The sequence below is a fragment of the Lissotriton vulgaris genome, unplaced genomic scaffold (genome assembly GCF_964263255.1).
Source record: "Lissotriton vulgaris unplaced genomic scaffold, aLisVul1.2 SCAFFOLD_265, whole genome shotgun sequence".
Lineage (NCBI taxonomy): Eukaryota > Metazoa > Chordata > Amphibia > Caudata > Salamandridae > Lissotriton > Lissotriton vulgaris.
Window position 1 is genome coordinate 153877 of NW_028243230.1, and position 144179 is coordinate 298055.

The window sequence follows — 144179 nt, forward strand, 5'->3', positions numbered from 1 at the left end:
CCGATGGTCTTTGATACAATCGCTGTAAAACCTCAAGGCTCTCTTGAAGTCCAGCTGATGGAGTTTTTCTTCTTTTTTTGAGGGATGAGGTGGAGCAAAGAACGTTGGGAGGTGATGTATTTTCCAACATGAAAAGGCACACTGGTCCTCAACACCAGTTTATCTGGGAAAAAGGTGGTGTATGGCATCTGCCCAGAGTTGCTTGGAGCTCACTTATGCAACAAGCTTAAAAATCTCAATGAGGAAGACTTCTTTAGAGTCAGAAGGCACAGCTAGCATCGTCTCGAATGGAGTCCACAAGAACAAAGTCAGACCAAATTGAGGTCCCACATCACAAATTGTTTTGGCAGAAACATGAGGGTTAAATCTTTCAGAAACCTCATCACTACAGGTGATTTAAATAAAGACGGTTGGTGCAGCGAACAGAAAAATCTGAAAAATATGGCAAATAATATTGGACTGCGGCCACAGCAAGTTCTGCTGGGACACAATCAACACAAACAATAAGCATCCTACAGTTTGGACTGCAACACGTTTATGTTGTGGCTCCACATCAGCTAAGAAATTTGTCCCAGCGCCCAGTGTAAATGGACTTTGAAGGAGGTTGCCACACATCAAGGATAACATCCACAACCTTAGAAGTTAGCCTAACACATTCAACTGTCACCGCTTAATTCCACACATGCAGGTCTTGATTGTGCAGATTGAGGTGCTGAACCCTGCCTTACTACTGTAGCAGAGGATCCTCCCAAAGTGGTAGCCTGATTGGAGGACAGATGATAATTCCCAGAAGTTACAACTACCACACGCTGCTGCCCAATCTGGAGCCACTTGGATGACTTGGACCAGATCCTTCTTCAACTTCTTCAGAACTCGGGGTAGGAGAGGCAGAGGTGGAAAGGCCTGCAGGAATCCTGTGCTCCACTCTAGCCAGAATGTGTCTCCCAGAGAGACCCTCCTAGGAAACTCCAGTGTGCCAAAAGGTTTACATTGCTCACCCACGATGGTGGCAAAATAATTGAGTGAGGATTCTCTGCACTGGTGGAAGATGCCATGTGCCTCCTTTGGGTGTAATCGCCATTTGTGATCAGCCAGGCACCACTAGATTAGATTGTCCCCCCTGATGTTTGAAAATCCATCCACATGGTTCAGAATCAGGGGATGCCCTGTGCTCCAGCCAACTGCAGAGGCGTAGAGCCTCTCGGCACCAGGCCGCACTCTGCCCTGATTTTTGAAGTACCACAGGGTGGTGGTGTTGTCCCTGAGAATCAGTACCATCGTCTACTTCATGTTCGATAGGAAGGCCTTCATTGCCACGCGAATGACCCACAATTTTAACAGACTGATATGAAGTTGGGTTTACACGAGAGACCATTTCTCTCCAAAATGAGCTCCCCAACCCAGCAAAGTTGCATCTGCCATCACCATCAGTTCTGGAAGTTGATAGGGATAGGGGTATGCCACTGGTTCAACTGCAGTTGAGCAGCCACCACTGCCTATCTCCTCCAAAAACATTATGGTCGCATTTATGACCTCTAGCTTAGTGTGCCCCTTGTGCCCCTGGCACTAACCTTGCCAACCACTTGGTCACTAACGCAGTGCCACAAATACATTGTGAAGAAATACACAACATAATGCATCCAATCTGAAAATACCAATCTTGCAACATAATTCATTTATTATTGCTGGTTGAGAGGCAAAAAATGTGTCTCAGTGTCCCTGCTATCTCTGTGCTTCTCAGGGTTGAGGGAAATAAATCAGACAGAAGAAACAAGAGAAGACAAGTAGGGGACGCAGAGAGACCATCATTGAGAAAGAAGGCACAACAGATGAGTGAGACAAAGGTGTGTGTGAAGGTGAGTGAGACACACAGAGAAAAAAAATAAAGAAACAGCTGCCGGAGATGAAGAAATGGATCGATAGATGTTTGAGAGATCGTGATAGACGGGTGTAAGAGAGGAAGAGGCAGAAGGGAGGCGATGAAGCCAGAGACAGGCTAAAAAGAGACCTCAGAGACAGAGGGAAAGATAGGTGAAAGATGTGACAGGCAGACAGGACAAGGGCAATAGAGGGAGACAGGTGTGAGAAAGGGGCAATAGAAAGGCACACTACAAAGACACAGCAGAGAGGAAGTAGAGATAGGGGACAGGTGGAAAAGAGACGTCTGAGAGGAGTGTGAGGCAGGTGAGAAAGAGGCAGTTCAAAGAGACAGAGAGGGAGAGTAGGTGTAATGGACGAGAGAAAGAAAAATAGAGTGAGCCAGCTCAGAAAGTGACAGTGTGACTGCTTCCTCCATCTTAATTCTCAATACTAGCAGAGGAATTAGAGGAATGGGAGGGAAGGCATAAAGAAGACAAGGAGGCAACGGTATAGTTAGAGAGCATCCACTCCTCATGCACCCTGAGTCTGAAACTGAGAATGGCATGAACGAGTTCAGAGAGACACCGCAAAAGAAAGAAAGAAAGAGAGGTGAGAGTGAAAGGCGATAAAGAGATCGGCAGCTAATTTATAGATATGACTGAGAGCAGGAGGGAGGTTTGACGCGTGAGGTTTAGGTGTGAGCAAGACATCTGAAAGAGAGAGGGACATCGGTGAGACAATGACAGAAATAGAAACAGTTTAGAGAGAGCTCAGCCGCGGCCCGTACAGGTAAGAGCATTGGGGTGGTGGGGCCGGGTTGGGGGAGGGGGGATTTCGACAGACGACAACGAGGGCTAATTATTTATTTATTTTTCCCTCGTCGAAATCCCCACCCCTCAGTGGTGTACTGAAAGTTTAAGCCCCCCCCCCCCCCGCCCCCCCTGCCATGTGCACGGAGGGGCCCCCTGATCCGGATTTAATATGGAGCACTCAGGACTAGGTACTGTGCTGAGTGGGCCCCCTGCAGCTCAGGGTCTCCCCCCGCAACGCAGGTGATGCGGGGGCCTGTGTAACGCCCCTGACCCCTCCCCCACCGGACCCCACCGCTCTTACCTGCACAGGCCACAGCTGAGAGTGGGAAGACATCAGTGAATTGATAAAGAGGTAGATGAGAAAGAAACAGCTGAAGGCGAGGGGAGACCGATCAGAGGAAGAAAAAAGCACAAGGATACAAAAGGTAAAAGTAATAAAAACTGTTGAGAGTGGTGATAAAGAGACAGACAAGTAAGAAAGAGACAGCTGAAAGAGAGACAGGGAAGGTGAGCGACATGGTTGATAGAGACACAGGTGCTGAATAGGTCCTCCACTGCCAGAGAAGGTACCCATGTCGCCGAAGATACAGTGCTTGATTCCATGCTCTAGTATTTCCAGCCCAGTGCTGAAACAACCAGAACACGGGCCGGAGCGTAGAAAAGTAGGGTTACATTGTTGCTACTGCCTGGGTAAAACACATCGACCAGGGGCTCATTAAGACTTGGGGACTAAGGCATGATATTCAACATGTGGGAACTGTGTAAGAGACTTTGTGAACAGAAGCTTAGTACAGAGGGGGTTACACCTGTGGGAGAGTCACCTTATATACGTCCTATACTCTTTAGTGGAGTAGGCCTACAGAGGAGGAACACAGGTGAACTCCCCCAAAGCACTAGATATGGCTTTGCTAGGGATTAGGTTGTTTTTGATAGATTAGAACTGATGTGTGTAATAAATTCTTGTTTTTCCATACAACTCAGTATTGGGCTAGACCTGATTTATTGGGGTTGTTTGAGGGCAGTTTGTGGTGGGCGTTTATGCATAAACTGACACTTTACCTCCTCCTGGATAGACTTGGGCTGCTCGACCAGTGCTACCACTGAGAGTCAACTGCTTAAGGAGTAGTACTTAGCCAAGTTACATAGAGCTCATAGTAGGTTGGGGCCCCAGGACAGCAGGAGTAGAAGGCTCCAACCATCACAGGGCCCACTGCCTGCCTTGTGGCCCTCTGAAAGGGGTTCTGATGTGTACCATGCAGTTTGTGCCCAGTCTATGAGATCATCTGGTATCTCTCTGGTAATGAAGGCATTGGTTTCCTTATATTTTCTAGGAGAACATCTGTAAAGGGGGCGTTTTATATTTATGGAATCATTGTAAGGTGTCTGGGACTGCAGCTCGTTGTTCTCTATGTGTTGGTGGAACTGAGGCCTTTTGATTGCTTGAAATCACAGGGAAAATCGTTTTTGGCTCTAGTGAAACTGCAGCCACTGTTTCCTGTGGAGTTTCTAAGAGGACATTTTTTGGCAATCTGTTGTAAAGAAAGGTTTTGATCTTTATGTATCATTATATGTGATGTTTTTTTTTGTCCTCATATTCGCCCTTGGTGACCATATAGTAACGAACAATTAGAGGAGATGACTGGGACACTGACCCAGATTAACTGGGGGGGATTTTAATGATTCCTACCGGAGTATCCCGCAGTGCCAAGCATCCACACCTCAATAATCGTCAGGTGGTACCAACTGGACTAGCATACTGCTAAATACAACCCAAATTGATTGCTTGAAATCACAGGGAAAATCGTTTTTGGCTCTAGTGAAACTGCAGCCACTGTTTCCTGTGGAGTTTCTAAGAGGACATTTTTTGGCAATCTGTTGTAAAGAAAGGTTTTGATCTTTATGTATCATTATATGTGATGTTTTTTTTTGTCCTCATATTCGCCCTTGGTGACCATATAGTAACGAACAATTAGAGGAGATGACTGGGACACTGACCCAGATTAACTGGGGGGGATTTGAATGATTCCTACCGGAGTATCCCGCAGTGCCAAGCATCCACACCTCAATAATCGTCAGGTGGTACCAACTGGACTAGCATACTGCTAAATACAACCCAAATTCGTAACCAACGTCGCCCTTGTTGGATATGTATAACAAAAGGGGATCGAGTAAGACGACCCAGCAAAGCAGCAGAATCATAGGACATGGGGGGGGGGGGAAAAAAAACCATGGTGTTCTGGTCTATGATTACCAGTTCAAAAGTAGCCAAAATCTTCTCTTATGTTGGTTACCCACTCTAGCCATGTCTAGTTTGGACATCTGTAACATAGCTGCACGCCAATCAGTAAAGAGAGGAGGTGTCTTATCTTTCCACCGTCTACATATTTCTCTTCTAGCCAACAAACAGCTATAGAAGACCAGCTTTTTACATATGCCATCAAGCTCTGGTATAATACCAAAGAAGACTAACATGGGACTAGGGCTGACTTGCGAACCTATTGCTGACGAGAGGGAAGCACAGATTTCATTCCAAAATAATGATATAAACGAACACTCAAAAACATATGAACATCTGATGCTGCTACCAAGCCACATCTAGGGCAGGCCTCCTGTGCATTATTGGGGAACTTTGATAAACGCAGTGGAGAGTAATACACTCTGTGCAGTGTAAACAAGTGATTACGGCGGAGCCAGGAAGGTTTCACAATCTCTCCCAGAATCGTAAATGATTTTAGCCACAGACCCTCCACATCGGTGTTGGTGATATATGTTTCCCAAAGCGAGAGGGGGAGCAGGAATTCGCCATCAGTCTCATCCAATATAAGGTTGTACCAAAATGTAATCTCTTTTTTGAAAGGTGGTTTGTCAATCAGATGGGTTACTATATTACTATCAGCGCCTATTTTAAACCTACCCCTACCTTGACTATAAGCCTGAGACCAACTCTAAATTTGTAGGTATTTAAATCGTGAGAAACAAATTCCTATTATTGAGCTCAGGGTCTCCCATGAGAGTAAGATTCCTTCAGCAAACAGTTTCCCCCATGATGTGAGTCCGGCCTCTCTGACTGGGAGAGCTAAGCTATCCAAAAGCCAAGACGGCGCTCCTGGAGAGTCCCATAACGGGGCCCTACTAAGATAGTAATCCAATTTGAGTGTTCGTCTTAAATTAGCCCATGTTCTGGCAAGATCCCTCAAAACCTTTAGCTTAACCTTCTTAAAATACTTAGGGTCGCCAAATTTTAACAAAAAGTTTGTTGGCCCGATTTTTTCCCCCTTAAGAAGTGCTGAAAATAATTTCCTGCACCCAGCGTTGTTAGGGGTCTTTAAAAGCATCCTGATATGAGAAAGTTGAAAGGCCCATCCATAGAACTGCTGATCTGGTGCTGCAAGGCCCCCTTTTTCTCGACGACGTCTTATCTTCTTCCAAGATAATCTAGGCGTATGACTATTCCATATGAATCTATTTATTTCGGTTTGGAGTTTGGCAATCAAAGATGGGTCAAAAAAAAGAGGGATAGTATTAAACAAAAACATAATCTTGGGTAAAATAGTCATTTTAACCAGGTTAGACCTGCCTATCAGGGAAATAGGGAGAGCGGACCATGATCTCATCGATCTTCGAGCCTCCTTAGCCACAAGAGCAAAATTTAAAGGGACGATCTTATTAATGTCGGTATAGATGTTTAGCCCGAGATACCTGAGGGTAGAACTAGGCTGTACCCCTACAACTGGTGCGGGATGATTCCAGACCATAATATCGGTTTTGGATGCATTCACTTCATAGCCGGATATTGCACCAAATTCTTCTGCAATAGATATAACAGTAGGAAATGACGAGCACAACTCGGATGAAAAAATAAGAACGTCATCCGCATATAATGCAACCTTCCTCTCCCATCCTTCAAAAATAAAAGGTTTTATATTAATATTATCACAAATTAATTGAGCAAAAGGTTCTATATATAAATCAAACAAAAGTGGGGAGAGGGGACACCCTTGACGGGTTCCTCGTGTAATGCTAAATGGCTCAGTAAGTTCACCGTTGACCAATAATGAAGCGGAAGGGTTTTTATATAGTAGTTTTACAGCTCGCCTAAAATTATCTCCTAGATTAATCTTTTTCAGCACTTCCTCTAAATATATCCAGTTTACCCTATCAAAAGCTTTTGTAGCATCAAGAGTAAAAACTGCTAAGGGAAGAGATGCTAATGTGGCCATATCTATTGCGCCAATAAGATCGTAAGTCAATTCGTAAAGTTGCCTTTCCTTTACGAATCCTTCTGGTCCACATGCAGAATGTTATTTGCAACTCCACCCAATCTATTTACAAGCACGGATGCAAAGATTTTATAATCTGTGCTGAGAATTGAGATTGGCCTGTATGACCCACAACTAGTTACAGGTTTACCCGGTTTTAAAATCAAAGTTATCGAGGCCCTATCCCAGATGCGGGAGGTAGGGCACCATCTAGTAGGATACTGTTAAACAGGTCTGTTAAGTAAGAAAGAGTTGTTGGACAAATTACTTTATATATTTCGGAGGGTAACCCATCGGGTCCTGCAGCCTTGCCTTTTTTACTTTTAGAAATGGCAGAGCTTACATCCTCCAGTGTAATAGGGCCGTCTAAGGCATTCCTTTGTTCTAAGTTTAAAGCCGGAAGAGCAATCCCAGATAACCAGTCCCTTGCTTGGCTGGGTTGTACCCTCTTGTCCTCTTGATATATTTCAGTGAAGAAGCTTCTAAAAGCTCCACTGATTCCCTCATCTGTAGAGTATAATACTCCATCCTTGCTAATAGAACTAATATTGTTTCGGACCCTATCTGTCTTCGACTTCCAGGCCAGGAGCTTGCCGGCACCTTCCCCATATTCAAAATGGGCCAACTTGCTAGCCTCCCATCTCTCTAAGACCCGTGCACTCAGAACTGAGGAGAGATCTCCTTTTAAGACCGTTAATCTGTCTTGCAGCTCCACTAATGGAGACCCTGATGATACCGGGTTTGAGCCAATCTCTTCTTGAAGTCCTGCTATCTCCAATTCAAGAGAGGCTACTGCATCCCTGTAGGTCTTGTTTTTATATGCCGATATATTGGTTAAATAACCCCTTAATGTAGCTTTGAAAGCGTCCCAGGTAGTCCCAGGTGGGGCAGACCCCTGATTAATCTCCCAGAAGGACTTAACTTCATGATTTAATGCTTCTATGATATCGGGAGAGACGAGAATTGATCTGTCAAAAGACCAGTTTCTTAGAGAGGGCCTAGATGCTACCTCAAGCTCAAGAAGGATGGCTGTATGGTCAGAGAAATGAAAAGGTAAATGAGAGACTGATTTTACCTGTTTAACCAAAATATGGCTGATCAAAATGAAGTAGATCCGAGACTGGTGATGAAATTTATAGTTCTTAAATGTGACCCCCCTTTGAGACCCATGAAGTGTCCTCCAGATATCAATATAGTTCAATGCTTTCATATTATTTAACAGAAACGTCCTAGTCATAGATAGAATTTTAGCCCTATTGGAGGATGACTTATCCAATATTGGATCCAAGACTATGTTGTAATCGCCTGCTAGAATAACGGGCTCTGGGAATAGATATAGTTGCGAAAAAAGTGTGGTCAAGACTGATGGATCGTCCTGATTTGGGCCATAGTATCCTACTATCGTAAATGGTGAACCCAGAATAATAACTGAAGCTATTGCCCATCGACCATATGGGTCTACCTGTTTAGAGATTAGCCTTGCCCTGATAGATTTTTTTAAAAGAATGGCCACCCCCCTGATTTTTTTTTTTTTTTTTTTTGTAAACAATTTTTATTGCAGAGTCAATTACAAATCATGTTACTGGTATCAGAATCTCTGAGTGCTGAGTCGTTCCCCTGTTGCTTCCCATATTCCCCGTACACAGCCATTCAGCCCACAACCCGGAGGTCGGGCGGCGCTATTTAATTTCAGCGTACTCTCTTGCCTGGGTCATTTGCTGCAATGCGACATATGAGACTCTCCACCCTCTGCTTTTATATTTTCACCCCGTTCCCGCCTGCACTCGCTGAAATTCCTACATAATCCGCTTCCGGATCTCGGGACGTTCCCCCCCCCCCTCTCCTCCCACCCCGGTGTCTGTAACTATGTCTGGCGCTAGGATATGTACTTATACTGCAGGTCTCCGGACCATTACATGTTTTCTGCACGTGTGTGCTTGGTGTCGGTGCCGAAGTCAAAGCCCCCGCTATAGGAGCCTCCTGCCCCTCCACCTCTTCTTCCCCCTCCTCGTCTAACATACTATCCCTCAGTGCCTGCACTAGCATTTCCCATGCCATGGCTGCATCCTGTGCCTTCTCGTCAGCAGTACGGCGAGCCAGTTGGTACCTGATCGTGCTCTCCGCCGCCGCCCACTTCAAGAATTCATTCAGCCACCTCCGGTGCGTAGGTCCCACTTTCTACTTCCAGCCTTTGGTTAGCTCCCTCTTTGCGATAATGAGACCCATGTTGATGAATTTGCTGGACAGTTTATTTTTACGCGTATGCGGGAACCAGTGTAATATGGTAACTGCGCTGTCATACTGCAACTCCCTGTCCGCTACCTCATTTAAGGTGTCACCTTTTCCCCCCCAATACTCCTGCAAATGGGGGCAGCCCCTCAGCATGTGCACTAGATCTGCTCCCAACTGATTACACCTGGGGCATGCTGCGTCCTCTGCACCAAAGTACTCTGCTATTTTACTCGGGGTGAGGTAGGCCCTGTGAATGATATAGAGGTGTATTAATTGAAAACGCGCATTCCTGGTACTTTTCCTAGCCCTCCGCACCAGTTGGGACCACGTCGTATCTGGAATGTCCAGCTGTAGGTCCGCTTCCCATTTATGCTTCAGGGGTGTGAGTGGTTGTAGGGTGTCTGTATGCATTCTGGAATAGAGGCACGTAACCGCCTTGGTTGTACCCACCGCCATCATAGTGTATTGGCACGCTAGTGTTGTTGTGGGCTCCATCAGTCCCTCCCCCCAGTGTGTCTGTATAGCTCTCACTACCGCCGCGTGTAGGAGGTAGTCACCCCTCGGAAGGTCGTATCTTTCCTGCAATGCTTGGTACGGGGCCAACACCCCGTCGTCATAGAGATCCCCCACCATTTGTAACCCAGCTTCCTCCCACAGGCTCAGTCTCGACCAGTCTCCGCCATGTGGGAGAGCGGTGACCATGCCCAGCGGGATCTCAGGGGCATACGGATGTCCGGGTCCTATGCGCTTTTGCGTGCGGTTCCAGCACAATCTCAGTGTCCGTTCCTCTTGGGACAGCCCTATGAGCCTCAGTTTCTGCTGCATGGTAATGTATGCTAGTATGTGACGGGGAATACCATTATCCCTCTCCTGCTCCGGGCCACGGTATGTTCTCGCTACTTCCTAAATGAAGAACTGTAATTGGGCCGCCAAGTAATAGAGCTCGAAGTCTGGGACCGCCAGGCCGCCCTCATCCTTCGGGCGGGTCAGCGTCGCCAATGCAATTCTACGTCTGCCCGTGCCCCATAGAAAGGACACAATCAACGATCGCAACTGCCTGAAGAACGCTCCAGGTAACCATACCGGGAGGGTTCGGAAAAAGTATAAAAGACGTGGTAGGGCAATCATCTTAAGGAGCGAAACCCGGCCAGCTAGTGAAAGGGGCAGGGTAGCCCAGAAGGTCATACTACCCTTTAGTGCTTGGGTACAGCGACCTAAATTACCTTCTAGTAGGTCAGCGGGTTCATGATATACGAACACTCCCAGGTAGGGCAGACAGGCAGGCTCCCATCTGAGCTCCGGGTGGGCCAGGGGGCGCTCCTCCTCCTTCCTCAGCGGGAAGAGGCAGGTTTTTGTCCAATTAACTCGCAACCCCGAGATTTCGCTGAAGCGCTCCAACAGTCTCTTCGCGCCGTCCACAGCTCCCTCAGTATCTTCTAAGAAGAGAAGAAGGTCGTCTGCGTACAGGGAGATGTAGTGGTGGGCCCCTCCAACCTCCAGCCCGTTGCTATGCAGTCCCCTCCTAGCCATCGCTGCCAGAGGTTCCATAGCGAGCGCAAACAACAGGGGAGAAAGTGCACATCCCTGTCTCGTACCCCGGTACACCTCATATTGGTCCGACACCAGGGGTCCCACTCTCACCCTCGCTTTCGCCGAAGCGTAAAGTACCTTCGTCCATTGTATATATCCCTCTCCCAGGCCAAAACCCTGCATCACCCTATAGAGGTAGTCCCATTCCAGGCTGTCGAAGGCCTTTTCAATGTCGACCGCCAAGACCAGGGGAGTTTTCGCTCCCGGAGGCGGGTTATTTACCAGCCTCAGCAGCCTACGGATGTTGTGTGTCGTGTTTCTAGTGGGTATAAAGCCTGATTGATCCTTATGGACCAGGTTTTGCATGTGGGGTAGCAGTCTGGCAGCCAGCACTGTGCTCAATATTTTGTAATCCGTTGTCAACATTGATAACGGCCTATAGGATGCTGGATCTGTGCTGTCCCTTCGCGGTTTTAGTAAAGGAATCATAATGGCTTCGCGCATTGATGGAGGAAGTCTACCCTTTTTCTTGGCCTCGTTATATATCACCTGTAGTCTCGGGGTTAGCAGGTCTAAGTATTTCCCGTAGAATTCGACAGGTAGCCCGTCCATCCCCGGTGTTTTATTGCGCGCCATCCGCTTTATTGCCCCTCTTATTTCCGCTAAGTCTACTGGGCCGCCTAGCAGATCAGCTTCTTCCCGCTCCAGGTGTGGCATCTGTAGGTCACACAGGAACATATCTAGCGCCTCACTCTGGTCCCCCAGGTCACTCCTGTATAAATTCGCGTAATATGATTGAAAGCAGCCCAATATTTCGGGCTGCGTCCGGAGTAGCTCGCCCCCACATCCCTTCAGGGCCAGAATCGGGTGAGTGCTCCTGTTGGGGTTCGCCAGCCAAGCCAATATTGGGCCAGTTTTGTCCCCTTCAACCAGAGTCCTCGTTAGGTATGTTTTGTAGTCAAAGCTACAAAGGCGTTCCACCTCCACGGCCACTGCCTTACGCGCCTCACTCACTGTCTCCTGCAGGTCAGGGCGGCCCGGACGTTCCTGCTCTGCCTTCCGTAGTCTATGCTCAGCATGATCCAGGTCTTCTACCAGTGTCCTACGCACTCCCGCGTATTTCCCTATGCAGTGTCCCCTTACTACTATTTTAAATGCATCCCACTCCACCGCCCTGGAAGAAGCAGTACCCTCATTCTCCGTGAAGTAATTCATGATCCGAGTCTCTAGACCTTCACGGAAAGGCGGATCATCCAGTGTGTCTGGCCGTAGCCGCCACGTCGGGATCGGCGACAACGCGGTCATCCAGTCTAGGGACAGGAGAATAGGATTGTGGTCGGATATCGTGCGTGTTAAGTATTCAGTCCGGGCCACGGCCGGAAGTATTGCTGGGGAGCAGAGGAAGGTATCTAGACGGACATGGAGGTCATGTATGCTGGAGTAGAATGAGTAGTCTCGCTCTGTAGGATGTTGGGCACGCCAGCTATCTGTCAGTTCCCATTTCTCCTGCCACTCCGTTCTGCACTTCGCCAATCTATGCACAGGGGATGCGTGTAGTGGAGGGTGTGATCTGTCTAACGTTGCATCTGTTATGGAGTTGAAGTCCCCTCCCATCAGCATGTGGCCTGTGAAGTAGGTGGCCAGGGCCCTGGACAACTTCGCAAGGTATGCTGCCTGATCTACGTTTGGCGCGTAGATGCTGCTAAGCACTATGTGTCGACCTCTAAGTAATCCCTCGACCGCCACAAACCTCCCTTCCGGGTCTTCTGTGTGTCTAGTGACCTGGAAGGCACTCCCGCCCTCACCCAAATTAATACTCCCCTAGCAAAAGCAGAGTATGTGGTGTAAAATAGGTGGCCCCGCCATCTGCGCTGTAGCGCCACCCCTTCCTTTTTTGTTAGGTGGGTTTCTTGCAGGAATGCAATATGCACTCCCCTGCGGACTAGATAAGAGTGGATTTTATGTCTCCTCGTCATGGTTGTTAATCCCCGTACATTCCAGGACACACATTTCAACGAGCCCATATTAGCCATCGTCCCATCGCATTCAGTTTAAATCAATAACATTTCGCATCCAGACATCAGACACCCCTCCATCCCCGCTCAACCCCAACTGTCTTCCCCGTCCCCTCCCCGAACTGCACCTCGAGACACCCCAACTCCTCCAGGTCCCCCCACCCCCAGAACAGGACCCAACTGCAGAAGAGTCGCTCCCATCCAAACTGGTGAGCAAACGTGCCCACTAACTGCTTTAATCCGTAGTCTACCCTACGGAGGCCTTATGGGCCCTGTGGTATGTGTGCAAGCTACTGAAACTCCTCAATTGCTGTCCCCATGCCCCCGCCCCGCAATACGCATTATGACTCACGATATATAAGTCTTACAATGGTCTGCTCCAATGTTCGTGGAGGCTACGCCGTCTGGTTTCACGCTCTTCAGGCATTGTGGGCAGTCTTCAGCCTTCGATAATTTCTCCTGACGTCTGAGGCGTGACCTTCGGTCCCCTGGCACCACCCAGCTCTGATAGTTCAGTGTCCGAGCCCGTGCCCAGGGCTTCCGAGCCTGATTCCCGCGCCGATTGGACCAGCGCCAATCCCGACACCTCCTTCACCGCCTGCAGCGCCGCTCTCCGTTCATCCTCCGTTTGAGAGGTCGTCGGTTTTCTGGATCCCCGTTTGCGCCCACGGAGCCTTCGTGACTGTCTGCCTGTGGTTCTCTGACGTTCCTCCTTGGCCCTATATCGAGCTCCGTCCGTGCCCTCTTTGTAGGTGTCCCACCAGGCCCATGCCTCCGCCGACGTTGCAAAAAACAGTGCCTTTTCATCAACTATCACTCGGAGTTTGGCCGGGAACAGCAGTGAGTATTGCAAACCTTCCGTACGTAGTTCTTTTTTGATAGAGAGGAAGGAGGCACGCAGTCTCTGAGTCTCAAATGTGTAGTCCGGGAATAGCGTAACCTTGCTATTGTCCACTTGAAATGGACCTGCGCCTCTAGCCCGCTGTAACAGCCAATCCCTGTCCTTGTAGTGGAGTAGTTTGATGACCACTGGGCGAGGTGGCAGGCCCGGCTGCGGGGGCCGGGAAGGCACTCGGTGCGCCCGCTCTAGGGTAAAGAAGGGAGAGAGACCCCCCGGGGCAACCACCGTCTTTAGCCAGTCGTGCAAGTAGCCTACCATTTCCGTGCCCTCTTTTTTTTCCGGGAGACCCACTAGGCGCACGTTGTTCCGCCGACTGCGGTTCTCAGCATCCTCCGCCCTCCTCTCCAGGGCTTGTATTCGTTCCATCGCATTCGTGAGTCGTCCATCCATAGACTTGTGTGCCGGCACGATGTCCTTTAGGATGTCTTCCGCCTCTTTGACCCTGTCCGTCAGCTTCGCGTGGTCCGCCCGCAGAAGACCCAGCCCCGTCGATACCTGCACAATGTCCTGATGTAGTGCCTCCTTCGTGGCAGCAATAGCATCCAGTATCCGGTCCTGCATCTGTTGTAGTTCCGTGGAAGATTGAGGTGAGTCTTCCGGCGTTTCCGTAGCTGGGCTCCCGTCCCCCTTGGCTCCTCTAGTTTTCCCCATCCTGCCCTTCCGATATGGTTTCGGGTACTCAAGGATAATCGGGTGTTTTCAATGTCCCCCGCAGCGACTAGGACGTTGGCTCCACGGTGCAATCACCCCGGTTTGGTCGCCCAGCGGTACCTCGACCCCTCGAGTTCGTTATGCGGGGTCCGGGTCGGACATCGAGCGTGGGATCCCATCTCCGAGATCACTCAAGCCACTCCAGGCTCAGCAAGGGTTGGTCTCTACAGGTCCTCACCTTCAGGAGTAGTGGGTTGGTTGGAGACTCCTGCTGCTCCCCGGCGCGTACTAGGGCACGCTGGGGCCACGGACTCCGATGGCAGGGTGCCGACACACCGCTCAAGGATAGAGCGGGTCCGTCCGTGGTATGGGCTCCACTTCGGGCGCGTCAGGCCAGGGGTCCGTGATGTAGGCGCCGCCCTCGCTCCTCTCCCTCAGCTCCTCTTCGGTCCACCTCTTCAGCGCAGTGAGGCAGTGGGGCCAGAGCTGCCTCCGGTGATAAAGCAGCTGGGCCTCGAGGCCGAGTCCGTCCGTGTTCTGGGCTCCTCCTCAGCCCACCGTCCTTGTACAGTGACGTGGCTGGGCTGGAGCTGCCTCCGCCGCAAGGAACAACTAGGCCTCGGGACCGGGGTACAAAGTCATTGGCATTTGGGTCTGTGGGGGGAGCACCTCCCCCTTCTGCTCCCGGCCTCTCGATCCCCCGTTACATGTATCCCATCCGGGGGTGCTGCGGTCAGGCCCAACGCCCACTCGGTTCCCTCACTGCACAATCACTCCCGCCCAGCTGGGTCACAGGCCTCAAATCCGGGGCCCAGAGTAAGTTCCTACCGGGCGGGGCGGAGCTTCGCCAGGCCTGCCTCCGTGCACGGACCCCTCGCTGAACTCCCCTATGGTCCGGCCTGCTGTGTATCGGCTGGTTAAATTTGTTCCGCCGGGCTCTGGGACAGGGCGGCGTCCGCTGGGATCGTAGGCCTCAAAGCCGGGGCCTGGATTTATCTCCTCCCAGGCGGGGCGGGACGGCGCTGGGGTCGCCCCCGTGTTCGGACCCCTCACTTGTCCCAAGGCCTGCCGGCATGCCAGGCGTCCTCGGTTTCCTCTCGCCTGCCAATCCCCTCGCGGCCTCAGTACAGCTAGGTGTCGGGGGCAGAACCGCCGCTGTCCTCCGGCGATCGTTGTCAGGATGTCGCCATCTTGTGCTCTGGCGCCTCGGGCACCTCGCCAGCAGGTGCGCCCACAGCGATAGTTCCGTTGGCTCGCCACCCGAACCGGAGCAGACCTGGGTGTTGCCTTCGGAATCAACCCGATTTCCACGGGGATCCCGGGTCCTTGACAGGATTTACGGCGGATAATTGGGCAAAGGGACGGGAGCCTCGCTAGGCTGCGACCGTCCTCATCGGCTGCTAGCCACGCCCCCTCATGGCCACCCCCCTGATATGTGAGGTTTGTGATGTAACAACCCCAAAATCTATCCATTTGTTCTTACACAACAAGTTTTGCATTTCGGTTTCTGCCAAATGTGTCTTTTGGAGCACTAGTACTTGTGCAGCAGAATCTCGTAGATATTGCATGATGTTGTTTCTTCTTGGCGTAGTCCGAAGACCATTAGTGTTCCAGGATAAAATGCGTAGGTTATGCATTATACTGAAAGAAAATTACAAGAACCGAGGGCCAATACTGCCAAGCTCTGGTAGATGAGCTATGTATTAGCTGACTCCTGTCTTTCCCCTCCAAAAAGTGCTTTAAAGGACGTTTAAGAGGACAATTTTTACTTCCCCCCCCCCCCCCCAAACCCCCCGCCCACGGGAAACCCCCACTCTATCTATCTGGACTCCCAGAGAGATAGCACACCGCTATGGACCCCTGCCACCACCAACCAACAGCCAAATTTGGAGGAAATACCTAAGTGAAATTGAGTGAGATTATGACCCCTAAGTGAATGTAAATCTTATCACCCGGTGTATCAGAAATGTGTTAACCGGTATTAAAGTGTTCCACCTGTTTGTTTTTTTTGTTTGTTTTTTTCCACCTGCCCAACATCATTTTACTGTGTACTATGTATCTCATAGTTATTCTATTTAGAGTATTTAATGTCTTTATGTCAACATAGATGAAGATTCTAAACCTTTTAACAGATTTTTAACAGAGTCTAAGTTGGCTTTAGCAAGCCAGAAGTAAACTCTTCAGAAACCAGGAGAGGGAAGGAAGGAGATAACTAGTATGGACCCAAAAACAGATAGTGTAGGAAATAGTCCCAAACTACTTAGTAGACTCCGACCTCCTTCCCATACTCAGCAGGAATTCGTCTGCGGCCTGCACTGATCTTATGTTGTGCATAGTATTCTTATACATAACTCTTAGTGCTGCTGGGAAGACCAACTGGGCAACGGCCCCCTGACTCCTGAAGGCTTCCAACCTCTTACCGAGCTCCCACTGTCTATCGAGCGTAATTCTAGAAAGGTCTGATCTAATCTGAAAGTTGAACCCCTTAGCATTTACAACCTTCTGTTTCAGCGCGATTTTCAGAATGGTTTCTTTAAGAGAATAGGTAAGATAATTGACCAAAACCTTTCTGGGTTTTGTTCTCTGGGGGTTCTTTCGAAAAGGCTCTCTGTGAATGCGCTGGATATCTATGGCTATTTCTTGTTCAGACATGTCTAGTCGTAACGGCTCCTTTAACAAGGAGACCACAAATTGTTTAATATCTGAACCCTCTTTCTCCTCCGGTATATTCAAAATTCGTAGATTGTTCCTCCGTGCATGGTTTTCCAAAGTCTCCATCCTGTCGGACAAGCTCTGATTTTCTTGTCTAAGGTTCATTAGTTCCGCTTTTGTGGCACTTAAGTTAATGTTCATTTCTGTGACGGAATCTTCAAGAGTTTCTGTCCTGGTAGTAAGAGCACCAAGCTTACTGTCCAGAGATTGGCAATAGCATCGAATATCAGCTTGATTTGATGCAGAAGTCTCAAAGCCCTTTTTAATGTCTGCCTCCAAGGTTGCAAACATTGCCTGAAAAGAAGCCTGCAATGTGGAAACCAGATCAGTATTCAAGGCTTGAGTGGTGTCGTTAGCAATGCTAGAATCTTTCCGACCCCTAGTAGAAGCTGTTGAGCCTGCTTCTTGAAGAACCGACTGCAAATTCAGACCCGATGCTACACTCGGAGGAGTGAGAGGTAATGGGGGAGCTAAAGGGTTGAACAGGACCAAAGAAGGCACAGATTGCTCCAGATTAATGGGGATATGACAGTCCACTATGTCCCCTTGACCAGCTCCTCCTAACGTAGAGGAGAACAGTTGGTCGAAGTTGCCGTCATTATCTTCCTTGCCCTTATCATTGTTATTGTAATTCACAACATTGCTGTCTTCGTTGGGTTTGGCAGTGGCGGAAGTGCTGATTTCATTTAGCCCCTCTACACCTTCTAGAGTAAGGTCCGGAGAAAGATCAGGAGTGGGGACGTTCGTGCTCGCCGTAACCTCCATATCCTCCGTAGGAAGTCCTTCAACCTCTTTAGAAGCCATCCGTACTTCTGGTACAGTATCCCCTTCCTCCCGTCTCTGTAGGGGGGGCTATTGCCTAACAGCAACACTTGAGGGACCTCTTTAAAGTAGGAGCGGAATGAGGGGGTTATTTTTGAGGTGGTGACCAAATTCTTTGATTTGTTTTTTGCTGACTTGGGAGTGTATGAACGCTTTGCCTTAACCTGGCCCGTTAGATAAGTCGACAGTTATTAAATTGTCAGTACCAGCAGTAGTATCAGCAGCAGTGTTATTATTGGAACTAGTATGAGTTTTTAAGCCCTTTAAACCCGAGTCCCTCTCTCCGTTACTTACACTAATTAACTCCCCCAAATCACTTGTATTTATTGCTGTATCTACTTTAGAAGCGGGAGGATTGCTTTTGGATTCAGGTTTATGAGAAAAAGATGCTTTATTTAATTATTTTCTAGCGTTGGAAGCACATTTCCCTCTCAAGCGCCCTCTCACCCTCCCCTTTCCTCTGCCTCCTCGGGTGGTTTCCCCAGTACGAGCCGATACACCCTCAGAATTCAAACACTCTGACTCGTCGCCACGGCTCCCTTCCCCGCTGTTACCACTGTTACCGCTGGATCGGGTTTTGCTCTGACGACTGCGATGTCTGCGCTGACATCGCTGCTGGGCTTGGGGCAGCTTCTCCTCCAGTATCTCTCCCTCCTCACGCCGGTCGGCCTGTGCCTGAAACGCTACTGTGAATCCATACCGCCCCGGCAGAACATCTCGTGTACGGCGGCCTCTCCTGAGCTCCAGGGCGGCCCGCAACCAGATCTACCCCCCGCTGGAAAACGCGGGGATTCCTGCACCGGCTGTTTTGATGATACGGGATCCTGCCCACCAGCCGGTGTTGAGAACGCTGTTGCGGACCCTGTGAACTCCGCGATCTCCGCTGCTGCAGACGCTGTGGTAGTCTCCTCCCCTAAACACATGGGAGGCAGAGGTATGGCGGAGGGACACCGCTGTTACCGAAGGTGAGCTGAAAACTTAGGTAATCAGCAGATTTTGTGAATAAAATTGGCAGAAAAGTTATACGCCGTCCCGCAAAGAAAGCATACGGGATGATACCTTACAGAGGCGAAGTTTAAACCTCCATTTCCAAAATACTGCAGGAGTCCATAAGCAGAGTACTGCCGCGGCTCAACCAGCCGCCGCCATGTTTCCCCCGATTATATGTGATGTTAACCTCACAGGAAAATACACCCTTGTGGACCCATCTGTAATTTTTTCACTGTCAACCAATCTACCAAACTTCTTTCCAGAAACATATTTGCATGTAACAACTTTATTGTTTATGCTTTTTTTCACACAGGTATGCACCACTTCATTGCCTGAGTGTTATACTTCCCACTAAATTGTTTTTGCTGAAGTGTAGAAATAGGTTTTGGTGAAAAACGCAGTTTTCGACAAAACGACAGCTAAAATGATGGCTTACGTATACTTAACATTGGGGGTGGATTATGCTGATACGACCACAGGGTCGTATCAGCAAGGTTATCGCTATTTTCCGTGGAACATCGCTGGAAAATCAACGATGTTCCATGGAAAACACCGCTATCACTGAAATAATTATCGCCGTTGCACTATGGGTTGTTACTACAGCGCTAGCATGGCGATAATTTCCAGCGATAGCCGGTGATAAAAAATTTCACGCTAAACGCGCCCAGCAATAATTATCGCTGCCGCTTGATAATATGCCCCGTAAATGGGTCAAGAAAACAGCTGTGAGCTTTCCAATTTTTCTCAGCCCATGATGCGAAGATGACTTGGCCTTCATACAGTTTACTGTTTCAAGATGAAGCAGGGAGTTGAACTATCTCCTTTTAGAGTCTTTTGGGGATTATGTCCCAGTGAATTAAAAGCCATCCAGATATCAAGCCTGATCCATTGCGGCTGCATGATCTGCTACCAGTAGTCAATCATAAAATTGTCCAAAGTTAAGGTTTTACATCCTCAACTGGAACGTCCCAATCAGGGCTTGGAAGGGGTCTTTAATGGTGGCCTATATGTAAGACAGAAACGGATGAAGAAATATATAGCCTCCACAGCTTCCAGGAAAGCAGCAAGGACACACCTACTACCCTTGAATGAAAATCAGTATTTGCAGCAAATGAGCAGTACCAAACCGCGCCAACAGCATATAGCTCCCAATACGGAAGCTTACACAACCATCTTTGGCTTGCTCTATAGATGCATTGATGACAAGAAATATTGGCAGCTTGGAGGCATCAGATTTCACAACTAGAGCCATGGCCTCTAGCTGCACACTGCAGAATTTCTGCCTACAATCAATTGATCCTAACGTTTTATTTGCAGAAGGGCAAAATGGGATTTTTACCGTAAGAACAGACGTGATTACAAGATAAACACTAACATTTAACACCCAAATCGCATGCATGTTTTGTTGATCTGCCCTGCGCTTCGCATATTGCGTCTCAAATGGTTAAAACCTATTTGTCTTCGTCTGGGCATTTCTACTCTGAACAGCTTTCTCCAATCACTTTATTGGCCTCCTAATGAAATGTTTTGTTTCTATATTTTTAACTTTTTCAAAGGTTTTTTAGCTATTTATTAATATGTTTCTGGAGATGTTTGACATTGCTTCCTGTTGTAGATTTGTCATCGTATGTTATTTTGTATTCAAATGTGTTTTTGAATGTCATTACTTTGATATGTATTTGTTTTTTCCTTTTATCACTGTGAATTTTTATGTGGCCCTCTTTGAGAGCCAAAACATAATAAAATAAATTGAAATTACCTATTTAGGATTACTTTTTAATCTGCCTCAACTTGCTAGCTGGATGACTTAAAGAGCACTTTTACGCATCTGCAGTGATGTGGCATGCATTTTATCTGCAGCCTGTAGACATACCTGATCTGATCTTAAATTATGGTCATGCTATGCTATCTGTTATGATATAAAGCACGCTCCAAGTCATTAGTCCAGAGAAGATTCACTCTATTAAAGCCCTACTTCAAAGCATCACAACCGGCAGCAGCCTTAGGGCATCTGATCTGGGAAACACAGGGAAGGAGAACTCCTATTCCTCATCCCAAGACTCCATCTAACATGCTAAAGAAGACACTATGGTGTCTGCAATACCTGCACTGACTAAAATCAGTACATTATCACACGCTACCCCTACAGTGCATATTAGAATACCCCATACATATGAAAGGCACAGACATCCATCATAAAACATCACATTAGAGAAGATTCATTGTGTAACAACCTCATCCAAGCAGGTTTGAATTTAGCACGGACTGTTTCATCCCATGCCACCATGCAGGGCCTGTACGGACAGTTTTGTCCCATGATGGTGGGCGGATACTGATACAACCAGTATTTGGCTTCTCTCCTCTCCTGCATAGATGACCCGGCACTCTCTCTAACTTGCCCAGACATAATCAACCTCGCAGTTTGCGCCCAGCATCTTTGTGACCAGCATGGAGTTTTTGCTAGGCAACCTATGTAGGTTGGTTCACAAAATTCACTTTCGCAGTGGGTGGCAATTCGACTAACCTCATGAATATTAATGAGGTAGGTCGTAAACTGAGACTTATGCAGATTGGATGCCATCAGAGGAATGGTGGCAAGCTGGGGTCATCAGACCACCATGTCTTTGGCTTTTTAAATTCAGCTCGTTTTCCCTAAAAGAAAACAAGATTGCATAAAGTTTACTTTAAAAAAAAAAAGTTTGAGAGTGAGCAGTGGTTGGATAACTGCCTACTCCCCCATATTTCTTTTTTAGTTCACAAATGGAGAAGGGATCCACGGGCATTTGGATTCCTTATTGAGTCGGAAACCTGTTTAAATAGTCTGTAATAATTTACCGACTCCTACAAGGAGGGTTGTGTATGTTTAAAAATGGTTGAGATAACAAACAGAATCGCTCCTTAGGACTATAAAATTGTTTAGTACATCAGGACCTCACTGTAGAACAACACATTGCAGCCTCCATGGAGAACATGCCCACCCCACTAGCACCTGGCTGGGCGCTGTCCTGACCAATCACAACACTGCTTGCAGCCTTGTTATTGTCTTATGGGAGGGAGCCTGGCTGCCTGCTTCCTGTTCCTGTCGGAGGCAGGAGAGCAGGTGCAGAGAAGACGCAGGACCTGGCGGAAAGGAGTGTTTAATTAAATGTTTTTATTACCCAGCGATGCCAGCCACTACTGACCACAAATCACACCATCTGCAGCTTCACATGCAAAGTACTTTTATTCCTGGTTGTAATATTAATTGGGGTGGCATCAATGATAAATACTTATACTTGATTTGGCCATATATTTAAGCAAAATGTGTCTTAAATATTGATTTACCATCCAAATAATACGTAGGAAATAGTTGATCTAACCAACTGAATACAAATAAATCTGGCTCGTCATTTTCCTACCGATGTCGAATGGTCTTACTCTGACCGAATGCTTTTTTGTTTTATTTATCACTATGAACACAAAAATCTTCACATCTTAAAAATATATTTAGGCACATTTTCTACAGTAGGTCGGACGATTCCCATGAATTACTGATTGAATGAACCATTGAGCAACTCTGATGCAAATTACTTGTTGATACCTACAATGAAACTCTCAGCAAAGTAACTGATTCATATTTAACCTAAAAAAATACTTGTGTTACCCCAACACATCCTTTTCTTAGGATGTAAATGGGAATCAAGACCTCAGGAGGGTGGGAAAATCTGACATTGCATTAATCATTCAGATTTCACAAACATAACTAAAGTAAGTGTGAAAAGTATACAAATGAACCATGCATTTTGGGGCATATTTATCAAGGGTTGCGTCGCTTTTGTACCGCGTTGCATGGTGCGAAAGCGAAGCAACACTTGAAATGTGATTTATAAAGACACGCAAGGCCACCTTGTGTGGCCCTGAGTGGCTTGATAAATCCAGAGTAACGCAACGCAGAGCAATTCGCTGTGCTGCGTTACTGGGCACCAAGGAGGCGTTCCATGGGTGGTGCGTGGGTGTTCCCATACAAAACCCATGAATTTTATGCATTCTCAGATTCATCATTACAGGTAGACCTGGAAATTCGTCAAAATGCTAAGCCATCCCAGGGGAGGCATAACGAGGAGAAATTCTTCATTTCTTCTTGTTTTTTCCTCTTTCTATATGAAAGAGGAAAATGCCTCAAGTGATTGTTTTTGTGCAGGAAGGTGCCATTTTGTGCACAAAAACAATCCTCCTTACAAAGCAGACACACTCAAACCATGATGCAAGAGTGCCTGCGTTGGTGCTAAGCAGCACATTGTGCGCCGCGCTGGGAAAAGACAGGAATGCACCGTATTGTGATAAACAGGGCATATTCCTGCACTTTCCCTGAAAAGCAGCACTTGCCTTGCTTTACAATTTGATAAATGTGACTTTTAATACGTTCAACAAGGGTAGAATGTCCATATTAAAAAAAACACTCTCAGAAGTAAAGCATCCCATCAGCTCTTGATACAACAGCGGTACAAAAGGGGATGGTGATGGACGGAGCATCTGAATCAATCAAACACTCACACCCAATCAAAAGATCTGGGTTTAATCCATCACCGTTCTTTAGCCCACTCTGCCACCCCAGTTCAGACATGGCTATATGCAAATCAGTCTGACCCTGTGCCTCATGGGAACAGTCCAGCCCGAACTGCCAAGCCATGTCTTCCCTGGACCGGAAAGAAGCTTCCGAGGACCGGTTTCTGGCATGCCAGCCGTCTTCAGCCCGGCTTGCTTGAATCCAGTGGCAAAGTGATCAAGGGACTCACGTCTGAGCATACCCTGCCACACTTATGGCGGACAAAAGCGGTACAAAAGGGGGTGGTGATGGACAACAGCTGCAGGCCATAAGCTTTGCTACTCTTACTGTCCTGTGAGGGAGAGGTATTGGGGATGATTAGGGGTTTGTAATCTTCAATTTAATGACTTAGTTTTCTCACATCTCAGATCACTTGGTTTCATATTAAGCCCTCATCTTATTGTAACTACTAATGTTTCCAGTCAGCGACATCTGATGGATAGTTCCTGCATTCTTCTCACTCAAGAAAATGAAGCCTCTATTACAGACGATAACTTTGAAATGGCGGGTCCGGCATTAATGATCTCACAAACTGACTTTTGAAACACAGGGGCATATTATCAAGGACCGGTGTTAAAATTATCGCCGTTTTATCGGCAGGAAACTGCAGATAAAACAGCGATAATGGGCTTGATAATAAGACCTTGTTAATTCCCATAGAAGCCCATGTTAACATCAAAACATGGGCTTCTATGGGAATTAACAAGGGCGTATCATCAAGCCCATTATCGCCGTTTTATCTGCAGTTTCTTGCCGATAAAACTGCGATAATTTTAACACCGGTCCTTGATAATATGCCCCTCAGTCCTCATAGGTAGTCCGCAATCTGCTTTGGCTTCACGGGGGGGGGGGACGGAGTACTTCGCTGTGTGGGTAATGTGTCCCAGGCTCAGTTATCAATTATGTTTATTTCACAAGCTGTTTATAATGCAACACAAGCTGAAACTGGCATCATGCAATCTCAAAACAAATTCTGTTGAAACCACCTTAAAATGCATAGGGATAGACTACACAGATAAATAAAACAGAATGAATCTTCTAATGTATTATTTGCTATAACTGTCTTTCATATATTACTTTTGCCTACTAAATTCACGGCCTAACTATCATATTTGTCAATAGGTTGCCAGTGAAACAGATCACAACAATTGAAATATATATAAATAAATAAAAAGAGGTTAAATAGCGCCGGTCTATCTACACAGTGTACAAGTACAAGTGAAATTTCACAGAGAGTTCATGAAGGGCTGCTGTAGGGAGTAACAATGACATTGATAACATAATGGTGGTGAGGAGTGTAAAATGGAAATGATTACAGATTGGGGTGAAAAGATGGTGCTATTTATTGGGGCGGGAGAGTGCAGAAGTTGTAATTACTCTTAGTGGTAGGGGTTGTTGATTACAGATTAGGGAGCAGGGGAGAATACGAAAACAACACTAGAGAGTGGAAGCACAGTTAAGTTTTGGGGTGGGTCAAAATTTGACTCAGCAATAAAAGTCAGAAGATCTGGGGAATTCCATAAGTGATCTCTACTCTGCGTAATACACATTCCGGCTGTCAGAACCTGCTGAAGATTTAAAAAAAAGGACCTATTTGATAACACACATCCTGGACCAATGGTCAATAGAGGGATGTGTGCTATAATGTTACAAATACCATAATAGTGCATAAAACATTTAATTAAATAAATATAGTATAAACAACCTCATACTTTGGCTGAGCACCTTGGATGGTGCACAACATAATCTGAAAGTTGCCAGGCTGTCTGTAGCTTGAGCTACACTCTCCAAGCCTTCTCCATCACACAGTGGTGGCCCTTCAGGGAGCTGGGGGCCCCTTACAGTTTACAGGCATGGCATGTCTTGAAGCCATCTCAGTTCCTGTTCCATCTCTTGGTATCTGTGTGAAAATGTGAGGTTCCAGCCTCTGTGATTGGATGGGATGGTTTACGGGAAACAATTATGCTGAATAGTCTCATAGGATCAGGTCCATCTTCTCATCTGGTCTCATCTGATTTTCATCTGGGGGGGTTTTAAGTTCACAGAAAATTACGGCCAAACAGTAGATGTGCTGCCATATTCCTGAAACTATGCTAACCGCTGCGTACATGAAAACCAATCGAGGAGTATACCCAAAAAGACTGTTTCTAGCTCAGGCGATCAAAGGTTACTAAAACACTGCACCAGGAGCTCAACACTGCACCTGACACTTTGCAGAAGTTACCTGGTTGCCTTTCAGCGGTTCATTGCTGTAATCAGACTTTTAAAGAGGCGATAAACCACTTCCTGTTACCACCCGCAATCAATACATTTTGGGGAGAATCTTTTTGTAGCAAGATACAAAAACCTAAATAATAAAGTAATTCAAACAGAGCCAAAATAATGATTCCTTCTTTGAAAATGTTTTGCTTCACTGTTCACAAAAATAATTGCTTACACTACAGAACTTGTTCTCAAAGCAGCAGTTCTCTCAAGAGCGCACTCAGACTTTAGAAGAATTACAAAAAATATTTTCAATTGTTTTCAATCTTGGAATGTCTCCTAGGGAGACACATATGTAATAGATATGAAATATACAACACTGCTCTGGATGGCTGTTTCATAATGTTAAGAGGTGCTTTCGGGGATCATTCAGTGGGAATACATGATCGGAAGCCCCCTGTAAGTGCAGAAACAATGAGGAACACTTATTATAATAAGGTCCATATTTACTAACATTTTGCATCATAGTTCGGTTGTACCACTTTGTAGCGCATCCATGACGCAAAATGCAAGTAGATATTTACAAAGCCATGCTAGGGCCAATCTGCTCCACCTCGCGTGGCTTTGTAAAAAAAAAAAAAGAATGTAACGCAATGCTGCGACTTACATTGCATTGCGTTACATTTCATTCTGGGTGCATTCACCCATGGATTTCATGCAATCCCAGATTTACACATGTTTTGTAAACCTGGGATTGCGTGAAATTACTACGCCTCCTAGAAGATGGCGTAACGAGGAGAATATTTTTTTTTTCTCCTCGTTATTCCCACTTTCTATCTGTGCTGCAGATTGCAGGAAAATTGCACGAGAGGTTGTTTTTGTGCAGGAAGGTATGCCTTCCTACACAAAACAAATCTTCTTACAACACAGGCACACTTGCACCATGATGCAAGGGTGCCTGTGTTGGTGCTAGGCATGCCTAAAGTGCACCAGCCAAAGGAGGGAGCAGAAATGTTCCATATCTTAGTAAATATGCCCTCTCCCTTTCACAATGCAGCCCAGCAACGTTGCTTGCTGCCTTGCGTTGGGTGAACGTTTAGTAAATATGCCCCAAAGTGGTCAAACGCAGGCATATTTCTGTCAAATGCATCATTGTATATATTATACACAAACTATTTTACTCTGGGAAATAGAAAGCACAGCATTGGTCAATGGTATTACAGTGCTTCCATGTAAGACACTTTATTGCTAGAAGATCATCTTTCTATTTAATAAAGCATTCAATGTAGATTCCTCTTGTACCAACGTTACAATGTAAAAATAGCTCGTCAATAGTGACACAGAATATGTTTTATAATTTGCCTATAGTTGTTTAATGCTGTGCTATTTTGTATTTCCTTACCACGTAAATGTAGTCAACGTTGCCGCATAATTAGCCATCCATTGCTGCACAATTCCAGTGACTTTCATATAAGTTCCTTTATCTGTTGCCCTATATTCACTTTTCTTCTGCAGTAATCCTTCGAACGTTCTACCTTAATAATTCAGAACATAGTTTACTTATACAGGCAGAGTTTTGCTCTTGTTTGTAGATAGCACAGACACTCCTAGGAATAGCACTGTATAAAAATAAAATAATTAAAAAAGAAGCAAAAGAGCCGCAGCAACTAGAGAGATCCCGTGGGGTGTCTAAGAGTAGGTAAAAAGGTGAGGGTAAAACTGAGGGTTTTCTTAAAAACTATGCTGGCGAGGCCAGAAAGCTGACTCCACCTGCTTTAGACTCTTTCAAACTTACTGATACATTGAAGAATTTATGGATGGGGTCCGTAAGGAGAACCTTGTCTCCAGCACAGGGCAGTTCTCTTGTAAGGAGAGCAGAGGAGAGGTCAGAGTGAGGGCCATGAGTGTGAAGTGAACATTCTTTACTAAAATTGGCCTTCGTTGGAGCCCTACCGAGACTGGATGTCTGCTCTGCAACTTTGCAGGCCACTACACAGGCAGTGAGCCACAGAGCGACTTTATAAACCCAAGCTTGGTGCAGCCTGGCAGGTCTTTTAGAGCTCTGTGACATGTGTGAGACATCCAGCCAGCCCTCGGGTTTCTCTATGCCAATACATATCCAATTTTTGTGGGAAAAGTAAAACTGCAAGTACCAGAATGCAATGTAATGTGAGAAGAATATCTAGTTCTTGCTGACCTTAACATACCTTACGCCCTGGGGAAAGCTATAGTACTGACCACACAGTTGGGAATATTAAACATTTGGGAGGCTTCTGACCTGACTGAAGTCGAGCAGCAATTCACAACACTGGGATACACGCTAGCAAAGAGAGAATTGGCTAAGGGTTGGGGGAATATAAACCCGCCTCGTGTCAACCTATGGATCACAGAAATGGATAGATGTATGCTGGCAGAGACAGAGGTCTACAAGGCTCGGGATGCCCCAAGAAATGGGATAGGAAGTGGTCACAGTGGAATAAATATAGGGGAGATCTCTGTGTGCCGCCTACTGTTGAAATGGAGATGCGTAGACAAGAGAGACTTGTAGGAGATAAGTAATGTGTACCCATGATTAATGTTTTGCGGGATCATTTGGCTGAGAACATGTACTATGTTGTCCAATCATGTAATGTATGACTGTGATTTAAACAAATAAACAAAGTTTATATAAAGAAAAGGATATGTTAAAACTAAAAAAAAACATACCTGACATGCAACCAACCACACAAGAGCAATGCAATAGACATGTAGGTATTTGGCTCATAGTTAAACACAGGTGTCTTGATATGACCGAGACCTCCAGTCCTGCAGGCCTTAAGCCTGCCCGGCTGATCAGCGCCGTCTTAATCCATGGGCATGCTGACTGGGGGCCCCATGAGCATAGGGGCCCCATAATAATCTATGCACAGACCAGAATTTAATATAAATGTATTTTATCGATAATTTACATTTTTATTCTGGTGAGTGGTAGTGTAGTCAGGGCCCAGTGCACTGCTTTGCCCGCTGCCTATAATGCTGTTAAGACGACCCTGCTGCTTATGTTCATCTAGTGTCAGAAAGAGCAGACTGGCAGGTGCTCAGCCACCTCACCGTTCATCATGGGTAGTCTTTCAAGGCCAGGGCTTCCTTGTGACAACCTAATGCATTCTGGGAGTTGTAATCGTGGTTTGTTTCCATTGAACCAATTAAACCATCACACCTGTCACTAATAACTGGTAGCGGAATATCGCAGAACTGAAAACAATGTGCGGGATGATGCGTAGAGAGGCGCCCACTCTACACTCCAGAACCTTCAGAAGGTGGCATCAGCCTCAGCAAGCTGGCAATGCCAATGAAGATGTGCCACTCTGGTTCTCCTCTGCCAATGCGTACTTTGATGCACTTGCGGGCTCTGCGGCATACCAAACATCTTGTAGTCAACCTCTTGTTGGGGCCACGTCCTGAAGACTGTTCCAGCAGGAAAGGACATCAGGTAGTGCCAAGAGGCTCACTGGCATTCAGCCTCTGCCACAGCTGCGAACTGGCAAGCCTCAGGTGCCGGATGGACTCCTCCTGGTACGCCAACCGGTGGGAGAGGAAAAGGATGGACTCGCTGTGTTCAGCTGAGGGACAAAGGAAAAGGCAACACATTCAGTCTGAAGATAGACGCTCTTCAACACTCGGCAACAGTAGGACGCATGCAAACATGTTGTGACAAAAAACAGGCAGGATTGTTCAGATTTCAAAACCACCAATTAGCATAATGATGACATCACTTGAGATCAGATCACATCACCTTAGTCTCAATGGTATCACAGGAAGTTGCATCACATATCCTGACCCAGATCAGAAGAAATAACAGTGTGTATTTAAGCCAGATATAATAATTACTGTCATAGGAAATAAGTAACTTGGTATAATGTATCCGACCAGACTCAAAATCACAGATGAAGGAATGACAAAGATATTCACTCAACCCAAAGACGCCATGAAGTATCTGCAACTAAGGAAACCCCAAGGCATGAGAAGAAGATCGCCGAGGGACAGATTGCTTGACCGTGAAACTATGTCTGATGTGGAATGATATTGAGTGCATCGGTGGCAGATGATTAAGAACCAACTGTAAAGTTTGGGACTATACTGTTCAACTGAGGCATGTGGCTGGGGCCCTGGGCTGCCTGCAGGCATTTGATCATGCCCTGAGTACAACGCGGCATGGCGGAGACGCATAAAGAGGCCACACCGGCGCGGCCTTGCTGAACTGAGACTGAACCATGCATATGTCATCCAGATGAGTAGATTGGACATATCTGATACTGCACTAAAGCTTTATCTCATATGCTGTGCAATTGATAGATACTTTTCATTCCGCCAACTTGGGTATAGCATTGTACTGGTTAATGTAACATGGTTTATTGTTCGCTGGGGAGCGCACTGATGTGTTAATAAGTGGCACCCCTTTTTGAGGGTTCTCAAGAAGGGTCAGGTCTCGGCAGCTCCTGTCCACCAGTGTGAACCACACTTGTCTACATGTTTTGGTATTTTCTTTGGTTAAGGTGGGGGGAGGGGAGATGGAGATAGGTTTCATTCACAAGGGAGAATCTTCACTGAATGGAGGGCAGCGAAGTGGGAGGGGGGTAGCGGTAGGGTATAAAATGGGAAAATCACCTGGCAGCGACAACTTTGAGACACATTCGCACAATGCCCTTCATGACCTGTAATGGTAGGGGATTACAAAATCTGCAGAAAATACGTAAAGTATTGGCTTACTTGGACAGGCAGAAAAGTAGATGTGGCCTGTCTACAAGAAACGCAACTTACAGAACACAGAGAGAGCAGAATTGGACATAGATGGGCGACATTTCGTATAGCATCTTCCTATTCTAATTATGCTCGAGGAGTGATGATACTAGTTAAACGTAATACCCCTTTCACACTCATTAATACTATCAAAGATGATCAGGGCAGATTTGTTATTCAGCAGGCTAACTTTGGTGGCACAGCTCTTACAATTGTCAGTGTATGGTCCGAATGTAGATGACCCGCTTTTTTACGAGCAAATCTGGTCCAAACTGCGTGACGTACACCCGAAAGCTATTCTATGGGGAGGGAACTTTAATACTTGACTGGACCCGACCCTTGACAGATCGTCAGGCAATGACAACTATGGTAAACGTTCGGCTAAATCTCTGAGGGAGGGTATGGAGGAGTGGTCCTTGATAGATGTATGGAGGCTGAGACATCTCCAGGTAAAAGATGGAACTTGCACCTCTCTGACACATAACTCTTGGTCCAGACTTGTCTAATGGTTGACAACACAAGAGGTTAGCACGTGGGTAACATCTGTGGAACACTTACCTAAAACATTGTTGGATCATGCCCCAGTGCTTATGGCACTGGCCATTCCTACACATACACCAAGACAATTTACATGGAGGCTGAACCCTTCCGCGCTTCAAGATCAGGTATTCCACAGTGAGCTCCGCCAAGCGATAGAGGATTTCTTTCAGCTTAACGTTGGATCTGTCAAAAGCTCAGGTATGCTTTGGGAGGCCTTTAAGGCTACTATTAGGGGGCATTGCATCAGCAAGCATGCAGGGATACTTAGGGACATCCGCGACAATTAGACATGACTGAAAGAGATATACAACGACTGGAAGCAGAATACACCAACACATTAGATGCTTCACTCCTCGCAGACATCAGGCAAAAATCGAACACGTTTAATGAGTTTGCCGGCACCGAAATAAAATACCTATCACGCAAATACATAGCTAGGCATTACGGGGAAGGGGGCCAACCGGGTAGAGCACTATCATACAAAATTAAACCAGCACACGTCACTGCTCATATAACACAAATTAAAGACGACAGTGATGCGCCACTGTATGACACTCCCTCCATACTGGATACTTTCATATCTTACTATTCGTGGTTATATACCACACAGTCTGAGACTTCCCAGCCAGAAATATGTAACTATTTAAACAATATTGACCTAACATGGCTCTCTGATACGCATCATGAGTACTTCAGTCATCACATCACGGAAGATGAACTTAAAGAGGCGATTAACTCACTTCCAAATAACAAGGTACCTGGCCTCGATGGCTTCCAGGTGAATTTCATAAGGAATATAGAGACCTGCTTTTGCCACACCTAGCAGAGATGTACGAGGAGGCTTACGAAAAAGGAGTCCTTCCGTTGTCGCTACGGGAAGCCCTATTGATAACACTCCCAAAACTTGGCAAAGACCTGACAAAATGTGAGTATTATCACCCACTGTCGCTTATAAATATCGATGTAAAAATCCTGGCCAAAATAATAGCTAATCGGATACAACCTTTATTGAGATCCTTAGTCTTACCAGATCAAGCTAGTTTTGTGCCTACTAGATCCACATCACAAAACATTCGTACCATATTGGCATGTACCATAGCTCGGATCCGGAGATACCTGCAGCAGCCACCCTATTAGATGCGGCAAAAGCCTTTGACTCAGTGGAGTGGGAGTTTATGTTTGCAGTTTTGACCAAAATGGAGTTCCCACCACCTTTTATAAGATGGATCTCACTACTATACACTGAACCCAGGGCCAGAATACGAATAAATGGTGTTACGTCTCAGCCTATAATAATATGTCGCGGGACGAGGCAGGGATGTCCCCGATCGCCAATTTTATTTGCGCTCACGCTGGAACCGTTGGCCTGTAAAATTAGACAGAAACACCCGGAGGCAGCCCTACAATTCACTCTTCGTCCTTTAGGAATTTCTTTATATGCCGATGATATGGTAATCTATACTAGATACCCGGACATTCATTTGAATCCACTAATAAGAGAATATATCCGATATGAGCAGTACTCCGGGCTCAAAATAAATTGGGATAAATCAGTAGTAATACCACTCACGTTAGAGACACCACATCCAACTCTGGACTATTCCCTGCAATGGAATGTTGACCCGTAAGCTACCTGGGAATCTGGATACACCGGAACCCGGACATAGTAATTAGGGAGAATTATGGGAAGGCTATGACCAAATTAGAAGAACAAGTGGATAAATGGATTAGGTTGCCCCTGTCACTAGCTGATAGAATTCCACTGCAGAAAATGATAGTCCTACCCAGATTCTTATATTTATTCCGGAACATTCCTATATGGCTCACACAAGCATTTTTTCACTAAGCTAAGGCCTGTACTTCAAAGTCTTACGTGGGTTGGTAAGAAATCCTGAGTCAGCTGGAAAGCATTAACAAAACCGTATTATCAAGGGGGATTCGGTGCTCCAGACCTCCAATTGTATTACTATTGTGCGCAAGCGCATCATGCACACTATTGGATACAACCTCACGCATACATCCCACATATTGCAGTAGAGAGGGGCAGTGGTTTTCCATAGCGGTTCATACGCTTTCTATCGGATCCAATCACCTTTACTCACAGATATACTATACAAGCGGTCCATTGCATATCCAGAGCAAGGCATGAGTGGCGCATCGTGCCCAGAAGCTCCAATTATACGCCCAGGCACTACCAGTGGCAAATCACCCCAAACATTCGGTCACACAGGAAAAGAAAATGAGGACAGTACTAGGGGAAATGGGGTTTCAAAACATGAGTCAGATGTTTACAAATAATCAATTCATATTTCGTAATGACCCAACCTTATTCGCACACCAAACACCACTTAAAGTGTTCGCATATCTACTACTACGCTTAGCGGTCAGGGAATTGTACACATCATTCCCGGAAGAACCCACACAATCGAATGCACTACAGATCCTTTTACCTGCACCCACACGCCAACACCTGGTGACACGTTTGTATAATGCTTCACAACACGAACAGAATTCGGGACCTGACTTGTCACTCCAGAGGTGGGAAAAAGCAACTGGCGAAACAATATCTGAGGAAGACTGGAACTATAGGTGTGCCCAACTACATTTACTGATGTCAAATTGCAACTTACGCATAATTCATTTTAAGTTTCTCCATCAAACATATTACACACAAGTTAACTTGCATAAATACAGCCTTAAAGCTGATGACACATGTGTAAGATGTATTTTTTGCACATGGTGTGGTCATGTTCTCACAAACAAAAGTATTGGCAGGAAGTCACAGATGCACTATCGACTATGCTCGCTGAGCAAATCCCAAACGCACCGTTGGTATGCCTACTGGGTGTGCATAAACTTAAAATAGCCAAGAGGCACAAACTATTGGCTGTGACACTCTTACTTGCAAAGAGACGGATATCGATAAAGTGGGGCAGTAAACGACCGCCCAGATTCAAAGACTGGATAACTGACATTACATATTGTAAAGAGACACTTGGGGCGTATGCAGAGGACATACCTCAAGCCTCCAGGCCGAGGGATTTCTGGCAGCCGCTAATGGAATACCTACAGGTGACTCAAGTTGACCCTTGAAGACAGGAACAAAAATATTATGATGTGTATGGGAGGGGGCGCACAAGGTTGACAGGGAGGTTCTCTGTTCAAAATTAACCTGAATGTTCTCGGCATTCCAGGCCTCCAACACCTTCACCGGGAATTCTAACTGACTCCCCGGAATGGATGGTGTTATGTTATTATTATTGTGCTGTATGCCTCTGATTATATGATATATGTATATTTTTTTCGAATTACTCTAAGTGTATAATGGAATGTGACACATGACATGTCGACAATATATGTAAGATGTGTATTGTTGCTGCTTGGTGGAAAAATAAACTATAAAAAAAAAATGAAACTTGGTATAATGAATGCCTTTTGAGCACTCTGGTCAGGATTAGCCTAATTTACATATATCTTCTCTCATGAATAAATAAATGCAGGGCAGTGACTTCAGTCAGCAGCTGCATTGGCTGCTGAGAAGCATGCATGTCAAGGAAATATAAGGGCTCCAGGGAGTTGTGGGTAATTCTTTTCCTCGAGAAGCAGATGGCTTTCATTTCTTAACAGGTTCGATCCCCAGAAGTTAGCAGGATGACTCCAGTAAATCTGTAGGCTGTAGTTCGGCTGAAGAAGCAATGATGTAGCCTTACGATTTAGCCTTATGAAATATCCTGAAAGGATACCCTGCCCCTACAGGAAAGCTGTCTGAATTGGAGGGGACTATTCCGATTACTTACCGGTAATCTTCATTATCCTTATTCCATAACGTTCTCGTTATATTCATTACGACTGGGGTGGAGACGTTGAGTCTAATACCCGCCCTCCCTAATGGGTATCGATAATAAAACCAACTACCCACAGCCCCTGCTGTTCCTACTAAGCTTTAGATTAGGCCAGCCGAACAGGGAGGATAGACAGGTCGTTATGCCTGTGATGAGGCACTACGAACTAAGCATTATGAAGATTAAAAGTAAATAATCGGGACACTATGCCAACTTTCAATGTCCTCATCCCCGTTACAACTATCAAAGTATATGAAAGGTCTGCTGGCCGACAATTCTATTATTAACAACATATCACCATCAAATACAAACAAACTTTAATTATGAAAACAGATTTTCAAATTTGAAGAAATCGAATTTCGGCTCATTTAGTTTCTGGAACCTACGCTTGTTAATCCCAATTTACCATCACTCATTCCCAACCACTGAATTTTATACTCATTCAGAATAGTCTGAGGAGATGCCCTTGTGCCAGCTCTGCCAAATATCCTCAAACAAACATCATTCAGTTCAGCACAGGCAGCAGCCCTACCTCTAGTAGATCTTCCGGTTATATTCTAGGACAATAAAATCTTAGCAATTTCGTAAGCACGTGATCAAGTTTTTTAAATGTCTGCGTTCCAATTAAATTACTACAGCTCTCTTAACAATAAAACAACATCTGATCCTGAGAGGCAGGAAATACGTTGCAGGAATAATTTCCTGATCTCTAAGTGCTAGAGATGGAACCTTTGGGAGAAATTCAGGATTTGAATGAAACACAATACTATCCTCTAAAACTCTGAGGTAAGTAGGTTGGCATTAGAGAGCTCCCGACTCCCAAATTCTCCTTGCAGACATAATAGCCATTAAGAACACAACTTTAAGGTATGGAATTTTAAAATAATAGACTTAAAATGTTCAAATGCCACCCCCGAAGAACCTTAAGAACTAAAGGTAAATCCCAAGGCGGAAACAATGGAGGGGCCCTAGGCCTAGGTAAAGAAAAACCTTTGAAAAGTCTGTTTATAGTTGTTTGTTCTTAGAAAACGGTCCCCAAGACTCTCTAAAGCCTCTACTTGCGGCACATTGTGCTTTTAGAGTAGAGACAGCCAATCCCAACTGAAATTCCTCAAACAAGAATAGCAACACCATATTGATTACACACTCCACAGGCAACACAGATCTAACTAAGCACTAAGCCTTAAAACTCTTCCAAATTATTAAATTAAGCTTTCAATGTGGAAGGAAATCTGCTTTGCTGAATGGAAAGGTCAAAATGATCTGGAATACCCTTCTTTAACAGCCCTATAATTTCTATCTACATACCGATAAAGCTAAATTCCAAAGAGAAAGGGACCACAGTGATAGATTTGAAGTAGGTGAAAGACAGATTTTCCAGAAAGGAGATAGAACTATGGATGGTAGAAGAGGGAACCATGACCTTCTGAGTCAGAATGGTATCACCACAATCCCCTCTGCTGTCTCCATCTTAATTCCAAATACTAGCAGCCGAATTTGAGGAAAGGAGAACAAGGCATAAAGAAGAAGAGTAGGCCAAGGTATAGTTAGAGCACCCACTCCTCATGCACCGAGAACAAAATGTCTCCAACTGGGTACTGAGAGGAGAGGCAAAAAGGTCTATTGATGGATTCCCAAACATGTGACAAATCTCCTGAAACACAATGGGATTCAGACACAGATCCTGAGAAGTTGGGAATTTCCCACTTCAGGAATCTGCTGTTAAGATTAGCCTTTCCCTTTATGTGCTTGGCAGTTAGAGATAGAAAAGTTTGTTCCAACCAATTTCCCATTCTCATTGCCACCACATTCAGAGATCAGGACTTTGCCCCTCCCTGTCTGTCCATTGTAACCTGATTGTCAATCTGATCAGGACATAATGGTGTAACAGAATTTCCTTGAAATGAGTCAAGGCTTTCCATATAGCAGTCAAATCCCTCCAATTTGAGTACTGTTGTCGTTCCATTACAGACCATCTCCTTTGTGCTGCCTGATTCGACAAAGTTGCAAACCTGTCTATCAGCTTGGCATCTGTTGTTACTTTGAGTGGAGGATCTGCTGCCGCTTTGTCAAAGAATCCTTCTTTAGCCAACACTGAAGTTGAAGCAAAATGTGTTGTGTCACTGTAATCGGTCTCTTGAATTCCATCAATGATGGTCTCCAATATTGGTGGCCTTGTCCATGGTACAAGGAACACATATGAGGCCATGTATCCTTGAACCTTTAGCCATAATCTTGCTGATACTTGACCCCGAGACAAGTGCTTTCCTCAGTCTCTGCTCTTTGAGTGGAAGGTACACTATTCACATATTTGTCCTGAAATTTGCACCAATGAAAACCTGATCTTGTTAATGTATAAGATGACACTTTGAAAAGAAAAGTTAAAAAGAAGACAATGCTTGGATAGAGGTGTCATCACTGTCTCTAACTCCTTTAGGGCCAATTCCTTTGAGGGTGCTGCAAGGAGCTAGTTGTATTGACACAAGACAAAAAGGTCTTGAATATGCACTGGAGGAGCATTCATTTGTGTGAAGACTCTTGGGGCAGATCTGATCCCAAAGGGCAAAACCTGGAATTGATAATGTTTCCCAAAAATGGCTAACCGCAGGATCTTTTGATGAGACACTGCTACGGGTATATGGAAGTAAGCATCCATCAGATCCAGCGTCACAAAAAATGAATCTGGCAGAATTAAGGCACAATCCAATGTAATGTCTCCATCTTGAAGTGGATGCTTGTTTCTTCTCATGATTAGATCCATGTTCAAGATGAATCCTCCTGTTGCTTTCGAAACAACAAATGTCCTTTAGAATGCCCTATGCTCTGTTGGTTATTGGGCACTCAAGTTATTGCTCCTTTCACTATTAGATATTGCATAGCAGATTTCATAGCTTCCAAGATTATAGGATCCCATGGGTCTGTTGTATAAATCCAGAAGAGTGAAGACAATCTTTACCCCTCCTGAAGAAAGTGGTTTATCCTTCTCCCTACCTGCCACTCTAGTCCAGTTTTGTGAAAGCCAGAAACACTAACATGTTTAAGAGAATATGTCTTATTCGTCAGCCTGGGTTGATTCATATGAATCCTCTTCCTCTTTGTTTTCTGGGGTAAAAAATAGATTGCCTTAGTGAAGGTTGTCTAAATGAAGATCTCAAAAGATTCTGGTTAGCCAAAGAGGAGGAAGATGGAGAAAGAATGTATGCAGTTTTTCCTGTGGCTCAAATCCAAACAGCTTGTTTCCTTCAAAGGGTAGCCATAAAGCTGCACTTTTGTGAGCAGAATCAGTATGTCGATTTCTGAGAAAAAAAATTCTTCTAGACTTCACTTTGGCTCCCTCAGACAAGGTGGCTACTTTAAGATACTCAAATGAAATGACTGAAAGACGTTCAACTTGTTCCTCCAGATTATCCCAAACTGAAGTACACTTAATGCTCTCTTGAAAAGTCTTAATAAGTCCTTGAAAGTCTGCAATAAGGCTCCGGCTAGTATATGCCCCATTAATACCAGGCCTCATGGCGAGACTGGAGTAAACATATACATTCTTTAGAGCCAAGCCAACCCTCTTGTCTGTAGTGCCCTTCAACATGTTATCTTTCACAATGGAAGATCTTTCCCCCGGGCTTGCCACAAAAGAATCCACTGCAAAATATTGAGAGATCTTCATATCCATTTCCTCAAATAGATTGAGTTTCGACATGAAACGGGGACCATTATCTAATCTGGGTCCTTCCATTCATGAAGAATTACCTGTACCACATTTTGATGCAGAGCTAAGGCAGAAGTATTGGTTTTAAGAAACTGACGTAGTACAGGTTCTGTAAACGTGGAAGGAGTGACCCCACTGGAAACCTCATGCTTGTGAGAATCATGGAAAGAATCTCAGCCAAAGTTGCATGACAATGTATGTGTCCTTATGTTCTACTATGGAGACAGGCTCATCATCCTCAAAGTCAGTTAAACTGTCCCAAAAATCTGCCTTTTCTCTGACAATACCCTCGGGCTTTACTGTAGCCAAAGTCTCCCACAGTATGTTTCCTACTTTGTCCTCAAAATTCTCATCTTGTTAACCCCTCTTCTCTCCCTCGGAATTCTTTCTAGGAGGAGAGAGAGAGATCTTGACTATGATGCAAAGGAATCAGGGCTCATCATGATTCGGGTTTCTAGCCTATTTCCCAATAATGACAGCGGAAAGTGAAGCACATACTTACCTGCTTCAGTGCTGCTTCTTTAATATATATGGGAGAGCACAAAACCAGGAAGCGTCATAATGCATATGCATGGATTTCCAGACAGAACTGCACCACGCATGCACTAATGTAACATGAAATGACAGTTTCCACTGTTGCGCCCGGTCTTCCAAAAGCTACAAAGCAGGAAGAGATATAGCTCATGGACTCGATAGACTACTTCCCACCATCACCACCAGGCAATTGAAAACATTCTGTAATGGCCTGCTAACTTGCAGCAATCAAAGGCAGCAGACCTACTTTCTGGAAATACTCAAGGATCCTAATAATGTTCCCTCAGAGAAACCGCCCCCTCATTGCATATCATAGGGTCTCTGTGTCTTTGACAACAAGATCTGAATGATGCTGTACTCGCCGGAGGTCCAAGACCAGCAGGGACCACATTCTACTTCCTCGCTTCAGTCATGAGACAGGAAAAACAAATAGGTGTTGTGGGTATTCAGTTCCATTATCGACACCCATTGGGGATGGGCAGGTCAACTACAACTACTACTACTTCCTGATTTTTTTTTCTTGCCATGATATGGGATCCACCTCAATAGAGATGACTGGGACAAGGACGTAGGAATAATCGAAGCCTATGCACCCTCATTGCCTCCATCTGGAAACCTAAGTATGAGAGATAGTTGCCTTCTACCGCTATCCCATCTCATTTTGAGGACTACATTCTACATTTATGAGCAGAGCGAATGCAGAATGCGATCTAATTGTCTGCAGTGTAAAAACTGGTAGCATTAATTTCTGGGATGTCAATATATTTATTTAATAGAACAAATTGAGGCACTTGTGTGTTGGGCACGTGAAGAATGAAAGAGAGTGAAAGAGAGAGACAGAGAGTGACTTTCTCTCTCACTACTGGAATGGTAGGATATTGTATGAGGCAAGGCAGATTAGTATTTAGGTTACTTTTCAGGTCTGTGAGGACCCACTATCAGGACAGCAGTAAGGTTGCAGGATCATAGAGTTACACAAAAGCATCTCCGTGTCTTCAAGTATTGGCACAGCAGGGCTGGCCAAAGGTCGGGATCGGGGTGCCTTAATAAACCTGTGTATTCCTTATACTGAAATATTAGGGATGTGAAATGAGCTGAAAAGGTGTGAAGTGGATGCAAGTGTTTGAACCACTGGAGTGCTGCAGAATTGAGGGGCATGCAGAGAACTCTTCCATCTATTATAGACTATATTGAATCACAAGAAGGGGTGGATGCTGCAAAAAATGACTGCTGTGCTTTTAAGACCTGTGTGTAGGTTCTAGTATGTCAAAATGGTGCACCACCCTGGCATGGGCTTAATGAGGAGAAATATCTTTATTTGCCCTTGGGACTTCCTTTTACTATGTGTGATGCTTTCCACATCAGGCATAGAAAAAGGAAACTGCCTTTAAGGATTATTTTTGTGCAGGATTGGCCCACATCCTGAACAAAACCAATCCTGCTCACAACACAAGCACTCTTGAAACAAGGCGCAAGGGTGCCTGCGTTGGCACTAAGCTCCACACAGTGCTCTAGTGCAAGGACGAAGCAGAAGTGCGCCATATTTTAGTAGATATGGCATTTCTGCTTTCTCCATTTCACACAGTGCAGCAACTTTTCTTGTTGACCTACGTTGCGTCCAACCTTAGTAATTCTGCAGTGTGTGGTTCTAAGTGCTGGAATGGCAGAGCGCCATCAATCAGTTTTACAGTGCATCTGTATACATGTGAGTGGGTCTCAGTTAACCCTGGGTGTAGTTCGCGTAGTAGCGCTACGCTTAGCTCCGTGAAGTGCACTTCGCGAGCTACGCAAACTGCGTAGTGCACTGTGCAAAATGCTGTTCGTACTGATTTCACATTGCCGGATCCTTGTCCGCACTGTGCAATCAGTGCAAACCGCATCTTGCACAGTGCAAGCAGTCGTTTTCTGCCACTCGAGTAAATTTCTACTCGAGCAGCAGCTTTTTCAACGCGGACTAGTAGTTTCTCATCCGAGTGGTCGCGTGCATACGCGACCACTCACAAAGAGAAACCTGACCTCCCAGCGTTAGGAATCTCGCCGGGAGGTTTATTTTCCACGCTCGCAATCGGCAACTTAATGTTGCTGATTGCTAACAAGGAAAAGGACTCGCCGGGATGTCATTTTGCTCGCTCGCGGTCGCCAACTTGGTGTTGGGGACCGTGAGCAAGCAAAAAATGGCCACTACGCTACGCGTGTTTGCACTGTGCTACGTGCAATTCACGTAGTGCGAAGTAGCGCAAACTACCTGAGCGTAGCGTAGTACTTCGCCCCGGGTTAGTCTCAGTAATAAAATAATAAGAGCAGGGAATATAGCTTTCAAGAGCAATATCAGAATGGTGTATCTGTATTGCAGGTTGTGGCTGAGGTACCTTGGTTAAGATCTATGATTCCAATGCTGGGGCTTCAGAGTCTCGGCACATCCGGTCTGAGGTGCCTTGGCCTTCCGAAAGACAAAACTGAGGGATGAATGCCTTGCTGTGATTAGAGTGAGTAGAGGGACATATGAAGTCAGGACTGAGGTGCAGTTATCGAGTTATCTATTTTTGAAAAATTACTTCCGGGTCGGTTCTGAGATGTTGTGAGAGCAGCAGTGCTCATTGAAATGATGAACAGGGTGCACTTACAGCTCAGGTGGACACTGTACACAATGAGCGCCACGCTTGTTATGATCAGGCCGACAAGTGCAGTGTACAGGACCAAGCGACAGCAGGTGGGTCCGCAGCAAGGCCACTGGAGGCAGTTCACCTCAGTGACAGGAGGCTCGGGGGTGGGAAAGTCCAGGTCCTCATCCGGAAACATTTTGGTGTCTACTGGAATACTGTTGCCATGTGGCGCAGTAAAAGTTCTGGGCAGGGAATCATTATTTCCTGTGAGAAAAGAGAAAAAGAACATTAGAGAAAGGGGGTTACATAGCTGTTTGGTTTCCCCGGTCCATGCTTGACTAGTTAGTCCAGTCCCGGTTTTCTCTTAGAATTGTGTGTTTATACTGGGCTAAATAAGACTACAAGTTGGCAACTTGGTGGCTGTGGGGTTAATATACAGCGTGTGCACTCTCTAGCTCGCTCTGTAGACGGGCTAAGCAGATGATTCGAAATCACTACGGTAGGTGTGCTCCGGTTCTATATTTTTTGGAGTTGTTAAATTACCTAATGCATTGTGGGAGTTGTAGTCCAGATTTAATTTGCATTTATTTCTTATGAAGCACAATTCAACGGAGTAGACATCAGCGAGCAGGAGTTTAACTTAACCCCTTACATGGAATAGACAAGTACCAACAGAGGCATAAAGTCAAAAAGGTAATGCAAGGCTTCAAACCACTCAATAGGGTGCGTGGTGGAAAGAGAACAGTGACTAAAAGGAAAATCAGCAGCCTCAATGTCGCAGAAGAGGGAGCAGGGAAAAATAGGAAGAGGCTGAGGGTACAGGTGACTAGGGAGAACTTTGAGGGATAGCGGTTAGGTAAATGTGACTATCAGTGAAAACATGAGGTGGAGAGCCCTCAGGTAGAAATGAGCAATGAGCCTGGGTCGAAGTAAAATGGGAAACGAGGACAGGGACAGATGCAGAAGCGGCCGGTGCAGGTAAACGTGATGAGGCACAGGGCGGGGAGCAGCGGGGGGATGTCGACAGGCGACGGAATAGGGCAAATGAAAAAAATAAATAACTCCTATTCTGTTGTCTGTCTACAATCGCCTCGCTCCAACACGTGATGCCACGTGTTGGAGAAGTGATGCTCCCTCACGTCATCACTATTCAAACACGCAATTTAGCAGCACCAGGCACTAAAACACTCCACAGCTGTTCTCTTCGTGCAGGTTTAAATTTGATTGTTTTGCCAAACTTAATCAAGCTCCTCCAAAAAGTACATATTTAAGTGCGAAATGGCGAAATGGTGAGGTGTAGTTAGTGTTTTCTGGGTAGAGAGCTGAAAAGAGTGTGTAATGAGGTCCGCTACCCATAATAATGTTAAGATGATGTATAAATTGTAAATGAAAGTTATAATTATAACTTTAATTTTTTTGAAGTTTGTGTAGTTTAATCTTGATTTGTAGAGAGAAAATAAGCTTTCATAACTATAACTAAGCTTTAACCGTTGTTTTATTAATTGAATTTCAATTTTTTTTTTTATTAAAAAATGTGTTTCAAATCGGAGTCCAATGTCGCAAGTGGAGAGTTGTTATGTGGAGTGTCATACAGTGCCGTGGAGGAGAATGTTGTAAATTCTATTGTCATAGACTGGAGTATTGTTGCTTAGAATTAAGTGAAGTGGAGTAGAATAGAGTGTATTAGCAGTAGTGTATCGTACAGTACAGTAAAGTGTTATATAGTGTAGTGGTATGGTGTCTAATATAGTGGAGTCAAGTATCGAAGACTGGAGCACAGTGGAAAGGTGTGTCAAACAGTAGAGTAGGGTGTTGTAGACTGTCATAGAGTGGAGTAGAGTGTTTTTGAGTGGAGTAAGGTGAAGTAGAGTGTCAGAGTGGAGTAGCGTAAAGTGTAGTGTTGCAGAGTACAGTGGAGGAGAGTTTCGTATAGTGGAGTGTCATGTCAAATAGAGGATTGGTATATCGAAGAGAAAGTGGCGTTTCGTTGAGTGTCATATGGTGTAGTTCAATGGCGTAGAGTGGATGGGCATAGAGTGGACTAGAGTGTTAGAGTGGCATAGAGTGTAGTACAAAGTTGTAGAGTGGAGTTGCATACAGTGGAGTAGAGTGTCAGACAGTGGAGAGGGTGTAGAGCAGAATATAGGACAGTGGCATAGAGGGAGCTAAAGTATAGTGGAGTGGAGTAGAGTGGAGAACACTGGAGTGGGGTAGTGTAGAGTGGAATCAAGTGTCATAGAGCGGAGGGGCGTGTCGTAGACTATAGTGGCGTGGAGTGCAATAGAGTGGAGTAGAATAGACTGTAGTTGCGTACTGTGGAGTCGCATGGAGTGCAATAGCGTATAGTGTAGTAGATTACAGTGGAGTGGTATAAAGTGTACTAGCATAGAGTGGAGTGGTGTGGAGTAGAATAGGGTAGAGTGGAATAGCATAGAGTAGAATACCATAGAGTGGAGTGGTGTAGACTGGAGTAGTGTACACTGGAGTAGGGTAGGGTGAAATGGCGTAGAGTGGAGTGGCATACTGTGGAATAGCATAGTGTGGAGTGATGTACAGTAGAGTGGTTTAGATTAAAATAGCGTATAATGGAGTAGCGTAGTATGCAGTAGCATACAATTAAGTGGTGTAGACTGGAGTGGCATACACTGGAATGAGGTACAGTGTAGTAATATACAGTGGAGTGGCATACACTGAAGAGGCGTAGAGTGGAGTTGCATGCAGTGTAATAGTGTAGAGTGGACTTGAGTGGAGTTGTGTGCCATGCAATAACATAGAGTGGAGTGGCGCAGAGCAGAGTGTTGTACAGTGGAGCGTACGTACTGTGTGATAAAGTATAGTATTGTAGCATACATTCAGTGACGTGTAATAGAGTTGTGTATGCTGAAGTGACATAGGGTAGAGTGTAACAGCATACACTGGAGTGGCGTGCATTGGAGTGGGGTCCAACTGAATAGTGTAGAATGAAGTGAGGTAGCGTGGATTGCCATACACTGGAGTGGCATAGAATGGAGTAGCGCATAGTGGAGTGGCTTACAGTGGAACAGCATAGAGTGAAGTGGCATAGAGTGGATTAGCATATACTGGAGTAGCGTATAGCAGAGTGATATACATTGAAGAGGCGTAGAGTGGAGTTGCATCCCGTGGTTTAATGGAGGCAAATACACAGATTTTAATCAGTCTCCAATGAGACTAGGGTCACTCTTGTGTACGTTTTATGACTCTGGTAATGTCAGACTTAAATAGTAATCAGGGCGACCTCAGGCTTCTTAAAGCACTTAAACACTCGGATATAGACATGCTGCAGTGAAAAGAGGTGTTGCTGTTACGAAACACACTGGTACTGGTTAAGCACGCGGAAAGGATGAATTGGGAAGTTTTGGAGATTGGGGAATGTCCAGGGAATGTCAGAGTACTCTCTGAGTACTAATATGTCCCACTTCGATAAGTGATTGATGGCACCTTTGAGAGGTTTCTGTTACCTCCATTAAACCATAATTCATGTAGCTCAGTTGGTTGAGTGCAAGTGTGTGTGTGTGAGTGTTAGTGAATGTGTGATTGTGTGTGTGTGTGTGTGTGTGAGAGAGAGAGAGAGAGAGAGAGAGTGTGTGTGAGAGAGAGAGCGAGAGATCAGTTGAGGCAATCTTGGAAGTTACAAGCTCACCCAAGTTCTCATTTCATCCTTCTGATTCCAGTTACATAAATGAGTAAGTTAATGCACATGCTGCAGAGCTCAGCATTCACCCTGAAGGGATGGGGCTGCAATGCTTGGTAACCACAGTGTTTAGTTTGTAAAAACAAAAGTACCACTGCCCAATGTTTTGCTCAAGAGTCTTGCCTCCCACACTGTTGAATGTTGGGGTGCCAAATACCAAGGCTGTGTAGTCTTGATTCCGCCTCATGCCTCTTTAATCCATCATCAGACACTTCCTGCTCTTTCATCTCACTCCTATAGGTTATTTTTTTCAACCCTGCTTTCTCCCTTCATCACTATTTTTTTCCTTCTTTCTCTTCCTTCCACATTTGGTGTTTCTCTCTCTGTTCTATAGTGACCAATTTTGCTAGACAAGTTAAGATGCTACTGCTATTCAACACTGCTTTGACAAGGCATATAGCTCTCGGATTGCCAAGACCTATTGGTTTGCCAGGGCTTGTTAATGTTATATTAATCCTATAATCCCCTTTTACTTTCCAGCACCTCCCTTTCCCTCACATATATTTCTGCATGCTTACAACAACACTATTAATGTACAGATATAGAAAATTGATTACTCTATCAGCAATAAAAACAATAGCAATGTGTACCTGGCATACCTTCTGCTCCCTTAGGCACCTCCAAGTTGGTTGATGTCAAGTGGATGTCACTAATCGATTCAACTGTGTGAAGATTGACTTCCAAAGTGTCATTCTCATTGGAGCCTATTGTAGACTTCTCAGATAAGGCGCCTCCCTCCGCCATTATGCCTGCCACAAGAAAAAAATAGCACTGAAACAAACTGAGAAATTCTATGTTTATCGGGGAGAGAGGCCATTGCATAAATTGAAAAAGTGTCTGAACTTGACTCTCAATCAGCAAGTAATTCAATGGGAAATTTGTTTTCTTATTAGGTTACAGTTGGAAGGTTATGTTCATCCTTATCCTTTCCCTCTGTTACTATTTAAATATAATTGTCCTGGTCTCTGTTCTGTGTGTGTGCTAAATCCTACTTTGATTGGTGGATAGAAGACTAAAAATGGGGAATCACTACTGGAGTCTGGCATGGAAACACTAATTAATGCAATAATAACCTATTTCAATGAACTAACTTACCATAGCCAGGGGTAGACACACACACCTGCTCAGTGCCAAGATACCCTCGCAGGTTAAAGTGCACTTTACAAGAACACATATCATAACCTTTACCAAGCAGTCTTTACCATGCACGTAAGAACCACACAGGTAAGTACTTATTATAGGTTTTAACCTCAATCATGCTGTACTTTACTACACAGGTAAGTATTATTTTAAAAAAAACATTTTGTTAAATGTTATTTTAAAAAGTGGTGGAGGTGTGGGTGGAAGTAAATGGAGGTACGAGTGATTTTAGGTTTTACGGGTGGGTAGAGGTAAAGGGAGATTAAGGTAAATTTAGGGTTAAGAAATGGGTAGAGGTAAAGGCAGGTAAGGGTAACTATAGGATTTATGGGTGGGTAGAGGCAGAGGGATGTAAGGTTAATTGTAGGATTTAAGTTTGGGTAGAGGTAACGGAACATAAGGATAATATTAGGGTTAAGGGCGGGTAAGAGGTAAAGGGATGTTTGGAGTAAAAAAGGATACTGGGATAAAAATAAAGTGAAAAAAGGTTGATATATCTAGTAAAATAGTAAATACCACAAAAACGTGTCAGTAAAGCTCCACGATCTAATGAAATACACTGTAAAGATCAATGCATTGTATAACATGCATATGTGGTAATGACATGTGTTGTAAATACATCCTCAATATGTTGCCATTTATTGCAGCCACTTTGGGTTGCACAGGTGATGAATTAAGGATCCCAGGGACATATTGGATGAACTACCATGCCCATAAGCAGCCGCGGTCGGTAGTGGGAGTACCGGCCGGGCTGTGACGTGGGGAGGGGCAGGGTGGGGGGTAGTAATGTATGGATTACGGAGTTTAACAGGTAAGTAAACATATAAATAAATAAAACGAATTTCGTTGCGTGCACTGCATCACCAAATGTGATAAGTGAGGCATAATGGGACCATCTGTCACAGGAAAGTGCATAAACATATGTACTGCACTTATATACCTATTTTTCATTACTGAAACCTGGCTTAATGACACATGTGCCCCAGTAGTCGAGCTTGCCATCCCACGGGGTTTTAAAATCACAAGGGTAGACCGTCCGCTTGGTAGAGGAGGCGGTATCGCCGCGGTCTATAGGGAGGAATGGGTTCTCTCCTGCAACCCCCAGGATCAGCTGGCAGACGCTGAGGTGCTCCATTTCTCCCTAGCATTTAATTCTCATCTTACAGTGGGTGGCACACTGCTGTACCGGCCTCCGGGATACATTGGGAATTTTGTGGGGGCACTGGAAGAGGTTATAATCCCACGGGCACTTCTCTTCTGGGAGATTTTGACATTCATGTTGATAGCCTGGACTCTCCGGAGGCCGTTCGCCTAGACGAAGCTTTTTCCATGGCCCATCTCAAACAGTGGGTTGCGGCACCCACTCACACGGGAGGCCACGTCCTAGATCTGGTCTGCTCTAACTTCAATATTGTCATGGCCTGTCCTGAGATAGTGACTTGGTCGGACCATAAGCTGATTAGGTTTTCTAGGTCTCTGGCTACTGCCGCAGAGAGCGGTCCCCAAGTTGCTCATGCACAGAAGATTAATTTAGACACCCTGACAGACTGCCTAGCTGTAACCCGTACACTATTACCCTCAGAAATTGAGGCGGCGGTTAGCACTTTTAATACATGGGTAGAACACAGGACCGCTACCTCCATAAACAAAGGCGGGGTCCGTAGACTACGTACTACCCCCTCCAAACCCTGGTTTTCACACACCCTTCGGGAACTTAAATTGGGTTGTAAGAAACTCAAACGGGTATGGAGACAAGCATATCTGCCTGAGGCAAAGAAGGATCTGCGGGTGGCGCAAATAAATATTACGCGGCCATCAGATCTGCCAAGAGCAGTTACTATGCAGGACGAATTAATAAAGCTAATAATAACAGCAAGGAAATGTTTTCAATTGTAAAAAGCTTTGTTTCACCAAGTGCCGCACAACCTTTGCTACCCTCATCTGAGCAATGGTGCGAAGAGCTTTCTTCATTCTTTGTTGATAAAATTGCCAAAATTCAGGACGACCTGCTTGCTGTCTGTAACAGCTTTCCCTCCCCCCCCTGTATTTCCCCCCTCTACGATGCCGGAACCTGCCGACCAGTTCACCAACTTTGCTCTGTCTTCCAAGTCTGACATCATTGCTGTCCTCGCGGCCTTGAAATCGGGGTCCCCCTCTGACCCCTGCCCTGCTAGGGTCCTCGGGGGACTAGCGGAAACAGTTGGAAATGAGGTCACCCAGATCATTAATCTTTTTTTTCTCTCTGCAACCGTCCCGGCTTGTTGGAAGCAAGCTAAATTGCTGCCACTCTTAAAAAAGACCGGGCTGGATTCTGTCGTTCCTTCCAACTATCGGCCTATATCATTACTGCCAGCCTTAGCCAAAGTTTGCGAGAAGATCGATTTTAAACAGCTGGACAATTTTGTCGAAACATCTCAGGCACTGCACCCAGCGCAGTCAGGATTCAGGGCTGCCTACAGTACTGAAACAGCCCTAGTTGAAATATCTGAGGCTATCCGGGAGTGTTTGGATGGAGGTGGCAGAGCGGCTCTGATTTTATTAGACCTCTCTGCCGCCTTCGACACAGTATCCCACTCCCTTCTACTTACCAGATTAGCCACCATTGGCATCACCGGCCCAGCACTTGACTGGCTGACGTCTTTTTTAGATAATAGGACTCAACAAGTCTGGATGCCTCCCTTCGCTTCTTCCCCAAAGAAACTCGCTACTGGGGTCCCACAGGGCTCCACTTTGAGCCCCTTGCTTTTTAACATTTCTCTTACCCCTTTAATCTATCTAGCAGAACAGCTAGGGGCAAAAATTATGGCCTACGCCGACGACACCCAACTTCTGTTTACCTGGCCCAAGAACAATTTGGATACGTCGGCGGCCCAACTCTGCCTATCATCAGTTTTCCGATGGCTAGCACTTGCCCAGTTAAAATGCAACAAAGGCAAGTCTGAGGTTCTTTTTTATGGCTCCTTCCCCGACAATTTTAGTGACCTTCTATGGCCGACCGATCTGCCCTGTCCAAAATCTATTGGCGGCCCAGCAAAAAACCTGGGAGTCTGGTTTGGAAATGACCTCAAATTTGAGGACCATATAAAAAAACTTACAGGGGTCTGTTTCTCTACCTTGAAAACCCTACGTAGGTTTTTTCCCCTCCTCCCAAGAGAGGCTAAAGAGACTGTTACACGTTCTCTAATACTCTCCCGGTTAGATTACGCGAACGGCTTGTTCTGCGGTCTACCGGCCTATCTGACTCATCGTCTTCAGGTCATACAAAATGCCGCCGTAAGACTCCTGTTTAATATACCCAAGAGATCCATTGTCGGCCTCCTACTTCGCAGCCTCCATTGGCTCCCAGTTGCTCATAGGATCATGTTTAAAACTCTTGTCCTCTCCTATAGCGCTGTCCATCAAATTGGCCCTGCCTACTTGAGGAAAAGGTTCACCATCTATGTTCCTAACCAATCCCTCCGGTCTGCCAATCAGTGCCAACTGTCTGTGCCTAAATTTAAGTACTCTCGATTAGGCGGCCAGTCCATCGCGGTCAGAGCCGCAAAGGCCTGGAATGCCCTCCCCCTCCACATCAAGACCGCTCCTACCATCGTGGCTTTTAAGAAAGGACTGAAAACCCACCTGTTTAACATCACTCTGTAAACCACTTCTGCCTATCCTTGAACCCTGTGATTCGCTCTCATCTTCTCGCGCCAGGATACTATTTTTAGTAATAGAGCGCGCTACAAAAGCCTTTATATCATATATCATATCATTATACTGCTTTGACTCCAGAGAACACAAAAGCAGTTCAAGTGAAGCAAACTTCAGTGCTTTCTGATTTCAGTTGAAATATTCACTTCAGTGGGGTCTTATCATTAAAAATGACTTTTCACTGAAAGCTAGAACCCCTACACATTTACATTTAGATAAAGGTTCATTTGGGTGATGGGAGGGCATTTTGAATATTAAACTTGTTCCCACCAGTTTAGATCTCTGATCATAGTCAGTCAGCCTAATCTTTCGGCAGCGCTTTTTCATATGTTCCCTTACATGTGATTGGTGCTTGTCTTTTGATGTCTGATGACCGTGAGGCAATTTCGCCTTTTCGTGCTCTAATTAGTCTTTACAGCCAAGCCTAAATCTCCTCCTGTTCTGTTCCTCCTCTCCAATAGACCCTCATGCATCCCTAAAAATAGTCTTGAAAGGCAGAAGACAAACATTAAATGACATGGAGCTTAATCTTTCCTCTCAAGATTCTTGCCATTCCCACCAAAGAGAGGCTAAAGGTGTCATAATCAACCAGAATGAATTTCATCTTACTTTCTTGTAATTATATATATATATATATATATAGTTTCTTCCCCTTTAACACTTTTTTAGCTGAAAAGTAGAGTTGTTGTTTTTTCTGTTTAGTTGATAGCTTTGTGTTAAAGGAAATCTTACTGCTGCCTACCACATTTCTGCTCTGTGTGTGAAGATGTCTTGAAGGGCAGCTGTTTGTAAAGTACCTGCTATGTTTGTGAGGGAAGCTTGCATTGCTGCTTCCTGAAATGTACATGATCTATACGTGAACTTAGCTTGCGCTACTGTGTCTTATGCTGCACTTGCTCTTTATATGAAAAAAAGTTAGTGTTACTGCCTGTGATGTCCCTTCTCTGTGTAGGAAAGAAATATAAGAATCCTGCATCGAAAGTGAATTTCACATCAACAGGGCTTTCAGATGTCTTCACAATACCCCACAAATCATCTACCCAGACTCCCCCAAGACCAGATAGATCCGGCCATTTCAGATCTCAGTAACAACTGCCTAGTCACCTACCTACCAACCTGAGTGTAAACAATTGAAAAGACTATCACTCTCCTGTTTCATGAGAAGACCAATAGCAAAATCCACCTACAGATTGACCAATCTAGATTCAGGCCACAGTGCTGCACTGAAACAACCATTCAAATAGTCAACAAGGTACTCTAGATCACCAACAATGATGAGCTCTGTTCCCTCATGCTGCTGTGATATCAGCAGTCTTTGACACTGTCAAGCTCTAAGCTCTAGTCAACACTATCTCCCTGAGAACTGGCTTCAAGAGCATTATCATGAAGTGGTCCACATTCACCTGTTTTAATAATATAGAATTAGGAGGAGTGGACTAGCATTGAACTCACTGTTGCCCTCTTCTGTTTTGATGGTAACATCAAAGTTCAGAGTTCTGCATGGCTGATAAGAGGGCTACCACAATGCGAATCTTTTCTTTGGTATTTACATCTCTGTCAACCATCAGTGAGTTTTCTCAGTAGTATAATTTTGGGATTGTTGTTTGTATAGCTGTCAAACTGCCATTATTATGACAGTGCATGTCTCTTACATTCAATTACTACTCTTTCTTCTCGATCTCTTTCCATCTCCCACCCTATCAGTGGCAGTCACGTCTCAGATGATCAGGGAAGTGCAGAGTTGGACCACGTTAATATACTACTGGAGACAGCTCTTGGGGGTCTCTTCCGTTTCTGACCCTCCTCCCAACCGGATAGGGTCTGGGAGGAAGTTGGGGCAATGTCTTTTCCTAAAAACTTTTTATTGAGAAGAACACAAGTATATAGTATGGAAGGAATAGCTCTAGAAAGGAATGCTGTCATTTTGTTTGCCATCAAACAAAAACTAACCCAGGTAAATGGGGAGAGGAGTTGGCCTCAGGGCTAGGGTGGTTGACCTCGAATCTGGGGAATTGGGTTCGAGACTCGGCAATGACGCTGAACATCCTGTTATTCTGGTCAAATCACTTAATCTCCCTGTGCCTAAAAAAAAGGAATGCGTCATGTAAGGCAAATGGTGCTATGTAAAGTGCTCTGATACCCGATTCGGGTCAAGTTTGCGCTATATGAAACTCTATAAAATAAAATAAATAAAATCCCATTGGAAAATGAGATAGAACATATACTAAAAAGCACAATTCCTAAAACTTGTATAAGAAGAAGAGAGTCATTTGGTGACACACATCAATCCTAACAAGAAAAGATTTATGGAGCTGTGTTCCTCAACAAAACAATCGCCTCAGATAGAGTACATATTGCTTATCCAAGGAGATACATTCGAGATACCTGTGGGTTTGTGAGTGCAGAGCTCAAAACACTTTCCGCATCTCCTCAGCGCAGAAAAGTTTACCTTTTTTTCGATAGTCTGTCAACCTGACCGACTTTTCCCAATCCTGATCAGATGATCCAAGCCCTTCACCCCTGTTTGATGAATTAGTAAGCACCTTCATTTAATTTCTTTATTTTGTACACCTAGAATGTGCCACACACAGAAAGAGGGAAAAACGGAGAGAAATAAGGCTATTCTCCTCATTGCGCCTCCTTAACGCAACACCTAGGGTGGCGTTAGAACCTGACGCATTCCCAGGTTTATGGATCCTCGTAAATCTGGTAATGCTTGATACCATGCATGTTGCAGCAACACCCATGGAACATCCTTTTCACTCAGTGTACTGCGTGAAAGGGGCACATATTTACAATCCCATGAAATACCACGCAAAGAGCCTTGTAAATATGCTGCTGCAAATTGCGCCACCAAGTGACGCTTCAGCGGCGCAAATGTGCCGCTAGGGGACTCCTAAATGAGGCCTCTAGATTATAATAGCTGGGTTTTTCTATTGCAGCATATACTGAAGGCATTTGTAAGTAGAAAGGATATGACAAAGTTTTATTTTTCAGATAAAAGTGCAGCTCCCGGAACCATTTTGGTCCAATGATTTAATCAATAAGGAAGTGGTGGGAATAGGTGTGTGTGCATGCATGTCTGACCTATTGCTATACACTACGAAGATCGTACCTTAGACAGGGTTGGCCCTGGAGTGCTTCAAGTTCTCCACAATATACCGAACACCTACAAGGACTATAATGCTAGTATAGGAAAAAATGTCATAGCGGAGGTAATGCTGGTACATGCATTTGTGTCTCAATGTCAGTAAGTCTTCGCAGCCTTTATTGCAGCATTTTGAGGGTTCTTTTTCTGTTTATATGTTAGACGTGTGTGAGTGCTGTTGTGCAGAATATGGTGCCATTGTTCAGTAGCAAGTCTGTAAAAATAACATCTCTGTTCTCTCGGTAATGCGCTCTAACATCCTCTTTGGATAAATCTGCATTTCACAAAAACCCATAAAACATTAAAAAAAAAACATGGAAATTACATTTCCGCCCTCCCTCGTGGCATACAACAAATACTGATGTAGAGAAGAAAATCATTTTACACGTGATCATCTGCATCCTACAAGAGAGAAGAGGAGAAAAATGAAAGGAGTTACAAAATCAGAAAAAAGGGGGCGTGGCTTGGCCGGCGATCATGGCGGTCGCGTAGAGCGCGAGCTCAGGACCAGCCTTTCCATATCCTAAACGAATATCCTTGCCCTGAGCATTTTCTGGGCTTTCTGCAGGAGGATTCTGGTGCGGGACCGGTGCGCTACACTCGGTAGCAAGATCAGCCGGGGGGGGGGTGCGCCGAGGACGGCAGAAACGATCCCGCAACATCGCGGGCCCCAGCAGCTCCGACGAGGCCTGCAAAGCCGGGGCCTCGATTTTGGCGTTGCCCGGATCGGACGCGGCTTTTGGCGGCGGCGGTGGGCGCCGTGGAGTGCCAGAGCCTGGCGGAGGGCCTGGAGGTGCTGACCGGGGAGAAAAAGGAACCCCCCCGTGCCCTGTGGCAGGTACGCCGGTAGCCATTGGAGTGGAGCTTGGTCTGGAGCTGCCTGGGTAGACACTGGAGGCGACATCCCTTGAAGCAGCTGCCATTTTGTGCCGTCCTATCTGCCCTGAGAGCCCGCGGCCGGGAGATAGCAGCGGGCTGGTGAAAGGCCCTAGCGGGAGATGGGGGAGCGCTCGGCTTGCCCTACTTGATGAGAGCTGCCCGACGCTGGTCTGGGCCCCGCACGGCCGAGAGTCCCGGCGTGGAGCAGACGGACCCGGCCTGCCCGATATCAGAAGGGAGGCACAGCGTAGTCCTGCGGAGTCGTGGTGGTGGCGGTGAGTGGAGCTAGCCCAGGGAATCATTGCCTCGGGGGTCAGATCGGTCCCCGGTGGGGAGGACGGGCGGCGCCCGGCTCGGACGGGGGCCACAGGTGGCGAGGCCCCCGGAATGGTCCTAAGGCAGTCATTGGTGGCTCTCGGTGTGCGCGAGCCCTGAACTGTGGTCTGGCGCGCTGGGACCCCTGAGTGGAGGAGGACGGGGGCCGGTGGCTTGAGTGTGGTGCCTGGGATGGTGCCTCGTAGTGGACAGCCATAAGTCATACCACAGACTGCTGCGCCTGGCCCTTGAGGTGCGCCCCGGTGCTCAGGGGATTCACTGTCCGAGACGCCCTGGAGTATCACACTTGCTTGGGAGTGCGGGGTGTACGTTGGAGCTGCCTGGACATTGTTGGCTGGCGGCGCCTGCAGAACGCATTAGCTTGAGGCTCTGTGGTGCTCGGACCCTGTCAGACTAACGAGAGACTTGGGGTGTTGGATGCCACGCCGGGGCCGCCATTCTGCGTTGGACGGAGGACTGCATGCATCTGACCTACACGGACTGCCCAGGACTGTGAACGCACCTACTTAGGGAGCTACTACCGCTGAGGGCACGGAGAGATGACGCGGGGTGGGGCCGGAGGTGGCCAGGGCAAGCAGGGGCGGATGGACAAGTATACTGGGGCTGCGGGACCTGGGGGATCCCAGACGCCCGCGCCGGCACCTGACAATGCGGCGCTGCTGGCAGCCATCACGCAATCGAGGGATATGCTGGACGCTAAAATAGGCGCAGTCGGTGCCAATGTCACCCTTCTCCGCCAGGACCTGCGGAATGCAGTGGAGCGAATCACTAGCGCAGAGACCCGTATCACTGGGGTTGAAGATGACGTCTCCATCCTAAAGAAGAAAGTAGTGTCCATGGAACAGATACAGAAGGGCCTGGCCATGAGGGTCGAGGATGCTGAAGGGCGCGCTCGGCGGAATAACCTCCGCTTCGTAGGTTTTCCGGAGGGTTGCGAGGGAGACAAGGTCGAAGACTTCCTGGCGCAATGGTTGGAGAGCTGGATCCTGGCGGACACGTTGTCCCGCTGATCCGTGGTGGAAAGGGCACATCGGGCGCTCGTGAAGAAACCCCCTGTGGGAGCGCGCCCACGGCCGATCATAGCCAGATTTCTGAACTACTCGGATAGGGACACCATCCTGCGGCAGGCAAGGCTCAAGGGCGAACTACTGCACGACAACGCCCATATCCTCATCTTTCCGGACTATACGAGATTGGTACAGCAGCAGCGTCAGTCGTTTCTTGCGGCCAAGGCTCGCCTTCGTCGCCTTAAACTCCAGTATGCATTGCTTTACCCTGCGCGGTTGCGGGTGAATTACAAGTCCCGAACACTAGTCTTTGATACTCCGGAGGAGGTTTTCCACTGGACAGATGAAACTGTGAAAATTAGGGTCAACACGGCTAGAGATGGTGAGTCGGACTCCTCCTCCAACGGAACTGCCCGGGGGGGCCTCAGAAGCAGGAGTCGGCGCCGTGGAAGACAGCGCTCAAATAGGGGCTCTGTCGTGATCGTGACGAGCTGGAAGGCTCGAGTAAGGAAATATCGCGGCAGCACTACATCTCCCAGAAAGCTCCAGGGCGAGACGAAACAGTCTCCGCCCCCAGAGAGAGTATAAAAACACTTCCGTCACAAACCCAAGTTGCTTGTCAATCCTTCCGGTTACCTGATCGTGTATGGACCTAGCCTTCGTAGAACTGTGAATGCGCGGACGCTTGCCTTCCCGCTTTGGACGCCGAGAGCAACGGGTGCGCGGACGCTTGCCTTCCCGCTTTGGACGCCGAGAGCAACGGGTGCGCGGACGCTTGCCTTCCCGCTTTGGATGCCGAGATACTTTGGATATTTTCGTAAGTAACGATCTGGTCTCCTTATTAGTTAGCACGGCCGTGCTGCCTGAGAGTAGGAAATTGATGCCAACGAGTTTTGTATGGTATATCTCTCTTTACCTATCTCTTCCGAACGATATCCTTTTTCGATAGTGACTAGAACTACTCGAAGGGGAAAATCGCCTTTCTACACCGTTGGTGTAGCTAACAGTGACTAAAACAGAACCCGTTTACAGCTTGAATCCGAGTCCTCGTTAATTCCCGACTTTGGGGACAAATCAAGCGGTAATCAACCGTAAGTGAATCCTTGGTTAAACTTGTGTATGTTTGCTTGTATCCCTTATCCTCAGAGCACTACTAACCTGTGTTCTTGCATTTACAGACCTTGTTGTGCCTTGAAGTCCTCCGTTGCCATAGACCAGATCTTGAGGGGTGTCTTCACAACAACCTTCCCGGCTTAACTCCCCTTCCCTTTACCTGGAGGACTACCTGTCTCCGGTGCGTACCTCCACCGGAGAGGGTCAGTGTTATCGGGTATAGGGAAGACTATCTTCACTCCGTGGTCCCTGCTGGCTAGACCCCTAAAGGTTAGTGGCTTGTGTTTTGTTCTCTTGTGTTGTTTATCTGCCGCTAAACCTTGACAGATTGACAAGCCCAAGGAAAAAGACCAGCCTGGGCCATGGATACTAATGCTGCCTTGACCTCGTTGCTCGAGGGATTTAGTGTACTCCAACAAGAAGTACATGCTTCCCGAGTGGAAAATCAAGAGCTCAGAAAAGACATGAATACCATGCGTAGAGAAGTCGCTGGTATGTCCCGCAGAAATCCCGGGGGTGGGTCGTATATTAGAGAAGCTACGCTTCCTCCTCCTGGGCAAACCCTATCCCAGCCATCAACCCCGATAGCTTCAGGGGGGGGGTTCTTTAATCCCCATGCCGTACCTTCATCCTCCACAGACCACAATCCTACAGTGCACATCATCCAGAATACAGGAATACCTTTGGCTGCCCCAGAGAGGTTTTACGGCGATCCTAAGAGGTTTGAGACCTTTTTAAACCAGTGTCGTCTCCACTTCTTATGCAAACCAGCCGTGTTTCAAGATGATGCCGCAAAGACCGCATTTATGATGTCTTACATGGGAGGGAATGCGGCGAGCTGGACTATTCCGTTGATGGAAAAGAACGATCCCGTTCTACATCGATTCCCAGACTTTTGTACAGCCTTAAGGAAACTTTTTGATCGCAAAACTCATATGTTGTCGTTAGACAAAGAACTCCTGACGTTGCGACAAGGGTCACAAGATCTACTGGCGTACATCACCTCATTTAATCGACTCTTAGCCGAAACTGACTGGCCGCAAGAAAAAAGGACCTCGTTGTTCTACCAGGGCCTTCGGAGCGAACTGAAAGATGTCCTGTCACAGGTAGTCCAATTACCCGCTACATGCGAAGAACTCATCGACCTCACTGTACAATTGGACCATCGGCTCCTGGAGAGGAAAGGAGATCGAAACAGGGGTGATGGACGCGGATGGTATCCGAGATTCAAGCTCCCCTCCGAAGATCACACCAAAAGCGTCGATAACGTGGAACCCATGCAGATTGGGGGTATTCGAGGTCCTCTAACGTCGGAAGAAAGAGAACGACGAAGAAAGATGAAGCTATGTATGTATTGTGGGAAAGGGGGCCATTTTGTACGAGAATGTCGAGCCCGGACCCCACTTACGGACAAAACCCTGGGACCAAAGACTACTGCAGCCAGTGGATCCCGTGAGACGGCGGAAAACTAGAACGTCCAACCCCGACTGAGATCTCTGGGATGGACCAACGACCAACAAGGATCTCCAACTTACTCGCCAATACGATGATGCCTGCTGTGGCACACATGAATTTGCCTATCTCTCTGTGGACTACCCAAGATCACTACATTCGGATGGATGCCTTATTGGATTCCGGGGCCACAGGAAACTACATGGATATTGACTACGCCGATTCCTTGGGGATACCATGGGAAAAGAAGACAGAACCTGAACAGGTAAAAGCAGTGGATGGCTCCATTTTGTCTTCTGGGCCGGTGGTTAAACATACTCTCCCTTTGAGAATGCAGCACGGAGAACATAGGGAGTTTATACAATTCGATTTGATAGCCGCTCCTCAGTTTCGTGTGATCCTAGGCATGCCCTGGCTTACGTTACATGATCCAGTAGTGTGTTGGTCAGCTCGTACCATCACCTTAAACTCCTCCTATTGCATGGAACATTGTTATACCCCTGTCGAGAAAGAAGACCATGAAGAACGACCCAGTCTTAGACACCTGGCTGTGGCTTGCTCAGAAACACCTCTCTGCAGTACGACAGAACTCCCAGAAATATATAACGAATATCGTTCTCTGTTCGACAAACACAAGGCCACCGGGTTGCCCCCGCACAGGGTATATGATTGTTGCATCGAACTCCTCCCCGGAGCCTCTATTCCTTGTAGCAGGGTATATGCCCTGACGGAACATGAAAACGTCTATTTACAGAACTACATTGAGGAGAATCTTGCTACGGGATTCATCAGTCATTCCACTTCCCCTGCTTCGTCTCCCCTCTTCTTCATCCCGAAGAAAGACTGCGCAGAATTACGTCCCTGCATCGACTACAGAGCACTGAACAATATCACAGTGAAAAATAGATATCCCCTTCCTTTGATTCCTGTCATGATGGACCAAATAAAGGGAGCTCGTTACTTCACCAAATTAGATCTGAGAGGGGCCTACCATCTGGTGAGGGTGAAAAAGGGGGATGAATGGAAGACCGCGTTCCGCACGAAGTTCGGCCTATTTGAATACAATGTAATGCCCTTCGGGTTATGCAACGCTCCTGCGGCCTTCCAATTCTTTATGGACGAGGTGCTCAGGGGCCTACTGGATACCATCTGCATGGTATACATAGATGATATCCTGGTATATTCCAGTACTCTCCAGGAACACGAACACCATGTCAAAGAAGTGTTGAGTCGTCTACACCAACACCAGTTGTTCGCAAAACTAGAAAAATGCCTCTTCCATGCCACTGAAGTCTCATTTTTGGGGTATGTGATAAACGCTAATGGGTTTCAGATGGAGAGTGGAAAGGTGGAAGCCATCACAAGTTGGAAAACTCCTCAAGACGTGAAGTCGGTGCAAAGCTTCCTTGGTTTTGCAAATTATTACCGGCGTTTCATCAAAGACTTTTCTAAAATCATCCATCCCATTTCCCATCTATTAAAGAAAAACGTTCCCTTCAAGTGGGGAGAGGAGGCAGAACACTCTTTCTGCATTCTAAAGGATAGCTTTACCAAGGCCCCTATCTTGAGACATCCTGATGTACAACTTCCTTTCATCTTAGAAACAGATGCTTCGCAGTACGCATTGGGAGGGGTACTTTCGCAACGCCACCCGGAAACGGGACAAATCCATCCAGTAGCATTCTACTCCAAAAAACTCAGTCCAAGCGAAATCAACTATTCGATCACTGACAAAGAGTTGTTGGCGATTAAGAGAGGGTGTGAGGAATGGAGACATTACCTACTGGGGGCACGACATACCATCGAGATCTACACGGACCATCGGAACTTACTGTTCTTAAAGACTGCTAAAGCGCTGACTCCCAGGCAGTTGAGATGGACTCTATTCTTCTCAGATTATGATTTCGTCATCAAATATCGGCCAGGCCCACAAAACGGAAAAGCCGATGCCCTCTCAAGGAATCAAGACACGCAAGAACCCCTTTCAGACATTCCTGAGGAACCAACAACCATCCTTCCTGAGAAATTCTTCCCAGACAACACCATCGCCTTGCTCACATCCAGTGATTTCCTCGAGGATACCAGAGTGGCAGTAACAGAGATCGATGTCCAGGCTTGGTTAACGGAAGATCCTCAAATGAGAACACAAAAAGACGACCTCCTGTACTACCGACATGCCTTATATGTGCCGGACCCTGGGTTGCACATGCAGGTGCTCAATTGGGCACATGACTCTGTGTTGGGGGGACATTGGGGAGTGTATAAAACTATAGCTACCATAGAACGTTCATTTTGGTGGCCGACCTTACGAAACGATGTTAAGAAATACATACGGAACTGTTCAGTATGCACGCAAGGAAAAGCAAAACACAACAAACCTTCGGGGCTGTTACGCTCCATTCCCATTCCTCCTGCACCCTGGCATACGGTCTCGATGGATTTTATAGTCGAGATGCCCTTATGTCAGGGAAAAACTACGGTACTGGTGATAGTAGATCACTTGACTAAAATGGGACACTTTGTACCGCTGGAGGGTCTGCCAACATCAGCCGAACTAGCCATGATTATCTTACAACACCTCATCCGAGCGCATGGTATCCCCAGAGTATTCATCACCGACAGAGGGTCCCAGTTTACTTCACGTTTTTGGAAAGCCCTTTGCGATTCCTTGGCCATAGACGCAAGACTCTCCACGAGTTATCACCCTCAGACAGATGGCAAGACAGAGAGGCTCAACCACACTCTCGAACAATACCTACGTTGTTTTACATTGCAGAACTCAACGGATTGGGTTACCCTCTTGTGGTTAGCTGAATTCACCTACAATAACTCTGACCACACTACACTGGGATGTTCTCCCTTTTTCTGTCTGTTTGGGTATCATCCGAACATTCTCCCCTTCGAATGGCCTGTTACGACCAATCTACCCAGCATCCAGGAACATCATGCCCATCTTCAGGCCATACAAATTGACGCTAAACATCACTTGGCTGAAGCTCAAGCGACGCAGAAGCGGTGTGCCGACAAGAAACGCACTCCTGAACCTGTCTACAAAGTGGGGGATAAGGTATGGCTTTCCACAAAAAACATTCACCTCCGGGGAATTAACAAACTCAAACCTAGATATATAGGTCCCTATAGTGTTGAGAAGGTTATCAACCCTGTGGCCTTAAAACTATCCATTCCCCAGAACTGGAGGATACATCCAGTGTTTCACGTCTCACTACTCCTACCCTGTCATCTGGACACAAGATTGCCCGTCCATCCTGCCCCAGTACTGGTAGACGGTCTGGAGGAGTATGAGGTGGAAGAGTTGTTGGATTCTCGGATCCATAGGGGTAGAGTGCAGTATCTGGTGAGCTGGAAAGGATTTGGGGTAGAAGAGAGGACATGGGAACCAGAGCAGAATTTGCACTGCCCTGACTTGATTTCGCAATTTCATCAGCTGTATCCAGGAAAACCGGGTCGACCGCCGGGTCGGCGATCCTCGAGAGGGGGTTCTGTCGTGATCGTGACGAGCTGGAAGGCTCGAGTAAGGAAATATCGCGGCAGCACTACATCTCCCAGAAAGCTCCAGGGCGAGACGAAACAGTCTCCGCCCCCAGAGAGAGTATAAAAACACTTCCGTCACAAACCCAAGTTGCTTGTCAATCCTTCCGGTTACCTGATCGTGTATGGACCTAGCCTTCGTAGAACTGTGAATGCGCGGACGCTTGCCTTCCCGCTTTGGACGCCGAGAGCAACGGGTGCGCGGACGCTTGCCTTCCCGCTTTGGACGCCGAGAGCAACGGGTGCGCGGACGCTTGCCTTCCCGCTTTGGATGCCGAGATACTTTGGATATTTTCGTAAGTAACGATCTGGTCTCCTTATTAGTTAGCACGGCCGTGCTGCCTGAGAGTAGGAAATTGATGCCAACGAGTTTTGTATGGTATATCTCTCTTTACCTATCTCTTCCGAACGATATCCTTTTTCGATAGTGACTAGAACTACTCGAAGGGGAAAATCGCCTTTCTACACCGTTGGTGTAGCTAACAGTGACTAAAACAGAACCCGTTTACAGCTTGAATCCGAGTCCTCGTTAATTCCCGACTTTGGGGACAAATCAAGCGGTAATCAACCGTAAGTGAATCCTTGGTTAAACTTGTGTATGTTTGCTTGTATCCCTTATCCTCAGAGCACTACTAACCTGTGTTCTTGCATTTACAGACCTTGTTGTGCCTTGAAGTCCTCCGTTGCCATAGACCAGATCTTGAGGGGTGTCTTCACAACAACCTTCCCGGCTTAACTCCCCTTCCCTTTACCTGGAGGACTACCTGTCTCCGGTGCGTACCTCCACCGGAGAGGGTCAGTGTTATCGGGTATAGGGAAGACTATCTTCACTCCGTGGTCCCTGCTGGCTAGACCCCTAAAGGTTAGTGGCTTGTGTTTTGTTCTCTTGTGTTGTTTATCTGCCGCTAAACCTTGACAGCTCGCGATCGGGCTCGGTCGCCCGCAGAGACAGTCCTCCACAGGAACAGCAGACTGATGGAGCTGGATGATCCGGGACTATGAACGTGATTCAATGCTTACAGGGGAGGTAGATGCTCAGGTGCACTGTTGCTTTGGGCTGGGAGCCCTTCCCGGTCTGAATGGGTGGGTGGGAGTGACGGCCTAGTTCCTATGGGCTGCCTTAAGGGGATCCATTGGAGGACGTGGGGCTGGATCTCCCGTTGGGGACCAGGCCGCGATCCGACCGCAACAGGTGCTTCCATGTTCGGGAGGTACAGGGTGGGGGGAGGATCGGGGGGTTGGGAGTTGGGGGCTGGGAGTTGGGGTTGGGGGGGGGGTGTGGGTATGCCTTGCTTCTCGTTATTAGCCATGTGCTGCACCGGATGTGCCTTGGGGACAGCTGTCCCACATGTGATAAACTGATCAAATGTCTGCTGTCCGGGTGGAAGGGCGGGTAGGCCCTGGTTCGCTGCGAATCTTGAGTTGGAATGTGCTGTGAATGCTGGACAAAGTTAAGCGGGGGGCAGTCTTTCAGTGTGTCAAGAGAATGGGAGCAGACATTCTGTTCCTGCAGGAGACCCATCTGCTGGGCACGAAGGCCCTATGCCTCCAGCGCTCAGGGTTCACGCATGCATACCACGCGGGCTTCTCGAGGGGCTCAAGAGGAATGGCAGTCCTTATTCATCGGAGAGTACCGTACATACACAAACGCCTATGGACGGACGCACAGGGCAGGTACCTCTTTCTGAAGGGCGAAAGTGGAGGGGATAGCGTGATTCTTGGCAGCGTGTACGCTCCGCCGCCACTACAGTGGTTATTGGTGGAGCGGCTATTGTCCCTCTGGGGTACCATGCCGAACGCCTTATCCATTGTGGGGGGAGACTGGAACGATGTCCTAGATAGGAGCTGTGATAGATGGCGGAGTGGGGTGGTGGCACCGGCGCAGGAGGGGGAGGGGCCCACCACTAAGCTGCATGCATTGACGGTAGGTCTTGACTGGACAGACGCATGGAGGTATAAACATGGGGCGCGTAGGGACTACACATACTTCTGCGCAGCACGCAATTCCTTCTCCAGACTAGATTATATTTTTATCCCCAGAGCGCTGTCCCACAAGGTGCTGTCAGTGGAGATTCTGCCGCAGGCGCTTTCAGACCATTCACCGGTGGCCGTCACAATCAGCGTGGGCCCGGCCAGGCCGCCGTTTTGGTGGCGAATGTCGGCCTGGCACTTGTCGAAGGACGACTATAGGGCGCACATGATGGTTGACATAGATCGCTACTTGGCTACGAACCTGGGCTCGGTGGACTCCCCGACTGTCCTTTGGGAAGCCATGAAGCCGACAATACGCAGCATGGACATATCTTGGTGCGCTGTGGCGCCGAAAAGAGAGAAGCGTCAAGAATTAGTGCGGTGCAAGGCTGAGCTTGTGGCGTTGGAACGTAGGGGTCGGGAGGAGGATGGCGGGCCCGCCAGACGGCAACTGACACTGGCGCAACAGCAATATGCCACGGTCCTGATGGATGAGGCGAGGCAGGCCTGGCTGGCCATCCGCAGTCGGATTTATCAATGGGGGGACAAATCGTGCAAGATGCTGCACCGCCTATGTCAGGGCATCATGCATGCTCAGCCGCTGCCCCGAATCAAGACCCCGGAGGGGGAGCCCCTACTTGAACCCGTAGCGATAGCGGAGAGCTTTGCCGGATACTACGAGGGGCTGTACATGCCCAGGGAGTTTCTGGAGGCCGAAATGGTCCAGCGCTTTATAGACTATCTTCCCCCGAGAGCCGTCTCAGATGAGGTACGGGAACTCCTAGACCGGCCCCTGACAGATGAGGAGCTGGGTGAGGCCTTGGGCGAATTGAATCCGGGTAAGGCGCCAGGTCCCAATGGATTTCCGAGCGACTTTTTCCTGCCGGTTCTTGGTCCAGCTAGGCCCGCACTTTCGGCGGGTACTGGAAGAAGCGTGCGAGAGTGGGGCGCTCCCACCAGACTGGCGGCATGCTGAGGTCGTAGTCTTCTTGAAGCCCGGGCGACCCCCCGAAAATCATGCGTCCTATCGCCCTATCTCCCTACTGAACACGGAAGCGAAGATCCTTGCGAAGGCCCTGGCCACTAGGCTCAAACCCTATATCACAGACCTGGTTCATCCAGACCAGGCGGGGTTCATGCCGCAGAGGGCCACTCGGCACAATATTAGGAGGGCCCAGGTCGTGATATCTGCCTGGAGGCACCTCGGGGAGCCAGCGGCACTGTTCCTAGCGGACATGGATAGGGCGTTTGACTCCCTGAGCTGGACATATTTGTTCGCACTGCTGAGGCGCCTTAATCTAGGTCCGAGATTCCTGACGTATGTGCAGCTACTGTACACCTGTCTTACGGCGTCGGTGTGAGTTGGAGGGGCAGTCTCCCGATCGTTCCCGGTCCAGCGGGGGACGCGGCAGGGCTGTCCCCTTTCCCCATATCTTTTTGCGCTAGCAATGGAACCTCTCGCGGCGTGGGTGCGCATCGACGCCCAACTTGAATGCTTCCGGTGGTCTTCGGACCATACTGATAGAATTGTGTTATACGCAGACGATGTGCTGTTCTTTCTTACTGACCTGGACCGTTCTGGACCGCGACTTATGCGCATACTTCAAATCTTCGGTGAAACCTCTGGCCTCTACATGAACCAGAGCAAATCTACACTTTGGACATTGGGTGGTGAGCGAGCGATAGGCGACTGGGCGTCGGGTCTCCAACTAGCGACGGATGGGTTGAAATATCTGGGAGTGTACCTAACTGAGGATGCGGCATTGTCCCACGATCACACGTGAGGACTTGAAGGTATGGACTAAGATGCCATTGTCTATACTGGGCAGGTCTGCCATTTTTAAGATGGTGGCGCTGCCACGCCTGGTAGATCATCTACAAAACCATCCACATGTGATCCCGGTCCGCTGGTTCAGACAGTTAAATTCAGCACTTAGCGATTTCTGTGGGAGGGGGGAGCGGTGCGCGTGGCCCTGAGGACGTGCTTCCTGTCCACATACACTGGGGGATTGGCTACGTCGGACATACTCTCATACTACCAGGCGGCGCATCTCCTGGTGTTGAACGACTGGTGGTATGGGGACAGGGGCGACCCGGCATATGCGGTAGAGAGGATGCTGATGGGATCTGCTTCTCTACATGCACTGCTGTATTCGGCGCCGCTCCGGAGGTCTCTTCCCGCAGCCACACAAGTGATTTTTTGCGTGTGGAGGCAGGCTCTGCGTAGGATGGGGTGGTGGAATGTACTTACCCAGGAAAACCCTCTCTGGCGGAACAGCAGACTGCCCCAGTTGAATGCGTTGAAGGGCTTTCAGGGGTGGGATGCCATAGGTATCTCTACCCTCGGAGATGTTATGTCAGGGTGCGCCCTTAAATCATTCACAAACCTGCAGGAAGAATTTGGGATGCCTCGCACCCAGTTCTTCCGCTACCTCCAGTTTTGCCACGCCTTGGCGCCCCATCTGGTAGGCTTGGAGCAGCTCCCTGAGTTTAGCCTCTGGAAGCCAAGATTTTCATGGGGGAACTGCCGGATAAGAAACTGTTGCGCATATACCAAACACTGGTGCGCCACTGCTCGTCGGATCTACGTGGCCTTAGGACTACATGGGAACGGGATGTTGGAGAGTTGGATGAGGAGGACTGGGTGGAGGTCCTGGAAAGTCCAAGGGGGGGCAGCCATATCCACGCGCCTGCGATTGATTCAGTTCCGCTACATACATCGCACGTATTATACCAGGCAGCGCTTGTGGAGGGCGGGCATGATAGCATCCCCCGAGTGTCTTCGCTGTGGGGCGGAGGTAGGCACCCTGCTGCACATGGTCTGGGAATGCACAGCGCTGCGAGGGTTCTGGGATGGGGTACATCATTGCCTAGCTGAGGTTCTGGCCTGGGATTTTCAGAAGGACCTCAAGTTAGCTCTATTGCATGTCATGGCAGTGGTGGGGGGCAACCGCTACAAGCGCCACTTATTGCTACTGGGCCTCACACTGGCAAAGCGCGATATAGCTAGGGAGTGGAAGGCGCCTCGGGCCCCGTCACGGCCGCCTGGAAAAATGGAATGGACTACAATATGGGGTTGGAGCAGCCCGTGTTTGTGGCCAGGGGGTGCCCCAGAAAACACTTCAAAATTTGGAAGAGGTGGGCAGACTACAGGGGGCTGGATCCGGACCCGCCACGCGAGGAGGCCGCCCTCCCAACTCTTGGACAGACTGGACTGTGAAAAGACACTGTTGGTTTGTGATACACATGGCGAGGGATCTATTATTGTATTATGGTTGGAGGAGCGAGCAGCTACGCAAAAGGAGGGGTTAGTTGGGGGGAGGGTGTGGGTGTTTAAATCTACTGTTGCTGATACTCTGAATGGGGGAGTTCCCTGTTCCTAATTCACGTTGTAGGAAATGATGTAGATTAATTGATGATGGCAGTAGACTCCGGATTACGGAGCTTTGCATACTATGTGTGTTTCAACAATAAAATATGTTTACAAAAAAAACATAAGAAAAAATAAGATTTGGGGGGAATAATAGTCTCAATTAAAAGTTCAGAATCGTATCACCATATTAAAACAACAACACTGTATCATTGACTGCATCAGCCAAAGAGAAACAACTTTTAAAATATTTGGTGGATGAAAATGGGGATCTAATACCCCATTCGCGCGTGTATAATGTATGAGGGAGATAATCTCCCTACTCTGTGAACCACCAAGTGCTACGCCTTTCTTCCACTAGATGGTGATCATGCATATTTGTCCCTTAACTCTGCATCCGTTTGACTAATTTGCATTAAATATTTCAGTCCTGGTGCACCTGTTTAATTGTCGGAGTACAGAAAGTTTTGCAGAGTTTGGTCAAGGAGGTACAAGGAGAAAAAGAGGTCCCAAAACAGGCACATAATCCAATGCATTTTACATAGACTTGTATTTCGTGTAGTGCGAAAAGAGTCCTTCGGATTTTGACATATTTTGGCAGGATTATAGATTATGGTGCGTAGTTGATTATGTGGAGGGTATTGCAGGTAAGTAGTATAAGAAGTATTTTATACATTTTAGATGTTTTTAACTTAGTGATATCTGTGGCAGTACCACAGTACTACCAAGATATATAGCGATGATGAGCCATTACCTGATTGACTAATGACTGCCTTTAACAAGCAAGGACAGTGCTGTTGTGGTGTCCCAGAGTGATGTGGTGGTGTCTCAGAGTGATGTGGTGGTGTCCCAGAGTGATGTGGTGGTGTCCCAGAATGATGTGATGGCGTTCACAGAGTGATGTGGTGGCGTTCCCAGAGTGATGTGGTGGCGTTCCCAGAGTGATGTGGTGGTGTCCCCGAGCGATGTGATGGTGTCCCAGAGTGATGTGGTGGTGTCCCCGTGGTGGTGTCCCTGAGTGATGTGGTAGTGCCCCGTGGCGGTGTTCCCGAGTGATGTGGTGTTGTCCCAGAGTGATGTGGTGGTGTCCCAGAGTGATGTGGTGGTGTCCCAGAGTGATGTGGTGGTGTCTCTGAGTGATGTGCTGGTGTCCCAGAGTGATGTGGTGGTGTCCCCAGAGTGATGTGGTGGTGTCCCCAGAGTGATGTGGTGGTGCCCCCAGAGTGATGTGGTGGTGTCCCCAGAGTGATGTGGTGGTGCCCCCGAGTGATGTGGTGGTGCCCCCCGAGTGATGTGGTGGTGCCCCCGAGTGATGTGGTGGTGCCCCCATGTGGTGCTCCTGAGTGATGTGGTGGTGCCCCTGAGCGATGTGGTGGTGCCCCTGAGCGATGTGGTGGTGCCCATGAGTGATGTGGTGGTGCCCCTGAGTGATGTGGTGGTGTTCCTGAATGATGGAGGGTGGAGTTGGAGGGTGGAGTTGGAGGGTGGGGTTGGAGTTGGAGGGTGGAGTTGGAGTTGGAGGGTGGAGTTGGAGTTGGAGGGTGGATTTGGAGGGTGGATTTGGAGAGTGGATTTGGAGGGTGGAGGTGAGAGTGGAGTTGGAGGGTGGAGTTGGAGGGTGGAGGGTGAAGTTGGAGTTGGAGGGTGGATTGGAGGGTGGAGTCCGCTTACTAGAAATCTCGACAAACAAGCATTGCTAAAGCAATGCTTTAAGTCGAGACCTAACAAACAAGCATTGCTAAAGCAATGCTTTAAGTCGAGACCTAAAAAGGTGTAGAAGCGAGGGGGCTAGTCGGAAAAAAGGGGCTGAGGAGGGAGTGTGATATGAATGAGGGGAAAGTTCAGTTGATAGGGCGGAGGGCAGCTGAGTTTGGAATGAGAATGGTGGAGTGGAGGAGTGCGAGGAGAGAGGGGTAAAGGAGGGAAGTGGGCTGACTGATGGGCGAGAGAAGGGTAGTGTGAGGGAAGGAGATGAAGAGGAATAGATGAAGAGGAGGGCTGAAGGCAGTGGTGGTGAAAGGGGAGATGAAAATATTGGATCATTCCGAAAAGGGGACAGCAGGGGAGCGTCAATGGGCAGCGAGGAGACTGGCTTATGCAGGGGGGAGAGTAGTGGAGGAGGAGAAGGCGGATGGTAAGTGAGGTAGAAAAAAGTTGAAAAGAAAGAGGAGTGCAGGATGAGGGAATGGACCTGGTGGAGGTGACGAGAAGGGAAGGGGACTGGGGGGGTGGAGAGGAAAGGAAGGATACAAGCTGGGTACAGGAGATAAAAGGACGGAGAGAGAAACAAAGTAAATGAAAGTGAGGGTGTCTAGTCAGGAGAAGGTGCGAGGGCGGTAGTGGAGAAGTAGGGAGACACGTCATAGAGGAGCCAGTGAAAGGCAACAGTGCATTGGAGAGGAAAGAAGTGGGGGAGGTGTGAAACTCCAATACCTTCTCGGGTCGAGTTAGCGCTAAATAAAACTGCAAAAAAGACCAAAAAAAGCTGGATGATAAATTGGGAAGAAAGTATAGAAATGAAGGGAGGAAGAGGATGACAGAAAATGCGAGGGAGCAAAGGCAAGAGTCGGGGAGTAGAGGGTGTGAGGTGTAAATGAATGAAGGAGGGATGGAGACGGGGCGTGGGCGAAAGAAATCAACAGAATTTGAACAAAAAAAGCTAGAGAACGTGAGTCATTTATAGATCGCTTTTTCGGCCTCGAAAGGGCCTCTGGGCGCTACCGTTGAAATGCGGTTGAAGGAAAAAAATGGCTACTATTGAAAGCCACATCAGAGAGAGGAGGTAGTGGCGAGTTATGCCAGATGAAAAGTGGGCGGATAAGAAGGGCATTACGATGAGAAACGAGAACAAGAGGGGAAAGTGCACTGCGCCTTCTGAACGTGCCTGCTGAAATGCGAATGCCATTTGTGCCAATGCAAGAGGAGGAAGTGCACGGAATAGGAACAGGCACCCTCGGAAGCATCTGGTGAGTCAGGGGGCGGGGGAGCGGGAGGCATTCCTTTGAAGTCTGATGCCGAAGCTCAGACAAATGGTGGAATGGTGGTGTGCGAGCGGCTTCCTTTCAAGTCTGATTGGGGGGGGCAGGGAGCAAATGGCAAGCGCGCGTACGGTGCACATGCACTGTCCATAATCCGCATTCCAAAGCCCTCTTGGTAAGCTTCCCTGGAGCACCTCTATATCTCTCGCATAGCGATTGCTTACGCAATAGCTAGGCGAGACCTAAAAAGTTAAAGGCAGCCATGTTGCTTTTAGCTTGGGTTTCCCTGTGTACTGCGTTACATCTTGCAATCTAGGTATGTATTAAGATTGGTATTTTTACATACCTATTACCATTTTAGTAAAGTGATAATAGGTAGGGAAAAATATTTATTAGTTTATATATATATTTTTTAAAATATAGAGTACCACGGTACTACCGCGATACCCAAAAAAAGAAATAAAGAAATTGGAAATACACTATAAGAGACTATGGGCCATATTCACAAGGGAATGTCGAAGCGTGGAGTAAGGCAAACATTGCTAACGCCATGCTCCGCCATTCTGAAAATGCAAGGATGCACTGTCTTTGCAGGGATGCGCTGTATTCACAAGAATACGCTGCAGTTCCCCTAGTGCTAAACCTAGCTCCCTAGCACCAACGCAGGCACCCTTGCACCATAGTGTAAGGGTGTCTGTGTTGAGGGGAATTATTGTTTATGTGCAGGAAGGGACATCTTCCTGCACATAAACAATCAAGAATGGCAAATTGTAACTTCTATGTGAGCTGCTTTGTGCAGCACGCATAGAAGTTGCAAATAGTTATTTTTTAAATGATTATTTATGTGCAGGAAGGGGTCCCTTCATTGCAGTGATTTGCCGTTTCTATGTGTGCTGCGCATTGCAGCACACATAGAAACAGCAAAAACTAGGAGAAATTAAGCATTTTTCCTTGGTTTGCCATGTTAAGACTAGGTACATTTTGGCGCTGCCTCCTATTTACGCCACCCTTGTAAATAGGGGTCAGCATCAAAATTAATGGGAGTTGCAGCAGAACGCCCACCGCAACACCGATTGCACGCCCCTTTCACGCTAAGTGTAGCATGAAAGGGGGCCTTAGTTACAAGGTGGAATTAAGCCACATTAAGTGGCTTAACGCTGCCTTGTAAATAAGGCGAAGGGTTTATCCCCACAGGAACGTCATAAAAACTTATGTTCCTAAGCCGACAAGGGCTAGTAAGTATGCCCCTATATTTTATAAATATAATGTGCAAAAATGTCTTTCTATTTTTCACATATTTAAATATGCTGCAAAAAGTATATGGAGTAGCGCACCAATTTGTAAAATTAGTGCGTTACTTAAAAAAAATGCAGTTTACCATACACTGCTAGAAAAATATATAGTAATTTATAAACAAAAATGTTAACCGTACAAAATTGTTTTGGAGTACTGAGGTAGTACTACGTTGCTCCATATTTTTTAAAACAAATATATAGAAACGTATAAATATTTTGCACTACCTATTACCACCTTATTAAAGTTGCTGAAAAGTAGGATATGGTTCTCATGGTTAACCACACTTTTTTGCTGATGTATCACTGTTTTTGACTAGTCTGACTGGGATCCTGCTAATCAGGACCCAAGCCTGTCTGCTTTCTCCCTTAAATTGTTATATGTGTACTTTAGGTACACTACAGATTGGATACTGAGGTACCCTTATTAGTCCCTAGTATATAGTAAGCCATGTACCCAGGGCATAAGTACCCCAGAGTCCCCCCATGGGCTGCAGCATGTATTATACCACCCCTAAAAGGCCATTAAAAATGACACGACAGGCCCGCTACAGCAGACTGTGTAAGATGGTGCTTGCGCCACTTACTGAGATATAGGTTCACTATATCTATCTAAATCACTACACTTAAAAACATATCAGTCACCCCTATGGTAGGCCTTATCAATCCTGAAGGCATGGTGCTGGGTTTTACGTGAGAGGGTGCCCCTGCATGAGCAGAGCCTCTCTGCAGCCTTGGGAGTCCATTCTCCGGGGTTGTCTGTGATGCAGCCAGACATATATGTTTAAGTGCATTATAACCTCGCTGTAAATGCTAACTTTTAAACGGCTGCTTAAAAACATGTTGTGTTTGGTGTCAAACACCTTGGAATCATACCGCCACACCATGAACTCTTGTGGGAGGTATGATTCCAACCTTATAGAACCACTACTGTCAGCCACCGGTCTACCCGGTACCAGCTTTCTCGAACTGGGCAGCACAAAATGGATGCTGCCAGCCACAGACACGATTCTGCTCTCCTGCTGCTGAGCAGGGAGCAGAGGAAGGCATGACAATAGGCATCCTGTCAGAGGGAGGTGTGACCACCTCCCAGACAGGATTTAGTGTACTGGGGCTGGGTGGGTGCACTGTGAGAGTGCCAGAAAGTCTGCACTGGGGGCACATTTGGTGTCCCTGTGCATATTCCAGCTCAAACCAGTTCTGGGAGCCATTGGCTCCTGCTCTGGTGAGAAACTGGACAAAGGACATGGGTGTAGCCACCCCTCTGTCCTGCCCCTTTCCTAGGAGGGTCCGCAGAATCCGTGCAACCCCTACCCATGGGAATAAAGTGGGTTACAGGACTTTGGATTTTACTTTAGATTTTACCTGGACAGGATTCTGCTAAGAAGAAACCAAGTACTTCGACTGCCTGCACTACGATTGCATGACTGCAGAATCTCCCTTGGAGTAAAGGAGTTACTCCCCTGCAGCAGCAGGCACCTAAACGCATCTGACCGGTTTGCTTCTCCAGAGCTCCTGAGGACTCTGAAGATTTCAGCAACACCGGAGGTGGGTTCACGAAGGACCATGAGGCAGATCTGACCTAATAATAATAATAATAAAACCATTTATTGAGCGCCTGGTTACACTGAACAGTGTGTCCCCGCGCTATAGAACCCCATCATTAGACCATCAGACCAGCCAGACCAGTAGAATCTCTAACCAGACACAGACCGCTAGTCTTTAGGGAAGAGATGCATCTTAAGTTTCAAGCGGAATCTCCTCTCGGAGGGTTCCATCCGCAATTCAAGGGGTAGTTTATTCCAATAGGAGGCCGCTAAATAACAAAATGAACCGCCGCCCATTTTGGCTTTAAAAATGCGAGGAACTGAAAACAGCATACTGCCCAGTGACCTTAAGTGACGTTTTGGGCGGTGGTTGCTGAGGAGCTTGCGATTCTGAGACCAGTATCCTTTGTGGGGGGCGTGCAACCCGAAGCCTTGTGCACTGCGTACATTTGCAAGTGCACATGCTTTTTGGTGATCCCTGAGCCTGTGCATTGGACCCCATGTAGTCCTGACCCCGAGCAGTATTTGCACCGAAGATATCCGGCCTCCACTCATCGAGTACTCTGTGAACTGGTGCTTTGTAAACTTGCTTGAGGTCTCCTTGCGAACACTTTAATTGTTCCTGGGCTTTCCTGGTTGCTCCAGACGTGCCCTGGCTCTCCATTGCTTGGAAAGTTCCCTGGGCCTTGCTGGTCCACACTATAACCTGTTTCCTCTGACCGGGTGGGTTGCATTTGCCAAGGCATGTTGGTGCTCCAGTCGGACATCGACCCCTCAGCACTCGACATCCTTCGTGGGACGGCTCACCTTGGGATCCTGGCCATCCTCGACATCTCCTGGTCCCCGTGGCTGCAGAGTCAAGCATCCCTTCTTCGCACCTGAAGCACCCGACAACAGTGGGCATTCGACTACCGAGCCCCTGGTCACTTGCCGTGGCCCAGACTCTGTTCCCTCTGCTTTCAGGTTCCTCTCACCTCGAATCCAGGCTTGGATTCCACCAGACACTTTCACCTTCCTGGCAGCAGTACTTCTTTGCAGCTCTCCATTGAAAATGACGAAGGTTTCCGACACCACTTGACCACTATGCACCCGGCACCTCTGGGATAGGTAACACGGGTACTTCGGTACTCACTGGTGGGCTGACTAGAACCTTCTATTTTCCAAAAGGTTTGCTTGAAGTCGTCGTAAAAGTGTCCTTAAACTTTAACTTTCGAACCACGACTTTCCCATTGAGTTGTATGGAGCACGTGGTCGTGTTTCCTCACTGCACCCGTCCTCTTTGGGCTACCTGTGTCACTCCTCTGGGTGGTTCCTTGGGGTCCCAGCGATTCTACGTGCTCTAGGCACTGTGTCTATTGAAGTCGTGATTGTTATACCATTTGTTTAGTATGTAGTTCAGTCTCCCCCTGGAGCCGGCTGTGTATTTTGCTACTTACGAATGTTCTATGGTTGCAGTATTGTGTGCTTTATGTTCTAATCTCGTGTAGAGATTAGTAGAGATAGTTATTTTAATAAATACATATTTTTATATAACTACTGTGTGGTTCTCCTTTCATTTAGTCATACAGGAGGTGATATTCTGGTAAAACAAGCTGCTTTACATTCCTTCAAGATTCAGCCTGAAGGCTGCTCTCCACAGCTATCACTAGGATAGCTTTCTAAAGGTTATCTTTGACCTCATACATCATAAGGGTTGTGTGGCCTGGTACAAGGTGCCCACTTTAACTAGTGGACAGCATATACTTCCCACCTTCCTCACAAAGTGGTAATAGGTAGGGCAAAAATACCAAACCTAACATTTACCTACTGGAGGCATCACAGAACACAGGCAAAGTGTATCTAAAAACACCATGCCTCCCTTTAACTTCTGTAAAGTGAGTCATTAGCCAATCACAATGTACCGTGATAGTACAGCTGAATACACCCACATTTTGCTAAAATACCACAGCAACAGAACTCACTCACTTTAAATACCTTAAAACTTATCATTGCATTTACTCCTGGGAATTACGGATGGCATAGATGGCTACCGAGCTGATAAGCAATTTCTTACCACTGCCATAATGGTGGCCAAGTGAGACATTGCGGTTAGTTGGATAGATCGGAAATCCCCTGACATACTGAAATAGTGAAGAGGCGCAGACTGGTGCGTAGCGCAAGAGAAACCATTGTTTGTGGCCAGAGGGTGTCCAGTTTAATACTGTAAGGTTTGGGGCAAATGGCTGAGGCAGATAGATTAAGCGGGTCTCCTTCTGAAAATGTGTGCACTGTGGGGGATCTGTGGGGACAGTTTAATGCAAACTCATTTCCCCGTGTACGTAAATGGTAATATCAAATGATTGCTGTGATCTACTGTGAGAAGTTGGCCTGATATGTGATGTCCACTATTCTAGTGGGCAGCCTGTATCAGACCCTTATGGTGATGGATGTAAAGTCAACCTTATAGACCAGCTATCCTAGTGGTAGCATGGACAAAGCAGTCTTAGGCTAAAACTGCAGAGAGCATGTGAAGCCAGCTGTTTTACCATATGTAACCCCTTGAATACCAAATGAAAGGACACCACACAGGTTATATATAAAATATATATGTATTTATTACTAACACAACCCCTCTGAACTCTTTATGACGTCAGAGGCACAAGCACATAACAAGATACTTAATTATCATACAATAAGTTGCACAAAATACAGTCGAGCCCTAGGGGCGATGCAAGCCATATACTAAAATAGTGGTATAAGAACCACGTCACGAACAAGAAGTAGGCCTAGGGCCTAGTGAATCGCTGGGGCTACACTGAACTACCAAAGGTTAGGAAGCAGGAGGCCCACGGGAAGCGTGTGCAGTGTCTTAACACACACGCGAGTTACCATAGGGATAAAATGGGAACAAAAGAATGAGAAACTAGTTGATTTAGGACACTTCCGGATGAACTAGGAGAAAGTTAATGAAAACTAGGACACTTGGATAGTCAATACCCACAGGAGCACCGGAGTACTCGCGTTACCTCACCCACAGGAGCCGGGTGCATAGGTGTCAAATTTTGTCGGGTTTTGTCGCTGAATCCTATGGAGTCCTGTGAAAAGATGCTGCAGGCGACCAGGAGAGAAGTGTCCGGTTGGATCCAAGAGCGGATCGAGGATGAAGAGTACCTGAAAGCAGAGGGGACAGAGTCTGGGTCACTAGCCAGTGACCAGGAAGGAACCAGGAAGGAACCAGGCAATGTTGTGAAGCAATCAGGTGATGTTGTGAAGCTCGTCTCTGCAGCCACGTGGCCCAGGAGGTGTCGACGACAACCAGGAGTTGCATCCGGACTGTCCTACAAAGGATCTTGCTGTCGGCTGTGTCGGCTTCCGGATTGGAGTCAACAAGCCTTGGAAAAGGCAACCCATGCAGGAATCGAAGATGGCTTCTGTTGCAGACCAGCAAGGTCTGGGGGGCTTCTCCTTTTCAGGGAAGCAAGGGCCAGCCTGGAGCAACCAGGCCAGTGGTGTAGATTCAAAGGTTTGTCATCACAGAGGCCACTAGCCAACAGGCAAGTGACCGGACAGACGCGTCAAGCACAAAAACACTAGCAGGCCCCACGCAGCACTCGTGGAGTGTGGAGGGCTGTGCGTCGGTGTAGAAGGTGCTCGGGGCTGGGGCTTCTCAATCCCCAACGCACAACTTCGAGGGTGCCTCAGAAGCTGCACAGGTAGCAATGAGCAGGTTTTTCAAGATGGCCGGTCCCACGTCTCATGTCGCCTCCAGGGTCTCAACTTTGCTGTGGCTGTGGATCGGGCTCTAGGAAGTCTGGAAGTCTGGTTCTTGTCGGGCTCTGTGCTCGGCGGGAGAGTCGACAAAGCAAACCCCAGATCGCTGGATGGTGCCTGTTTGCACAGGGTGGTCTATCCTTGACCACAAGGGAGATTCTTCAGTCTTCTAGTTGCACTAGAATGTCGAAGGTCCAGAGTTTCGTTTCAAGTTTCAGTTCAGGATAAATCTAAAGTCTCTTGACTCAGCCCCTACCTTTATACTGATTAAAGGGGCTGGATTACCTGCTAGGTCCCTCCTATGGGTGGGACCAGGGAAGGAGGTGGTTACACCCCTTTCCCTTTGTCCAGTTTTGCGCCAGAGCTGGGGCTGGAGTGCCCCAGCAACTGGTTTTAACCGGACTATGCATGGAGCACCTTGTGTGCCCCAGGCAGTGTCTCATTTCATTCAGCCCTCCCTGCCCCAATACACTATGGCCTGTCTGAGGTGGTGCTAGCACCTCCCAAGACAGGAAACCTATTGTCCAAGCCTACATCGCTGGGAGGACTCCCAGCAGCAGGAGGTCAGACTTGTGTCTGTGGCAGCAGCATCCATTTTGTGATGCTGAGGCTCTGGTTAACTTTAACCGGGTTAATAGGAACAACATGTCTTCTCCCTCTAGAAGGGTGGAATGCTACCCCATCGCCAGAACTGGCTAGGGGGTAGTATTCCAAAGCGTATGACACCTTACACGACATGTTTTGATAAAGCCAAACCACAGTTAGCATTCAACCGCGAGGATGATAATGCACTTAAGAGCTCATTCTAGAGCACCATCTCACATAAAACCAAGCACTCTGCCTCCAGGATTGTTAAGGCCTGCCATTGGAGTGACTTATAGGTGTATATGTATCTATATATAAGGTTAGATATAGGTATACTATATCTAAAGCAAAGGGTAATTACACCACCTTGCCCCAGCTGAGTGATCAGCCAGTTGTGTCAATTTGGACGGCTAGCCAGGGGTGGCATAATACATGCTGCAGCCCCTGGTAGGCCTTGAATGCACCTATGCCCTGGGTACCTATGGCACACTATACAGGGGCTCATAAGGTGACCCAATGTCCAATTGGAGATGTACCTAAAGTACATGGAGTCCATTTTACAGTGAGAGCAGATAGCCTGGGGCCCTGATTAGCAGGATACCAGGCCTATTAAGTCGAAAACCAGCTAAACACTAGGCAAAAAGTTGGGGGTAACCATAGTCAGGTACCCACCTTCCTACACAACCCCCCCCCCCCCAAACGAAAGGAGATAAGGCTATCCTTGACCAGGTAAGCCTATATTGCCTAAGTGGCCATATAAGGAAGTACCTGCACTAGCATGGTTACCCCCTGTCTCATGGTCCACTAAGCAATCCCTTACCCTAAGAGTGTCATAGGGTCTCCACCATAGGGAATCTCTACCTGTGGTCTGTTTTGGCAAAGTAAAAGGCTGGTGTTGAGATGGAGTACTGAAGTGAGGCACTTCTAATGTAGGGCTCAGCTTCCCCCAATCATCTTCCACCATGTATGCCTTTCTTTCCAGGACTGAGTTGCACTGTGCTCTCAGGGTCAACCTCTGGCTACCTATAGCTGGAGACTGGGTCCCTTTTGTTGGCTCACTGAAGGGACAGGTCAGGTTTGGGGCCCTTAGGTCCCAGGTTTGGCTGTGCCCAACAGAGTCCATCTGGGGGAGGTTCCTAACTAAGTGTAAGGGAGATCCCTCAGGAGTTTTTAGAATGTTCACCTTGCTAGGGCTGCTAGCTTTGGCGCCCCATATCTGCTGATGGGGGGGTTCCTTTGGACCTGGGGCATTTTGGGGTCCACTGGCCTCCCTGACCTCTACAGCCGTGGGCTGACTGAGGCAGGGTAGAGAGGGGCAGGTTACCTGCTCCAGACTGGGTCCCACCTTGGAAGGGTCCACTGACATCAGGGGCTCTGCCAGGCTAGGCCTGACTACCTCTGGGGCAGTTCCTTCACAAGGGGTAGGGTCAGTTCCCTGAGGAGGCTGACTCTCACCTAATGTCTGGTTGGAGGAAGACTTTTCTTCCTCCCCAATACTCTCTGTCTGAGTGGAGTGATCCATAGTTTCAGGCTTCACAGCACTAAAATCTGTTTGAGTTTGGGCTGTGACCATCACAGCCCTACCAACCTTTTCAGGAAGGAACTCTGTTTGGGTGTGGGCTGTGACCATCACAGCCCTGCCAACCTTTTCAGGGAAGTCTGCCTGAGCTTGGGCTATGACCACCACAGCCCTTCCAACCTCTTTAGGAAGGAATTCTGCTTGAGCTGGGGCTGTGACCATCACAGCCCCACTAACCTTTTCTGGAAGACCTTTCATTTTGGAATGGGTTTCTTGTTCTACCCAAGCCCAGACTGAGATCTCTAGATCATTTCCCAGTAGACAATCTACAGGTAAGTTTGTAGACACTGCCACTCTCTTGGGGCCAGTGACACCTCCCCAGCTGAGATTTACTACTCCCATGGGATGATCTGTCTGCACTCCATCAATGTTGACCACCTGATAGGTGACCCCAGGTAAAGGTTGTCCTGAGGGGACTAGGCTGTTAGTCACCATAGTGATGCTAGCCCCTGTGTCTCTATAGGCTTCAACTTTCTGGCCATTGATGAGGGGCTCCTGCCTGTACTTTCCGAAAGTGTTGGGACAAGCAGTGAAGTTGGCAATCCCCATGCCATTTTCACAGACAAGAGTAGCTATGGTAGGGGACCTGGTTAGGCCAGAGTCCACCTGAGTTCCCAAAGTAAACCCAGCCAAATTCTTGGGGGCACTCCCACCACCTGGGGGATTACTACTAATAGTATCAGGAGGTCTGGGAGTATTGCTTGGGGGAACATTTTCCTTACTGTTGGCTTTTGGGCAACTGCTGTCAGTTGTCCAGTGGCCAGGATGTCTACAGACATGGCAATAAGGTTACTTAGGGTTAGAGGAAGTGTTTTAGGACCCACCACCACCATTGGAGTTTTGGGGCCCTGTAGGGGACTTGTCTTTAGATTTATCCCCACTTTTCTCTTGAGGCTTAGTAGAATCTTTCTTCTGGTCACCACCCTGATTTTTAGGCCTAATCCTGGTTCTGACCCATTTGTCTGTCCCCTTACCCAATTCTTGTGGAGAGGTCAGATCAGAGTCCACCAGGTGCTGGTGTAGAAGCTGGTTTTGACGATTACTAAGGATCTGCTCCCTCATAATCAAATTATACAATCCTGTATAGTCATGTACTTTGCTGCCCAATAACCAGCCCCCCAGAGCCTTAGTAGCACAATCTACAAAATTAGTCCAGTCCTGAGTCTGTGTCTTCTGGGTATCCCTGAACAACAACCTATATTGCTCAGTGGGTAAGCCAAACCCATCAATCAGAGCACTTTTCAGGACTTTGTAGTTACTAGCATCATCATCACTAACTGTGAGGAGCTTATCTCTACCTAGAGCCATACGATTGCTGCCCACTGACTTCGGGGTACCTGTTGTACCTTGCAAGCCCTCTCCAAAGCAGTTATCCATTTGTGGATATTATCCCCATCTTTGTAGGGTGGGACAATCTTGCTTAGGTTTCTATTGTCATAGGACCTATCTTTATCCTTAGGGATATTGCTGCCACCAGTGGGTTCTGACCCACTCAACTTCTGCTCTCTAGCAAAAGCAAGTCTCTCTTTGGCGAGGGCAAGTTCTTCCCTCTCAATCCTCAGATTGACTTCTTTCATTCTGGCCTGATGCTCTCTCCTCTGAGGAGAAGTCATTCCCCTCTGAGCAGAGGCATTAGAGCCCCTTGAAGCATTAGAGTAGAGAGATTCCCTAGAGTGGGATCTTCCCCTCCTATACCTCTGGTTAAGTCCACTTAGGGATCTGTATGGGACTATCCCATGCTCAGCCCCATGTAGGCTTAGGTTAGCCTGACTAAGTCTCCTGGCTAGGATCTGGCTGTCTACCTCTTCCCCAGAATCTTTCTCTTCCAACTCTTTCTCATCTTCTATGGCAGTAGGGTCAGGGGCATCATCTTTTGAGGGTAGGCCCTCATCTGTATTACCTGAGGGGCCTGGGTTAGAGGCCTTCTGAGCATCATACTCTTCTACTAGGACTATCAGGTGCTGGAGGGTAGGGTTAGAACCCTGTTTTAATATTCTAGTGGTGCGCAAGTGCCTCAACTCATGGAAGGTTAGGGTATCATATCTTGAAGCTGCCCTTGGAGGGTCACTTCCCCCAGGGAGAGTCACACTAGGCTCTCCTGTGGTAGACATGATCTAGTGAGGTGTGGTGTGTGCACCTACCTACACTAAGTGTATCTACTAAAACCTCTCTAGGAGTTGTAATCAGGGTGTGCTAGGCCCTTTAATCTACAACAGCTAAGTTCAGTAGAACTTAAGTATTATAAGACTTGTTATATGTACCTATAGGTACCTAATGTGATCTTTCAAATGATATCTTAAGATTACAATTGGTATAACAACAGCAAGCTCTTATCCCAACGGCTGCACACCAATGTGAGAAGTTGGCCTGATATGTGATGTCCACTATTCTAGTGGGCACCCTCTATTAGTCCAAACAACCCTTATGGTGATGGATGTAAAGTCAACCTTATAGACCAGCTATCCTAGTGGTAGCATGGACAAAGCAGTCTTAGGCTAAAACTGCAGAGAGCATGTGAAGCCAGCTGTTTTACCATATGTAACCCCTTGAATACCAAATGAAAGGACACCACACAGGTTACATATAAAATATATATGTATTTATTACTAACACAACCCCTCTGAACTCTTTATGAGGTCAGAGGCACAAGCACATAACAAGATACTTCATTATCATACAATAAGTTGCACAAAATACAGTCGAGCCCTAGGGGCGTTGCAAACCATATACTAAAATAGTGGTATAAGAACCACGTCACGAACAAGGAGTAGGACTAGGGCCTAGGGAACTGCTGGGGCTACACTGAACTACCAAAGGTTAGGAAGCAGGAGGCCCACGGGAAGAGTGTGCAGTGTCTTAACACACACGCGAGTTACCATAGAGATACAATGGGAACAAAAGAATTAGAAACTAGTTGATTTAGGACACTTCCGGATGAACTAGGAGAAAGCTACTGAAAACTAGGACACTTGGATAGTCAATACCCACAGGAGCACCGGAGTACTCACTTTACCTCACCCACAGGAGCCGGGTGCATAGGTGTCAAGTTGTGTCGGGTTTCGTCGCTGAATCCTATGGAGACTTGTGAAAAGATGCTGCAGGCGACCAGGAGAGAAGTGTCCGGTTGGATCCAAGAGCGGATCAAGGATGAAGAGTACCTGAAAGCAGAGGGGACAGAGTCTGGGTCACTAGCCAGTGACCAGGAAGGAACCAGGAAGGAACCAGTCGATGTTGTGAAGCAATCAGGTGATGTTGTGAAGCTTGTCTGCAACCACGTGGCCCAGGAGGTGTTGAAGACAACCAGGAGCTGGATACAGACTGTCCCAGAAAGGATCTCGCTGTCGGCGGTGTCAGCTTCCGGATTGGAGTCAACAAGCCTTGGCAAAGGCAAACCATGCAGGAATCAAAGATTGCTTCTGTTGCAGACCAGCAAGGTCTGGGGGGCTTCTCTTTTTCAGGGAAGCAAGGGCCAGCCTGGAGCAACCAGGCCAGTGGTGTAGTTTCAAAGGTTTGTCGCCACAGAGGACACTAGCCAACTGGCAAGTGACCGGACAGATGCGTCAAGCACAAAAACACTAGCAGGCCCCACACGGCACTCGTGGAGTGTGGAGGGCTGTGCGTCGGTGTAGAAGGTGCTCGGGGCTGGGGCTTTTCAATCCCCAACGCACAACTTCGAGGGTGCCTCAGAAGCTGCACAGGTAGCAATGAGCAGGTTTTTCAAGATGGCCGGTCCCAGGTCTCTTGTCGCCTCCACGGGTCTCAGCTTTGCTGTGGCTGTGGATCGGGCTCTAGGAAGTCTGGAAGTCTGGTTCTTATCAGGCTCTGTGCTCGGGCTCCGGCGGGAGTGTCGACAAAGCAAACCCCAGATCGCTGGATGGTGCCTGTTTGCACAGGGTGGTCAATCCTTGACCACAAGGGAGATTCTTCAGTATTCTAGTTGCACTAGAATGTCGAAGGTCCAGAGTTTTGTTTCAAGTTTCAGTTCAGGATAAATCTAAAGTCTCTTGACTCAGCTCCTACCTTTACACTGATTAAAGAGACTGGATTACCTGCTAGGTCCCTCCTATGGGTGGGACCAGGGAAGGGGGTGGTTACACCCCTTTTCCTTCGTCTAGTTTCAAACCAGAGCCGGGGCTGGAGTGCCCCAGCAACTGGTTCCAACCGGACTATGCATGGAGCACCTTGTGTGCCCCAGGCAGTGTCTTATTTCATTCAGCCCTCCCTGCCCCAATACACTATGGCCTGTCTGGGGTGGTGCTAGCACCTCCCAAGACAGGAAACCTCTTGTCCAAGCCTCCCTCGCTGGAAGGACTCCCAGCAGCAGGAGGTCAGACCTGTGTCTGTGGCCGCAGCATCCATTTTGTGATGCTGAGGCTCTGATTAACTTTAACTGGGATTAATAGGAACAACATGTCTTCTCCCTCTAGAAGGGTGGAATGCTACCACCGTCGCCAGAACTGGTGAGGGGGTAGTATTCCAAAGCGTATGACACCTTACACAACATGTTTTGATAAACCCAAACCAAAGTTAGCAGTCAACCTCGAGGAAGATAATGCACTTAAGAGTATATGGTATGGCTATATCATAGAACAGCTATAAGGACATGGTTCCGAAAGCTGCAGACAGGCTCAGCTCATGCTAGAGCACCATCTCACATAAAACCAAGCACTCTGCCTCCAGGATTGTAAAGGCCTGCCATAGGAGTGACTTATAGGTGTATATGTGTCTATATATAAGGTTACATGTAGGTATACTACATCTAAAGCAAAGGGTGATTACACCACCTTGCCCCAGCTGAGTGATCAGCCAGTTGTGTCAATTTGGATGGCCAGCCAGGGGTGGCATAATACATGCTGCAGCCCCTGGTAGGCCTTGGATGCACCTATGCCCTGGGTACCTATGGTACACTATACAGGGGCTCATAAGGTGACCCAATGTCCAATTGGAGATGTACCTAAAGTACATGGGGTCCATTTTACAGTGAGAGCAGATAGCCTGGGGCCCTGATTAGCAGGATCCCAGGCCAACTAAGTCGAAAACCAGCTAAACACTAGGCAAAACGTTGGGGGTAACCATGGTCAGGTATCCACCTTCCTACATATACTGTATTTGACTGCTGCTGGTAGTTTGTTTAAAAACAATAACATTGTTTATAAAAAAAAACTTATTGAATAGTTACACTACTTACCTGCACTACCCAAAATAATCATTCATGCACCACTATATGTAATCCTGCCAAATTTTACGAATGACTGTTTACACACTATGCAAACTATAAAAGCATATGTAAAATACATTGGATTTGAGCAACTTTTGGGAGCCCCCATTTTTCTTTGCACCCCCCTGACTAATCCCCGCAAAACTTTTACTCCTCCAACAATGGAACGGGTGCAACTGGTCTGTAAAATTTGGTGGACATTCGTCAAACGTGTGCAAAGTTATAAGGGTCAAAATTTATAAAAATCTGTATGTCGATTATATATACTATTTTTTTCTTTTTAAAGTTAACCTTTTACCACTTAAATAAAGTGGTAATAGTTAAGTATTAGGTTTATTTGCTGTTAACCTATGTGTAAGACCCTAACCCAGAATGCTGCGAAATGCTGACCATACAATAATGCAAAATTGGTAACCACAGTCATCAACTAATCACATTGTCAGTTTTCAGCATGGACCATGGAATACCGTGAACTTACTATCATATACCATAGCACAAGATATACCTACGTTTTAAACAACATATAAGTTTAACATTATTGCCTACACTATTTACATATACAACCAGAAAATTAATATTTACATATTCTAAGATATATTTTGTAGATATAACATTGACATCTTTACACAAAATATCAGTATGCTTCCTTTAATTTACACACTCCACCTTATGCCACTCCAATGTATAACAGTTGACCTTATGCCACTCCACTGTACACTATTTAGAGTATGCCACTCCAGTACACGCCACTGTATTGTACAATAATCCACTGTATGTTACTCATTTCTACTCCACCCAACAACAATGTACGCCAATCCAGTCTACACCACTATATTCTACGCTATTATACTGTACGCCACTGAATTTAATTACACTTTTGTGTATGCCACTTCACTGGACGTCCCTAAACTGTACGGCTCGCAACTATATGCTATTCCATTGTTCGCAACTCAACTTTAGGCTATTCCACTATATGCTATTCCACTATGCCCCACTTGATGGTACACTACTGGAGTGTACGCTATTCCAGTCTACGCTACTCCATTCTACAGCACTCCATTGTCCTGAAATACAGTATATGCCACTGGACCAGTGCATAATTTGAGCCGGTGGTTTCCGGTGCTCGGCCCCAGCACTTAATTGTCAACACTAGCATTTATGACAGCTGCCACATGGAGGCGCGGTTTGTATAAATTAAAGATGAGCAGGACAGCAATTGTTTATTAATTCAGTATGCATTAAAAACAACTACTACCTGCTGCCCAAGCTATTTGTTTAGCTTTGGAGGCCTGGAATAGGCTGAATTGTCACACTTCTAGTCTGCCAGTTAGTAGTAGTTGTGTAGGTACTCTCATTGGCAATGACAGCATTGCAATGGGTGGTGCAACCTGCAGAGGCCTTCTGACTAGAGCCCTGTCATTTTGTTTACAAATTAGGCACTGCACTGACTGTACTACAATCCTCCATGCTTGCACTGATTTGGGCAGGGAATCTACTCTGTCCCATTGGTGGGCCTCCCGGGACAGAGTAATTGAGCCAGCCCAGACGAATGGGATCACTGTGACATTTTAAGGCTCGGGGAGAGGGCCCGGGCGGCCCTCTCCCCTTTATTGTTCAATTCAGACCCCAGGGGTATGAGGTTTCACAGAACCTGTGAAGGCTCAGGGGGTGTTGCAGTCCCCTCCCTTTTTTATTGAGTTTGGCCCCAGGATGAGGTCCCCAGGGCATTTTAAGGCTCTGGAGGGAAGTGGTGTCTCCTCTTAGTTAAGGAACATGGCCCCGTAAAATGGGGTACCCAGGGCCAAAAATGGGCTATGGAGTTAGACCCCACTCATGCTCCCCACCCCAATTTATTTATAACAAATAGTGACCCACCATTTTCTTATTTTTCAGTTTGCCGCAATATACATATATACATACATGGATATGCCATATTTTGGTATCACTCATTTCATCAGCCCAGCTATATCAATTACATAATTGATACACAATAATGACAGACATTGATTAATTATATTTGACACACAGTCTACCTTTTGCATGTTTCCTTAAAATATATAGAAATCTCTTTATCTATGTTGACACGTCTGGATTAATTTCTGGATTGAGCCTTTATGGTTCATATTACTTCACAAAGCCAAAACTCCTTTGTTGAACTGGTCTCTTGTTTTATCAATTGTGTGTGGGATGGGCCATGAAATATTAATTCATTAGGTCTACATTATGGCATTTTGTGACTGCACACTTGAAAATTGAATACAAGAACAGTGGGGTACACTAATATTGTGGTCAAAATATTAAAACAGAATATCAAAAGTTAACTGCACACAGGGAAGTATAGATCTGCTATTCTTAACTCCTCATCTATGTACCTTGAAGATATAGATTGCCAATGTACATGTATTTGGAGTTTGGTATATAAATCTGTACATTCTTACCTTTAGATATTTTGCACCACGAAAATGTATCCACGGCACTAGTATCCCACAATATACTGGACTTGAAATTCAGGAGCAAAACTAGATTTGAAACAGTCAAATAGTGCTCCTGGGGTGGAACAGGTCACAAGGACACGTACAGAATCCTCTTTTACTCCCCTACAATAAATTGTAATCTTTCTTCTGTCTGGGGCTGTCAAATTTGTTACCCAAACTTTGGGTGCATATGTATTCCCACTTCCCTATAGGGTAGCTGAAAGGTCGGGGGGTACTGGGTGTTTGGATACTGTGGTTGGCACAAACACACAAACACCTTTCCTAGGTATGTCCTGCAACAGCCAGACACCTGTTAGATTCCAGATGTCTAGGCATCTGGAAATTCTCCATACAGACAACCCACTGCACCACTACTTCCCTCCCACCACAAACGCACACAATTAATACTCACTGTTCAATGTGGGTGTGGTCTATACCCTCGGGGTCTTCAGGTGTGCACGAGTACGCAAGATCACCCCAGCTCGAGGGTCTACAAGGTGAAAGGTCCTTAGAATAAGACAGTCAATCAATGCTCCTGGGGAAATATATTCGTAGCAGGTGAACTAAAATCACACGACAGATCTGCGAAGTGTGATGTGGTAACCACACCCCTCAAGTGCTGTCAGCCTCGGGGCTCTGCGACACCAAAACACTAAAACGAGGACCTCAGCGGTCTGATGCTATGAGTCTGGTGGTGTTGTAGCAACAAGCCCCTTAAATGTATATCACCACTCACTGCCCAAAAAAACTGTGAGACTGGGGGTCTGTCATCCTAATCTGTCAAACTGTGAACAGGAAGTCCTCAAATGTAGTGAACATGGGGGTGCTGTAGCATCAAACCCCCAAAATGAGGACTAGCACATACCAACCGGAAATTGCGCAGGCCCGGAGAGTTCTTCCAGTGCAAACCCCAGTCCCCCAAACCCCTCTTCTCCCAGCTTCAATGGACGGACCCGCGCCGCGGCGCACGTGCGCTCCGATACTGCATCTTGGTTCAGTCGAAGCTGCCTCCAAAATAGGGCCAGAGCTGACGGCAGTGCAAGGAGGGTGGGTTAAAAATAGCATGAAGGGTCTGCACAGAGCCCTGCCTGCTGGGAAGGCACCCGGGCCGGGAGGATCGCGTCTATATTTGGGGAATGCTTCAGAGGAGCAGATGATAAGAAAAGAGAAGAGACGTGTTCTAAGACTTTGAATGAAGGGGAGGGGGGGGGGGGGGGGCATTAACCAGAGTTTTAAAGCACAAAGGGGGAGCAGACACACGTCTTTTGAGTTATCTTCTCTAATATAAATACAATTATGCATCATGAGCAGCAGTTACAGCACTTTTAACCTGTGAGTGATAGGTTACAGGAAATTATATATTTTTAGCTAGACGGGCATCCGTCGTTTTCCCCCGTCCGAGACAATATAACATCAATAATTCGAAATAGTCTCGTCAAAATGTAAAACGTCTAAAGTCACAATTCTCAAAGAAAAGAATGGTATTCTTATTTATTCGACATAGTATAAGGTAGAAAATGCTAAAGAATTGAAAGAATCAACCGTGACAGGAATGGGATCGCTTTCTGTGGCAACTGACAGACAACATAAGTGGGGACTATTAAAACAAGCATTTACAATGCAACGGTCTCGACTTTGCAAAAGTTAAAGCTATTGGCATTGTAAATGACAAAATTGTTATTTATGTGTTGGTTTTGAAAACAGATAAATAAATGGCATTGTCATTTACAATGCCAAGAGATTAATCTCTCGCAAATGCGAGACCTATTGTATTTGCACCCCCACACCCACACAGAGCCACACACACACACAGAGCCACACACACACAGAGCCACACACAGAGCCACACACACAGAGCCACACACACACACACAGAGCCACACACACACACACATAATGCCACACACACACACACACACAATGCCACACACACACAGAGCCACACACACACACACACAGCCACACACACAGAGCCACACACACACACACACACACACACATGGAACAACACACACAGAGCCACACACAGAGCCACACACACACACAGAGCCACACACACAGAGCGCCACACACACAGAGTGCCACACACACAGAGCGCCACACACACACAGAGCGCCACACACACACACACACAGTGCCACACATACACACAGAGCGCCACATACACACAGTGCCACGCACAGCGACACACACAGAGCGCCGGGTGTGAGGGTGAGGGGATGTGAGGGTGAGGGGGTGAGGGGGTGAGAGGGTGAGTGAGGGGGTGAGAGGGTGAGTGAGGGTGTGTGAGGGTGAGAGGGTGTGAGGGTGAGAGGTTGTGTGAGGGTGAGTGAGGGTGTGTGAGGGTGTGTGAGGGTGAGGGGTGTGTGAGGGTGAGGGGGTGTGAGGGTGAGGGTGTGAGTGAGGGTGTGTGAGGGTGAGGGGGTGTGAGGGTTGTGAGGGTGTGTGAGGGTGAGGGTGTGTGAGGGTGTGTGAGGGTGAGGGGGTGCGTGGGTGAGGGGGGTGAGGGTGAGGGTGAGTGAGGGGGAGTGAGGATGTGTGAGGGTGAGAGGGTGTGTGAGGGTGAGGGGGGCTGAGGGTGAGTGATGGTGAGGGTGAGGGTGAGTGAGGGCGGGGGTGTGTGAAGGTGAGGGTGTGTGAGGGTGGGTGAGGGGGTTTGAGGGTGAGGGTGTGTGAGGGGTGTGATGGTGAGGGGGTGTGGGTGTGAGGGTGAGGGGGGTGAGGGGGTTTGAGAGGAGGGGCAAACTTAAGGGGTGGGATAGCCACAATTTGGGCAAGCCAATGCTGTCAGGTAAGCGAAACCTAAACATGATTTGTACATTTTGCGCCACAATGAAACGTGAATCTGCATGACCCATTTTTTTTTATCTGTCTCCAATACCTGTGGCTTTTAAGCCAATTGTTAACAGAAATTGTGCTGAAAAAGTCCCTGTTACCCCCAGAGTATTTCAGTGTTTGCTAAAGGAGGGTGATAACCCCGGGCTCTTGAGGGGAGGGTCTCAGGGGCTTGTTTAACGCACCATGAATGAAAGTTTTGAAATATTTCATAAGTGCCCCTTCTTAACCTATGGCATTTTAGCAGGTTTTTGGGGTGACAAGCGTGCCTCAAACTGCGTGCTTACGTCTCTTGGTGAATTTTGCGGCTGACAGCTATTCCACACCATGTTTAAAGTTCAGAAACTCTGCTCTGTTTTAGCTCGCCATTCTCCATGGGACAGTGGTCGAGCGTGGCAAGAGCCCGCATCGAGCCTTGCCTGAGTTGCATATTTCTATTTTAAAGCACGAGAATATCTCCTTCCTTATTATCGTTGTGAGGGCACTATTCATGTAGAAGTAGGAATCCACAGGCTGCCCGATCAAGAATTTAAAAGTACCCCATGCTTTGCGAGGAACCTGTTTTACCGCGTCCAGCGGCTCGCACGCATCCATCCTATCTTTGTCATTGTACAAAGCACTTTTGTTACTTGGTAGCGATTACTTAGCCTTTTTGGGTAGGTTCATGCTGCACAATTGGATAGACGTGTTTCCTAAAAGTGCAGGTCTAAGAAGCCCTCTTGCTAGGTGCACTCAGTGTCGCCAAGAAGCCCCTGGCTGCGGCCTGCTCCTCCGGATCTCTGAGGGAGTATGTGGTTTGCGGCTGCGGAGCCTTTCTGGTGGCGTGTTTACACGTGTTGGGAGGCAGCCAGGTGTTTACCTTCCTGCGGCTGCTCGCTCCCTCCTCATGTGTTGTTGTAACGTCTGGGGGGGCTGCTGAGGCAGTCTCCCCGAGGGGGTCATGCCTGTAGAGGGAGGCACAGCCCACCAGCATGCCGCAGAAACTAATAACCAGGCAAGTTCTTGGGACGGCTTCATTTCGGATACGATTCAGGAAAGATGGAAAGGCACTAGACCGCATCTTACAGCCTTGTTGCAAACTGGCTATTTAAACTGCTCTTATTTTTGACGCATCGTTTAGAATTCTGAGGCTGTGCTTTAAATAAACGCATGGCAAGAGCTCCGTTTGTTTAATATTATGGACTTTCTGCGTGTTCTCTCATACGACCACGAAAAACCTTGATGTGACCCTCTTCCTGATCCTTGAAGATGCAAAAGCCACAACAGGGATAAGAGGGAGCGTCCCCCGCCCCCTCCCCCAGGCCAGGCTCAGCCAGTGGAAGGGCAGGGACGGCAGGGAGGACGGCTCACACTGTCTGTAAGCTCCGTCCTTTTCAGACTGGGGGCGTGTTTTTGACTGTTCCAGCCAATGGAGAAGAGGGTAGAACAAAACTAAAAAACACGCCCCCAATCCGAAAAAGACAGGGCTTAGAGCGAGAGAATGGCGTCACTGAGACCTCTTCCCCAATGGCTGGCCGCCGTTTAGGAGGCCAGCCAATGGAGAAGAGGGGCGGGGTTAACCCTCGCTACTCAGAGTCCTTAAATCTCGCGAGCTCGAGTGCGCATGTGCGCACCTGATGCCACGCGAGACCTAAAAATGACCTGGTAGCCAAGTCTAGTGTAGGTAAAAAAATGACACGAACAAATCAGTAGCCTCCAAGCTCCAGGTGCCCCCTCAGCACAGTACCCTGAACTGAGAGCTCCTGATTAAGTCCGGAGGGGGGGCCTCTATGTACATTGCAGGATGGGGGGGGGGCTCAAGTTTCGTAACACCAATGGAGCAATTTATGTCATATGGAAAGTAGAATCAGACAATCAGGTATGTTCAGATTAGAGTATGGAAAAGAAAAAGAAAATTGGGTTTTAGGAACACACCTACAGTTTTTGTTGCTGAATTCTAGAAATCTTAAGCAAAAAGTGCGGCTGTGCAGAAAAGAAAATGTGTTTCACCCTTTCCGCTTCAAACCACGTGCATAATTCGGGCCAGTGAGGGATTCGAAAAACAAAGGGTCTTTTTTTATCATCAACACATGCGGTAAAATATGTTCCCAGTTTGTTAAATGCTCTTAAATGTAAACCTTATTACATTTACACTCCATGGGACCTGCGGAAACTAAGTGGACTATTCTCTGAGCCCCTGCCCTGTCGCATATTGCTACACCCCCCCCCAACCCCCCCCCCCCCCAACACCCCCCTACTTCATCCGCGCCCAACCTCGCACAACCCCCAAACGTCTTTGTTCTGTCACTGAGGGTATCTCTGCGAGGCATCCTGGAATGCATGGACGGGAGCAGCTGTTCGGCCGTGTTCAAACAAAGGCAGTGTTTTTTTCGGGGAAGGGGGCGAGGGTGAGGCTGAAACCGCTTAAAGGGTCTTCTCCATTTTGTGCGAAAGTAAACACAGCCCGTCAACAAATGTTGGTCTGCTCTGTGGGCCTTCCGCCTTTTCACAGGAAACAGGGGCTTCCTGAGTGGCTTTCTTTGCCTGCATGATTGAGTTACCTCTGTTGTTGCTGTTACATTTTGTCTAGTCTTTGTAAACACGAGCCTGGTTTTCCTTGCCCCTCCCCCACCACACCAAGAGAACCTTCTTTAGAAAAGTGGGAAAACAAAACAACAAAAAGTCAGAGATAATAAATCATATATTTGTACTTACTCGTCTAGATTTGCCAAAAGGGTGAGAATCGCACGAGTAACCCAGAATAAAATGTTTATTTGTATTTGTATTTTGTTCATACAGGATGTTAATGCTTATTATGAATAGGGCACATCGGATTTTAGGTATAAAACTTAAGAGAGTCCCCCTCATAAATGAGGATATTTGGCCCAAACCGCTTATTTTCCTAAGATCCCAGACTGAATTAATGTTCAGAATTCACTAAGTAACATTTAACGTGAAACTTCAAACTTCTGTCACACTTAAAGTTCTGGTAGTCTTATTCTAATTTTAGGGGGAATAATGTATGCATCTTGTGTAGGGGCTCTCACAACCTCATCTTCCGCTGAGGGATTTTTATCACCTCAGGTCACAGTTTTCTACACCTTTTCAAGGGCACCTTGAAGGCCTATCTATGTGGCACTCAAGTGGGGATCAAATAAGTTTTAATCACCAGCATTGCCAATGGTATATCATAACTTGAATTTAGCATCATACAATTAATGGCCATACTGAAAGAAATGTATTACTAACTCAGTGGCCTTACAGATAACACTTGGACCCAAAGGCAATTGCACTAGTCTCTCAGGATAGACCACAGAACACTGCGTGGACATGATACTGGTGACAAAGATAAGGAGAATAATGCCTTCAGAATCTAAAGACCAGGAGCTTTAATTCATATGGTCCACTGGGGTTGCAAATAAGGACAGTGCGCCCCGAGTATGATATGGCCCCAGAGTGCAGATAGAAGTGGTCAAACCGACATAGTATGGCGTGATTGTGAGGCGACGGAAAGTGGGGCTTCTTGGAATGGTAGTGAGGGGTGTGCAGAGTATGGGGACAACTAAGGGTGGTAAAAGGTAGAGGCCACTTTTACAGTGAATAATATTAGGCCTCTCTGAAATCTGAAGGGAGGTGTGGTATGCTGGAATTCACCTCAGATCTATAGGGATAAAGAACAATAGAGCAGGAGGATGAAAGGGGATTTAGTGGGCACCTACTGTATTGAAGGGGAAAGCAGTAGACGTATACCAGGGAAGTGGGTTTCCACATAATGTGCCGCTAGCAATCACAACTGATGTGCACGCCCTCAACAATGAATACTCTTAACAGCACAAATAATTTTGCATTAAGATGCAGTGGCGATGTCATCCCAATTGAGAATTTTTAGAAGGGATCAGCTGTGGCATATCAAGTGAAGGCTTCAGTAACTTAGTAACGTAAATGTGTAGGCCTTTTACAACATGTGCTAAATCTCAATACACCTTTACATTTTTACTATCGCTCATTGTTCATATTTTACTTTCCGTTTAATCATGCCATAAACCCTTTTGCAGAGATACTCAGACCACATACTCCAATTAATTACTATTAAGGATGTCTCAGGAGAAAAAGAAGAACTTCTGATCTGATTTTTTGGTTATATGATTCAAGAAATGTTAAAGGTGCCTGTTATAGATATAACTCTAGTCAGGGTCACTGGAATTATGCGGCAGGAGAGGGCCAAGTTATGCAGGAGGGGATTATCAATTTATGGGCCAAGAAAATGTCAGTTATGTGGAGAACACAGAACATTTTAAAGCACTATTCCATATTTTGCCATTTCTACACATGTTAACGCTGCATGGGCATAAGCTACACCTCATTATTATCAGTTTAACACCTAAATACACCAATCTGCGACTGAAAGGTCACCTGCTTCTAGGCAACAAAATTTCTATCACTGGTTGGCAACACGTGTTGTACTGTTTTAAATAACTTTTGATCCGTTTGATCAAGAAATAACTGTTTTTGTTGAACTCTGTAAAGTATGCAGAAGAGGGTAGTATATGTGCTTACTGTGGCACAAATTATGCGGAAACCTCCAAAGCTGCAGCATCTCATAATTCCACTGGCTCTGTTTTAAAAACCCCAGACACCTGATATGACCTGTGATATTATATGTTACACTAGCCAAACAGAAGTTCCATTATACACAAAGAGATCCGCTGGATTATGGAAATTAAACTCCGGTTAAAATTTGCTAAAATTCCTTTTTCTTGCCCAGCTTTTGGGCAAGTGAGCAGTTTGTTATCAGGCAAGCGCTGCGCGCGTCATTAGTCATACAGGGCGTGAGCCTAATTGCACAGGAAATCACAGGTGATAAACGTAACACGCAGTCACTAATTAAACCTGTACAGCTGGACAGCTGCTGCTACACTCGCTCGGGCTCAGCCCATGTGGAAGCAAGGCCTCTGCAGCACGAGGCTTCCATCTTCTGGACTTCTGGGGCCGAGGGGAAATAACCACAACTGAGGCTCCGTGGTAGCCATTTTAAATTACTTTTACACGTACATATAGGAAGAGAACACGTCATTTTCATCTATGTATTCAATTTTCGATTTTTTTTTTTTTCTTTTGTATTTTTTTTAACTGTCAGACAAGACCGCCAGGCCAATAGCTGTGCATATTGATAAAACTAGGCAGTTTAGAAAACAAGCCGTGAGCGTGCACTCTACCGAACTTCCGGTTTCGCGATGTGCACGCTCACGGCAGTCGTGGGGCGGGACTTCCGCTTTGCGAGAAGTCCGCACCCACGGAGTGAATGGCCCAGAGAAGCGGTGACAGCAGAAGTCAGGAGTGGCGGCTGAGGCGGTAAGTGGGGCTTGGGGGGCTTGGCACCTGTATGTGAGCGTGTGTGTATGCAGTGTGTGTGTGTGCATGCAGTGTGTGTGTGCGCATGCAGTGTGTGTGTGCGCGTGCGACTGGAGAGGCATGGCTGACCCTGGCAATCTGGAGATGTGCTTCTGGAGATGTGCACGGCTCTGGGAGGCTGGGCATGCGCGTCCACGATGTGCAATCGGCGCTCGTGGCCAGGCCTGGCTCCGTTGAGAGCCGACTAAATCACAATAGGTCTCGAACGAGACCTAACGGGGAAGGGGGAGACAAACAAGCATTAGCAAATCCAATAAGTCTGCTTATGAAGGCGCCCCCGGCATATAGCAGAGGGGCGCCATTAGTCGCTCCACGGGCAGGAGCCAAGGTGGAGAGTCCTTCATCCGTGTCGCCACAAAGGATGGTCGCCCATGGCGTCATTGGGTGGCGCCCGGGGACTGCAGCATATAAGGCTGCGCAAGGCGAAAGATCAGCCTCTTTTTCCCTTCACAATTATGTATGAGCTGAAGGAGAGAGAAATAGGGGAAGAGAGACAGGGAAGAAGCGGAGATGGAGAGAAGATTGGAGAAATGTGAATAAAACGTGATGCAGGCAGAGGGCTGCTCCTATCTCAGGGTGCAAGTGGTCCATCTGGAGAGATCAGAGCTTGAGGTGCATAGGGAGAGCTGCTCTTGGCTCAGGGTGGGCGCAACAACATTGTAGCGTGTGAGCCACTTCACCTGCCATGAGTGTACTATCGTTTGCCCCCAAAGAAAGACGCGGAGCCAGGAGCTGATTCAGGCACGTCTTTATTCTTTGGTGCCCGCCTTCATACTGCCTTTTCCCCAGGTAATTTCCTGTTTCCCCACCCCTTCCCATTCCGCCTGCCCTGTCTCAACGTAGGGCCAGGCAGAGACGATGTGACACCTCCCCCTTTTGTACAAACAGTCTAACTGTCTCTTAGAGTTCTTCGATGAGACGTGCTAGTCGTTTGATGCGTCTTCGTGGACGGCCGGGCTGTTCCAGTTCTGGTGCCCGGTGATCTCCAGCATCTTCATGTCTTGCCGGGCTGAAGCGATCTCGGTCACTGTTCTCGCTCTGACTCAGGGAGTCAGCGCTGGAGTCATGGATTCGGGTTTCGTCACAACCAGTGGGTGTGCACCTTTTAAAGTGTGATATGTTTCGGGTTATTCGTTTGTGATCAGCCTCTGCTGTGATCATGGTCCCTTTCCGACTGGAGACTCGCAGGGGGTGAGCAAGGTATCGACTGTCTGCTTTCATTGTGCGATCGCGTCTGACCATCACCCAGTCTCCCTCTTGGATGTCCGCATGTTTTGCATGTCTCCGTTTTGTCAGCGTAGATTTTCATCTTCAGCTTCTTGTCGTGGTCTAGTTTGACCAATGTGTCATGGTCAGTGGTCACCGTTTGAGATTGAGAGGAGTTGTTCAGGGTAGGTAGCCGTGTGCGAGGAACTCTTCCCAGGATTATGGTGGCCGGGCATTGATTTGTGGTACTGTGAGGCGTGGTGCAATACGCCCACAGTACTTCGTTTAGAACTTGTTTTATGTCACGGTGAGCCAGTTCGGCTTGTTGGACTGCCTTCTTAAATGTCCCCATAAATCGCTCTACCCTGCCATTGGCTTGGGGCCATAGCGGTGTTATCTTCCTGTGCTTGAAATTGAGATGTTTTGCAAATTCAGCGAACTCGTGGCTATTGAACGGTGGCCCATTGTCTGATTTTACTCCTACGGGGATACCCCAGGCTGCGAAGGTCTCATCAAGGATGGGGATTACTGCAGTTGATGGAGCAAGGATTCGCACGTAAAGCGCCTTGCTCACATTCAAGAACCTCGGTTAACTTGTAATATCATTAATCAACTTGTTCGTCATTAATATTGCACTTTTACATTACACGCGAGTGTCCCAGGGATGCTTGCCTATGTGTCTATTAATCATAATGATATTTAACAACAAGGGGTGGTGATGGACAGAGTTTCTGAATTAAGCAGAATACTCTCACCCAGTCAAGAGATCAGGGCTAGATCCAACACCGCTTTTTAGCTCACTGCACCATCCCAGCTCAGAACCTGGCTATATGCAAATTAGTCTGTTCCTGTCCCAGTGCATGATGGGAACAGGGCAAACCAAACTACCAAGCCAATTCTTACACTGGGAAGGAAACAAGCTTCCGGGGACCGGTTTCTGGCATTTCAGCCGTCGTCGGCCCGGCTTGCTTGAATCCTGATGGTGCAATGAGCAAGGGACTCACATCTGAGTATACCCTTCCACGCTTATGGTGGACAAAATATTTAACAACAAGGGGTGGTGATGGACAGAGTTTCTGAATTAAGCAGAATACTCTCACCCAGTCAAGAGATCAGGGCTAGATCCAACACCGTTTTTTAGCTCACTGCACCATCCCAGCTCAGAACCTGGCTATTTGCAAATTAGTCTGTTCCTGTCCCAGTGCATGATGGGAACAGGGCAAACCAAACTACCAAGCCAATTCTTACACTGGGAAGGAAACAAGCTTCCGGGGACCGGTTTCTGGCATTTCAGCCGTCGTCGGCCCGGCTTGCTTGAATCCTGATGGTGCAATGAGCAAGGGACTCACATCTGAGTATACCCTTCCACGCTTATGGTGGACAAAATATTTAACAACAAGGAGTGGTGATGGACAGAGTTTCTGAATTAAGCAGAATACTCTCACCTAGTCAAGAGATCAGGGCTAGATCCAACACCGTTTTTTAGCTCACTGCACCATCCCAGCTCAGAACCTGGCTATATGCAAATTAGTCTGTTCCTGTCCCAGTGCATGATGGGAACAGGGCAAACCAAACTACCAAGCCAATTCTTACACTGGGAAGGAAACAAGCTTCCGGGGACCGGTTTCTGGCATTTCAGCCGTCGTCGGCCCGGCTTGCTTGAATCCTGATGGTGCAATGAGCAAGGGACTCACATCTGAGTATACTCTTCCACGCTTATGGTGGACAAAATATTTAACAACAAGGGGTGGTGATGGACAGAGTTTCTGAATTAAGCAGAATACTCTCACCCAGTCAAGAGATCAGGGCTAGATCCAACACCGTTTTTTAGCTCACTGCACCATCCCAGCTCAGAACCTGGCTATATGCAAATTAGTCTGTTCCTGTCCCAGTGCATGATGGGAACAGGGCAAACCAAACTACCAAGCCAATTCTTACACTGGGAAGGAAACAAGCTTCCGGGGACCGGTTTCTGGCATTTCAGCCGTCGTCAGCCTGGCTTGCTTGAATCCTGATGGTGCAATGAGCAAGGGACTCACATCTGAGTATACCCTTCCACGTTTATGGTGGACAAAATATTTAACAACAAGGGGTGGTGATGGGCAGAGTTTCTGAATTAAGCAGAATACTCTCACCCAGTCAAGAGATCAGGGCTAGATCCAACACCGTTTTTTAGCTCACTGCACCATCCCAGCTCAGAACCTGGCTATATGCAAATTAGTCTGTTCCTGTCCCAGTGCATGATGGGAACAGGGCAAACCAAACTACCAAGCCAATTCTTACACTGGGAAGGAAACAAGCTTCCGGGGACCGGTTTCTGGCATTTCAGCCGTCGTCGGCCCGGCTTGCTTGAATCCTGATGGTGCAATGAGCAAGGGACTCACATCTGAGTATACCCTTCCACGCTTATGGTGGACAAAATATTTAACAACAAGGGGTGGTGATGGACAGAGTTTCTGAATTAAGCAGAATACTCTCACCCAGTCAAGAGATCAGGGCTAGATCCAACACCGTTTTTTAGCTCACTGCACCATCCCAGCTCAGAACCTGGCTATATGTAAATTAGTCTGTTCCTGTCCCAGTGCATGATGGGAACAGGGCAAACCAAACTACCAAGCCAATTCTTACACTGGGAAGGAAACAAGCTTCCGGGGACCGGTTTCTGGCATTTCAGCCGTCGTCGGCCCGGCTTGCTTGAATCCTGATGGTGCAATGAGCAAGGGACTCACATCTGAGTATACCCTTCCACGCTTACGGTGGACAAAATATTTAACAACAAGGGGTGGTGATGGACAGAGTTTCTGAATTAAGCAGAATACTCTCACCCAGTCAAGAGATCAGGGCTAGATCCAACACCGTTTTTTAGCTCACTGCACCATCCCAGCTCAGAACCTGGCTATATGCAAATTAGTCTGTTCCTGTCCCAGTGCATGATGGGAACAGGGCAAACCAAACTACCAAGCCAATTCTTACACTGGGAAGGAAACAAGCTTCCGGGGACCGGTTTCTGGCATTTCAGCCGTCGTCGGCCCGGCTTGCTTGAATCCTGATGGTGCAATTAGCAAGGGACTCACATCTGAGTATACCCTTCCACGCTTATGATGGACAAAATATTTAACAACAAGGGGTGGTGATGGACAGAGTTTCTGAATTAAGCAGAATACTCTCACCCAGTCAAGAGATCAGGGCTAGATCCAACACCGTTTTTTAGCTCACTGCACCATCCCAGCTCAGAACCTGGCTATATGCAAATAAGTCTGTTCCTGTCCCAGTGCATAATGGGAACAGGGCAAACCAAACTACCAAGCCAATTCTTACACTGGGAAGGAAACAAGCTTCCGGTAGCTTGGTAGTTTAGTCTGCCCTGTTCCCATGATGCACTGGGCCAGGGACAGACTGATTTGCATATAGCCAGGTTCTGAGCTGGGATGGTGCAGTGAGATAAATAACGGTGATGGATCAAGCCCTGATCTTTGGACTGGGTAAGAGTGGTCTGCTTAATTCAGACACTCTGTTCATCACCACCCCCTTTTCTGAATCGTTTTTGGCCACTATAGGTGTGGCAGGGTATACTCAGACATGAGTCCCTTTCTCACTGCACCATCAGGATTCAAGCAAGCCGGGCCGAAGACGGCTGAAATGCCAGAAACCGGTCCCCGGTAGCTTGTCTCCTTTCTGGTGAAGAATTGGCTTGGTAGTTTAGTCTGCCCTGTTCCCATGATGCACTGGGCCAGGGACAGACTGATTTGCATATAGCCAGGTTCTGAGCTGGGATGGTGCAGTGAGATAAATAACGGTGATGGATCAAGCCCTGATCTTTGGACTGGGTAAGAGTGGTCTGCTTAATTCAGACACTCTGTTCATCACCACCCCCTTTTCTGAATCGACTTTTGGCCACTATAGGTGTGGCAGGGTATACTCAGACATGAGTCCCTTTCTCACTGCACCATCAGGATTCAAGCAAGCGGGGCCGAAGACGGCTGAAATGCCAGAAACCGGTCCCCGGTAGCTTGTCTCCTTTCTGGTGAAGAATTGGCTTGGTAGTTTAGTCTGCCCTGTTCCCATGATGCACTGGGCCAGGGACAGACTGATTTGCATATAGCAAGGTTCTGAGCTGGGATGGTGCAGTGAGATAAATAACGGTGATGGATCAAGCCCTGATCTTTGGACTGGGTAAGAGTGGTCTGCTTAATTCAGACACTCTGGTCATCACCACCCCCTTTTCTGAATTATTAATCATAATGAGGCTTGCATACTACAGAATCGCTGCTTCGCAGAAATCCAGTCTGCGCATGCGTCGGTCATACCAATGTGATGTGACGCACTCGCAGTTCTGGAGGGATTTTTCGCTCATGCGCATTACTGCTAAAATGGCTGCTTGTCTTTAAACACGCTCTCCGCTTGCTCCTGCTGCTTTTGCCCAGCTGTCTATTTCTGCCTTAAAACCTAATGCTATAGATATTATAAAGTAAGGGATGTAGTGCAGCTATTCATGGTGTACAGTGTATTAATTTTTTCTGTGTTTCTAATTTGTTTTCGCTTACTTTTCAGTAACCGCGTATCTGTGGGCCTGGGAGAGGGGAGTCGCTCCATCTTTGAAACCCATTACACCCCAACCATGTGATGAGGGAAAGTTCTAACTGTGCAGAAGCAAAAACACGCCAGCTGGCTACCAAAGCTGAGATCCTCATGAGAACCTGAACCATGACCCAGCGAGAGGAGCCGAGCTGCACCTGAACTTGAAACAAATTGATACTTCACTGTGTGTCCTATTGTATTCCTTGCTGCCTATGGCATGGGAACTGGAATGTAAGGGGTGGGTACTGAAATATAAATATTAATTATGGGAACCCAAAATTTTAGGTGGTGACAATGACCTAACCACCTCTCCTGTCCAATCCAAAGTTGGGGATCCTGTCACTTGCAACATTTGTGGGTGGTCTAGGGACCTGCAAAGGGTATAACTAGCCTAGTTGAGCTAGAGAAACTGTCCGACTTGTCCGAGTAGCTGACCTGTCACTAACCCTACGAACTCTATAGGTGATTGATACAGAGAGCTGCGGAGCACTCTGTCCGTAATTTCCACAAAACTCCAAGGGGTGGAATAGTCTTAAGTGCTGGCGAAGCACTTTGCTGGGAGATTCGAGAACCCAATCGGGGTTATTGGCGGATTCCGTGCAGAGAAGGAGTAGCGCAGGCGTTGCATCCGAAACTGCAGGTGTTGGTCGTGCCCTTTGATGAGCCCAGTCCTGATCCAAATCCTGAGGGGTATCCTGTCCTGACTGTCCTTGAGCTGTACCTGCTCGCCTACTGGCATCCTAAGTCCTTGAGGGTCCTTGTCCTCGCCTTTTTCCCAAACTGACCCGTGGCCAGGGTTAGTCCTCATTCCCGTCCTAGGTAAATATAATTGTGGGTGTTCGTCATTCTACACTCTTTCCTATCCTCCTTTAATAAAGCAGTCTTGCCTATGAGATTTTTCCTGTTACTTTCCGAAAGATTTTACATGCAAATGTTTATTTAGTTTGTTCCACTTTTTCCCTTCCTGATAGAATATTATTGAACTGTTGCTTATACAGCTTATACAGCGTGTTCCACTCTTACCTTCCCTTCCCTGCTCCCGGGGTGTTCTTGATGTTCGCTAGGATTGTCCATTTCAGATCATTAGATGAATGTTCCTTTCGCAAAAAGTGGGATACCAAGGGCGCTGTCAAGACTTTATTGTTTATCCTGGATCTGTGCTGGATAATGCGTTGGCGCACCTCTTGGGTTGTTTTGCCAATGTAGACCTTTCCACAGGGGCATGTAATGGCATATACTGCGTACTTGGTCTTGCCGTTTGTGAAGTTATTATGGCGCCAGAATTTTTTACCATCCGTGAAGAGGGTTCCTTCTGTCGTCAGATTGCACACTGAACATGTCCCACATTTGCGATGACCCGTTATAGGGCCCATATTGAAAAGGGTTCCTTGTGTTTTTTTTTTTGCGACACCTCTTGTGGACGAGATCTATTGTCCGATGCTTCTGTTTTTTTTAAGAGCGAACAGAGGTTTGCCAATGTGGGGTAAGATTTCTTCAATCAGATGCCAATTACTGCGAATTATTTTCTGTACTGGGTTAGTGTGGGGACCGAAGGTAGAGACACAGACCATTCTCTCAACATTGGATTTTTCTCATTTTTGCAGAAGATGTTCCCGGGGTGTCCATCTTGCCCTCTTCATGGATTGTTTCAGAAGTTTGGCTGGATAGCCTCGTGCCCTCAGCTTATTGGTCAGAGCGTCTCCGTGAATGGTAAAGTCTTCTGTTCTCGAGCAGTTCCGTCTGATCCGTAGGTATTGGCCATATGGGAGGTTGTTCTTCAGGCTTTTGGGATGGAAGCTTGCGTAGTGTAACGCATTATTCCTATCAGTTTTTTTCTGGAAGAGTGTGGACTTCAGGCCTTCTGGTGTAGATTTGATCTCCACATCAAGGAACGGCATGGATCTGCAGTCATATGCCAGACTGAATTTTATGTCTGGACTGCGGTTATTCAGCCACTGGTGGAACTCCTCAAGGGACTCTGATGTGCCATTCCAGATGCACCACACATCATCTATATACCTGAGCCACTGCCCAATGTGTGCTCCATACGGATTGTTGTTATAGACAAATCTCTCTTCATATTGCGCCATGTACAGTATGGCCATTTCTGGGGCGAAGGGACACCCCATCGCCGATCCCTTTATCTGTAGGAACATTTCGTCCTCGAATACGAAAAAGTTCTTTTTGAGGGCGAGAGATGCCAGATTGACGATGAGTTCAGTGGGCACTCTGTGCGGGCGAGGTCTTGAATTGAGATACAGTTCTATCACGTCAACTCCATCCTGCTGTGGAATTTGGGTGTATAGAGAGGACACATCCATTGTAACTAAAAGTTGGGTGTTTGGATCGAACTCAACTCCCTCAACTTTAGTTAGAAAATCCATGGTGTCTCGGAGAAAGGATGGTACTTTGATGGTAAACTCCTTCAGGAAAACATCCACAAACTTCGAAATTGGCTCCAGCACAGAGTCACAACCCGATACTATCGGGCGGCCCGGTGGGGCACTAGGATCTTTATGCACTTTTGGAAGGAAGTACAAATGTGGGGTGCGTGGAAAACGTTTTACAAGAAACTCTGCTTCTTTAGGGCCAATGATCCCATCGTCTCTTGCATCTTTGACAATCCGTGAGATTTCATGGGTGATCTCAGCTGTAGGGTCCTGTGTGATGAGGCGAAACCAGTTGGTGTTGTACACGTGTTTCCTTCCTTCGGCTTTGTAGAGGTCTTTAGACCAGAGGACCACTGCGCCTCCTTTGTCCGCTGGTCTGATCACTGCTTATTGCTGATTCTTTGCATGAGCAGTATTTTGAGAGGTATACTGTAAGTGTCTCCATGAGTTAGTAGGATGCGATCCATGATGCCTTGAAAGGTGGGGTCTTGGATGGATGCCTCACGGATAGCCTCCAGTGGTACGGTAGGAGGACAAGCATTATCAATGACGAAGTGGATGTATTCCTCTGCCAGGGAGCACTTTTCCTTGGTATGTGTTTGAGGGTGTCGGGACATGTAGTCTGCTGGATTCTCTGATATTCCAGGCTTATGAATGATGGTATAGACATAGTCTTGGAGACGCAATCCCCATCTCTCAATGCGCGGGGGCATTTTGGCTCTAGGATTCCCAAATATTGTGACGAGGGCCTGGTGGTCCGTGATAAGGGTAAAGTGCTTTCCGTATACAAAAAGGTGGAAATGCTCGCAGGCCCATACGACAGCAAGACTCTCCTTCTCAAGCTGCGAGTATGCTTTTTCAGTGCCAGTGAGACTGCAACTAGCATAAGCGACTATGTGTCGTTGATCAGGGTCCTCATGGTATTGTGCGAGGATAGCGCCTAGTCCCACTGGGCTGGCGTCAACAGTTACTTCAGTCTTTCGCTTGGTGTCAAAGTATGCGAGGTTGATGGCAGTACTCACAGCCTTCTTGATTTTGTTGAATGCTTGGTCGCAGGCAGGTGTCCATAAGAATTGTTGGCCCTGACGGGTGAGCTCTCTGAGTGGGTAGCTGATAGTTGCATAGTCTTTGATATATCGGGCGCAATAGCTTGCTATCCATAGAAACGATCTGAGGTCACTGACGTCTTGTGGTTGTGGAGTATCTGCAAGGGCTGTTACTTTCTCTGGGTCAGGTTTCATGCCGTCCTTGGAGAAGATGTGACCGTAAAATTTTAGGGTTGATTTGTGAAATTCACATCTGTCGGGGTTCAAAGTAAGATTGGCGTTTAGCAGTGCGTGGCAGACTCTGTTTAGGGCTGTGTCGTGTTCAGTTTGATTGTTTCCAAATACCAAGATATCATCGCTGTAGTTGTAAGCATTTGGGATACCTTGAATCACTTGACGGATGGCTTCTTGGAATATCTCGGCGGCCGAGGATATCCCGAAATTAAGGCGTTTGTAACGGAAAAGCCCTTGATGAGTCGTGAATTTTGTGATGTAACGTGCCTTCTCGTGCAGTTCTAATTGGTGGTATCCCTTATTGAGTTCCAATTTCGAGAAGACTGTTGCCCCATTGAGGCGAGCGATCATGTCGCTAATGTGGGGTCCCGGATGTCGCTCCCTTTCAATGGCCGTGTTGGGCGCGCGCATGTCCACGCACAAGCGCACTTTGTTGTCTTGCCCTTTCTTAGGTACTACCACCACCGGCGATACCCAGGGTGTGGGTCCTGAGGAGCGTTCGATGATATCCATCCTTAGTAGGTCTTGTAGTTCATCATCTACTGCCTGTTGAAGGTGAAATGGTACCTTTCTGTAATGTTGCGCCACGGGCGTTACTTGCTCATCAATGTGCAACTTGACTTGGAACTGGTTGAGTTTTCCTAGGCCCTTGAAGAGGTTCGGAAATTTACTGACGATATCTGGGACATCTTCTATCATGTAGAGGAGGTCTACGAGCTTCAATCGTTCTGCGGTTGGCAGACTGAGGAGACAGTATGCTGTATCGGGACCTTCAACTACATGAACGTAGGCTTGGATTTGTCGGTCCTTGTAGGTTAGTGTCTTGCTAAACCGGCCTAGACATGGCAACGGTTTCCTGGACATCCATGTGTAAACTCGGACTGCTGCTGGTTCTAGTTTTGGTCTGGGTTTCATGCTTTGGTATTCAAGGGTGCAGATGTAGTTCAAAGAGGCTCCTGAGTCTAGCACAAATTTTGCAGGGTGATTTCCTATTCTGATGCCCAGTTTGGGGTACTTCTTTAGTCGGTCCGGATCTGACACCATGCATATATATTCGTCACTGTCTTGTGACACGGGTGTGTGTGGCGATGATTCTCTGGACGTTGATCTTCGAGACTTGTATGAGCTGGCCGAGCGATCACTCAATCTTGACGAGCTAGAGGAACGTCCTTCTCTCCCTTTTATCGCTCGAGCATGGTGGCGCGTGGTCGGCCGTGACATGGTTGTCTTCCGCTTAGACTGTTGCGTTTGACAGGCTACTTCAAAATGATTGTCTCTTCCACAGCGGTGGCATTGTTGACCAATGGCAGGGCACTGCCCCGAGTGAGGGTATTCTTGGCCACACCTGTAGCACTTTGACGCAGGTCTGCTGCTTTTATCATGTTGTGGTTCATGACGCGATGACGTCCCATGACGCGATGACGTCGCTCTGGAGGTCTGTGTGAATTTTTTTGATTTGTGGTGGTCCGAGCGACGTTTGGTGTCTGTGCGGACTTGCATTCTGAAGGCCTGTTCTTTCTTTTCAGGCTTGGTGGCTTCCATATTTTTTTCCGTGATCTTCCGCTTGATCATTTATCTGTGTCATCTCCTCTATTTCTTCCAGCGTGTAGTGTTTCTTTAATAAGCACCGACGTAGGGATTCAGATTGGCAGCCTTCAATTATGCGTTACAAAAGGGGGTGGTAATGGACGGAGCATCTGAACCAATCAAACACTCACACCCAGTCAAAAGATCTGGGTTTAATCCATCACCGTTCTTTAGCCCACTCTGCCACCCCAGTTCAGACATGGCTATATGCAAATCAGTCTGACCCTGTGCCTCATGGGAACAGTCCAGCCCGAACTGCCAAGCCATGCCTTCCCTGATGTGCATATGGCCATGTCTGAACTGGGGTGGCAGAGTGGGCTAAAGAACGGTGATGGATTAAACCCAGATCTTTTGACTGGGTGTGAGTGTTTGATTGATTCAGATGCTCCGTCCATCACCACCCCCTTATGTACCACTTTTGGCCGCCATAAGTGTGGCAGGGTATGCTCAGACGTGAGTCCCTTGCTTACTTTGCCACTGGATTCAAGCAAGCCGGGCTGAAGACGGCTGGAATGCCAGAAACCGGTCCTCGGAAGCTTGTTTCCGGTCCAGGGAAGACATGGCTTGGCAGTTCGGGCTGGACTGTTCCCATGAGTAAGTATGGGCGAATTTTGCGAATCTTGCGTTCGCGAATTTTGCGGATTTGCGAACTCGCAATCCGCAAAATCCGCGAATTCTTGCGAATTTGCGTTTTTTTTTTTTGTGTTCGCAAGGATTTCTGCCAGTTCGCGAGGGTTTCGTACCAGTTCGCAATTGCGAACTTACATTTCGGCGCGCAACGTCGCGAATTATGTTCTTTCTACGTCTGGTTCATCATCTCAGGTTCCCAGCACCCTCTGTTTCACCACTGCAACCCTCTGTTACATCAATGCCACCCTCTGGTTCATCATTACTGTAGATTATGGGGGGGGAAAGCAAGCACACCAGCCCTGCTTCAACTGAGATGAATTAATTTGGGGATAGTTTATTAATGTGTCACTGTTTTAAAATTCCAGTCTGGCACCTGCTTCCTTATCTGTAATTTTGCTTTCTGTTGCAGTGCATTTTTTTTCCCCAGGACCTTTGTGGCCTACTTGTAGCTATTCTATGAGCCTGCTGTGAGGCTCAGAGCAGGGTCATACAATTGTTGCAACTAGCAACTGAATTCTGGAGGGGCCCCAGTCAGGAAGCACTACCGGGAATTGTTACTAATGATGAGTTTGAACTCTTGCCCCTGCCGAGTGCTTTCAGTTTTGAAAAACTCGTTTTTCTGCAATTTTGCGGGGTTCGCGGGGCGTGAACACGCGCGAGATCGGATTCGGAAGCCGCAAATTCGTGCGAATATGCAATTTGTTTTTTTTGCGGCGTGTTAGTTGGCAAGGTTTTGTGCGTTTATGCGAGCCGCTCGTAGCGCAAGGCGCGAAGTTACCCTCGCGGTCGTTCAAGGGCGCAGCCATCTTGTTTGCCTGACGTATTTCCGTTTCTGGGCGCGAAGTGTAATCTCGCAAAGTCTGCGGCTTGCCAGTACAGTTTCGCGAGTGTTCGCAAGGAAAATCTCGCGCGAACTTACCCGCGCGGTCGTGAACGGGCGCGGCCATCTTGTTTCTCATTTATTGCTATGGTTCTGGGCATGGTCTTTGTATCCTCTGTCAATCTCTGCCATCCTTTGCTTGTTTGAAGTTTTTTTTGATCTATTTTACTTATTATCTATCCCTCTATTTTTCTAGCCCTATATTTTTGTGTTTACTGCTACTTTTGGTTAATTTTAAACTACTTTTGTAAACTCTTTTCTTTTCTTCTCTTCCCTATTCTATTTTCTTTATTCCTTTCCGCCCAGACCATGGTGAAGGGAGCCGGGAAGCATCCCGAGAAGATGAAGGGTCCCGCACCCCGTGTCCGGCTCCCGTGCGGGCGTTTGAGGGGGGAGGTTGTCGTACCCAGGGAGATCTTTAACCCGGAGGAGGTGGGCCAACTCATTTTTTATGTTCAGCGCCGCCTCCCCAGGACCATCATGGGAGGCGGCAAGATCAGTGCCGGGTACGGGGCCCGGGAGCGCCGGAAGCGGTGGGAGAAGGTGTGCCAGGCCATTTACCACCACTCTCGGGTCTGGCGCACCTACAACCAGGCCACCCACCGCTGGACGGATGTCCTGACCCGTGAGCAAGATCTGCTCGACCTCCTTGGCCTTGAGATCCCCGGGCTTGGTGAGTAGTAGTAGCTATGTCTTTACTACTATGTTTTCTCCTGCTGTGTTATTATATTGCAAATTTTTGTTTTTTACCAAGAGCAATAATGCTGCTCATTACATTGTAGGTAAATTATATTTCAAAATCTTCTGTGCATTTCAGGTACACTGCTCTCCTTCTTCTCAGTAGTGTTGCTACTATGCTTATTTGTTTTAGATTTTGTGTTCATTTCATTGGCCTGTGAAATTATGTATGAGTGTAGTTGAAAGAACTGCATAATGCTACACACTAAGGTTCAGATTTTTAATTACCGGCGCATCCCTGCAAAGTAGCAGGGATGCGCCAGTAATTGTGCGTCACGCCACCATCACCCATGGTGCGCCGTATTTACAATGCGGCGCACCATGGGCCCAAAACGTCACCAAAGCGTTACGCATCTGTGCCGTAAAGGCGGCGCATTGCTGGAGTTGCGTCGCAACGATGGTGCAGCTCCATCAATGCTCTGGGATGCCCTATCTCCCCAATGCTGCGTCAAGCTGTACGTGTGCTTCAAGCAGGCGCAGGGTTTGAGTCACGCATCATTGTCCTCAAAGTGACTGATTGAAATCTTGTAGATTTCCCTCAGCCACTTTTAGGATGCGTTCCTGCGCAGGAACGCCCTCCCTTGCGCCGGAACACCCCCTATTGGAGCAGGGCTTTACAACGTGATGCATCTCCCATATGCGTCACGTTGTTAATATACGCCGCATCATTGCGCCTCTTTTGTGCTATCGCTGCGTCACAAAAGTCACGCAACAATGGAGCAAAAGAGCCGCAAGGGCCTTCTAAATCAGCCCCTACAGACTCAAGTCCAGTCCTTCCTTTGTACACATGGCGATAAGAAGAAACAGTGGTGGTGGATTAATAGTTTGAGTATTTTAATGACTGGTTAATGTAGTAGGAAACTTTAGTGTTGTCGCTGATCTTCAATCACGATGGACTTTGGCTGTCACTTTGCGTGCTGCGGACTGCTGCCTGCCAATCCTAGGCAAACCTTTTTAGTACTTTGTTTAGTGAGTTACATAGGGTAGTTTCCAATTCGACGGTCCGCAAATCAAGCAATACTAAAGTAATGACGTAGTCGACCACATGAGATTGGTCAATAATATATCCCGTGGAGTCGTTCCCTATTTGCTATTTCGCAAAAATATTTTGTTACTTTGTTAGTTCTTTTGAAATGTTTGATTTGGTTGAGAAATATCATCCATGTTTTCTGTTTTTCTTTCTTTCATGTTGTACATCAGCTTCCCCCAGGGGCAAGAGGAGGACACAGGAGGAGGAGGAGGAGGGTGCTGTTGACGATGCAGGCCAGGACCGGGCAGGCGAGGGCTCCTTTGCTGGCCCCAGTAAGTTTTAATTTTAATATAGAGTACTTATTTTTTCCTAGCATTCCTCATTCGATTTTTTCTAAATCGTCTTTGATCTTCTTGTAGACAGGATCTAAATTCTTATCCTGCCTCGACTATGACTCCGTGTGGTATTACTAGATTATTCTCATTAGTCTGTCTGTGTAGCTGCACATTTGGCATTTCCATTGGACTCCCATTCTAGTCAGCAATAGCTCTATGCACTGAGTGCAGTCCTCTGGGATTGTCCATAATGTCTTTTCAAGTATTCTAAATGTTTATGCTTTGACCATTGCCAACAATAAAAAGGTGAATGACCACCAAGAAAGAATAAGATACTACTTTACTTTTGGTTTGGATAGGAGGACAATCCATTCTACTACTGTTGCAGGGACAAATCTGCACAAACAGAACTATGGACACTAAATAATGCATCGCTTAGCTTATCAATTATAATAGGTGCTGTAACTGTTAGACTTTCCACATACCTCAGTGATAACAGACTTTGTAGTTGAACCCCCAATCTCCTTACTGACTAGATAGTGTGGCAGAGGCATTTAGCTCCCAAAGTCACCGATGGCCGAGGCACGGACTCATGCTTGCAAAAATTCGAAAACCTTTAGCTCATCCACTCTAGTCTGGAGGACCAAAAAACACAGAGTCTATTTAAGTTTAAAAGCTTTATTAAAAGTAAACACATTTATTAAATTCAAGTTTGTCATAAAAGTGAACGTGTAACTGAAAATGGAAAAGTGCTTAGTGCTGACGATTAATTGGACACATTTCTTGTGGTCGAGCCGAGCTCTCACCTGGTTTGAACTTGATCCTGCTCGTGTTCTTAGAAGTCAAGGTTCTGTCTGTTAGGAGAAAAAGTGGTGCGTGTTAAAAAGTAAAAAGCAAACATTCATCAGTTGTGCCAACAAGTGCAGCAAGACAACAGCCTTCCCTGGAAAAAGGGAAATTTTTACTCTAGAGTACACAGTCATAAATTATTAAATTGTATACTGTTTTTTTCACAATTCTTTCTTCCTCCTAGACCAAATATTATATAGTAGTGAGTGGTGTATTCTAACATTATTAAATGTACTTTGTAGGTGGAACATCTGGAGACGGGGCCAGCGGGGAGGTGGTGGTGGCATTGGACGAGGAGGACAACTCTGGGGAGGAGGCGGTACAAGTGCCGGACAAGGACATGCCTGTGAGGGTTCACACGGTGGTGGCGGGCAGAGGTAAGCTATACATTCCTTAGTCATTGAGATTGAAGACTGCAGAGTGTGCTTTCTGAACGGGTGTATTATAAAAAAAGCAGGTAGTAGCCTCCTCTAAATGTACTTCGACTTAGCTGTGAAGTTTTTGGCGAGAAGAATCCCAATCAGATCTGAGGTGAACTTGATGGATGGGATGAACGAAAAGCGAAAGAAGGGTGTAAGTAAGTGTGGAAGCACGAGAAATGTAATGATGACTGGCAAAGAAGAATGATATGTGTTTGCTTGGTCCCCGAGGTGGCTGGGAAGGTAAGAAAATGGTATGGTGCATGGCTGGGTGAATGATGAAGCAAGGATGGGTGGAAGGAGAACAGCCTGGGTGGGTGAGACAGAAACTGTATGTGTGCAATATACTTTGAATGGATGGATGCCTGGATCATTCATGGTACTATCTGACTCTTAGATAGCATATGTGTATCTAGAGAGAGTAGACGGTCACTGGATGAACTAAGTGTTACTTTGAAGAGCATGTAACACCGCACCCGCACGTCCGTTCCAGTGTAGGAAAGGCAAGGAAAAGAAGTTGTAACGTTGTCCAAATACTACCATGAATAGTAGCAGTAGTTTGTATTGCAACTGCAAGCACAGCATATATCCGGTTATTACGGTGGACACTCCCTACCTCTCTTAATAACTTTAGTTTAGTAGTAGTACGTCATTCATGTGTGGGGGTATCACTGTTCACTCAATAATAAGCAAAGCACCTAAAGTCATCCCATATGTCATCAAATACATCCCATGTGAAGTGATAGATAATCAGATAATTTAGCTTCTTCATTTTCCTTTTCTAATACTCATTTGCACTGTAGGGTGAAAGCTAAATTAATTAAGCAGTAGCCCTTTTAACAGAGTATTCTCAGTGCCACCCGTAATAGAAAAGTAAGAGCTTCACCACCTGCATGTATTGGACCGGTACAGTAACGCAAGTCTGTCTCACTCACCATGGTGTGCGTCTGGTTTTCTCGGGTGCAAGTTCACTGCGCTGGCATTATGCCGGCTTGCATAAGATAACGTACCAATTTTCCTAAACAAGAGAGAAGAAGAAGAATAAGAGTGGTGTACTGTCATAGTCGACTGTAATGGAAGTCCATAGTGCTCGTAGAATTTGTTCCTGAAACTCCCACTAATGTTAGAGCAAGGATGAAGAAGTCAGAGGTTACATAGATACTGTCCTCAATAGTTATGTACTGTGCTTTCAATTTGCTACTTGTACTGTGACAACTTTCTGCTCAATCATTTTGTGTTAATCTTAAGGAGCATTGGTTACAGACTATGTCTTTCTTTTTTCATGTAGTTGCTCCTTCCAAATCCAAGATACCATCAAGGAGGAAGGAGCTGGCTCGAATGGCCCGGCAACGGAGGCTGGATGCCACTGTCGCTGAATATCGGCGGCTGGTGGCCCTGGAGGAGGAGGAGACGCAGTCTGGTACAACAACAACGTCCACTGGGACAGCTGCATCCTCCTCCGTGCGGGCTGCCAGCCAGCGCAGTGCTCCAGCGGTATGGAGCCGGGCTACCAAAGCCAAACGCCACCGCCCAGCAGCAAAGAAAGCAGCTGCCCCTCACAGGATTTGCAAGGCACACTGGCGCCGCTTATCCCTCAGACTGTCCTACCTGGAGCAGGAGGTCCATAACTATAAGAATGTGGTGGAGGGCCTCCGCTTCGAACTTGCCACCCTCCGCAAGGAGCATGATACCCTGGCTGCTAATTCCAACAGCACCCTGCCATAGTGTCCCTTGCCCCTTTTTTAGAGACTTTTGGGGGGTGGGAATTGGGAGTTGGGATTTTTGGGGACTTTTGAAGGACAATCGTTGGGGTTAGGGAGGGTCTTGCGGGAGATTATTTTGTTAGGGCTATAAAAATATACTTTTTGAAACTTTATCTGACCATACCTGTTTTTTACTGCTTTTGAGTCTGGTGGGTGGGGGTTTAACAGTAAGTTTGTTTTCCTGAATAGTCCTAGGACTTTAGTAGTACTACCGTCAATCCAATCTCTCGTCTCTCCTAATACTCCATTATACTACCTCCAACCAAACGCCTATCTTACCTGTAATTTCTGTTTGCAAGTAGGGCTAGGCCCAGGGCTGGCTCCACGGGAAACAGCGAATAAGGTTGGCAATCCTGGGCGGATAAAATTTCCTCATAGCGGTGGTACTAGTGGTGTGACACAGTGGCAGTTGCATGCCTATGAAAAAAAAGAAAATGAAATCTGGTTTGTCCTCCTGAGCAATACAACGGTACAATAGAGAATATAGCAGGTGACAGAAGTACACTAGAACAGTGCCACATTGTAGCCTAACAAATGTTAAAGTATAACTAATTCGGTTGAAGTTCTTTGACATTAGCCATGGGTCTTTGTCAATCAGAGTAAGAATATATCCTCGGATTTCTTCACCAGCCTGTTGCTATCACCTTATCCTCCCCAGCAAGTGTGTGGATTTATTGCTGTAATTTAGTCACACATCAATGAAAACCACACAGCCCGGGGGAAGAGGGTTAGGGTTTGAAAAATGGATGGGTACGGGGGTTTTTGGGAAAGGTTTTGGGAGACAAGAAAAAATAGCACAGCATGGACAAACAATTGTGAACATAAACAAATCTTTGGGTACAAACCTATCCATCAATCTTTGAAAGTGCATGCACTACTGGATGCATGTCAGTGAAAAGTAAGTAGTACTTTCGACAACTGTGGAAGAAAGAATGCGACAGTACAGGGCGTGTGTGGAATTATTGATAACTATATTCAACATAAGGTCTCTGTTGCCAGATACCTGAGAGCCTTGCTGGTCACTATAAATCCATTCACAACACTCAATGGGGTTGGTCTGGAAGGTATAGTAGATAGAAAAGGAGAAATTGCTCTTTTTCTAGGTGTCCCCTCACTCACCAGGGTTGCCCCTTGGTGACATGCTTCATCATTGGGGCCATCCCAGTCCTCTACGGGCTGGGGCGTGCTGCGACTTGCGAATTACGTAGGAGCACTTACAAATGACTATGTGTGGTGCAGATGTGATAGTGGAGTGGACTAAGTGATGTGTTAAGGGATCAATTTAGAAGCAGAGAGAGATCCAAGAAATGCAGTCACAGTCAGAGAAAAAGACAAAGGATACTGTATCTGTATGTTGTTGTAGTTGTCCTGTTGAATTTTGTAAGTAAGTTGCCTGCAGAAAAAAAATCCTCTTATTAGCGGCACTCCTCCATTGCAGCCGACGCTTCGTCCATCGATGTTGGTCACCACCAGAAGACACCCTGTAAAAAAAGCACAGCATGGACAAACAATTGAACATAAACAAATCTTTGGGTACAAACCTATCCATCAATCTTTGAAAGTGCATGCACTACTGGATGCATGTCAGTGAAAAGTAAGTAGTACTTTCGACAACTGTGGAAGAAAGAATGCGACAGTACAGGGCGTGTGTGGAATTATTGATAACTATATTCAACATAAGGTCTCTGTTGCCAGATACCTGAGAGCCTTGCTGGTCACTATAAATCCATTCACAACACTCAATGGGGTTGGTCTGGAAGGTATAGTAGATAGAAAAGGAGAAATTGCTCTTTTTGTAGGTGTCCCCTCACTCACCAGGGTTGCCCCTTGGTGACATGCTTCATCATTGGGGCCATCCCAGTCCTCTACGTGCTGGGGCGTGCTGCGACTTGCGAATTACGTAGGAGCACTTACAAATGACTGTGTGTGGTGCAGATGTGATAGTGGAGTGGACTAAGTGATGTGTTAAGGGATCAATTTAGAAGCAGAGAGAGATCCAAGAAATGCAGTCACAGTCAGAGAAAAAGACAAAGGATACTGTATCTGTATGTTGTTGTAGTTGTCCTGTTGAATTTGGTAAGTAAGTTGCCTGCAGAAAAAAAATCCTCTTATTAGCGGCACTCCTCCATTGCAGCTGACGCTTCGTCCATCGATGTTGGTGACCAGAAGACACCCTGTCCACTGCCTGCCTGATGCTGAATTGTGGCTCGCTAATGTGAAGCCTGACTCCATCCTTTTTTCCCCATTGCACAGACTGAAACCCGGCCTGTAATTATTCAACGAAAAATAGGAAGTGATATAATATTACAACACCACTGATAAATAAATATAAGGTATGTAGGCTGTGGAGTGCAAAAAGTCACACTTTGATTTTCCTAGTAGACAGTACTATATTTTTGAAAGTGCGTACTCTGTCAGAGTCACCTTTTGAAGGATAAATAAGTATGGGCAAATTAATGTAGCGGATCTTTCCCCTCAAGCTAGGTGTCCTGTAAACTGTGTTTTAGAACAAAATTAGATTTTCCCAGCAGTGCTCCCACCCAGACCCTTACTAAAGCCAGTCGCAAAAATGTAGAAGACCCCCAATCAAATCTCAAAAAACTAGGCCTAGCAGAAAACTGGTGAGAAAACGTACTTTGAAAGTAAAAGTAGGCCCAAGTACCCCCTTACCCACCGTGGATTGCATTCAAACCACTTGCAAGCAACCAAGCAAAAGTATCCATAGCCAGCATCGCTCCAAGACTCGAAAACCCCCCCACCCAAACACATGCAATAGAAATACTGCTAACCCTAACGAACCCTAAGTTAAGAACAGTGGCAAAGGCTTTCTTTAACTATGCCAAATCCCCCCTTTCCCACCATGGATTTTCTTCAAATGACTTGCAACCAAAATTACACATTCTCACGAGTGCTCTAAGACCCCAGAACTCAGTTGCAAAAATCTAGAACACCCCGAAACACATGCAATCCTGCTGCTAGGGCTAACCCTAACGAACCCTAAGTTACAAAAAGTGCCAAAAGGCTTTTCCGCGAGGATTTTGTCCCAACCACTTCTACCCGGTATTAGACCTTCCCAGGAATGCCCCAAGACCCGCCAACCCACCCGCCAAGAAGCATAACACCCCCAAACAGGCCAAAAGCAAAATCTCATACTTGCAATATTTCTCGGCCTTCGGTCCAAACGCGCTGCGTAGCTAGGCCATAAGTCGGGGTTGCCACCACGGATTTCCTGAAAAGCAAATGCAATCAAGATTAGAGTGTCCCAGCAGTGCTCCCAGACCCCGAAACTCGCCCACAAACACCAGGACGCCCCCCAAACAGGCCCCCGAAAACGCTACATTGAGCAAAATGTCAGAAATAGCAAAAAAAAAATCGGCCTGGATTTTGTCCCAACCACTTCTACCCGGTATTAGACCTTCCCAGGAATGCCCCAAGACCCGCCAACCCACCCGCCAAGAAGCATAACACCCCCAAACAGGCCAAAAGCAAAATCTCATACTTGCAATATTTCTCGGCCTTCGGTCCAAACGCGCTGCGTAGCTAGGCCATAAGTCGGGGTTGCCACCACGGATTTCCTGAAAAGCAAATGCAATCAAGATTAGAGTGTCCCAGCAGTGCTCCCAGACCCTGAAACTCACCCACAAACACCAGGAAGCCCCCCAAACAGGCCCCCGAAAACGCTACATTGAGCAAAATGTCAGAAATAGCAAAAAAAAAATCGGCCTGGATTTTGTCCCAACCACTTCTACCCGGTATTAGACCTTCCCAGGAATGCCCCAAGACCCGCCAACCCACCTGCCAAGAAGCATAACACCCCCAAACAGGCCAAAAGCAAAATCTCATACTTGCAATATTTCTCGGCCTTCGGTCCAAACGCGCTGCGTAGCTAGGCCATAAGTCGGGGTTGCCACCACGGATTTCCTGAAAAGCAAATGCAATCAAGATTAGAGTGTCCCAGCAGTGCTCCCAGACCCCGAAACTCACCCACAAACACCAGGAAGCCCCCCAAACAGGCCCCCGAAAACGCTGCATTGAGCAAAATGTCAGAAATAGCAACAACAAAAAATCGGCCTGGATTTTGTCCCAACCACTTCTACCCGGTATTAGACCTTCCCAGGAATGCTCCAAGACCCGCCAACCCACCCGCCAAGAAGCATAACACCCCCAAACAGGCCAAAAGCAAAATCTCATACTTGCAATATTTCTCGGCCTTCGGTCCAAACGCGCTGCGTAGCTAGGCCATAAGTCGGGGTTGCCACCATGGATTTCCTGAAAAGCAAATGCAATCAAGATTAGAGTGTCCCAGCAGTGCTCCCAGACCCCGAAACTCACCCACAAACACCAGGAAGCCCCCCAAACAGGCCCCCGAAAACGCTACATTGAGCAAAATGTCAGAAATAGCAACAAAAAAATCGGCCTGGATTTTGTCCCAACCACTTCTACCCGGTATTAGACCTTCCCAGGAATGCCCCAAGACCCGCCAACCCACCCGCCAAGAAGCATAACACCCTCAAACAGGCCAAAAGCAAAATCTCATACTTGCAATATTTCTCGGCCTTCGGTCCAAACGCGCTGCGTAGCTAGGCCATAAGTCGGGGTTGCCACCACGGATTTCCTGAAAAGCAAATGCAATCAAGATTAGAGTGTCCCAGCAGTGCTCCCAGACCCCAAAACTCACCCACAAACACCAGGAAGCCCCCCAAACAGGCCCCCGAAAACGCTACATTGAGCAAAATGTCAGAAATAGCACAAAAAAAATCGGCCTGGATTTTGTCCCAACCACTTCTACCCGGTATTAGACCTTCCCAGGAATGCCCCAAGACCCGCCAACCCACCCGCCAAGAAGCATAACACCCCAAACAGGCCAAAAGCAAAATCTCATACTTGCAATATTTCTCGGCCTTCGGTCCAAACGCGCTGCGTAGCTAGGCCATAAGTCGGGGTTGCCACCACTGATTTCCTGAAAAGCAAATGCAATCAAGATTAGAGTGTCCCAGCAGTGCTCCCAGACCCCGAAACTCACCCACAAACACCAGGAAGCCCCCCAAACAGGCCCCCGAAAACGCTACATTGAGCAAAATGTCAGAAATAGCAAAAAAAAAATCGGCCTGGATTTTGTCCCAACCACTTCTACCCGGTATTAGACCTTCCCAGGAATGCCCCAAGACCCGCCAACCCACCTGCCAAGAAGCATAACACCCCCAAACAGGCCAAAAGCAAAATCTCATACTTGCAATATTTCTCGGCCTTCGGTCCAAACGCGCTGCGTAGCTAGGCCATAAGTCGGGGTTGCCACCACGGATTTCCTGAAAAGCAAATGCAATCAAGATTAGAGTGTCCCAGCAGTGCTCCCAGACCCCGAAACTCACCCACAAACACCAGGAAGCCCCCCAAACAGGCCCCCGAAAACGCTGCATTGAGCAAAATGTCAGAAATAGCAACAACAAAAAATCGGCCTGGATTTTGTCCCAACCACTTCTACCCGGTATTAGACCTTCCCAGGAATGCTCCAAGACCCGCCAACCCACCCGCCAAGAAGCATAACACCCCCAAACAGGCCAAAAGCAAAATCTCATACTTGCAATATTTCTCAGCCTTCGGTCCAAACGCGCTGCGTAGCTAGGCCATAAGTCGGGGTTGCCACCACGGATTTCCTGAAAAGCAAATGCAATCAAGATTAGAGTGTCCCAGCAGTGCTCCCAGACCCCGAAACTCACCCACAAACACCAGGAAGCCCCCCAAACAGGCCCCCGAAAACGCTACATTGAGCAAAATGTCAGAAATAGCAAAAAAAAAATCGGCCTGGATTTTGTCCCAACCACTTCTACCCGGTATTAGACCTTCCCAGGAATGCCCCAAGACCCGCCAACCCACCCGCCAAGAAGCATAACACCCCCAAACAGGCCAAAAGCAAAATCTCATACTTGCAATATTTCTCGGCCTTCGGTCCAAACGCGCTGCGTAGCTAGGCCATAAGTCGGGGTTGCCACCACGGATTTCCTGAAAAGCAAATGCAATCAAGATTAGAGTGTCCCAGCAGTGCTCCCAGACCCCAAAACTCACCCACAAACACCAGGAAGCCCCCCAAACAGGCCCCCGAAAATGCTACATTGAGCAAAATGTCAGAAATAGCAAAAAAAAAATCGGCCTGGATTTTGTCCCAACCACTTCTACCCGGTATTAGACCTTCCCAGGAATGCCCCAAGACCCGCCAACCCACCCGCCAAGAAGCATAACACCCCCAAACAGGCCAAAAGCAAAATCTCATACTTGCAATATTTCTCGGCCTTCGGTCCAAACGCGCTGTGTAGCTAGGCCATAAGTCGGGGTTGCCACCACGGATTTCCTGAAAAGCAAATGCAATCAAGATTAGCGTGTCCCAGCAGTGCTCCCAGACCCCGAAACTCACCCACAAACACCAGGAAGCCCCCCAAACAGGCCCCCGAAAACGCTACATTTAGCAAAATGTCAGAAATAGCAAAAAAAAATCGGCCTGGATTTTGTCCTAACCACTTCTACCCGGTATTAGACCTTCCCAGGAATGCCCCAAGACCCGCCAACCCACCCGCCAAGAAGCATAACACCCCCAAACAGGCCAAAAGCAAAATCTCATACTTGCAATATTTCTCGGCCTTCGGTCCAAACGCGCTGCGTAGCTAGGCCATAAGTCGGGGTTGCCACCACGGATTTCCTGAAAAGCAAATGCAATCAAGATTAGAGTGTCCCAGCAGTGCTCCCAGACCCCAAAACTCACCCACAAACACCAGGAAGCCCCCCAAACAGGCCCCCGAAAACGCTACATTGAGCAAAATGTCAGAAATAGCACAAAAAAAATCGGCCTGGATTTTGTCCCAACCACTTCTACCCGGTATTAGACCTTCCCAGGAATGCCCCAAGACCCGCCAACCCACCCGCCAAGAAGCATAACACCCCAAACAGGCCAAAAGCAAAATCTCATACTTGCAATATTTCTCGGCCTTCGGTCCAAACGCGCTGCGTAGCTAGGCCATAAGTCGGGTTGCCACCACGGATTTCCTGAAAAGCAAATGCAATCAAGATTAGAGTGTCCCAGCAGTGCTCCCAGACCCCGAAACTCACCCACAAACACCAGGAAGCCCCCCAAACAGGCCCCCGAAAATGCTACATTGAGCAAAATGTCAGAAATAGCAAAAAAAAATCGGCCTGGATTTTGTCCCAACCACTTCTACCCGGTATTAGACCTTCCCAGGAATGCCCCAAGACCCGCCAACCCACCCGCCAAGAAGCATAACACCCCCAAACAGGCCAAAAGCAAAATCTCATACTTGCAATATTTATCGGCCTTCGGTCCAAACGCGCTGCGTAGCTAGGCCATAAGTCGGGGTTGCCACCACGGATTTCCTGAAAAGCAAATGCAATCAAGATTAGAGTGTCCCAGCAGTGCTCCCAGACCCCGAAACTCACCCACAAACACCAGGAAGCCCCCCAAACAGGCCCCCAAAAACGCTACATTTAGCAAAATGTCAGAAATAGCAAAAAAAAATCGGCCTGGATTTTGTCCCAACCACTTCTACCCGGTATTAGACCTTCCCAGGAATGCCCCAAGACCCGCCAACCCACCCGCCAAGAAGCATAACACCCCCAAACAGGCCAAAAGCAAAATCTCATACTTGCAATATTTCTCGGCCTTCGGTCCAAACGCGCTGCGTAGCTAGGCCATAAGTCGGGGTTGCCACCACGGATTTCCTGAAAAGCAAATGCAATCAAGATTAGAGTGTCCCAGCAGTGCTCCCAGACCCCGAAACTCACCCACAAACAGACGGAACCCCCCCTAAGAGCACCTCAAAGGCAAGCAAGTCAGCAAAAACACTAAAAAATTTGCACCTCGGATTTGGTCCAAAACACTTTTATCCGGTATTAGAGCTTCCCAACAATGGTCCCAGAGCCGTCAACTCACCTGCAAAGAGGTAGAACAACACCCCCACAAGTGCTGAGTCTTTCTTCATTGGGCGTAAACCAGCCCTCTGGTTTGATGGAAATAGGAGTCTGAAGGAGGAGGATAGAGGAGCATGTTCTTCTGAACTTGTGAACCTGAGGAATGCAGACTGCGGCAACTTCAAATCAATTAGCAAACCAGTGAAGACAGTTCTGCTGATGGGCTTGTTTTTGTGATTATCTGATTAAAGTTTGAAATATATTAACTGTGCACAACAAAGAAAGACAGACACACAGGAATAAAAGTGAATAAGGACGAAAAAGAAAGTTATTGATTCGTTGTCTCATTTTCAGGGCTCAGTATCACGGTCCAGGAATGAGAATAAAGCTTCGTCAACATACTCTGCGAATTCAGGCAGGGTGAGCTCAGTGTCAACTGACAGAGTAGAAATTCCCTCATCTATGTTGCTGGCCACCTCGTCTTCACCCGGCGCGATTTCTCGTACTCTGAAATCTGGTGGTATGAGGTGCTGATTCATCTTGATCATTGTTAACCTCTCCACATTTTTGGGCGAGAGGCGGCTCCGTTTGGGAGTTACAATGCCACCAGCAGCACTGAAAACACGTTCAGAAGACACGCTTGCGAGTGGGCAAGACAAGTAGTTTAAAGCCAGGTTGGTGAGCTGTGGCCACAATTCTTTTTTCCCATGCCAATACGCCAATGGGTCAGAATTAACATAGACCTCTGTTGAGTCATTCAGATAGTCCTTCACCATCGACTCAAGGTCCTCATCCAAGGTTCCACCACTTTGCTTAGCTCTTGCTGTGCCTCTGACCTTTTGAGAACCAAACCCACGCAGAGCTAGCCAATCCTCTTCAGCCTCCAATGTTTCTGTTGTGTCTGGTGCAGATGATCCGGTTGCCGGTGTCTTTAACGGCTGAGAGGTCACTTGTGCCACAGCCACAGGTGCAGAAGTGGATTATTTTGACTGGGGATGGCCTGCTGATGTACTGCCATTTCCTTCAATTTTCAGCCATTCTCATTCAATCCTCTTGGCTGACAAGGCTAGCCAATGTTTGTACTTTGGAACATGTTCATCATCAAAAGGAAAGAATGCTTGGCCTGCCAGCGCCTTTTTGCAGCGTGGATCCAGAATAGTAGCACAAATGTAATGCTCTTCTGAGTGGATCGTTTTAAGACGTTCATCACCTTGTAGGAGCTCTAATAATTTCTCAGCCAGAACAAAAGAGTCTTGGTTTTTTACATCTTTTTCAAACACAGAACACACCTCCTTCAGTTGGTCCTCCAGCATGTACAACAAAGGGATAGCTTTTCCCAAATTACAGTCCTCCTTGCTGACTGCACGCGTGAAGAACTCAAAAGGACGAAGCATGCGTGTCAGGCTTTGAACTATGTTCCATTGCGCCGCACCCATCCTCAGGTCCTCTGTACCCTCTGTCAAGAAATATTGATCGAGTACCGTATACTGCTCATACAGACGCTCAAGCATGTAGAAGGTTGAGTTCCAACGTGTTACCACCTCCTGGATGAGTGCTTTCACTGGCATTTGACGTTGATATAGCAGGCTCCTCAGCTGCTTCCGGGCCTTAAAAGAAGGGCTGAAATGGTTGCACATTTTTCGGCAGGTGTCCAATACTCTGTACGCTGCACTGCCTTTATTACCCAAGAATTTTTGGACAACCAGGTTTATACAGTGCGCCAAACACAGCACTCTGAAATAGTTACCCTTCCTCATGGCCTTAACTATATTGGCGCCATTGTCCGTGGAAACATAACCAACCTGGCGTTTTAGTGGGGACAGCCAGTTAAGGACCTTTGTGTTAAAGACATCCAAAATGTTTTCTGCTGTGTGACGTTTCTCCAAACCAAACATGGCTAGTGTTGCATGTTTCCGAGCAGCTTTAAAAACAATGTCCGTGTCAACACCTGTGTTTAGCTTTGCTTTAGCCCCTGAAAAAGAGACCCAGTGTGCAGTGATGCACATGTAATCAGCGCCTGCGCCACTGGTCCACATGTCTGTTGTCAGATGTATAGTGTGAACAGCACTCTTCTGCAAAGCTGCCCCAATCACCTTCAGAACATCTTCATGTAGTGCTGGAACCGCAACTCGGGCAAAATAGAACCGGCTAGGAACCTTCCATTTAGGGCAGAGCTCTGCCACTAATTCTAGAAAACCAACCCCTTCTACAAAAGAAAAAGGGAGAAGGTCCAGAGCTAGCATTTTAGCCAGCTTAGTGTTATACAGACGCGTCAGTGGGTGGTTGCGTTCATATTGCGCTTCTGTAAACAACATATTTTTAATGTTGCCCTGGACCAAGGATTTACGGGATGATGATGATATCTTCGACCCAGTTACGCTCGCTGATGAACTTTTCCGCATTGATGTCTCACTCTCTCTCACACTCTTAGTGTGCCTCACATGGGGTGTGCTGCTGACAGGGGTACTGGGTGTAAGTGAAGTGTTTGAATCGTCTTCTTCCTCCTCGTCATCATCAGATGAAAAATCAACGTTTTCATTACGTGCAAAATCTGGCTTCCTTGACCGCCTCTAGGGGCGGAAACCATTGGACAGGGTGCGCTCTCCTAAGATGACCTCTCTGGCCTCCGGTACCATAGTTGGTACCAAACTTGCCACGACTAACTCGAAGCTTACAAATGCTACAAATGGCTACGTTTTCCATTTTTGGGCAAACACTAAAGAAGTCCCAAACTGGAGACTTGAAATGTCTTTTGGGGCCGGAGGAGGCGGCGATACTGATGGTGGTGGTCCTGCTGCTAATGCCAGATGAAGTGGAGGATGTGGATTGCCGAACTTCAGTACGTTTTGCACTTTCACCACCACGAATGGAGGTCGAGGTGGATCGAGGTCCCTTCTTGCGAGGAAGAAATATGGAAGCGGTAGGTGTTGGTGTACTAGTTAACTCCAAATCCAATGATTGTTGTATTTCCATTGCCTCCTCGTCGACATCATCATCACGCTCAGCAGCTTCTCGGGATAGGGTCAAAATGTCTCTTTGCTGCATGCCCGCTGGGGCTGCAGTGACCTTTGTGATGACTGGCTCGTCGTCATCGTGAGAGGCTTCATCAGCAGCAGTATCCGTCACTTCTTGTTGAGCCTCATCACACTCCATAGCTATGAGTTTTTCGACGACCTTCCTTTTACGCTTAGGTACCTTTGTCAGATCATGGTGTGCCTCGCTCTCAGACGGCAGTGGTGCTGGTTCCCAATTGGGATCTGTCTCATCAGAAGGAGGTGGGCTTGAAGAAGATGTAGACACCAACCTTGATCTTTTCCTTGCTAGGGATGTGGAAGACAATGAATGATCATCAGGAGGAGTGGCTTCCAATGATACCTCAGCTTGATTGTCGATTTCCTGATGTGCCCCTACTTCGGGAGGAACAACTATTGTGGGCACTTGTGACCCTCCATGCACCTCTGCTTGCGCATCTCCTTTTGCTGCCTCTCCTTCCACATGTACTTGGGCTTGTACTTGCACATGGTGTTGTTGTTGCGGCTGTGGTTGTTCAACACTTGTCAGATGAGTTACAACAACCTGTGTTGATTCAGGGACATTGCTGCTTGCGATGAGCCAACATCACTGGTCGATGGTGATTGGAGAAGTACACTGACTGCCTCTGAAGCACTCAAGGGCTTTGACTTAAGTTGGCGTGGTGGTGGAGGCACTGAACCCAATGGAGCGGGGGTGCTGCTCCCAGCTTGGTCCCCAGCAGATCCTGCTGCTGCTGCAGGCGTACTTTTTTTTTTGCTCCCAAAAAACGTGGCGGTTGGCACACCAGCCTCCTTGGTAACTTGCGTCTTCTGCTCCTTACTAGCAACTTTCTTGCTAGAGGAGCTACGCACACCTTTTTTTGGGGCCATCTTCTTCAGAGCAGGTCAGACAGCAGGCCGCAGTTGCACGAATTGTAGAGTTGTCTGAGGCCAGACGTGACGTCGCGTGACGTTATGCTGCACACACACACCGCTGCAGGACTTCTTCCTGGCACTGGTGGTTCTCTTGAGTCTTGTGCACCTAAAAACAATGGAAGACAGAGGAACATCAGTTCAGTTATACACCCCAAAAAAATCGGAAAAAAAACAGAAAAATCAGCACAATCCCATTCCATCCATGCCCTCCATGATGTTTAAGTTCAAGACACCCCACAGAAAGACTAGGCCCATGCTAGACTCAAATACCCCTGGTGAAAAGGCCACAAGTACAGCCCCAAAAAACGAAAATCACTGAAAAATCAGCACAATCCCATTCCATCCATGCCCTCCATGATGTTTAAGTTCAAGACAGCCCACAGAAAGACTAGGCCCATGCTAGACTCAAATACCCCTGGTGAAAAGGTCACAAGTACAGCCCCAAAAAATGAAAATCACTGAAAAATCACCACAATCCCATTCCATCCATGCCCTCCATGATGTTTAAGTTCAAGACAGCCCACAGAAAGACTAGGCCCATGCTAGACTCAAATACCCCTGGTGAAAAGGCCACAAGTACAGCCCCAACAAACGAAAATCACTGAAAAATCAGCACAATCCCATTCCATCCATGCCCTCCATGATGTTTAAGTTCAAGACAGCCCACAGAAAGACTAGGCCCATGCTAGACTCAAATACCCCTGGTGAAAAGGCCACAAGTACAGCCCCAAAAAACGAAAATCACTGCGAAATCAGCACAATCCCATTCCATCCATGCCCTCCATGATGTTTAAGTTCAAGACAGCCCACAGAAAGACTAGGCCCATGCTAAACTCAAATACCCCTGGTGAAAAGGCCACAAGTACAGCCCCAAAAAACGAAAATCACTGAAAAATCAGCACAATCCCATTCCATCCATGCCCTCCATGATGTTTAAGTTCAAGACAGCCCACAGAAAGACTAGGCCCATGCTAGACTCAAATACCCCTGGTGAAAAGGCCACAAGTACAGCCCCAAAAAACGAAAATCACTGAAAAATCAGCACAATCCCATTCCATCTATGCCCTCCATGATGTTTAAGTTCAAGACACCCCACAGAAAGACTAGGCCCATGCTAGACTCAAATACCCCTGGTGAAAAGGCCACAAGTACAGCCCCAAAAAACAAAAATCACTGAAAAATCAGCACAATCCCATTCCATCCATGCCCTCCATGATCTTTAAGTTCAAGACAGCCCACAGAAAGACTAGGCCCATGCTAGACTCAAATACCCCTGGTGAAAAGGCCACAAGTACAGCCCCAAAAAACGAAAATCACTGCAAAATCAGCACAATCCCATTCCATCCATGCCCTCCATGATGTTTAAGTTCAAGACAGCCCACAGAAAGACTAGGCCCATGCTAGACTCAAATACCCCTGGTGAAAAGGCCACAAGTACAGCCCCAAAAAACGAAAATCACTGAAAAATCAGCACAATCCTATTCCATCCATGCCCTCCATGATGTTTAAGTTCAAGACAGCCCACAGAAAGACTAGGCCCATGCTAGACTCAAATACCCCTGGTGAAAAGGCCACAAGTACAACCCCAAAAAACGAAAATCACTGAAAAATCAGCACAATCCCATTCCATCCATGCCCTCCATGATGTTTAAGTTCAAGACACCCCAGAGAAAGACTAGGCCCATGCTAGACTCAAATACCCCTGGTGAAAAGGCCACAAGTACAGCCCCAAAAAAACGAAAAACACTGCAAAATCAGCACAATCCCATTCCATCCATGCCCTCCATGATGTTTAACTTCAAGACAGCCCACAGAAAGACTAGGACCATGCTAGACTCAAATACCCCTGGTGAAAAGGCCACAAGTACAGCCCCAAAAAACGAAAATCACTGAAAAATCAGCACAATCCCATTCCATCCATGCCCTCCATGATGTTTAACTTCAAGACAGCCCACAGAAAGACTAGGCTCATGCTAGACTCAAATACCCCTGGTGAAAAGGCCACAAGTACAGCCCCAAAAAACAAAAATCACTGAAAAATCAGCACAATCCCATTCCATCCATGCCCTCCATGATGTTTAAGTTCAAGACAGCCCACAGAAAGACTAGGCCCATGCTAGACTCAAATACCCCTGGTGAAAAGGCCACAAGTACAGCCCCAAAAAACGAAAATCACTGAAAAATCAGCACAATCCCATTCCATCTATGCCCTCCATGATGTTTAAGTTCAAGACACCCCACAGAAAGACTAGGCCCATGCTAGACTCAAATACCCCTGGTGAAAAGGCCACAAGTACAGCCCCAAAAAACGAAAATCACTGAAAAATCAGCACAATCCCAATCCATCCATGCCCTCCATGATGTTTAAATTCAAGACAACCCACAGAAAGACTAGGCCCATGCAAGACTCACTACCCCTGGGCATAAAGGTTGAAAAGTAGGCAAAATGGTTGCAGTCCTAACAACAATGCCTGCATTCAAAATGGCCACTTGCCTCCCAGCACATGGCCAGTGCCTGTAGCAGCACTCAAAATGGCCCCCAGCCACATGGCCTGTCCCTCCCCATGAACACCCCCAAAAATCGAAAAACACTGCAAAATCAGCACAATCCCATTCCATCCATGCCCTCCATGATGTTTAACTTCAAGACAGCCCACAGAAAGACTAGGCCCATGCTAGACTCAAATACCCCTGGTGAAAAGGCCACAAGTACAGCCCCAAAAAACGAAAATCACTGAAAAATCAGCACAATCCCATTCAATCCATGCCCTCCATGATGTTTAAGTTCAAGACACCCCACAGAAAGACTAGGCCCATGCTAGACTCAAATACCCCTGGTGAAAAGGCCACAAGTACAGCCCCAAAAAACGAAAATCACTGAAAAATCAGCACAATCCCAATCCATCCATGCCCTCCATGATGTTTAAATTCAAGACAACCCACAGAAAGACTAGGCCCATGCAAGACTCACTACCCCTGGGCATAAAGGTTGAAAAGTAGGCAAAATGGTTGCAGGCCTAACAACAAAGCCTGCATTCAAAATGGCCACTTGCCTCCCAGCACATGGCCAGGGCCGGTAGCAGCACTCAAAATGGCCCCCAGCCACATGGCCTGTCCCTCCCCATGAACACCCCCAAAAATCGAAAAACACTGCAAAATCAGCACAATCCCATTCCATCCATGCCCTCCATGATGTTTAAGTTCAAGACACCCCACAGAAAGACTAGGCCCATGCTAGACTCAAATACCCCTGGTGAAAAGGCCACAAGTACAGCCCCAAAAAACGAAAATCACTGAAAAATCAGCACAATCCCATTCCATCCATGCCCTCCATGATGTTTAAGTTCAAGACACCCCACAGAAAGACTAGGCCCATGCTAGACTCAAATACCCCTGGTGAAAAGGCCACAAGTACAGCCCCAAAAAACGAAAATCACTGAAAAATCAGCTCAATCCCAATCCATCCATGCCCTCCATGATGTTTAAGTTCAAGACAACCCACAGAAAGACTCAGTCCACCCACCACTGAGTACCCCTGGGCAAAAGGCCCCAAAACAGCCCAAAAATCGAAAATTCCAAAATTTTAGTTGCAGCAACTGTAATGCCCCAAACAAACTTACTTGTAAAATTTCTAATCCAACAGTGATCCAAAGAAAGTCAAAAAGGCCTCAAATCCAAATATCCAGCAGCATCCACAAAAAGTAATCCTTCCAGCTCCAGATCCAAATGAAAAGTGACCAGGAGATGGACAAAGCACTGGGAGGAGCCTGCTGGACAGGAACAGGAAGTTGAAGACTGTGGGGCACTTCCTTCCTCCCACCCCCCTCCCCCCCTCCCCAAAATGGACTCCTCGCTAAAAAAGTGCAGGCAAATGTCAACCTAAGGAGTTATTCAGATAAAAATCATCATTTCAAGAAGGTTTATGCTGCTTGCTGGTGGATTTCTTGTGCAGAATTGCAAATTTTATATTTTAGCTTGTGCGAGATTGTTGCTGCTCGCCGCATCTCAAATCTCGCAATTGCGAAGTACCGCGAGACGTGATCTCGCCGTACTCGCGTTGACAAACTCTCGCTGTGCAAGTTGGCAAGCCGCGATGACGTAATCGCGCTCGCCAAATTCCCGCGGGATCACACAGCAAGATCCAAAATGGCGCAGCACTTGCAAAATATCGAGAAAAACAACTCGGCAAATGATGATAAACGCCGCGCGCCGCAAAAATTGTATCACCAACGCCGCGCGCCGCAAAAAAAATCCGCTGCGTGCGAATTTGCGGATTTTGCGGGAAATTCGCAAATCTCGCGGATTGCGAATTTCCCGAAAATCCGCAAAATCCGCGAGCGTAACGGATTTTCCGCCCATGCTTACCCATGAGGCACAGGGTCAGACTGATTTGCATATGGCCATGTCTGAACTGGGGTGGCAGAGTGGGCTAAAGAACGGTAATGGATTAAACCCAGATCTTTTGACTGGGTGTGAGTGTTTGATTGATTCAGATGCTCCGTCCATCACCACCGCCTTATGTACCACTTTTGGCCGCCATAAGTGTGGCAGGGTATGCTCAGACGTGAGTCCCTTGCTCACTTTGCCACTGGATTCAAGCAAGCCGGGCTGAAGACGTGCTACCTATTAAGAAAAAGCCCAACATCAGTGTGGACGTAATGGATAATCTGCGACCTATATCCCTTCTACCGTATGTCGCCAAGTTGGCAGAAAAAATCGCTAACACCCAACTGATGGAACATCTGGAGACCCATAATGTCTTCCACAAATCCCAGTCGGGTTTCAGATCAGGGTTCTCAACGGAGACAGCCCTCCTGAGGGCTACCGAAACCCTACGAATGGGAGCAGATGAGGGAAAGACAATGGCCCTCATCATGCTTGATCTCAGTGCCGCTTTTGACACTGTAGCACACTCCATCCTGCTACAGTGTCTAAATAAAGCTGGAGTCACCAATAAGGCACTGGGATGGCTGAAGGCTTTCCTGCTGGATAGAAGCTTTCAAGTCCAAAGGGGGAGCTCTCTCTCCGATAGGGTGAGGCTGGAGCAGGGGGTGCCTCAGGGCTCTGCCCTGAGCCCTACCCTATTTAATCTATACATGGCCCCACTGGCAGAGGTAGTGCAGTCGTTCGGCGTGGAGCTTGTCTCCTACGCCGACGACACGCAGCTCCTCATCTCTCTGACCCAAGCCCCTTCCAAGGAAGCTGACAATTTTAATGCCTGTATGACTAAACTTGCCACTTGGATGAACGACCACTGTCTGAAACTGAACGGGTCAAAGACGGAGGTCCTCATCATAGGAGGCAATGAGGCTAAATGGACGAATGAGTGGTGGCCCAGCTGCCTTGGTCCTTTGCCCTCCCCATCCCGAGAGGCGAAGAACTTGGGTGTGTGGGTGGACAATAAATTGTCCTTTGACAGCCACATTAGAAAAACGGTGGGCAAATGTTTCGGGGTAATGAAAACTCTGAACCGTACCCTTGACCTGTTACCTATTAATTCCAGACGTACCATGACGCAGGCACTGATAACATCCCGTATTGATTACGGAAATGTGCTGCTCATGGGTACATCTGAGAAAAATATTAAAAAGCTGCAGGTGCTACAAAATTCGGCAGCTCGCCTGGTCTTAAGGCTCCCTCGGCGAGCTCCATCTTGCCCCTCTCTGGTAGCCCTCCATTGGCTGCCCATCAGGAAAAGGATTGATTTTAAGGCTATGCTGTGGTGCCATAAAATAATTCATCACAGAGCACCGGCCTACATGTCGGATTTGGCTACTGTCTATGAACCGAGCAGATCGCTTAGGTCTAAAGGTATGGGTCTGCTCAGAACCACTCGCCCCAAAAAGGTCAGAATGGGAGGCAAATCCTTCCGGACTTTGGCGGCCAGGAAATGGAACCTTCTTCCTGCGGATATCAGGATGGAGAATAATGAAATCCTGTTTAGGAAGAAATTAAAAACTTGCCTCTTCACTTGCTGATGGGTTTTTTCCTCTACTCCTTCACACATCTCTCCACAGCGCGGGGACACGCCGAGAGGCGTCACCAAGCGCTTTACAAGCTCCTTTAAATTAAAAGACGGCTGGAATGCCAGAAACCGGTCCTCAGAAGCTTGTTTCCGGTCCAGGGAAGACATGGCTTGGCAGTTCGGGCTGGACTGTTCCCATGAGGCACAGGGTCAGACTGATTTGCATATGGCCATGTCTGAACTGGGGTGGCAGAGTGGGCTAAAGAACGGTGATGGATTAAACCCAGATCTTTTGACTGGGTGTGAGTGTTTGATTGATTCAGATGCTCCGTCCATCACCACCCCCTTATGTACCACTTTTGGCCGCCATAAGTGTGGCAGGGTATGCTCAGACGTGAGTCCCTTGCTCACTTTGCCACTGGATTCAAGCAAGCCGGGCTGAAGACGGCTGGAATGCCAGAAACTGGTCCTCGAAAGCTTGTTTCCGGTCCAGGGAAGACATGGCTTGGCAGTTAGGGCTGGACTGTTCCCATGAGGCACAGGGTCAGACTGATTTGCATATGGACATGTCTGAACTGGGGTGGCAGAGTGGGCTAAAGAACGGTGATGGATTAAACCCAGATCTTTTGACTGGGTGTGAGTGTTTGATTGATTCAGATGCTCCGTCCATCACCACCCCCTTATGTACCACTTTTGGCCGCCATAAGTGTGGCAGGGTATGCTCAGACGTGAGTCCCTTGCTCACTTTGCCACTGGATTCAAGCAAGCTGGGCTGAAGACGGCTGGAATGCCAGAAACCGGTCCTCGGAAGCTTGTATCCGGTCCAGGGAAGACATGGCTTGGCAGTTCGGGCTGGACTGTTCCCATGAGGCACAGGGTCAGACTGATTTGCATATGGCCATGTCTGAACTGGGGTGGCAGAGTGGGCTAAAGAACGGTGATGGATTAAACCCAGATCTTTTGACTGGGTGTGAGTGTTTGATTGATTCAGATGCTCCGTCCATCACCACCCCCTTATGTACCACTTTTGGCCGCCATAAGTGTGGCAGGGTATGCTCAGACGTGAGTCCTTTGCTCACTTTGCCACTGGATTCAAGCAAGCCAGGGCTGAAGACGGCTGGAATGCCAGAAACCGGTCCTCGGAAGCTTGTTTCTGGTCCAGGGAAGATATGGCTTGGCAGTTCGGACTGGACTGTTCCCATGAGGCACAGGGTCAGACTGATTTGCATATGGCCATGTCTGAACTGGGGTGGCAGAGTGGGCTAAAGAACGGTGATGGATTAAACCCAGATCTTTTGACTGGGTGTGAGTGTTTGATTGATTCAGATGCTCCGTCCATCACCACCCCCTTATGTTCAATTATGCGTAGTCGCAATGCATCTTCTGTGGTGAAAGTGTCAAACTCACAATGTCGGGCTAGGCGCCGGATGCCCACGATGAAATCACCCATAGATTCATCCTTTTCTTGTGACGCCTAGTTGAACGTATAGCGCTCATAGTCCAAGTTGCGTTTGTGTAGGAATTTCCGGTCAAGGGCCCCCTTTACATCGTCATAGGAGGTGGCGCTGGCAGTGGGCAGTTCTTTGATAATCTGCGCAATGTCCTTCCCAACCAGGTTTCGCAACGCTATTAGTTTTTGCTTGGAATCCTGAACTTGGGACCCAGTCATAAAGTCTTCGAAGTCCTCCGCCCAACTCTTCCATTTGGGTCCCATACTGTTTCCGCAGGTCAGTTCCAGTGGGTCTGGTGGGTGTAAGTAGGATACTCCCATAAATACTTGAGGCGACGGTGGAAGTTGGACCGCTGCCCCAGTGCTTGAGAGGCGTGAGGTATCAGGCTGGGTGGTCATCTTGATCCCACTTGTTAACTGCTTAACCAACTGTCACTTAAATTCTGTGTGGGTCTTGCCTGACCTTAAGATGGCCGCCACCGAAAATCCAATGGGAGTCTATGGCCAGCGCCTGACTTCAAGATGGCCACCGTTCGGGACAATTCTTCTTTCACACTGACTCTCAAGTTAGTTCTCTTCACTTGTTGTTGTAAGGCTTCAGGCTTCAATTGCTCTCAATTTCATACGGCATCCTCGCTTGCTCTGTGTCACTTACAGCTCTTGGTGTGGGAGGGGCTCCAGACTTCTCCTCGTTGCTTTCGCGCCTTCCGCGCGCGCTGCCGAAGCTCCACCGATTCCCTGTGTAGTCTGAGTCGCGATGAGGATTTCTTGGGCTTGGGCTGCACTTGTTGAGCAGCGCTCCTGCTGGGCAGCGTCCAGGCGACGCGCGGAATTCCTCCGCAGTTTTTGCGCTTTCTTCGCGCCTTTTTGTCGCAGTGCTGTCGGCTCTCGAGTCTTCAGCCGAACGCTTACGGCGGGGGTACAGGTGCTGTGGGCTGTAGAGATCCCATCCTCGTCGCCAGTGTACTATCGTTTGCCCCCAAAGAAAGACGCGGAGCCAGGAGCTGATTCAGGCCCGTCTTTATTCTTTGGTGCCCGCCTTCATACTGCCGTTTCCCCAGGTCATTTCCAGTTTCACCGCCCCTTGCCATTCCGCCTGCCCTGTCTCAACGTAGGGCCAGGCAGAGACGATATGACAACGAGTAATAAGTGACTTTGCACAATGTGAGTATTCTTATCTCACCACAAGCGATGAGGCATATAAACAGTAACCATAGAAGAGCTAAATGCTTGATAAGTACATAGGGTGATCGCAATGACTTAGCTTGCAGAGGCAGAGAAAAGTGCAGAAAAACGACACTGGGCAATTAAGACAAAAGCTATGAAGAATACGTATGTAGTATGCGTAATAAGTATATTGGATGGTCACTGGAACTTAACAATAGGACCTGGTGTCTTAAAAAAGGAAACCCATTTTCTTACATCATTACGGTCTTCTGATTAGTAACCCTGGGCGTAGTTCGCGGAGTCGGACTCCGCGGAGCTACGCGAAGACGTAGTTGCACTCCGCGAACTACGCGTAGCTCCGCAAGCATGCGGAGTTGCTTGCTGGGCCCGTTCGCGCGCCGTTTTTCGTCTTCGGGAGCGCGGTGCGCGTGTTCGGGGCGTTGCCTGCATGCTCGGGATGGCTAGCGCGCTAAATTACCCCAGAGGTTTGTCCCGCCTGCTTGCGTTCCCTTATTTCCTGTTCCGGGTCACAATTAACGTGGTCGCGTTGTGCAAGACATGTTCGGGAACTCATCTTCTCGTTCGCACTACAAAAGTGCGTGATCGCGCTAAATATCGCGCGAACCTACCCATGCGGTCGCGATGGGCGCAGCCATCTTGTGGATCACACACTCTGGCTATGGTTTTGGGCCTACTTTTGCATCCTGTTAAAATCTCTTTAATCCTTGTCTTTTTACCCACTTTTTCTAACTCTCTTTAGTTATTACCTATTTCTCTCTGTGCCTAGGTTTATATTTTTCATTTTATTTCTACTTTTACAACTTTTCTATTGCTTTTTACTTCCTTCTTGTTCTTTTACCTTGCTTCTTCTTTCCCCTACCTTTTTGTCTTGAACTTTTAGTTTTCTTCTACCCTCCACCCAGAACCATGGTCAAGGGCGCCAGCAGCAGCGGCGGCTCAAAGGGCAAGGCGCCAGTGCCCCAAAAAACTAGGCTGCCTTGCGGCAGAATGCGCCCCCAAGGGGTGAGGCCCCGCCAACTTTTTGGGGAGGAGGAGGTGGCTGCCCTGGTTTTTTTTATCCAGCGCTACCTCCCCTTGATGTTGGCAGCAGGTGGCAGGCCCGGCTCCGGCTACCAGCATATTGAGGAGCGTCTCCGGCGGTGGGTGAAGGTGCGCCGGGCAGTCTTCCGCTGCTCCGGTATCCGGCGTACCCACCACCAGCTGACCCACCGTTGGGCAGACATTTTGGACCGGGAGCAGGACCTGTTGGACCTGCTTGGCGTCGAGGTCGTGGGTCTTGGTGAGTGGCTACCCAAATAAAAAAAGTGTGTGTATAATATATCTCTATAGTAGTATAAGTATTGTTGTTGTATCTTTGTAAATCTTGGCTGAATAAGTAACGCAATGACTGGTGCTCCTAGTTACATTTCCGATGTATTCCGTTATTATATCTACTGTAATTGTATGACACTGGTCTATGCTGCGCTTCTTCATCTTCACTGACTCTTGCGTGTTCAATTTGGCCCTAGCTTTTGCTGTTTATTGGTGTGAGATTTTCTTTATTGTAGAGAACTGAAGTTAGTTAATGCTAGTATTAATAGAGTCTTGTCCTTCCTTTGTCCGTCAGTGAAATAGCCGTTGATGGATAATTGTACGTGTTTGCAATGCATATTGTATCTTTTTTTCACGGCCTTCTCTTCTGCATGAATAATACTCCTCTGGCAATGAATGCAAAAGTTACTTTGTTCTTCTTACCTCAGCCAGGGCCGGATTTAGGCATGTTCAAGCTGTGCAACTGCACAGGGCCACCAAACGCCAGGGGCCACCCCACCAATATATATCCTTAATTTAATAATCCTCAGAGGATGGATACATATTTGCGTGGCGGCCCCTGGCAGGGATTTGGTGCCTCCGGCTCTGTTCCACTTCCAAAAACCCTGACTCCCCCCTCTTCACTGGCCTCCGTGCTCCGCCCCGACCTCCTCTTCCGGGCCCCCCACCTACGCTCCCTGGCCAGGAGTCCAGGACCACCATGAGCCTATAGCCGCCCCTGCCTCAGCCCTCCATAGAACTGATGTAGTTTGTTTATTGAGTGGGTAGGGCAGCAGTAGCATTCAGTCAGTAGCAAAACAAAATATGATGCCATGAACGTACAATTTCGTGTTAGTTAGTATGCACAAAGTTAAGCATGTCTCCTCCTTGCGATCTATGCATTTTGCTGGCAAAAAATGAAAAAGAAATGGCTACTTACATTCTTGAATCTGTGGTGTTGTTCAGGTCTTACTGCCTCTGTGTTACTTAGTAATCTGCAATCAGAATGTTTATGGAACATTTGATTTGTTTTCACCAAGTACACTAGTCAGTGAATCATGCAAGGCAGTAGTCATTTGGTAGACCAATGTTTGTTTCTTTTAATGTTGTAGCAGTGGTTTTTGAATTGCTTGCTGTCTATGTTTCACAGCACTCAATGTTTTCTCTTTCTTTATTATTTCTTACATGAACCACAGAACCCAGGGGCAAGCAGAAGGCTGGGACCGAGTCGGCGGGTGAACGTGATTGTGAACCACAGGCACAGAGCTCCTCTACTGAGGATCCTGCTGCTGTCCCTAGTAAGTCCAACAGTGTTTTCTTTTGGAACAATGATATTTCCCTAACTTTCTAACGGAGCTTTTTTTCCAACCGATTAATGACATTTCACCTAACTGTTTAGTTAAGGTATCAATCTTTTCAAAAAATCTGTGATCGAATAGCGGAAGGCACAGGGTCCACTCCTGTCTTATGCTTTTTCCTCTGTAATGTCTCTTCTTTGGCAATTGACACCAACCAAGTATGCATGCAGATGTTGGTCTACTATTTTGTAAGCGTTAGTAATGAATACCACAACTACTCTTGCGGGTATTCTTCTATGCAGTGACATACATAACTATGTATGCACCCCAAAATTGGATGTTGTTGTTGATAGGCAGGTTGGACCTTACTTACTTACAGTCTTACACCTCAGTCACAGAACTCAGAGGAACCCACAATTCAATGAACGACAACCTATATGGGCTCAGTCATTGGTCAATTATTCAATTACCCCTTTCCTGAACCCCAATATGAAGATGCCAAATGCTTTTATTACACAATCCATAACCTAAGTAACCCCCTTTTTCTCACTCTCTCGTGTAAGTCTACAAGACAACAGACACTGAAAATATACTTCCGAGTCAATGTGGAACTTCAAAACCTTTATTTTGTTAGAAGTAACTAAGTAAGTAACATCAATGTTTTTAAGTTGTTCTGTCAAATACGTCAAGGGCAGGGCCACCAGAAGAAATCCAGAGTTAAAAAAGGCTCAATAAAAAGTATTCTACATTTGTACAGCTACCAGTGCACGATAGGGAAATGTGGGAAATGTCCGAGACCCCTCACCATTGAACGTATACTGGTTGCATATGCCTCTTGTTGGTAAGCTCTGCAAATCTTTGCTTCGTAGAAGTAAATCTTCTCATCTGCCGAAAGATAATGACAAAAGTGGTGCACGTTAGACAGTATGAAAACATTACATACATTTATTCAACTTTTTAGCTGTCATGCTAAAAAAAGGTGTAACCTGAGGCTGTAAGGAAACTGGATTCCACAATCCACATTCAAAAAGTAAATACGGGCCTCTATTTTCCAAACTCTTCAGGTGTATGCTTTGAACTATCATGTGGCCTCAAAGGCGTCTCCTCGTACTGCGCAACAAGCTGTGAGGTAGCATGCGCAAAACTGTAGACATGTCATTGATGTACAAAGTAAACTGGTTAGGTTACATGGTTCAGTCTAACTTTCCAAGGACTAGAGTACCAGTATAGATGAGATGAGCTTGGGTACCATACCATACCAAATAAATGCTGATATGTGTAGTGTGTTACTTACTCTGCTGTACTAGGCAATGTGGACTACTAGTGATTACGTTGTACTTAACTGTTTTGCAGAACTCCGTTCTTGGTGAACAAGTACAATGGGGGCTGTGCATCCATCTAAAAAGGTGTACTTAATTACTTATTTTTATTTTTGCAGAACCGGTACCATCCACCAGTGCCGACGGGGGCAGTGGCGCTGCAACGCCGTCAGCAGAGGCGATCCCGGAGGGGAATGGAGGACCACCAGAGGCACCTACAGCAGCACCGGCAGCAGCGGGGGAGGAGACAACAACGGTGGGCGATGGTAAGTTACATTCAATAGTGATCCGCATTACTTGGTGGGTGGGGAAAACTTCCTCACTGTACTCTGATATTTATAGTGAACTTGAAGTTCTACTGGACAATATATGACGCCACTGTTCTCATTACCAAGCTTAGCAAAAGCATTACCACCGGCCAGAATTGATAAAATTAGTTATACATGCCTCTTCTATGTGACTACAACTCAGCTGTGAAAGGTTGGTGGCAGACTAAAAAAGTCTTATCCACAACATTACATGACCGCGATGGATTAACATGAGATTGATTTTAAGTATGATGAAAGGTGCAAGGAAAAAGCTCTAATCATATAATATAGAAGGATACTTTGGAATCAGCAATGCAGGTGTTTGAGAGCAGTTGGATGCGTGGGTTGTTGTGGAAGCATAGAAAGTGGAAAACACAGCTGCCTGCGTGGGTGGGAGACACATCCAATATTGGTGGTTAGTGGATAGTGGATACTAGTGTTGGCAGCGGTGTTTTGGTTAAACACAAAGGCAAGGGAAGGAGGGGACGACTGGATGCATTCCGGGTCGTTGCTGGCGAAACACAAACCACCTAACGTTTGTTGGCGATATAAAGAATGATAGTCTCTAGAGTAGACATTTATTAGTACTAGCTGGCCACTGTTAATTTAATGTTAGTTTGAGACTGTCACTTTTCCCGGAAGCACAGAGTATATGATATAAAAAAACGAGATATGAAAAAGACAGGTGTTCGTATGTGACCGTTGAAGTACACCCATGCTATGTTACTAGGGCAGGCATAATGCCGTGCCAAAAAGGCAGACAAATGAAGTATATAAGGCGTAGAATGTTCAAGATAGATAAAACAACATTTTAGGTACTCAACTTGCTTGCTATTGCTACTGTACTGTGCCGCCCACTATGTGTTGGATCCATTTTGCGTTCTTTATTTGCTGGGATTTTTGATTACAACAATTCTGTCTCTTTCTTTATAGTTACTCCTTCTAAACCAACGAGGAAGGAGCTGGCAGTCCGGGCCCGTCAGCGGAAACTGCAGGCCATCGTTGAGGCCTACCGCCGGCTGGTGGCTCAGGCCGAGGAGGAGGAGGAGGAGGCGGCGGCAGCAGCTGCTGTCTCTTCCAATGCCCCGGCCCCCAAGCCTGCAGGAGTACGTCGGCGTGCTCAGGCAGCCGCCCGCCGCCAGATTTTCCCCGCATCGTCCACCCCCCCACAACAACATGGCTGCCAATGTAGGTGCCGCCAGTTCCAGCGAAAAATTCTCCTCCGGGTAGCCAGGCTGGAGGCTCAAAGCAGTCAGACTAAAAAACAGATAGAGGAGCGTGTAAAGATCCTGGTGGATCAACACTTAAAAGCCCGCCGGCTATGAGATGGACCCTGTTTGCCCCTTTTTCAATCCTTTTGTTGGTGGGTGGGAATTGGGTGTTGGGTTTTTACTTTTTTTTTACATGACATTGAGCGTGGGAATTTGGTTGGGGTTAGGGGAGGCGGGTAGGGGGACAGCTTGGTGTAGGATTTATATATATTTTATTTTTGTATCATCTTTAGTTATATATTACATTATGTTAAAATAAACGAGACACAAAGTTATGTTAAAAAGAAAACATTTGAAGTTCATTTGCGTTTCTTGTGGGGTTGGAGGGGGGAGTGTTTCACCAAATAATGTACGTTGTGCAACCTCGCAAGGTTTAATTTGGCCATGCAGGTCGGCGGACAGTGCTTTTTAATAATTAAATATATTGCCCACATCTTTAACATGCAAACAGATAGATGCAGTAAACCCTCACCGAGTTATATTTGTAGTATTAGAAGAACAACCAGTCTGTCTTGCGTTATACCTCACTGCAAACTTATCTTACCTGTGATTGCTGATGAGATGATGATGATTTATCATGAAGTGTGGCACTGCAAGGGCTGCATTTGATTTCCAAGACAATGGCGAAGAATCTGTGGTTCAGAATCAGAACTTCTGTGATAGTAGTAGACAGACCCTGCCAGTAGCGACAAAAAGAAAGAGACAGTCATTTGCGTGACAGACAATGTGGGGGTAGTATAAGTAAGTACAGTACATTGCATGGGTGACCCAATATTGCAACTGCTAAACTGAAACAAAACAATGGTTTTGGGGACTGGAAACAAAGTGCAAGAGAAGATAAGAAGTTCAACTTTACTTGTAGTACTCACGGCAACGTCAAACTTTTCTAAATCATAATGCTTTACACTTTAAACCCAAAAAATTACGCCAATTCATTAGATGCATTCGTTGTTTGATGTTAATGGTAAATTATTTGGCGTTATACACAGAGCTTGAGTTGGGAAGCCGCAGAAGATCCTGGCCATGCCTTGTTGACATTTCACTATTGTTGCTTTGACCACATCTGCCCCAGCAAGCGCGTGATCAAATTGTTGGTGTATATTTAATGTAAGAAACATCACACCTCAATGTAACCACGCAGCCCGGGGGAAGAGGGTTAGGGATTGTTTAATGGATGGGTACGGGGGTTTTGGGAAAGGTTTGAGAAAGAAAAACAGTACGCATGGAGATTGGAGACAACAAAAGCAAAACAATGAAGACGATGATTTATGATGTTGATCAGCTAGCTAATGATTGTAAGCAATGGACGTAAGAAAAGGACACGCTGAATATGATTCTTGGTTTCCCGCAATCCAATTGCTTGATGATGAGGATCTGTGGTAAGGATGAGAGTTGATGCTCATACTATAAAGCAGTGGGTGAACCGTGAAAGATGTCCAGCCTGAAAAAGAAAAGGCAAATACAAAAGAATGTGAATGACCTAAACAAATTGTAATACAGTGAAGATAAAAAAAACAATACAAGAGGAGTAGTCGTATGAGAGGACTTTCAGACTGAGGCGGCTTGGATACAATTTGTATAAGTCTACTAGTTGCATATCATTTTTAATGTAGAAGTACAAAAAAAGACAGGAGCCAGCACACAACAACAGGCCCACGACGACACAGGTTTGGCCGTTATACAAACTGCATTTCCCTAAAAATTTCAGAGCCACAGAAAGGTGAATGAAATTGAAAAAGCAACCTAGCATTTACAAAATTAATCAACAAAATCAATGCGTCATTCTCAGTCATCAATCATACCACTATTGTACTCTACCACAGCACTGTGCACAAACATGTAGTAGCCTGGGTCTACTGTGCTGTGACTCTTATTTGTATTTATTTATTACCTTGTATTCCACTCCAAGAAACATCGTGCATCAATCAGCTCAGATCCAACCGCCTGACAGCAAAGATAAATTAAGTCCTGACTGCATCTGTAGTAGTAGGAACACAAGTGCGTAAATAATTTCTATTATTAGTAAATAACATGGAAGAATTGGCTATCACGTGAGTCTGAACTGAAGTTACTAGTATACTTCAACTCCATGCACATTAGCTCAGAGTCAGCCAAAAAATACATCCAATGCAATGCATGGCATCATTCATTTTTATACCTGTTTTGCTCTTCTTCTCTTTCACTGTCAGAAGATTGATCACAGATGCTGCCGAGCCTTTGTAATGCGAGTCATCACAACAAGTTGACTTCAGTTGTGGATGCCTGCTCAAGTTTCTTTTGACACAGAAGAGTCGTCTCTGAAATGAATGCCTGCAGACAGAGGTGGTAGCCTTAACAGTAAGACTCAGCAAGGCAGTTATTATGAGTTGCAGATTTCAAATGAAATAGAGGATGGCTGTAGTCATGTACGGTTCACTTATTATGGAGGGACTGTTAGAGGCTACATTATTGTTATTGTACTATACTCCATCTACAACATCAAATGTATGGCTGCCAAGATGGAATTGTATTGACTTGAGTGGGAGTCAAGAAGATGCAGCAAGACTCTGAGGAGTGCAGTCAACATGGAACATAAATGCACAGGCGTGCAACTCCAGGAGGTAACTAAAAAAGATACAGCGAAAATAAAATGCACAGGTGTGCAACTCCAGTAGGTACATTAAAAGAATGAGTGGTGGGGATGGATTTGGTTGAGCTTTTTATTTTAAGATTAGCAGTTTTGCACCAGAAAGTCATTTTTAATAAGAAAATAAATAACACAAATAAAAGAAGGGAAAAAGTCACAATTTAACAGCCTATTGGTCAGGGAAGAGGTGCTCGTCCTCAAACTCTGCGGGTCCGGACAGCAGTAGGTCATGTAACCCAGCAGTGATGAATTCTTCGGGCTCGCTTTCTTCATCCTGCTCTGATTCACGTACAGTATAGTCTGGTGGTATGAAGTGTTGATTCATTTTTATCATTGTCAGCCTCTCGACGCTTTTGGGGGAGAGACTGGTCCTTTTCGATGTCACAATGGCACCAGCAGCACTGAAAACCCGCTCAGAGGCGACACTGGCTACAGGACAAGCCAAATACTTTATCGCCAGCCTGCTCAGCACTGGCCACTGTCTCCTTCTTTCATACCAATAGACCAATGGGCTTTGCTCCATGAACACCTCTGTTGTGTCATCCAGATAGGCCTGAACCATCCGCTCAGTGTTGATTGGTGCTCGGCTTTGCTGCTCCTCTTTCCCCTTTGCAACAGCAACGGACTTACCCATTCCCTTCTGTAGAAAAAAAGCAGTTATGCTTTTGGTTGTGTCTGCTGACTCAGATCGTGTAGGTGCTGCTTTTGGTACTGTTGGTGCCTGCTGGGAAGCGGATGCACCGCTCTCATGCTGTGATGAACTTGCCAGAGTTGCCTCAGGAGGATGGCCTGGAGTACTTTGACTGTCCTGGGCTGGCACTGTCAGGCCTTTAAGTAACAGCCGTTCAGTTTCGAAATCATTAGCTTCCACAGCTATGGAACTTTTGTAATTGGCAACATCCCCATCTGAAAAAGGAATGACTGCGCTACTGCTGACAAACAATTTGTACCGTGGATCCAAGATTGTTGCAGTTATGTAATTTGGATCTGACACAATCATTTTAAGCCTTGCATTTACAGATAAGAGGTTGCGTAAGGCCTTGGCCAAGGTACATGCATCAACTTTTTCTTCGTCACCTTCGTATGTTTCACAGACCTCCTTCAGCTGTTGCTCGAGCATGTACAACAATGGGATGGCTTGGCCCATAGTACAGTCCTCCCTGCTAACTGCACGTGTGAACACCTCAAAAGGTTGTAGCATCTCTGTCAAGCATTTAATGATGTCCCACTGCCACATCTCAACGGTCAGGCTTTTAAGATTAACAGTAGGATCCACTAATCTTCTTGACATTACATAAGCATTCAGTGGTATGTACTGCTCAAAGAGACGCTCAAGCATGAAATAAGTCGAGTTCCAACGTGTTGGGACCTCCTGGATCAGTGCTTTGACTGGCAAATTATGCTCCCGCTGAATGACGCGTAGCAGCTTCCGCGCTTTGAAAGAATGGTTAAAATGCGTGCATATTCTTCTGCAGATGGTCAGTATGGTGCTGACTTGGAGTTCATTTTTCAGAAAGTCTTGCACGACTAAGTTAATGCAGTGTGCCAAACAGGGTACCCTGAAATACTGTCCATCTTTCATTGCCCTCACTACATTACTGCCATTGTCAGTGGCAACAAAACCAATCTTAAGGCCTCTTGGTTTCAGCCATTCAAAGACCTTGCTGTTAAAGTCAGACAAAATGTTGTCAGCAGTATGATTTTTCTCCATACCAAACATGGCTACAGTTGCATGTTTGTGAGTGTCATTGAAAATCCCAGCAACGTCAAGAAGGCCTGATGTTAACTTGTCTTTCACACCTGCAAAAGAGATCCAGTGTGCGGTGATGCACATGTAATCTGCTGTGGCTTCGCGACTGCTCCACATGTCGGTTGTCAGGTGGATACAATGGACAACACTCTGTTGTAAGGCTTTCCCAATCAATCCCAGCACGTCGTGGTGTAGTGCTGGAATAGCAACTCTTGCAAAATAGTAGCGACTGGGAACGTCCCATTTTGGGGCGAGTGTTGCCACTAATTGCCGAAATCCCACTGCCTCAACAAATGAAAATGGGAGAAGGTCCAGTGCCAACATTTTTGCAAGTTTCGCATTGTACAAACGTGCTATTTGGTGGTTACGCTCGTACTTTCCCTCCTGCCTAAACATGCCAGTAATGGTAAGCTGCTTGGTAATTCTGTCTGTTCTGCTAGACGGACCACCTTTCAACGCAGACTTTTCACTCCTTGCCCTTGGTGTCTCCGGCTGACTCTGGTGCCACTGAGAAGTTGCTGATGCTGAGGATTTGGACTGCACCACTCCAGTGCTGGCGACAGGGCTCATTGGTGTACCACTCCCAGATAGAAGGTCATCGTCTCCCTCTTCTTCCATGAGTGGACCTTGTAGTACTGTATCCTCCCCACCAACACCAGTGCTTACATCTTTTTGTAAGCTTGCAAGGTGGTTCTCCCATACAATTGTGTGTGTTTTTTTCATATGGGTCGTTGGGCCTCCAGTACCATAGTTTGTACCAATCTTACCACGACTAACATTGGTGTGACAAATGGAGCATATAGCAATGTTCTCCTGATGTGGGTGAACCGTAAAAAAATCCCAGACTGGGGAGCTAAACTTTTGTCTCCTGCCATAGGAAGAGGAGGACCCACTTCCAATCCCGGATGAACTGGAGCCTTTTTGTTGAATTTCCCTATGTGACAGTTCAGTACTAGTACTGCCACTACCTCCTTCTGTTGAGGTGGCGCTTGCGCTGGATGTCGCACGCTGCCGGGCCTTCGCTGATGCAAAAATGGGAGCTGGTGTTACTTTGGGCGCTGAGTGTGTAGGAGTTACACGTGCTACCTGCTCATCACTAATCGCAGCCCTTCTGGATAGGGTGAAAATGCTGGTCTCTACATCCTCTGCACCAGGAATAACGCTTGTGATGATGACATTGTCAGTGTCAGACCCGTCTTTATCACCATCAGTATCCTGTTCACCTACATCGAACTCCGGAAGTTCAAGCCTTGACGGATCCTTCCTTTTTCCCAGCCTGGTCTTTTGATGCCTCTCCTTTGAATGCTCAGTTCTTCGTTTTGGATGCCATTCCTTATCAAGGTCATCTGAAGGGATGCTATGCGAAGAACTCGATGCACTGCCACTAACCCTCCTTTCCTTTCGTAAATTTAAAGACAGTAGATCACCTCCAGAAGTGGCTTCCTCTTCTTCTTGCTCGGAATGAGGCTCTACTTCCTGAACTGCCCCGACATCGGGAGGAACAACTTCCACTATTGCGTGCGGAGACGGTGGTTGTTGTTCTTGAGGAAGTACTATAGCGTGCTGTGGTTCTTCAACAACTACTACTGTGGGATTTGGTTGTTGTTGTTGAACAACTATTGCGGGCGGTGGTT

General features: G+C 47.1%; 1 protein-coding gene across 3 annotated transcripts; it reads right to left on the reverse strand.

Annotated features, from left to right (window-relative positions):
• Positions 1-26583: 26583 nt before the first annotated feature.
• On the reverse strand, positions 26584-87333 carry LOC147668661 (uncharacterized). 3 transcript variants are annotated; one of them, XM_086948540.1, is made up of 4 exons: positions 86781-87333; positions 45887-46036; positions 41597-41839; positions 26584-29173 (listed from the first exon to the last, which is right to left on the reverse strand). In XM_086948540.1, exons 2-4 carry the CDS (start codon positions 46029-46031, stop codon positions 29040-29042), a joined length of 522 nt encoding a protein of 173 aa, XP_086804666.1. In that variant the 5' UTR covers positions 46032-46036; positions 86781-87333; the 3' UTR covers positions 26584-29039. The 3 variants fall into 3 exon arrangements, with proteins under 3 accessions (XP_086804666.1, XP_086804664.1, XP_086804665.1); XM_086948538.1 differs by having other exon boundaries at positions 45878-46036; positions 86781-87331; XM_086948539.1 differs by having other exon boundaries at positions 45878-46036; positions 87234-87282.
• Positions 87334-144179: the final 56846 nt, after the last annotated feature.

What these genes read in the sequence shown, in the direction of transcription:
- LOC147668661 (XM_086948538.1), bottom strand. Translation starts at nt 46,031, where the DNA reads ATGGCGGAGGGAGGCGCCTTATCTGAGAAGTCTACAATAGGCTCCAAT. An exon ending in GGGAGCAGAAGGTATGCCAG is followed by an intron (nt 41,840 to 45,877) that starts GTACACATTGCT and finishes CTTTTCTCACAG; the next exon opens with GAAATAATGATTCCCTGCCC. An exon ending in GTACAGTGTCCACCTGAGCT is followed by an intron (nt 29,174 to 41,596) that starts GTAAGTGCACCC and finishes TTTGTCCCTCAG; the next exon opens with CTGAACACAGCGAGTCCATC.